The 106511-nt window shown below is 49.1% G+C and overlaps 7 protein-coding genes and 1 long non-coding RNA gene across 24 annotated transcripts; 6 read left to right on the top strand and 2 right to left on the bottom strand.

Moving 5' to 3' along the window:
- Positions 1-5183: 5183 nt before the first annotated feature.
- GTF2E2 (general transcription factor IIE subunit 2) lies at positions 5184-25776 on the bottom strand. Of its 2 annotated transcripts, none has more exons than XM_041459376.1 (8): positions 25726-25776; positions 25009-25175; positions 15190-15281; positions 14680-14787; positions 13961-14143; positions 13431-13524; positions 6680-6795; positions 5184-6044 (listed from the first exon to the last, which is right to left on the bottom strand). In XM_041459376.1, the coding sequence occupies exons 2-8, from the start codon at positions 25169-25171 to the stop codon at positions 5925-5927; spliced, it is 876 nt and encodes a 291-aa protein (XP_041315310.1). In that variant the 5' UTR covers positions 25172-25175; positions 25726-25776; the 3' UTR covers positions 5184-5924. The 2 variants fall into 2 exon arrangements, with proteins under 2 accessions (XP_041315310.1, XP_041315311.1); XM_041459377.1 differs by lacking the exon at positions 25726-25776 and adding an exon at positions 25526-25665.
- SMIM18 (small integral membrane protein 18) lies at positions 16863-20763 on the top strand. Its single transcript, XM_041459378.1, has 2 exons — positions 16863-16994; positions 20422-20763. The coding sequence occupies exon 2, from the start codon at positions 20467-20469 to the stop codon at positions 20761-20763; it is 297 nt and encodes a 98-aa protein (XP_041315312.1). The 5' UTR covers positions 16863-16994; positions 20422-20466.
- A 105-nt stretch (positions 25777-25881) lies between the features above and the next one.
- Positions 25882-52861, bottom strand: WRN (WRN RecQ like helicase). Of its 8 annotated transcripts, none has more exons than XM_041459337.1 (36): positions 52722-52861; positions 52454-52556; positions 52033-52148; positions 51286-51431; positions 48471-48619; positions 46551-46700; positions 45305-45377; positions 44265-44373; positions 43609-44008; positions 43321-43401; positions 42841-42985; positions 42047-42122; positions 41552-41619; positions 41278-41386; positions 39727-39795; positions 39137-39219; positions 38539-38645; positions 37652-37839; positions 37369-37546; positions 36551-36732; positions 36161-36262; positions 35706-35798; positions 34263-34404; positions 33420-33593; positions 33245-33339; positions 32896-32971; positions 32670-32743; positions 31666-31744; positions 31279-31391; positions 30990-31104; positions 30293-30418; positions 29292-29454; positions 28634-28848; positions 27406-27477; positions 26824-26964; positions 25882-26185 (listed from the first exon to the last, which is right to left on the bottom strand). In XM_041459337.1, exons 2-36 carry the CDS (start codon positions 52541-52543, stop codon positions 26063-26065), a joined length of 4422 nt encoding a protein of 1473 aa, XP_041315271.1. In that variant the 5' UTR covers positions 52544-52556; positions 52722-52861; the 3' UTR covers positions 25882-26062. The 8 variants fall into 8 exon arrangements, with proteins under 8 accessions (XP_041315271.1, XP_041315276.1, XP_041315273.1 ...); XM_041459342.1 differs by having other exon boundaries at positions 32896-32968; XM_041459339.1 differs by having other exon boundaries at positions 37369-37543.
- A 649-nt stretch (positions 52862-53510) lies between these two features.
- PURG (purine rich element binding protein G) lies at positions 53511-77590 on the top strand. 3 transcript variants are annotated; one of them, XR_005954466.1, is made up of 3 exons: positions 53516-54583; positions 75586-75727; positions 76361-77590. XR_005954466.1 is itself a non-coding variant. In XM_041459309.1 (2 exons), exons 1-2 carry the CDS (start codon positions 53763-53765, stop codon positions 75226-75228), a joined length of 1068 nt encoding a protein of 355 aa, XP_041315243.1. In that variant the 5' UTR covers positions 53511-53762; the 3' UTR covers positions 75229-75577. The 3 variants fall into 3 exon arrangements, 2 of the variants coding, with proteins under 2 accessions (XP_041315243.1, XP_041315244.1); XM_041459309.1 differs by lacking the exons at positions 75586-75727; positions 76361-77590 and adding an exon at positions 74982-75577 and having other exon boundaries at positions 53511-54583; XM_041459310.1 differs by lacking the exons at positions 75586-75727; positions 76361-77590 and having other exon boundaries at positions 53519-74676.
- Positions 77591-77724: 134 nt separating this feature from the next.
- Positions 77725-85912, top strand: PPP2CB (protein phosphatase 2 catalytic subunit beta). Its single transcript, XM_041459311.1, has 7 exons — positions 77725-77970; positions 82093-82302; positions 82504-82677; positions 82891-82980; positions 83613-83774; positions 84567-84685; positions 85155-85912. Exons 1-7 carry the CDS (start codon positions 77869-77871, stop codon positions 85225-85227), a joined length of 930 nt encoding a protein of 309 aa, XP_041315245.1. The 5' UTR covers positions 77725-77868; the 3' UTR covers positions 85228-85912.
- Positions 85913-85974: 62 nt separating this feature from the next.
- Positions 85975-90437, top strand: GSR (glutathione-disulfide reductase). Of its 6 annotated transcripts, none has more exons than XM_041459308.1 (13): positions 85975-86120; positions 86876-86902; positions 87128-87216; positions 87659-87728; positions 87887-88034; positions 88151-88205; positions 88284-88383; positions 88817-88903; positions 89100-89261; positions 89418-89529; positions 89603-89734; positions 89888-90021; positions 90157-90437. In XM_041459308.1, the coding sequence occupies exons 1-13, from the start codon at positions 85992-85994 to the stop codon at positions 90304-90306; spliced, it is 1395 nt and encodes a 464-aa protein (XP_041315242.1). In that variant the 5' UTR covers positions 85975-85991; the 3' UTR covers positions 90307-90437. The 6 variants fall into 6 exon arrangements, with proteins under 6 accessions (XP_041315242.1, XP_041315240.1, XP_041315237.1 ...); XM_041459306.1 differs by having other exon boundaries at positions 89100-89318; XM_041459303.1 differs by having other exon boundaries at positions 89100-89529.
- Positions 90438-90571: 134 nt separating this feature from the next.
- LOC121349149 (neuropeptide FF receptor 2-like) lies at positions 90572-98903 on the top strand. The gene is given in 6 exon segments (XM_041459302.1): positions 90572-94906; positions 95711-96032; positions 97620-97893; positions 97896-97955; positions 98166-98227; positions 98364-98903. Coding segments are annotated over 5 exon segments (981 nt in total). The 5' UTR covers positions 90572-94906; positions 95711-95987.
- A 1046-nt stretch (positions 98904-99949) lies between these two features.
- Positions 99950-106387, top strand: LOC121349181. 2 transcript variants are annotated; one of them, XR_005954470.1, is made up of 4 exons: positions 99950-100005; positions 102148-102318; positions 102971-103092; positions 103524-106387. It is a non-coding gene; the product is annotated as an uncharacterized LOC121349181 (long non-coding RNA). The 2 variants fall into 2 exon arrangements; XR_005954469.1 differs by lacking the exon at positions 99950-100005 and having other exon boundaries at positions 101771-102318.
- The last annotated feature ends 124 nt before the right edge of the window (positions 106388-106511 follow it).

Here is a 106511-nt window from a genome sequence, read left to right as displayed (position 1 = left end):
ATTTGGGGTGGATGGTCAGGCAGAAGGGACAGGGGTCCTGCCACAGGAATGGAGATGCACCAGCCAAGGCCAGGGAGAGCAAAGGGCAGACAGAGCCGGCGCCGAGGCCGGCAGCACCCGCAGCCCGGATGGGGCAGGGAGGAGCAAGCCCAGAGCTGCTCCTGGGAGAGGAGGAGAAGGAATAACAAGGCTGGGAGAGGAGAGATGTGAGAGCACCAGCGTTTGGCCAGGCAGCTTTAAAGGCTGAGACACAGGCTGTGAGGGAAGCTAAGAGCAAAGAGATGGTTGGCTTTGTGAGGATAGTTGGGGCGTGGAACAGCACTCAGCATGGATTTGTTCCCTGATTCCTAAAGGGGAAATTGAGAGGTGTCACCCCACAAGGGTCACTGCACTGCCTGAGAGCTGCCAGGCAAGGCTCTCTTCTCCCTGCCAGCACAAAAAGGAGGACATTCCAACCCAGGGGCGTGAGCTGGGTGCTGCAGATGTGACCTGCCCTGAGAGCCAGGCTCCAGCCAACACCTGAGCACCGCTACCCACCTCACTCAGGGTACAAACCGAGATGACAGCGGGGCTTAAAAAGCAAAGCTGAGAAACACCATTAGCAGGTCCCTGAAATGCTGTCTCTAAAACACGGGGAAGTCAACCATTAGCAGAGTCTGGACTTCATCTCTGCAGTCTCCATAATTAATAACCAGCTCAGGAGGGAATAGAGAACACAACCAAACTGATGGAGGCAGGAAGGAATCGCACAAGTACTTCAGGCCTTGGATGCGAGCCCAGAAGTGCAGGTATATAGTCAAAAAATTAACTTAATGGCAGGACAACCTCCTGCCTTAACCATCCTTTTCCCCTGCTGTGCTTGTACTCTGCACAATGTCCAACCCACGAGGCCAGAGCTGTTTGACACGTGAATCCCAGCCACAGAAGCACTGATGGGTTTTCAGAGTCATGGCTGTTTTTCCTGGGCTGTTGAGTAACACAGAGGCCACTGCAAGCCAAAGCAGCAGAAAGCAAGCTGGGTGAAACAAAAACTGCTCTTACAGCACGCCAGGAGGCACCAAAGGAACCAGGGCTCAGACCCACAGGTGGCTAGAAGGGGCTGCAGGAGGTCTCTGATCCAACACAACAGGACTGTTGCCACCAAGAGACTTGGGCAGCCTGGTCTTGTCTGGGCAATGCGTGAGCCCTCCATGGATGGAGACATCTCCCCAGCAGCTGTTTCCCTCCTAATATCCAGGCCAAACTTCCCACATTCCCCTATTATGTCATCTGCCATAGCTGCCAAAAGCATTTGACCACATCATTCTCCTTACTGCCCTTCCCATTGCTGTACCTTGTGATCAGACACACCCTCAGCCACCTGCCCAACACACTCAGCAGTCCCAGCTCCCCACGACTCCTCCCAGGCTCTCTGCTCCCAGCCCCGACCAGCCTGGGAGCTCCAACCAGCATCCCTGGGGATGGAGGGGTGACTGAATAGAGGAGGAGGGCTAAGCTGCACACCATGCCCAGGTGGGAGCTCCCTGGTGCTGAGCAGAGAGCCAACTGCTTCCCTTGCTCTGCTGGCCCTCGCTGGAGCGGCGAAGGCTGCGGTCACCTCGTTTGGGAAGGGAACAGCTACAGCTATGCAATGCCAGGGAGCCCTGCTGTGTCCAGGCAAGCCCTCTCTTCTGGGGACATGCCAATCCTCCAGATCTGCACGGCAGGGATGTGTCCAGAGAGCCTGAGCAGGGCTGACAACACCGACACGGTCAGAATGCACCCACAGAGCCAAAGGACAGGCCTGAGGAACGGTGCCAGAGCAGATCCTTGCTCCCCAGGAGGAGATCAAATCCCAGAGCACCTCTTTGCCATATCCCTGACTTTGCCAGCAGAAGGAAGCCAGCACCATCAGGCTGAGATCCAAACTCTCCTCTCCCTAATGGCTGCCAGTGGTTAGCCTGGCCATTTTAAACCAGCCAACACTGAGCACTGGCTTTCCTGGACATCCTTCCCCCAGAAGCAGGAGCTGCCAGAGGCCCCCGAGGCAGCAACACACAAAGGAATTTGGGCTCGGTACATTAGCAACGACCCGAAAGTGAGCAACAAAGCTGGAAATAATGAGATGTCAGCACCACGGTTGCTTCTAGTCATGTGCAAAGGCAGCCCCTCCCCATCAGCAGGTAGCGGGAGCGCGGCTCTCCCTGGTGGCCCGGCACCGCCCGCCCGTGCTCATCGGAAGTGACAGCCCTCGCTGGCTGCAGCCACGTGCAGGGCCTCCCTACCTTTCCCAGGGCTCCCTGGCCTCGCTCTCCTCCGCTTCCTAAAAGCCTGGAATGATCACGATGAATTATAGATGAGCTCTCGTACACATCGCCTCATGTCAGTTTTCTCATTCAACCATACGCCACCCCGCTGTTTTCCATCCCCTTCCAGAATGATCATCGTAATGGAGGAGGAGGTGGAATAACTCTGCACTCAGAGCAACTTTTAGGAGAGAAGTTACTCAGTGGAGATCCATGTTTAAACGTGTGACACACCGGAGCTACTCAACTTGTCCCTCAAAAAAGGAAAACCTTGTTAGGATCGACTCACCAAATCCTGGAGCTGAGGGAACAATGTCCCTGCTGGACAGGAGCCTCAGGGGAGTGGAAGAGGCAGGGACAGGTAAAGACAGCACTGAGATGGGTTTGCCAAAGAACCTTCCTGGAATGAAGAAGACCAAGGTGCCTGCCACACACCACTTCCATCTGAAACACTCTGTTCTGTGGTCTCAGCCCAAGTGCCCTCTTCTTCCTGGGTTGCAGCAGATGCTTCCAGGGAAGGAGGAGAAAAGTGGGATAATAGCCCAGGGCTGCCAGGACAGGACAGAACAGATGCCTGTCAGCAGCCCTCTGCAGTGCCAGTCTGAGGGAAGAAGGGTTTTGTCAAAGCAAGCAAACTGAGGGCATGGTGGTTTTGGCCACAGTCATTCTGCCACACACAGAACACAAGAGAACATCCTGGAAGAGTATGAAGGAGGTTTAAGTTTTTAACAGCTCCACTTCAGCAAAAAGCCTGATCAGGATATAGTGCTGTGAAGAGACTGAAGTGGACTGGAATGGTACTAAAATGGTTCCAGCAAACAGACTCATGCTCATATAGTCTGAGATGTTTTCTAGTTCCACCATTTGATTTTTAAGAGGTCTGGGGGGGAAAAAAAACGAGCACTGGGAGCATCTTTGGGAAACAAAATCCAACTCCTGAAGTCTACACAAAAAAGAGGAGCTCATGCTTCTCTTCTTTTTGACAGGCTTAGAAAATTGGGTCTGGTCACCCTGGAGGAGTTTGTATGGAGACTTCACAGCCCCTTCCAGGACCTGGAGGGCCAGAGAGGGAAGGAAGCCAGAGAGGGACCCTTCATCAGAGACTGTAGTGACAGGAAAGGGAGAATGGATGCAAACTTAAAGAGGGGAAATTTAGCTTAGATATGTGAAAGAAAGACTTCCCTGTGAGGTCCTGACACAGATTACCCAGAGCTGTGGTTGCCCCACCCCTGGAAGTGTCCAAGGCTGGGTTGGAGTGGGTTTGGAGCAAACTGGTATAATGAAGGTATCCCTGCACATGGCAGGGAGTTGGAATGAGATGAATGGGATGCCCTTTAAGGGCCCTTCCAACCCAAACCAGTTTGGGACTCTACAATTCTGTGCTTACTGTCTGAACTTGTTTTTTCCACCATTGCTTGTCTATAGTCTATGACACCACTAACAGAGCAACGTGAGCTCCCCTTCAGCTGTTTTTCAGATTTTACCCCAACAAGCTGCAAAACTTATTTATGCCCTTTCTGCTTCTATTGCAGAGGAGAAAGCATCCACCAGTGAGGCAAAGCATCTAATTCAGTCTTTCCAACTGGACACCACCTGGACTCTTTTGTTCCTTTGAACACTGGAGCCTGACACGGCAGTGCAGCACACAGAGCTCACAGTCACCTTCCCTTTCCTCTCTCCTGTTTTTTGATCTCGCATATTTTTAATCTTTCAAAGTAGCTGGAGGCGTTTTCTTCAGCCTCAGACTCTTATTATCCTAATCACTTGAGCAGAGAAACAAAGCAGGTAGCCTACCTTACAGCCAGCTTTGGTTCACAGGGAAAGGGCAGTGTTATGTAAGATAACTGGGAAGTTACTCCATGAGACTCTCCAAAGGCAGGAAAGGCAACTCAGAGCTCTGCTGTTATCCAAGCACCACCACCAAAAAGATCACTGCTCAAAAATGCAGCAGATGGAAGGGAACCTTTTTTACCTTCAGTGAAGATGTCAGAAGAGAGGTGAACAGTTTTGCAGGTAAAGACAGCAAAACTGTTCACACAGTTTTGCAAGTGTGCTGCAGGTACTTAAAGCAGAGCTGTAATGCAAACCTAAAAAGTGCCAAGAGGAATTGTTTGTGCTGACCTGCAAGATACAGGAAAGAAAAAGAGTTTCAAAACCATCTGGAGCAGCACACTTTTTTTTTTATATATATATATATTTAAAAAGCATGAAATATATATATATATGTGTTAAAAAATAATAGAAGAAACCTCCTAAGAGCATTTGGCAGCTCCTCAAACAGGGCTGACAAGTGCAAGGCTGGAAGCACTGCCTGTTTCTCAGAAGAGCAGCCTTTCAAACCAGGAGGATAAACGCTGCACTTACAGAAGCATATTTCCCCAAGCTGACAGAAAACTCGTTCAGTGCCACAGCAACAAAGCCTCATTCTTCATCTGCTCACGTGTCCGCATCCGACGGCCTCTGCTCCGACCCCGGCTGCATCAAGCAAGACAGCAGCCCGAGCTGATGTGCCCTCGGTGGGGAGCTGCAGGCACCTCTTTTATCTCTGATCCTAACCCTGGAAGAACACAGAAACGGCTCCTCTCCTGCAGCGCCCTGAAAACAGGATCAGCATTGACCGGCTCTGGTTCGGAACATAAAAATAAGTTGTGGAGAGGACGCGATTTGGCCACGTTCCACGTAAGGCTGTGCTGCACAGAACACCAGGGAGCTTGCATTTAAGGTGGTTCCTCCCCTCTCCCCAGGCATCATTAAAAAGATGACAGCGTTAGCCTAGAACAGCAAGTCAATGAGAGGATAAAAATATAGCAAAGATTGCTTTACCTCCATGAAAAGGAAAACGCAACAAGCACAAAAGTTGCCGATTCTCTCGTTCTTTAAGGAAGCAACACTGGAAACCTGCGTTGTAAATTTATTACTTAAAAGAAAAAAATAACAACTTCAGTATTACACCGTCGTTTTATTTCCCTCCTGTGCACAGAGCAGAAGGTGCAACACACTTGTATCCACAACAGTGAGGAGACATCGCCGAGAGCAATTCCTAATTAACAATAGGAAGCTCTGGCTGCACCCCATCCCACAGCCTGCTGGGATTTCGGGAGCAGGGGGTTTTCTGAGTTTGAGTCTCAGATATCACCGCTTTTCAGTAAAGCTCAGTCCCATGGCAAGGAAGAAGCATACAAACCGTGGGTGTATTTGACTGTGAAAGAAACTTCGCCTGCAGTGATTTTAGGAAAATGTTTTCCTGAAACAGGTAAAACAAATGCTGTCTTCAATCCCTCTAGAAAGCCCCTTGTAAGTAATTCCAGGTAAATACCCATTAAGCAATGTAAAAGCAGAGTTAAGCACTGAGCAGGAATTCCTGCATTACATGCTGAGCACCATTTATCACCCTATGCCAACAGGCAACTAGTGAGAACCTCTTACTCAAAGACACGTTTCCCATTAGCTAATTAAATTAACCTCTAAATTTAGTAGCTCATACTTGCTCTTAAACTGACCTGTTTCACCTCGGCACTTGCTGGGGTGGGGGAAACACATCACATTATTATATACAGTCAGTCCTTGTGTGAGCAGACACCGAGCCCCAGCAGCAGAAAGCCCGTCTAGAAACGCGCGTTTGCTCCAGAATTCAACCGCTCACTGCTTGCCAGGAACCACATCAGAGTAATCTTTTAATACTCCAACCAAGTGGTCATTGTGAGTCTTAAACCGGCGTTTCTTCTGAGAAGCAGGTTTCTTCCTCCTCTGAATGGGAGCCTGCAAGAAGAAACAAACAGGACTCAGAAGATGTGTGACATCTGACCTGACGTGCGACACCGCTGCTGAGAAGGATGAGCTCTGCCAGAACCAGGGGTGGGCAGGGAAGGGAAGTGCTGGCTCCTGGAGAAGCAACAGCATCCAATTCCAATGCAGGCAGGAGGATGACCCTGGGGACAGAGCAGAGCCACGATATCCCAGGCACAGTAGTAAAGCTGGCATTCTTAAGTGTGGCTACAGAAGCAGGTACATGTCCCACAGTTCTGTCTGCAATCCCATCAGGACTTCAAAGCTGTTCAGCAGAAAAGTTAAACCCTCCCCACCTTCCTCCCAAAATACTACTCCTCTAGATGCATTGTACAGCTTCAAGCAGAATCTTCCACTGTGGAGCTCACGGGGATTCCTGGAGTTTGCCCTCCCTTTGATGCTGCTCGGATTAATTACACCGGCTCTAACGAGTCAAAAAAAAACACTGACTGCTGGCTGCAGCACTTGGTTTTTTCAGTTTTTAACACTGGTCACAGTCCCCCAAGCTCCACAAAGCTGTGCATAGGCTCACCAACACGTTTTGGAATTAACTGAGGGATCAGGAAGGGGGGGATTTCCTAGGATGATCTATAGTTTCTATCTCTTACTATTTTCTTTGGTCCGGTTTCTTGCATGGAAGAAATACCCTGTCGTTTCAGATACTCTTCTATCTTCTCCTCATCCATAGAATCCACAGGAATGCTCCTCCACAGCTTCTGGAATTCTGAAACGACAAACCCGGTTTTATATCGCAGCGAGCAAACCCTGGGCAAAGACCCCCCCCCAAGGAAGGGAAGGAGAGAGACTTGATTTCCAACACTCAAACATTCTGGCACGTCAGTCTGTCACTGCCAGCAGGCACTCACTCAGCACAGCCTTCACCGCTCCAAACGCTGATGCACTGCCAAAAACACCCCAAACCCGAAAAGATGAAACTCCAACCAACAAAACAACAACAAAACACCCTCAAGCTAAACTGCACTCGAGCATCAGGAGCACCCGGAGGCAGCCTATGCTTTTCGTGTTTGTTTGCGGAGTCTCTTTTTGCCTGAGATCTCCAGAGCTGTGTAGGCTGTGAATGAGTTTCACAGATCCTGATGAAGGGCAATCACTAACCATAACTGGCAAGTTCATTTACACATCTTCAGCTGCCACCGACTTGGGAGACTCGTCATCCCATCGTCTAATTTACTGAAGGTTCAAGACATTTGCTTCAGCGGCTCTGAGCTCGTTTATCACCGCAATACGATCCACACCGTGCTCTACAGATAACAAAGTACTAAAATTCCTCCGGCGTTAAAAAGAAGAGAGACACCTTAAAAACCACAGCAGCAGGAAAACAGACAGAGACAGTAAGTCTTAATTAGAGCAGCTGCCATCTGCCTGCACACTTTCTGCCTCACGTAAAGTTTCAGAGAGCCTCTGGAATGCCTTCTCCAGGCAGCGGCTGGTACGATCCTACCTCCCTTCATTCCCCAGGCAGGGAGTTAAGATACATCCTGTCAGCAGGTCTGGCTAACAAACTATAAATAAAACACGAGGCACACATAGCAAGGCAAGAGTAAATTTTTCCTTTTATTTCCAGATATATTTAGTATACAGTTGTCAAAACAACCACAACCTCTGAATGCTTAAGGATCTGTCCTGTGCAGCAGGGGATGAGATGCTCCAGTGCCCGCTTGGCACCGGTATCCTGGCTCTGGGCACGCTGCAACCAAATGGGAGTGTACAAAACCAACCCACCCGGTTCCTGCCCTTGGAACGATTCCCTACCTAAAGCACCTTGTTTTTCTATGCAAATACGTGCTTCGAGTCTCAGGCGTTCCTCTTCTTCCTGTTGCCAACAGTAAGAGGCTGCCCCAGCTTTCCAGGAAACAAAGGAAAGGAATTTCACCAGTGAGGAATGACAGTGTTTGTTTTTGGTAATGCAGTGGTATTGAAGAGAACCAAAACCTGTCAAAACACCACGTTTGGTTACAGGGAGATAGCTCACAGCCTGCTTCTCACAGAGGCTATCCAGCACCCTGGGATCAGCGTGCACATCCCTTAATGCAAGGACTGACACTGCAGTCAAGACATTCTCCATCTGCTCATCCATTTTGAGGGGGTTTCCAGGCTTTCAGCGTAGCTGGCGGTGCCTGCTATCACAGCTCATCCCTCACCTCATCCCGCTGCAGCAGGTGGAGAGGGTTTGTCCTCTTATTTATAATATCCTGCTGCATACAAATGTGTCTCCTCATTAGAGTTCAGGATGTATGGATAAATACACCCTGGTGCAAAAAAAAAGGAAGCTGAGGGTAGGTGCTTAAGGTTAAACCGGTCTACATTCTTCTGGGGAACAGAAGTGAAAAATTAAACACTAGAAAATAAATGGTCAGCTCTTCAGGGATCAGCATGCACAGAAGTGCAGATCACAGTTAATATCTAACTACAGTGGTCTGCATTTCTTGTAGTGCCATGGTTATAACACCACTCCAGCTTCACGTCCACCTTTTAAACTCGGCCAAGAAATACAAATGGAACAGGCACCAAGATCCAAAACTGCAGAGCTAGAATGGACTTTACATACAGACAATTTAATCCACTAATTGGCCCCACCAGAGTCACCATATCATATTCTGCAACTCCATTTAAAAACTCCTCCGTAAATCAGGCTGCTTTCAGCACTACTGCTTTCATTGCTGTAATTGCAAAAGAAACTTCTCCTTATGCTGGGGCTCCATGTAGGGCTTTAAAATACTTCACTGCTCAGGAAAGAGGGAGTCACAACAACATGGAAAAACTCCCTATTGGAACTAAAAGTACAGGATAAAGGTGGAGAAGCAAAGGGAGCTGCCACCCTTCAGTGCATATGAGCTGTCTGCACTTGGTGTGTCATCTAGAAGGAAAGGGAGATCCATCCATCACCTCATCACAAAACTGACTCGGTGTAACACCAGACACCGGGCTAAGTGCAAGGTCTGAAGAAAGAGAGCAGCTGGATGGCTGGCATTGAACCATTTACACATTACCTGTCAGGTTTTCGAGTCTCCAAGGACTATGCCCCTATCAGCCAGGGAAAGTTTAGACCTTGGGAATACACTCTCTGAATTATTGTGACATCCTCTCTGAAATATGAGAACCTGTGGGAAAAGCTGCCAATAACTACAGCTCTGCAGAAACAACCATCTGCATTTGTAGCTGTGGCACTTCTGCACCTCAGGAAATACACCCTTGACCTGACACAGGGAAAGATTTTTCCTGGTTTCCTTGAGAAGAATCACAAGTGCTGGCCTTTGCTGTGTGTCTGAAGAGCAGACAACAGTGGCAGAAGGCAGCCCCTAGGGCAGGATTCAATACACCATTTTTCACCAGGTCTTTCTTTTCTCTGTGCACAGGGCACAAGGAGCTCAGTGCCGCTGTGAGGAGTGCCAGGGGATGGTTGGAGCAGGAGGCAGCCCCCATGCTGGCCTGCTCCAGCCAGCCATGGAGAACAGGCTGGGATGTACGCATTCCTGCGGTGCCTGCAGCCATTATGATGACAGAGCACATTCGATTTCCCTGTTCCGTGCTCTGTTCGCTGCTGGGTGATCTTGACACCGCCACAGCAGAGAAAAGGTGAGACTTGGCTCTCAGAGTCACTAAATTATTTTATCCATCAGCCAGAATGGAAGTGAAATGGCTGCAGGAGGATGAAAAGACAGCAAGGCTTCACCTGACCGCAGCAGGCCGTGCTCAGGCAAGCTGACAATCTCTACACGGCTTAGGCTGCTCTGACAAGACAGAGCCCAGAAAAAATCCCCAGGGGACAAATCTCCAGGAGTTTCTGGTCAAAGCCACAGAGGTGCTTTGAACCCTCATGGAGATTTGCATTTTTCACAGAGCTTTCAAGTCCTGATTCCAGTGCAGACCTTCCTGAGAAGAGGCAGAGAGCTGTGATCCCAGTACTGAGGCAAGTGTCATGAACAAATCCTATACACAATATCTTGAAGTCTGATCACTAAAACATGTTAACTCAGAAACTGGACAGAATCAACACTACTCACAGGCTGCTTTCTTGCTCCTCCAGAGAGCTAAATTCTGGTCTGTTGAGTACTGAGAGGAGGAAATGAGAGCAGGAGCTGGTGAAAAGCCAGTTTAATGTTTGCTGACATCTCCAGCAACATGCAGTCAAAACTCAGAACAATGAGCTCTGACCAGCAGGAACCAACCCAGAGCTAAGCAGAGGGCAGCATAACAAAGATTTTGCAGACACCTTCTCTCTCTGAAACACCCAAGGGGTAAGGGATGCACAGTTACCTTGATTTCACAGCATCACGAGGTGCCTCATAGATGAAAACAATTTGCACTGACATTCCCTGAGTGATTATACTCTAACACACTTCCTTTCTGTAAATGCTTACATTTGGGGAATGAAGTCATGGGTAAATGACTGCCTGGTGACTTTGGAGAGGCTTATCCAGCACTTCTGACTGCCTCACCTGCTCTTGCAGAAAGGTTGAGATGGTTGTGGAGATAAACTGATACATCACACAGGTAATAAAATCTGCCAGAGATTAAAAACAGCTTAAAAATCCTCAGTGAGCCAAGCCAAAAGCTGAGCAAAGGACAAAACCAGACAATAATAGTGCAGAAGGGAAGAAACAACAGTCCTAACAGTCCCAGGGAAAGCAGCACTGGATTTATACCAGAAGGAAAAGGTGCTTGATGCTAAATCTGTGCTGTCCCTGGAGCACCACAGGTGTAAGTCAGCACTGATCCCAAGCAGTTCTTACAGTGTTTAATTTAAGAAGCTTTGGCCATTCTCTAAAGCCCTTCAAAGGCTTGGGAAGAATTTAAAAATAATTAAATAGCCGAATTTTTCAGCAAAAGAATCCTTCCTATAGTGCATTCAGCTGGGGAAGATACCATCTCCAGCAGTTAGGCAATCCAACTGGCCTTTCAGCATTCAGCACAGGGGTGAAAGCCTTGTTCACATGCAAAGTGCTTCCCCCCCAGCACAAAAAAGCAGCGCTTGGCTGAAGCACCTGAAATCTGGCCCTGCTTTTATAAACGCTTTCAGCTCCACACCACTGACAGTAGATTAATTAGGCAGGAAGTCCAGAAGGAACACATGCAATCTGAACCTTCCTCGGCTAATCACATAAAAGGAAGAACAAAAGCCGTTCCTTACTGCTAAAACCCTCTCCAGTACCCTTGAGATCACGATATATAGGCAGCGCTCCGTTGCTGCGATACATTGGGATTTATTTTCACAGGGGGAGAAAGAAAAGCTTGTTCAGCCCTCAAGGGCAGAGGCAGGCACTGCCAGAAAGGAGGTCCTCCAGGCAGAGAGCTCCAAATTGCCCTGGCTCAGGCAGCAGTGGGAGAGGACACCCGACTCTTCAAGGCTATCACCCTCAGCCAACACATGTTCTGAGCTGGGATGTCATCCGGCACCGAGGAGCACAGAGCCCTTATTTCTGAGGATAAACACGAAACTAGAAACATATTTTGAACTGTCATCGGCTGCTAGATCAAAGAGCCTGCCAACACTTCAAGGCTTATTTTGCAGCCTTTTTTAAAAAAAAAACTTCATTTTAACGTTGCCAGAGATAATGAGCTGCGGTAGCATTGCTAAGGCAGAGACGTGTCACAGCTCGTCCTGTGCACAGACATTGTGCCAGTGACTCCCTAAGAGACACCCTTCTGCTGCTCTGGAAAGAATCCTACAGCAAAGCTGCTCGGGAAGGATGGGTTTCCTTCGTCACAGGATAACAGGCTTGGAAAAAGGACCTGCTCCAGCTGCAGGGAGTGAGTGAATCTACTCAGGGATGTTTCCAGCACTGTGGCATACGCAGGTGGATCATAATATTGACAAAAGAGAAAATATTCTTGCCCCCTCTCAGAACAAAGCATCAAAAGGAAAACCAAAACCAGCGGGAACTGAGCAACAACAAAACATCACTTCTGGCTCGGATGGGAAGCTGCTGCCACCTGCGGATAAAAGGAAGCAGAGCCACCTTGAACTACAAACGCTGGATCCCTTCAGGACACACACTGCAGGCTGAAATGCCTTCCTTCAGCAGGAGACCAGGCGTTTTAAAGGGGCTTTTTAACCTCGTCCTGCCTCTGGCAGCAACAGCTCGCATTGCTTGCTCATCACGGGTGTGCTACAACACATCTTGTGTAAGAGGAGCCCGGGATTCATCCTGGCTGCCTGATGCCTCTGTCTACATCTTAACAAAATGGGCTCTGTTATGAAATTTCACAGCTAATCCTGGAGTTATTACAAGCTAATAGCAACGGGGTAGAGACCTCCCTCTGATAACTCTTTTAGTATGGTGGGGTTCCTGTTATCTGGAAAGAATTGCACAAGAAAAAACATTCATTTAGCAACACGACTATGATATAACCAGTGGCTAAAACTTAAAAGCTCTGTCTCAAAAGTTACAGCAAGAGCACTGATTTCTAAATGTTTTGGCCATGTTCAGGCCCCCAAAAACTGTGGGCTGATGGACTGAAGAGCCACTACCTCAACAGAAGGACAGGGTTCATGGTAAACTCCTAACCATTTGGAAATCAGAAATTCCCCAGTGAATCCATTCTGCATTTTGCATATAGTTTCACTGCCCCTACCAAGAAATGACAGAAGGCATAGTTTAAAAAGAAATTCACTTCAATCTTTTGGGATATTTTCATATTTTTAAATGCTGTAGATGTCACCTCTACTTAATCACTTTTGTGAAACAAAGTTATTATTACTGAGATTACAAGTGTGTACTCTCAGTACATAACCAATAGCTAATGATACACATCTTCAGTTGCTAAATTGTTTTGGAAATTAAGATTCCCTTGGAGGCAGGCAAGGAAGAAAGACCTTTATGCATCCTCCTGTGGTCCTTTAAGTAGAGCAGTTCAAATTTGTATCACAACTCTTTTTTTTTACCATACATAATGTGATGCTGTGTGATGCAATGGCTTTATGTGTCATGTTACAAGAACAATACATTAAAAAAAGAAAGTGTTCAGTGTCACTGAGTCATTCAAAATAAGATCTTCTGACACAGACTGCCTTCCCCTTTCTGCATTTACAGACACCTGAAGTTGGCATTTATGTCCTTACTGGAACACACCCTGATTTCTGTAATTGATTTCTGTGCATAAAATGGCACCAGAGGATTTTACCACTATTTGTGGCACAGCAAACACGCTGAATTTGTGAAGCCCCAAATCCACTCCAGCCCTGGGCAGCAGCACTGCCCCAGGTCTGTGCTCTCCTCCTAGTTGTTTTCATTACATCCCAAAAAAACTGCTCTACCTGAAGGCTGCTTATACACAGAGGTGCTTAAGGTGAATTCAGATCAACTGTCATGGAGACCCACGTGAAACAACACCTACCTTCGTCCACAGCAAAGTGACAGCTCTTGTCGTTGTAGAAAAGAATTTTCTTCTTATCAGGGCGATTAACGAAGATGATCTGGTCCCCTAAAGCCTCAAAAACAAATGCAAAACAACAGCTCAAAATCACTTCGTTTCCAAGGTGAAGGTCTCCAACTCCAACAGAGCCAGACCTTGTGCTAACAAAAGCAACAACAAACCGGAGAAGCTGCAAAGTAACTGGCCATGAAACACATGGCTACACTAATAAATCAAAAATGAGATTCAGAGGACTGAGGTCAAGGTGTGAAAGCAGAACTAAATGCCTCAGTTGGAATGTGGGAGATCAGGAGTCTTTTGTCTGAGAGCTGTGCTGAGACACCAGGGCAAATCTGAACATCAGGATGAAATACAGAGAAGGCCACAACATCAGATCTGCTGAAATGGCTTCTGAGTTATCAGAAGAACAGAAACGGCTCATGAGAAAACTCTTAGTGCCTCTCTCTTCTCTCTGAGAAGTGAAAGCTGAACTGCAGCCAGGTGTTCCTCACCTTTATGGCTTTCTGTGCATTGGGCAGCCCTTCCTCGATGTCTTCCAGAAGGATTCCTCCCAGCCCTCGCTGGTCGTGCTTGTCCAGGAGCCTGAGCAGAGCCTTTTTGTCTTTCAAGTTGTACTTGGGTTTGAAGGCATACTTCCCATCCACAACTTCTATTTTCGGGTTGTTGACTAGAGCCTGTAACAGGGACAGAAATCTCAAGCCCTGAAACAGTGCAGACACTTACTACTCTCTTCCTGCTGTGCTTTTGAGCACATGAACCACACGTTACAGCTGCCAGGATGGAGCTTTGAGTTTAAACAGATTCTAAATCCTTGGATCCTAGACCCACCAGCCTAGGCATAACTCACCACAACACAGAGCACCTCTAAGAGAGAAGGGACTCAACTTTGGTGCTGCAGGGTATTTGTTTACCTTTTCTCATCTAGCAAAAGCTCAGTGATTATTTTATATACGCTTCTTGGGAGGAGCTCTTCCATTCCATTCTGATATTCTGGTTCATTGTGGAAGATGCCTGGAGCTACCTTTTGAAAGACTTCAGTAAAGTCAAGTTTTCCCCACAACCAACACTGTAGTGCTGCCATCAAGGAATGTTACAGTCTGACTGAGTAGTTTCTTGAAGGAGGGATTACATACTGAATAATTTAACAAATGTGTGTAATCCAGGTTTCTCAGAATTCCTTAATGGAAATCTGAACATGTGTTTTCTTTACCTCGCTCATTAACCATTGTTTCTGCTTGAGTCCAATATCTAAATGCTGTGTTTCATCCAGTATCTCCTCCAGGGTTAATGGATGTGTATCACCACGCTGGTGCCGGGTCTGAAAAAGCAAACAGGATCTCTTACAGTTCTGTACTCACTTTATTCAGCAACTCAGGCACCAAAAAGTAACTGAGATTGGCGCCAAATTACACTTTATATTGATCACTAGCCCATGAATCCCAAAACCTGACAGCATCTTGAAATTCCTGCAAATAAACCCCATTATCTTGGTGGTAAAGTGACCTGGGATAATCAGGAACAACTGTTATTGTTATGGAACAATATGCTGACAATTTCATTTACTGAAGCACTTAGAATTTAACAAGCAGTTTCTTGAAATTCTCAGTCTTGCAGTAAAAGAATTTCAGAGGTTGAAACATTCAGCATTTTCCAGCTACTACAAGACAAGAAATAATTTAAGTATTTAAAACCAGTGTTATTTTACACCAAAACACCATACCTTCATATAATTCACTATTTTAGCAAGGACTCCAAACTTGTAGCCAGAGCCCCCTGAAAGGGCTTTCAAGTTAAATGATCCATTGCTGTGATCTACAAAGAAAGAAAACGAACAATTAGAGGGTGCTTTGATAGCTTCCTGTTGGCTCTGAGCTCCATCACGTTCTCCCTCTGCTTCCAGCAGCTTTTGAATCGACAGCTGTGGACAGAAACAGGAGTGGCAGAAGCAGCCACCCTCAGGTGAGCCCTTGCACACATCTTGATCCATACCCAGGGACTCAGAGGACACAGCTCTGGAACATTTCTGAGCAGAACTCCACAAATAAAAAGTTAAGAAAGCAGCAAGTGGCTGCAGAGTTCCTGCCGCAAGAGAACACGTTTAATTTGGTGGCTTAACATCCCATAATCATTTACACTACTTGAATCCACGCTGAAATAATGCACTGCACTTGCTCCACCAATCTCTTCCTGCTGCTGAGACGGGGGCACAAAGCTTCCCTTCTTCCCCAAAGGCACTCAGTGGTTACACAGCAGGTAAAGGAAGGCTGTGATTTTTTTTTAAAAATTATTGTTTCAAGTAGCTCCAGTGGAGAATTTATTAAACAGAGCCATACAAATGCAAACCAATTCAACCTGGTGTGTTGCACCACTGGAACAATAACTCAGAACCCTCTCTGTTGTCAACTCTGGCTGGCTTTATCATGAGGTTTGCTATCATTTTGTTTCAAAAGTTCTTGCAGGGTTGTTAATGACCACTTCTCTTAGCACAGCACATTGAACACAAATATCCACAAACCACTATCACAAGCCACAGGCTCATTACCAGCACAACATTGCTCAAAACCTAATGGCAACAGTTTTCTGGAATTTTAGCTACTCCAGAAAAAGAGCACCATCTCTTTGTCACCATGGGGATTGTTTAATCCTCTGGTGATTTCTAAGCACTTCTGACAGGACAACAGTTATCTCAGAGATACGGAGCTCCTATTGTTTCTGTGGAAAAATCAGTGAAGCAAGAGAAAAGAAGAGAATTGTGAAGCTGTTACATTACATCATTTTAAAGGCTTTTACACAGCACAACGATTCTAAAATTAACACATAAATATCAGTGTAACTCCAGCTACAGAAGAATATTTTATTCTGGTTACTAAGTTAAAAGCAGGAAAATCAAAAGCCAGCTCCCCCTGAAGATGTGGCCCGTAGGGATTTACCCCTACAGGATTCCCTTTTAAGATTAAAAATTAATGTCCATGTAGGACATTTTATAAATAAATAGAAAAATCATAGATGTAATGAGAGGTCTGAAGTGACCAAAATAAATTCAGAGGTACAACAAACAGCTAAGACAACTTATCACGTTTTTGTTCTCTCAGATTTGAACTGAATCAGGAAGATTATCTGGTTTAATCTGCCTGCTTGCTGCAGCCCATGACAAGAGAATCTAACCACACGGTGAGGCTGGAAATCTGCAGATCCTAACACTTCAAACGTCACGGTTTGACGGCTGATCCCAGCACAAAGCAGAGCGGGGTCGCGGCCAACGAGCACGCTCCTCTGCTAACCAGCTCATCCCACCCCAAAAAACAACAACAGCGAGGCGTTCGCTTCTCATTCCAGACAGTCAGAGTCACACTTATGAATGATTTACTCCTGGGGTTGAGGGCTCGATGCAAATGAGCACAAAGGAAGTTGTCAGCAGCATCGTGCTCTGGCCAATGGAAGGAAAGCTCCATCTTAGCTGTGCCATAGGCTGCACTAAAAAAAGGGACCAGAACGGCGCTCTCTCAGCATCCTTTCACACAAGAGGTAGGTGTGTATCATTTTATAACATTCTCTGAGGTTTATCTTGATTACTGAAAGAAAATATGCCTGTAAGCTGAGAACCTGTAAAAGCTTCTTGGAATCAGAATGATTTTTCTCTGGGCTGAGCAGGGTTTATCCCGCTGAAGGCGGAGGAGCTTGTCTTGCACGATCAGACGAGCACTTTCACCATCTGTGCACTAATGGAAAATTGATGACCACTCCATCTTACAGCAGAGCTAACACAACAAGCCAAGATTCAGTAAACAAAATGGATTTCGTCCTTACAGGGGAGGTGGCTGGTTTCCTGCAGCCTCACGCTCCTGGTGATTGATTCTATGTGTTTTCACAGAAATGACAGCGAAAGGGTTTTCCTTAAAACAAAGACAGCTCCAGCTGAAATGTGAGCAGCGTTACCTCCCAGGGGGTATTCCGTAAATTAGGCTGCCTAAAAGAGATCTGTGTGTGTGTGGGGGGGGGAGAAACCTGTTCTAGAAACATGGTATACACTGGGCAGGGAGAAAATCCCTCTGCCTAGCTGTTCCCTTTGGAAACACTGGAGCAGCCATGGATACAAGGCAAACAGCCGGGTTAGAAGGCACCTGAGATTTGTAAATGCTTTTACCCCGAGATGCCTGCTCAGTGCTTTCTTAACCAGGGCTTCCTCAGGGCTGCATTAAAAGGATTTTCTGCCAGTCATTTCCCTCTGCTCCATGAATACGATTTCAAATAAAGCTGCTCCTCTGCAGTGCCCAAAGATGCTAATGCTTTTAAATTAAAACCTAGTACATTAAATATTTAACTCATTGCATTTTGGATACGTACAACTGCTGACTTGATTGCAAATCAGATTGGCTGATGATACGAATCTGACCTGTGCCGTTACAAAACAAGTAAAACTGCAGGAAACCAGCCCATTTTTGACAGCTTTCAAGGACACTAACCTCATTAGTGCTGTTTTAATTCTGAACAGTCAGCAACAGCTACCTCAGCCTCGTATTTCAATAATTACAAAGAGCAGCTGATCTTTATCTGCCTCTCCCTGTTCAAATCTAAGGAGATCATCATCCTCCTCTTCAAGGGGCATTAAATTCCACCTCCTGGCAAAAAGACAAACATCTCTCCACTGTGCAAACCGCTGCCCTATTGCTGGCTGTGGAGTGGGAAGGGAATGGCTGCCCTGATGGAGCTTTTGGAGTGGGGAGGGAATGGCTGTGGAGTGGGAAGGGAATGGCTGGGCAGTGGGGAGGGAATGGCTGTGGAGTGGGAAGGGAATGGCTGCCCTGATGGAACCTGTGGAGTCTGTGCAGTGGGAATGGGCTGGTTGTAGAGTGGGAAGGGAATGGCTGCCCTGATGGAGCCTGTGCAGTGGGGAGGGAATGGCTGCCCTGATGGAGCCTGTGCAGTGGGAAGGGAATGGCTGTGGGGTGGGAAGGGAATGGCTGCCCTGATGGAGCTTTTGGAGCAGGAAGGGAATGGCTGCTGCACCCTGCCGTGCTGCCAGCACAGCTCCTGCCTGGCCATTCCGTGCCCAAGTTGCTCCTCTCCTCTTGGGAGCAGAGCTACTGCCTTGGCAGAGAGCTGTGCTGGCAAAGGGTCCTGGCTACACGGAGCAGATCTGACCAATCCCTCCAGTGGCCACAGATCTCCATCACTTTGAGCAGTATAAATGAGAGAAACCCACCAAAAATTACTAAATTTTGCATCACAGAAACAGTCTGGTTTTGTGCCTGGTGTTTACAGAGCGAGCAAACTTACGTGTAACAGATTCCAACAAAACTCTCAGTCCTAGAAATCTGTTTACAAAGTTCAAAACAAAACTCCTTTCTTTCCCAAAGGTATCCTCTTGCCATTAAAACACACAATTAAATCCTGCTTATTTTAATTACTTCTCAAAGGGGACTCCAAATCCTTTTATTCAGCTCCCCCCTCTCCCTTTCTCTCATGGATTATTTTGAAATAAGTCTTCAAGTCACCCCTTCAAAAACCCTCATGACTTTTAGCCCCATAACAGGTTGGCTGAGTTTCCTTCCCACACCGTGACCAAATCCAACCACTCTCTTGAAGCCAGGACCTGACTCAAGCCAGGAGTATTTTTAGCTTGGATTTGCTCTGTAAACTTTTGTTTAAGGAAAAAAAAAAACCAAAACACCAACAATTTAATTAATCCGCTCCACCTCAGCCATACACTGTATATTCAATTTGTGTACTGAGCTACAGATTTAACAGAGGAAACAGTAAGTTACTGCAACTGCTCCAGTAAATGTCCGTGTGGAACGCTAATGCCAGGGACCTTCCCAACAACAAAGCTCTTTTTTTTCAATTTAAATCCATTGAAGATAAAAGGGTAAAGAACAAAATGTATAATATAATATTAGAACAATAAAAATCAGACATAGATCACAAGCTGGTTTGGCAGCACGATCCTGGTTTTCACCATATCCTTTTCTTTAGTAACTTCACAGAAATAAGGACAGGTGCTCAGACTGCTTTAGTAGACACCATCACCACCATGTTCCACCTAAAAACTCCCTATTTCCTCAAGGAAAGATGGAGACCTGCCTTGATCTCCTCCTCCCACACCCAGTTTTAAATTGCCTGAGGGATTCAAAGGTTATTACCACATCCTACAGCCACAGCAGATAACCAGAAGTTACGGCAGCTCCTTGGACAATTTTTATTGCATTAGACTATTGAGCAAAGGCAAGGTTTTCTGGAGTCAGCTTCTTCCTTCATCTCCCCCCACACCACAGAGCAGCCTCTTCCTCTGCTGGGTGCCAAGCCAGGCTCAGGCAGAGTTGAAAATAAGAAGTAAGAACTCCTCAGAAAGGGTTGGGTTTTCCTGGTTATCCACCTCAATGACTTACGGCACCACAAAGATTTCCAAACGCTCCCAGTGCCATCTGGGCAGCCAAATTTCTCCAGCACAAGCTATTCAGCAGTGGAAGAGCAGGGAATGAACAATCTGCCCTGCTGAAGTCCAGAGAGTTTTGCAGATGAACAAGTCTGTGCTGACAGGGAATTCCAAAATAACAAGGCATTTCACACCACACAAGTGGCAGCCCCAAGGCTGACGATGCACAGGTGGTGGAAACCAGGGCACACCTTGAAAATCTAGTTTGTAAGCTTTCTGTCTGTGCATATAATTGAAATAAAGAAGCAAAGCTCTCTCATTCCTGAATCACATACACCACATGATGCCTGCATGAACCAGACACTGCCAAAATAAATGTTCCAGGTCTGTCACAGACTTATACATCTGGAGTATAAGTCTGTGGATGATATTTTGGTGAGCAAATATGAGTATGCAACAATCCATGTTAGCAGAAACTTTGAGCATTTAGTCTGAATTTAAGTAGCTCCAATTTGTGATAAATACCACAGCGTGTCCTTGACTGACAGAGTCCTCAACAGCTTTGTTTTTGTGTTTCAGCTCCCAAATCTGTGCCAGTGAGCACACTCAGACAGCTCTTCAAGCATGGCAACCCTCAACAGCACCCACTGGAATGAGACTACTACATCCATTTCCCAGTATCTGGGCTTCCAAGTGCAAAAAATTTATCCTTTCCATGACAACTGGAACACTGCCTGCTTTGTCATCCTGATCATATTCATCTTCACTGTAGTTTCCCTGGTGGTGTTGGCTTTCCTGTATGAACTGCTGGACTGCTGCTGCTGCGTGAAAAACAAAACTGTGAAAGACTTGGAGAACGAGCCCAATCCCGTCAGAGCAATGCTGAACAGCTTCAGGAAGCGTGACACAGAGGTGGTGTAGGAAGCACGGAGCACCTGCACTTGGAGAACTTGGTCTGGCACTAGGAATGAAGCCTCCTGTACCTTACAAACGAGCAAGTCATGTGCTTTTTTCTTTTGGACTTAAATATCCACGGCGGCAATTTTATCTCTGGATGCGAGCTGGAATAATTGGCAAAGGCTTTCCAAGTGCTTAGCAGAAAGAAGTGTTATGGGAGGGAAGACAATTGTTGTTTTTAGATGAACTTTTGCTGTTTATATTGAGTGACTAGCATAGGATTTTGTCTACCTGACCCAACAAATGCTGCCTAACATGCATAAAACTGTGTTGCTTAACTGAAGAAAACATTTATAAAATGTCCAACAGTCTGATCATATTCAGCAGTGCTGTCCCACCGAGTCAATCACACAGGGACAGGACAGACAGACAAGGGGTAAGAAAAAAGTTGGGGCAGGAGGGTTGAATGGCAAGAGACCCTTCAGGCAGGAGAGGATTGGGGGCGTTCTAGCCTTTGGCAGCACTTTTTATTAGGGGTTTCTTGCTTTTAGAAGAGAGGGTGGTGGGAGGAAGACTAAGCCAACAAGGAATGTATTCCTAAAATGGTCTTTCCTAGCCCTCCTAAAAGGCTAGTTTGACCCTTTCTTCCCCTACTTTTCCAGTTCCAGGGAACTCTTCTCCCCTTAATTCATATGCAGTCTGGCCAACAGTTTCTGTGTGTTGACACCTGCATAACCCCCTACCTTCAGAATATGTGACCCTTCCCAAAAATCCTGCTGGGAATGATCAGGGACAATTCTCTGCCCCAAGGCCGCTGCTTCTGCGGCAACCACCACACTACATCTACCATCCCTACCCCAGACTTTCAAAGGCAAACTGGAACTGGTGGAGTTCTTGCCAAGAACGCAGGGAGATGGGCCACAGACCTCCCACACTGAAGAAGGGGATGGCACCCAGCCCAGGTGCAGCTTTCAGCACTTTGCACAAGAGAATCTCACTTGACTTATCTCACTTGACTTCACCTGCCTGCTGACACATCGCAGAGTTCACACCAGAGTTCACACTCACCCCTTGCCACAGAACTCTCACACCCCTGGCTCACCAGCCCTCTGTAGCTGGGCTGTGCCCTCGATTTTTAAAACCATTCAAGTTTTGCAGTTACAAACTAACAGTTGTCCAACAGTGTAGCCATCAGTAACTCCTGGCAAGTCCTTCACCCTCCTGAGCCCCCACAGAAATGTCCCAGAGCAAAGCTACATGTGGGACAAGTTATTTAACTGTATTAACCCCAGAAAACATTCCTGTCATGAAGGAAACGAAACACACCTCACAGTCCCTCCATGTCCAAAAACCCTTGGTGCTATGAATAGTACCTATAATGATCCCTTTTCTCACATATATCAAATCCCCATCTCAGGCTGAGCATGACTAAGCTCCAGAAGATCTGGACACAGTGGAAGACTTGCTAACTGACACGTGCTGCTCCTGGTTGAGGTGGAGTCACAAGGAGGAGACACCCAGGGCAGGATGAACTAGCAGAGCTAGTCCAGAGATTCACCTGGAAAAGCAAACTCCCCTCCTGCAGTCACAAATCCCCACAGACACACTTTTTACAGTGAAGTTTCCCGAGCAGAGAATGCTTCAAGCTCAAAATCAAAAGCACAAGTGATGGAAGCCAATGCCCTGAGTACGAGATCATTCAGGACCCACACTGAGATGTATGATGAAGACAATGCCAGTGGTGATAAGGATGGCACGTCACCTTCTGCTGTGTGACAGCATCAGACAGGATGCATGGAATTAAATCCTGTCTCTCTCCTAAAAGGAAATGCTCTGGACACTTGCAGCATTGCCACAAAATGCCCATCATGGCTGCACACAAGAGGGCAGTGCGTGCAGCATGCCATCCTCTGCTGCTCTGGCAACGCCTTCCTGAGAAGCACATGGAATGACATATGTTGGGACTCATCCCAGCTTTTTATTTCACAGGTCTACAAAGGGGAAGGGGTGTGGGCACAAGGAACAGAAGGAACAGAAGGAAAAGGTGTCCCCCTGCACAGTACCAGGGAAGACTCAGGATGATTCTTTCCCCTGAAAGAGCCCCTGAAGATTCTGGCTCTTGACAACTTTTGGCAGAGACCACTGAGACAAAGGTCTTAAGACCACAGCCACAATTTACTACTGATTAATAAAATGAAACAAACATATTTGATCCATTTCATTTATTTTCCAGTTCCCATTCTGAACCGAGTAAACCAGCTTTGAATTTTTTCAAATAACTTGTCGCAGCAACGACAGCAATGTCTGTGTAATAACCACTGTAGGAGCAGTGGGAAGCTCACAGCCAGACTCCACAGACAGGCCAGATTTAGCTGTGCAGTCTCACGAAGATCAGCACGGTCTCCATACCTCTCCTCCCCCAAAAAGTGCCAAGGGCAGGCTCTCTGAGCACAGAACCACGGAGTGAGGGAGGCACCACACACCCAGAGTTTACCAGTGCCAGCACACAAACACTGTGACTCCCTTTATCACCTCTGTGACCACTGCACGGTTTTTGCTTCTTTGGGGCGGTGGGACAGGGATTTCCCAACATCAGGCTTTCACTCCACCTCCTGTCTCTGACACCCACATATCCCCACAGGCATCTGCCAGTCTGGCAAGTGAAATAAAAAGCGGGTTTTGAGGCAGTAGATTTTGACTCTGCAGCATAAAAGTGCTGCAGAAAGCCTGGAACCTCTCTGGCACTGCCTGGAACGCAGCCAGCGGCATAAAAGATCAAGTTTATCTCCTCGGAGCCACACCGGGTCCCTGTTTGTAGAAGTGAATTGTCTGACAGCCACAAAAGCACTTAAAGAAACCCTCAGGCCACAGAAACAAACAAAACCTTCTTTATCTGCTCAAATCCTCCAGATCAGGCTCACGTTTGTACCCTCTGCCCTCCTCCTGACTCCCCATCCCTCCTTCCCAGCAAACCCCACTCGCCCCAGTGACGCAGCTTAGGATATTCCACGCAGAATTTTGTTTGATTTGGAGAGTGTCAAAAAGGGATGGATGGAAACCTGGCCTCCCTTGATTTATTTTAGAATGTCTAGCTGATACTTCATTTGGTGCCTGAGAAGCTGCAGACACATACCCAAACTCCCAACTCTTCCCCTGGGACAGAAGATGCTTCCCTCCTCCCAAGCTCCCTGATGTTTTTCTCTGTTGTTTCTCCTGGAGTTTAGGAGAGAGCCACGTGTGGTATTATTAAAAATATGAGCGTGGACTGAGTTTGCACAACAGGGTATTTTGTGGTTTAGTAACTCCTGGCATTTGATCTGACCTTTAAAGAGCACTTGAGAACTGCCACTGCTTTTGGAGCAAATCCTCTCCCCGGTGCTGCGCTTTCCACACACTCCCACTATTTTTGGTGCTGCTTTATTAACTTTTTATTTGATACTGAGAGACTCATTATCAGCGCCAGGGAAATGCCACAGCTCCTCAGTAAATCGGGCAGAAACCCCTGGAATGCCTGGTGCTCAGCAGCAAAGCTTAGCTCCCAGGTGAAACAAGGACAACTGCTAATTACAACAAACCAAACAAGATGCACCTGGCAAAATCCCTCTCAGGTATGAACACCCTCCAACTCACAGTCACCTAAATGTTTTAGGTGCTCTCTTGCCAGAAATAATCACTGAACAGGTTGGGAAGGAAGGGAGCCTAAAAATCATCCAGTTTCAACCCCCTGCCAGAGGGACATTGGGAAGGAAGGGAGCCTAAAAAACACCCAGTTCCAACCCCCTGCCCGAGGGACACCTTCCAAGCCCTATCCAACATGGCAAACACAGACAAAATGAATGGCACTGCCTGCCCACCAGAGGGACACCTTCCACATGACCAAGTTGCTCCAAGCCCTATCCAACATGGCAAACACAGACAAAATGAATGGCACTGCCTGCCCAGCAAGCACCGAAACTCAGAGTTCCCAAAAGCACACCCAGAGCACAGTTTCACATCAATAATTTTGGCAGCAGAGATTCCTCCAACAGAGCAACAGCAAAGGAGCCACGGGATGAGGCTTAACACACGTGCACAGCAGGGAATGGGTTTTTCACACTGCGCAAGTGACTTTCTTAACAAACATGGTAACTGAAGAGAATTAATGACAACAGCCACCAGCAAAACTCACAGATACAGCGTTATTCACATTAATAAACCACGGTTTAAGGGCAAACAGCGGCAAAGCAAAAAACAAACCAAGCAGCTGCTGGACAGGAGACTTCCACCCACCTGTGCTTTGTTTTGAGCTGGACGAGCCCCCTTGTTCTACCTTGGCCTTCTTCTTCTTGGAAGCAGAGGAGTCGGAGGAGAGCGCTGGGCGCTTCTCTACGGCCGGCGTGGAGAGGGCTCTCTTCTTGAACAGCTCCCGCTCCCTCAGCAAGCTAGGGTCCATGATTCTGCAGCGGGGGAGAAGGCGAGAAAAAGGCGTCACCGAGGGGTTCGGGAGGAGAAACAACTGCTTATCACGGAACAGGCCGAGCTCGTTGGGGTCCCACCAGCGAGTCCAGCTCGCATCCCCACACGGGACACGCCAAGGGCCCCAGTGCCAAGGGCCTGGCAGCGATGTCCAGACCGAGCTGTGGCAGGATTCTGCCGCCACCACATCCCTGGGGAGCAACGGGTTTCTTCTTCGCTCCTCCTTTTTTCCCCAGTACGGACTTCCAACAACACAGCCAAGGTGCCAGCGCGCTAGCGGAAGGAGTGTGAACGGGAATGCCGAACAGGGATAGGAGAGCCCCCGCTCCACCTCAACGAGGCACCTCACGGCCACCAGCAGCACGGAACAAAGTGGCAGCGCGGCCGGAAACCACCGGCCGGGGGCTGCCGGCGCCTCGCCGCCCTTAGACCCGCGGGCAGAGCGGGGTGGCCGCCCGCAGGTGCCCGTCTCCGCTCCCGTCCCCTCAGCGCTGCCCCCCGTCCCCTCAGGGCGGCCCCCGCCCGGCTCACCCGCGCGCCGCCGCCGCCTAGCGCGCCATGCCGCTCCCGGCAGCCCCCGCGCGCCACGCCCCGCCCCGGAAGCGGGCCGCCCGTCGCCATGGCAACGCGGCCCGGCCTGCCCGCCCTCAGCCCCCGCCACACACAAACACAAAAAAAACCCCCCGGTTATTTATATAAATCTTTATTAACATCGCGTTTCACACAGTGAAAAAAGTCCTATAAGTGCTGCTTGAGGAGGAGAGGAGGCAGCAGCTGGAAGGATGCAGAGCAGGGCAATTACAGCCTCTGTGATAATGCTGGGGGTGGTGGGAAAGTGTTAAAAAACAACGCATCTTGATTTCCACATTCAACTGAAAATCCCTTTTCTGGTTTCTGTTTTGCATTTCTTGGTCTGGGCTACAGCTCCAGCTGTTGCTGTTGAGGTTCCAAACCATTCTGGCACCCTCCTCTTAGCGGGGGGATAGGATTTCTGGAAGGAAACAAACGCACAAACATGGAAGGACTCACACAACCACAGCCTGCCTCACCGGCACAGCTCTGCTGCTCAAGTTCATGCCCAGCTGGAGCCACAAACTGACCAAATTGTGCAAGGAAGGCTTATGCCCCACTTCAATCCAACACCTTATTCAAGTACCTCAAGGAATTTGAGAATCAAGGCTGACAAAGATTTGCACTCACAGCAATATCCAGCTCCAAACTGAAGCGAGGGGTTCAACAACTGGCGCTGGGCAGAGACACGAGCTCCCTTTAAAATAAGAGCTCAATGTCTGCTCATACAGCTTGTGTTCCTACAGACACCAGCGCCAAAACCCTTCACGTGATCAGCACAGCCTCACAGAACCCTGCACTTAAAAGGGAATAAAAATGGAACTAAACGTCCTCTTAAAACACTGGTAGCACCTGCCACAAGAGAGCTGACAAAACGTACTGGGGGAAAAGTTTCCTAAAAATCTATTGCTGTCCAAGGGGGATATTTGGACACAGCAAGGACAAAAAAAAAAAAGCAACATGGCACCGCAGTCTGGGGGCCAGACAGCAGCTGAGAAATGGGTTGTTGAAGATCCCCACCCCAATCAGCAGGTCTGGGCTGTGCTCCTGCCTTCTCACCTTGGGCTGGGAGTCTGCAGGGAGCTGCTCCTCCTCTTCCTCAGGATGCAGGGCAGGCTGGTGGGAGGCCGGGGCGGTGGGCTTCGAGGGGCCTGCTGCCCCCCTGCTCCTTGCCTGGCTGGCATCCACGCTCCCTGCAGCCTTCCAGGGGACAGAAAGGAAGCATGAGGTTACCTGGGGCACAGCTCCTCATCAACAGAGAGCCAACACCTCTCCTTAGTGAGGACACTGCTTATTTCTATTAATTTCCTTACAATAAAATCTGAGCAAATGAAGGTGGTGCACTTCAAACACACAGCAACTGGAAATTGTACCTGGCCCTTTTTTTAAGTGGAGAAAAACATTTCCTCCATCCTTATGGCTCTGAAAATTTGAAATATTTACTTGTGCCTCCCAAGTATTGCATTTTCAAATGTGTTTTCACAGCTAAAACAGCACAGTGGGCACAGAGATATGAACTCCTCTTTTTTACACCATACTGCTGACTGACACTTTGGCATCAGCTGCACATCCCTGTGTTCCCAAAATCCTCACTAATGGCAGGTTAACACATGCTTTATTAGAGTGAGAACATCTGTTTACCCAAGCTGAAGGCATCACATGCTGATGGGTTTTCTCTGCTCCTTCCCTGGCTGCTGGATTGATCCCACCACCCTGTAAAAGCAGCAGCAGTGTCAGGCCATTCAAACCCAAGAACACCCATTAAGAGATTTAGAATTGCTTGCTACAGAGAATTATTAGAACTGAGATATCTTCTGAAAGAGAAATGAAGACAGGATTAGCTTTTGCATTTGCAGTCTGTTCCTTCAGATTATATTAATTTGATTACTAATAGCATGTTATTCCCACTATTAGCTCCAGGAGAAGGGAAAAGTGTGATCAGAGCTCAGGCAATTGCACTGTCAGGAGGTCAACTGCAGGAAAAAGGCTCTGAAACAGATATTGTACAGAATATCTGAAACAGATAGAACAAAGCAGCACTCAGGGAAGCCAGAAAAATCAATGTGGCAAAATGGCAGTGCTTGAAAAATTGTTTGAGCCAGCGTTTAAGAAACCAGCCCCAAGCCCTGTAAGGAAATCCCAGCACAGGTAGCAGGATTTGGAATATGCTATTTCTTTTGACCATTGCCACCAGGTGCCACTCAGTGGAGGGTGTCCTTTGTACCAGGTGCTCAACTGGGACTATCCTGGATTTTCTCAAACAGCAACACAGAGCTCCTTACTTCCCAAGATTTGTCCTCCAGGAGACACTTGTTTTCAGGCTGTGCCCAGCAGTTTCAAGCAATGTAAGAACCCAAAGACTGAGATACTCCTGGCTGGAATTAGCTCTGGCTTTTCCATCCTGTCTAGTAGAAGAATCCCTTTGCCCACATGCCAGTGCACAGAAAGCAAGGGCACAACCTGGATTTGGTTGCTATGAAGGAACAAGCACATCCCAGTTTTCACACAGGGAAGAACCTGTTGTGTGTGGAACAAAACACAGCTAAGCTGCACAGCTCTGACCTCTTCCTGGAGCAATGCTTATCCCAAAAGAATCCTCAGTTTCTGCTCTGAGCAGTCCTCTGAGGAGGAGGAGGAGGCAGTGCTACTCAAAACCAAGGGAGAGGAGGATTGGAATCCTCAGTTTCTGCTCTGAGCATTCCTCTGAGGAGGAGGAGGAGGAGGCAGTGCTACTCAAAACCAAGGGAGAGGAGGATTGGGAAGATGAGACACTAAGCACTGCTGGAAACACCAGGAACCTTCTGTTAGTCTGTTCCTACAAAGGAAGGATGATTTTACAGAACAACAGTTTTACAACCTTTTTACTAACCTGGTTTTTATTCCACAGGGCACCTTCCCTTCTTGCTTGATCTGTTCCTGTTTTTCCCTGCTGCCCTTCAGGCCACACCAGCCTTCTTTTGAAACCCAAGCCATCCTGAGATTTATTTCTATCCTCTTTCTCCAATAGTACAATCATCATCTTGATCAGATACAGCTCAATATTGGCAGGAGTAAGTTTTCTGATTTCTTGAATTTTGGTAGTGTCTTGGAAAAAAACAGAAATATAATGTTAATTGTTTAAGCTTCTTGCCCTTGATTCAGTTTTCTTATATTGCACAACAGATTTGTTGCACCTCATTAAAGCACAGGATGGATTAAGGCAAAGAAAAGGTAACAAGATGAAAAGTTATGGGTTTGACTCGTGAGATGATGTGATAAATTCCCAGTGTGTTTCCCGAGGATGCCAGTACTTACAGGAATACTTTGTCAGGCTTTTTTCCCCCCAAAAAAGATCGCAATAAACACAGATTTAAGAGAGACGTCTCAATAACTCCCACACAACGGAGTCAAACAGCTCGCAAAGCTCTGCCCCGTTATTACGGGGTTATTCCACAACTGCACCCTGCCGGGACAGCAGTGCCAGCCTTGCAGGAGCGCTGGGGGTGCAGCTGGCAGCAGCAGCTGCGGGCAGGGCGGGTGCTGCTCACCGGAGAGAACGGGAGGGCTGCGGATCACGTCGCGGAGCAGGCGCTGCACGGCGGGCGTCAGACCCGCCCGCTCCAGGCTCACGGCGCGGCCCGCCGCCAGGGCCTGGCACAGGTGGCTGCCAACCACGGCAAGAGGCAGGGATCTGCTCTCACTGATGGCCCTCTGCGGGAACAAAGGCATTCACAGGGCACGAGGGTCATTCCCAGAAAACGACACAGAGTCACCGGCAGTGCAACAGAGCTCCCCAAAACACTGCTTTGTTACTAATACCTAACTTATTTCTCATCCGGCTTCTCAGATGTGTTTCTCTCTCTCAGAGCTTCACAGCTTGAGTGCAACACCTCACCTTGAACTTCCTTGAGATGAAGGAGCACCTGACCTCTCAGGAGCCCACAAATACGGATAACGGCACCAAAACAAATTCCCCCTCATTTTCACATGTTGGATGAATTCTCCTCCTAAAATGTTTGCCTTGAAGAAAAGCATCTCAAACTTTATTGACCCAAACTTGTTTTTCTCAAGGACAGGTCTCCAGCTGGAATGTGGTATTCTTCAAAAAAGCACGTTTCGAATTTCTACTCATTTCTCCACAAGGAATACAGACACTGTGCATTCCATCAGGATTAGAGGATACAGAGCATCAAGCTGCCCATTAATAATTGTACAACAATTTCTTGTTAATTCACCTTTAGGCACACTTTTAACTTGGGGACCACCTGCCCCATACTCTTGAGACGGGCAAAGCAAAAGCTAAAGCAACTTGAGCTGCATACTATGGAGTTAAAAACTCACTGTATCCCACCTCAGTTTTCCATACCACTTCAGAGGTAAGTAAGAGGATCTGCCATTTCCCAGGAAAAGTACTGCCTCAGAGGTTTAAAGCAACCTATCCAGCCCTGTGCAGAGGATTTAAGAGACATTTCATATTCCCCTCCTCTAGACAAAGCCTCCCTGCTGTCAGTTTTCAGCAGAGCAAAAGCCTCCACAGCCCAGAGCTTACCAGGGAGTAATTTTTCTCTTGGAACAGGATATATGTGACCTCCTCCGAGGGAGAAAGGGCTCTAGCACGCTTCCAGGGAGATGCTTCTTTCTGAACTTTGGATTCCGAGGTGGGGAATGTGTCAGTCTGAGTGAGATAAAGCAGAATTAAATGAATTGTATCCCAGTGACAACCAATGGATCACCCTCCCATTATCTGAAGTTATCTGACAAAGTAACACCAACAGAATCATTCATCTCTCTGCAAGGTGGGCTTTGATCCCAACTCTGTGTTCTTAAAAAAAATAAAGGGAGAGAAAACTAAAGCAAGGAGGGAATCCACACATGGACACCCACATGTTCCCATCTTAGTAAAACCAGCATGGCATCATCCAAGGAACTTGGAAAAGTAAACCAACCAGAACAGAGCGCCCAGGCCAAGACATCGTCTTAGGTATTCCTCATTCCATGTGAAACTATTCCACCAGAACAAACTGTGGCATTCAGTCTGCATGGGAAACTTCTCAATTTCAGCTACACTTTCTCAACACAGACCCCCTGAAAACAACTAAAAAACTAGACATACTTTTAGTTCCCATTGCTAGATCAAAGAATTTTTCTTTTGTGAAACAAAGACAACTCCATGGAGTCCAATAGCTGCAGAACCAACCCCATCCTTAAGGCTCCTGCCAAGGAGAAGACACTTGAGTTCATCATACCTGCAAACCATTTGCTTGGCAGAAGTCCTTAATTTCAGCCAGGAGAGGCATCAACATGGTGGACTTGGCTTCAGACACACCATCGATTTTCTTCAGGTTCTCGATTCTCGTAGGCCTGGTTTAGGATGAAGAATGCAACAACATCAGACCATCCCAAAATATTGCTGCCTTTTATAGCTGGAGGAGGCACTTCAGATGCCTCCACTCCCCCAAGAGAAGCGGGAAAGGGATTTGTGGCTTGGCTTGCACGCTCCCCACTTTGTACAACACGTCTGCGTGCTGGCTTTACCTTATCCGGGCCATCTCCACCAGGACCTTATTGGTTGCCAAGACAGCTGGAGGAATTTCCTTCTCATTAGCTACCTTCTGTCTAGCAGTCAGCAGCTTGCCATACAGAGCAGTCTGGGAAGGAAGGAGCCAAATTCTCAGGAAGCAGCTCTACATCACTCACAGGTATAGTTGTTACAAAAGCAGAAGTTATCACCTCCCTGATCTTCCCAAAAAAATACACAAAAACCCTGCCATCCATTAACCCCTCCTCGTGTATTTCAGTCCTCTTCTGGGACCTCTGCTCAAAACAACTCAGTAATTTTAAGAGCTGCCCAAAGACAGAACAACTGTGGTTTGCAGGCTGACTGCAATTCACAGATATCCTCCCAGTGCCAGCAAAGCTTACCTCAAGTTCTTTTTCTCGGGATGAAGCACCTGGTTCTTGGGGCTTCAAAGGAGGTTTCAGTGGTAAGCGCCCTGAAACACTAACAAAAAAATCAAATGTGCAGCAAGCCTTGCTTTAGATCAGTTTATTCAAGGCCCAAGTTATTCTGCCAGCTCTGCACCCAGAGCTGGTTGGGGTACAACCAGCAGTATCCACATTCCCACTGAGTCCACGAGCTCAGGGACTGCCAGGATTACACTGCAACATCTGTCAGCACACAAGCTGGAATAAGAGACTCCTCTCCTAAGCACAGTGCAAAATAACTTGCTTTGGATTTTAACTCTCCCTAAAATAATCTGTCTTCATGTGGCAACTATTCACCTAAGTGATACAGACTCTTTCTGCCTTCTGCCAGCACCAGAATGGTGACCTGAAGGAGGAATCCACTCAGAAACACGAGGTGCATTTAATCTGGAGCAGCACATGAGCCAGGAAAACAAATTACTTGGTCTGCTTTTTGCAAGAGGTTATTTGGTTTCTTTTGACCTGAGGGAGCCCTGACTTGGTCTCAGTCTTATCCAGACCAGTGTGGAAAGGCAGAGCACTCCATGCTCCCTGATGTTAACTGTGAAATCTTGTAAAAACAAAGTATTTTGAGATGTAACGCAGTGTAAGCAAGTTTTAGGCACCTGTCTTTTTTTAATGCATTAAACGTTTCCACACCCATTGCACAGGAAAACGCTCATTTTATCAATCCCCTGAAAAGCAGTATTCCTCATGAACACAGTCCAAATTAGCTAACCCCATTTTATCCTGATGTTAACTGTGAAATCTTTTTGTAAAAACAAAGTATTTTGAGATGTAACGCAGTGTAAGCAAGTTTTAGGCACCTGTCTTTTTTTAATGCATTAAACGTTTCCACACCCATTGCACAGGAAAACGCTCATTTTATCAATCCCCTGAAAAGCAGTATTCCTCATGAACACAGTTCAAATTAGCTAACCCCATTTTAATTTCAAATATACCTGTTAACCATGGTATTGTTTCTTGGAGGAGTTTGACCTTTCCTGTAAGAGGAGAACATCTCATACAGAGATACCTATAAAAAAGCAGAACAAGACAAATGCTGATTTACCATCTTTTCAATGAGTTTACTGTTAATAGAACATTAACTTGTGCTAAGCTGGGTAGTTTTTTTTTTGACATGAGCAAGGATGGCTCACACAGCAGGAGGGTTGTAGTGGTACAGACCTGCTTGCCTGGTGACTGTGCTGTTCCTTTCGTGCCTGGGGAGCGCTGCTTGGAGAGCAGAGGAGAACGCCTGCTGCTGTAATGCAATTAATTGTATCTTAATTCCATTGCACAGTGAACAAAAATAACATTGTGCTAAATAAACTGATTTCAAGTCGGTACAAGGATGTATTTGGCAAATTGAGTTATTGATTAATTATTAGAACTGTCACTCTTAGTGAGAAAAAACAGAACACTGAGGATCTCAAAGCCTCCTCCTGCTCAACCCTGCTTTCTCCAAAAGCAGGGTTCAGAGGCAGATCTGATGTTAGCAAAGAAGCATTCAAGGGAGCACACGTGCTACAATTACCTGGCAGAAGGCCTCTGCAGATTAAGGTCTTCACTGGACTGCAGCAGAAGACTTGGATTTGAGGAAGATCCATCTTTGGAGAGCCAGTTCCTACCCTGTAAGAAGTAAAGCACATGCCTTAGCCGTGGGTTACTCAGGAGGAGCTCTCAGTGGGTCCTTGCACTGCCAAAAGTACCTTCTGGGTGAGCCCACAAATGGTTGCAAACTTGTTGTTTTGGGCTGAGGCCTCTCTGAGGAACCCTTCCATGATCAGCTGCTGGCAGAGCTGTTTCCACCAGTTCTCTGGCCACTCTTTCCCACAGCCAAAGAGAGGGTGCCTGCGGTACCGGTCCGGCAAGCGCTGGGAGCACTGCAAGTTTGGAAAGATCCTGTCAGATTTGTGCACTCCTTGCACAGGGAACCTTCAGGCACAACAGTAAACCCAAAGCCTCCTGTGATCTATTCCACTCCAAGGCAATAGCAAGTTCATTTTATCCTAGATGCACTTGTGTGACAATCAGCAGCTTCACTGCATCAAAAGGTTAAACAAGGAACATAACTCCCCCTAACCTTGTCTCCTCAGTTTGTAAGCATAAAAAATATTTTTTTCTTATTCTAATTTATTTCTAGTGACTTTCTTGCTTATTATTTCAAAACAATTAATATTAAAGGTGTATGGAAATTAATTTGTATTTATTCTGGTACCCTACTTCAGTATTCCAAGTCAGACAACAACACAAAGCCATCCTTTGCTTTATTCAAACATAAACCAGCTAACTGAGCCAAGATTTTTATCCTCAATCCTGAAAAGGCTGCTCCTTTCAAGATAATCAAAATGATGCATTTTCACAAAAAACTAGAGGATAATCACCTTACTTATTGCACGGGGAGTGGAGCTGAGCAGCTTCCCAAAGTCAAGACTACCTCAGTACACAAACATCCACCTCTCCAAGAAAAACAGCACACACACAGGGACATGCACAGACCAATTAAGAGGGATCCTGTCAGAACACACACAAGGAGCTGCCCCATCACTCACAGAGCCTCGAAGAAGCAGAATTGGCATTCTGGTCCCAAACTTCTCATCCAGGGCACTCACTGCAGACAGCAGCTGCTGTGCTTGCTTCCCAAAGTCCTGCAATCCACCCTCAAACTCACTGGGGACTGCAAGGCAGGAGCCCCTGGAAGGGACAAAAGAAGCCAAGCTCAACACAAACAAACCAAGCCCGTTCTCCAAATATTGTCAAGCCAGTGATTAATGAAATAATTAAATGAAATAACCACAAGTTGAACTTAGTCTCTAATGTCACTCCTAGTTCTACACATCTGAACACCTTTAATTATTTGTATAAATGCAACTTCAAGACACATTTATATTTCTATCCATGCAACTTCTCAGATAACTGCCCAAGCCAACAGTAAGTTCTCCACCACACCTGCTGTTAAGAACATGGTCTCAGCAATTTCTGGAATTCAGGATTTAAATATCTGCATCAGTTTGGGCATGCACAACATTTCTTTAACTGCACTTGGAAGCTTTTTCCTGTTTCTTTAAGAACATAAAGAAAAAAACAAAAAACAGGAGTAACTTTAAAGGCTATGTAAGGTTTGTTAATGTTCTTCTTACTGACTGAAAGAACCCACTGAAAAATTACTGGCACAAACCACTCCTAAGGAAAAAAAAATGAAAATTATCTATTTCAAGTGATTTCAGTTCTGCAACACAAATTCACTACCTGGCTCTTTATTAGCACTGCAAGGTGACTGCAAAGAGGGCAATTATCATCTTTGAAACTCTTTTTTAACTCAGCTGTAGTAAGAGGCCAGGCAAAGCTGAACTAATCCTGGACATAGAGAAATTCAACAGCTAAATTGGTAACAGTTCTCCACAAAGCACTTTGCCTGGGATCAGAAAGCATCAGGTTAACAGCCAGAGCAAGGAATGCTTCACTGTAACTTCAGGGAGAGCTTTATTCTAACTCCAGAAGGAGGTGACAAAGGTGTTTCTGCTCATGCCTCCCTGACTATCAGCCTCCTGAGCCCCCTCAGCACATCCATGAGATTATCAGCAAGGTTCAAAGAGCACATGTCAGCACAGGAGAACAGCTCCCTGGACACTGGGGCAATTTAGCCTTAGACACCTGGTACCACACACCATTAGCAAGTGCTGTCTTCTGGGATTAATTACCTAACAGGCCTTAAGCTGATGAATAGAAGTGTTTTTCACTGAGTGTTGCTCTAATCCCCCTTTTAGGAACTGTGATCCTGCTCTGCTTCCAGGCTTTCCCACAGCCTCACTCGGAGCTTATCACAGTTTGCTTGACTCAATGGAAAAAGGTTAGGGAGATGTTCAAAAATAAACCTCAGGCTGAACAGCTGCCAGATCAGATGCATGAAAGTCAGTTCTTTTGGATAATTTGTCTTCTAAGTCAGGCTGAGAGAACATAACCTCTAGGATCAGCCTGCAGGGAAGAAAGCTTACCTGGACCTGCAATTATCACAGCATTCTTCTGTGCCCATGATGCCAGAGGAAACCTTTCGGAGTTGTCTGTCTTCAAAATGAGACAGGATGATTCTACCCAAGGGAACAAAAAGAATTCAACAGAAGACCAAGAATTTACACATGAAATCTATTGCAGAAAATGGAGTCGAAATCAGCATCATTAATTAATTCACTGGGGAACCAATTATTTAGCCTTGATTCCTCTAAAGAAAAAGTCTTTTTTTTAAAAAAAAGCAAACAAGGAAAGCTATAAATGTGCTGAAGGTTGTACTTTTGATAGTGCTTATTAATACAGAATAGAATGTTCTGTGCTTGTAGAACACACTGCGAGTCTGAGCCGCCCTCTGCTTACAGCCCCCAGCTGTGCCCGAGTCCCAGCAGCTCTTACCAAAGCTGCCTGCAGTGACAGAGCACTAAATAGCTGCCACACTCACTTCCTCCTGCAGCCATTGGACACCAGGTACTTCTCCATCTTGGCCAGCATCTTCAGCTTGTACAGCCGGAACGCCTCGTTGCGGATCTCGCTCAGGAGGCGCCTGAGACAGAAGGAAGAAACGCACAGAATTAAAGGCCGACCACTGCCAGCACATCAAAAATGAAACATGCCAGACAACACCCTCCAATTCACCAGCAAGAGCTAGAAAAAATACCCTGCTAAAACCAGACCCAAGCTGCCTGCTTCTCCACCACAGGGAATACTCAGGAGAGAACTTCACTCACATCCTTCCCAAAGAGGACAGAACAGCAGAGAGACACAGCGGTTCCTCCAAGCCCAGGGGCTACTCACCTGCCACGGCCCTGAGGGAGGGAAGGGAGGGCTGTACCTGTTGGAGGCCAGGTCTGTGGCAGCCCAGAGCACGTGGCAGGCAGCAGGAAGGCCGTCACGCCCGGCTCTGCCCATCTCCTGGTAGTAGGACTCCATCTCCTTGGGGGCGCCGTAGTGGATCACCAGCCGGATGTCGGCCTTGTTGATGCCCATCCCGAAGGCCACCGTGGCCACCACGCACTGCAAAACAGCAGCCACGTGCCAAGGAACAGGCCTGGGCTGGCTCACACACACTCAGTGGGAATCTTCATCCTCAAAATCCAGCCTGAACTACAGCAGCTTCAGAGCCACGGTGCTGGGTTTGGCCAGGGCACGGCCATGGGATCGTAACCATGGGAGGGATCACGTGCTGTGGCAAATGTAGGAAGGCTTTCAAGTAGCTGCTCTCAACAGGCACAAAACAGGTGGTGAAAAGCAACACAAGGAGTCCCAGGGTATCTCTGCTGCCCAGGAAAGAAGCAGCTCACAGAATCACAGAATAATGAGGTTGGGAGAGACCTCTAAGATCATCAAGTCCAACCTAAGCCCTAACACCTCAACTAGACTACAGCCCCAAGTGCCACGTCCAGTCTTCTTTAAAGAAGTTGTCCTCTTGTTCCAGCTACCACCATTTTCCCTGGATACCACGCATTTTTGAGGGAATTACTACAGAAATTCACAAGACAAACCAGGAATCTTATTCCTGTCAGCACAGACCAGCAATTTCTTCACCCAGAACTGCAGGAAGAAGACATGGCTAACACAGGTTGATATTCCAAAATTGATATTCCACCAAAAACTCTACAATTGTAAACAGTTCTTTTGCGTCCTCCGTACCTGAATTTCATCCCTCATGAACTGGTGGTGAGTGTCCCTCCTCTGCTTGTTCCCCATCCCAGCATGGTAGGTACCACAGGTCACGTTGAGTTTATTCAGTGCACACACCACCTGCTCAGTGGCCTTTCTTGTAGGGCAGTAGATGATTGTGGGGCCTTCAAACTCATACACAGCACTGCTGGAAGTAACAACAACAACATCATGTAAAGATACAGGACCAAAAAAGCCACCTGCCTGTAAAAAAAACACACCTGAGGGATCAAAACCAGGCTTAAATCCTTACCTTCCTCTCCTAGTTAGGAACTGCTTCAAATCCCTACAGATGTCTCCGCTTTGCTGTCCAACTTCCAGGTACAGGTTAGGTCTGTCAAAACTGGTGCAGGTGACCTGGGGATTCCACAGGTCCAGGCATTTCACTATGTCCTCTCTGATCGAGGGACTCGCAGTTGCAGTCAAAGCAATAATGGGGACCTGCAAAGAGACGCAGAAAAACATTCATGACCTCTCAATGATCATTTTCTACAACAAAATCCTCAAGAGTCTACAGATGCAGACTCTAAACAGGCACTTTAATGTGTTTATCACTGGCTAAGTTCAGTAATTTGAAGAAAACATAGTTAATATTGAGCTTCTTGAACATTTTAGACCAAAGCTTGTGAGAGCAGACAGGAATACAAGACTAGAAATACAAAGTTTTATTCTGAATGTATCTTCCACGAGACCACAGTAATTCACTGATGTGATTAGCTAAATTTAGGAAATATAGGATGGCACTGACAATAAAAGCATGTTAAGTTCAAGTCTAAATTTCTGATCTTATGCAATAAGTGTTTGAGGAGTTTCTAGAAATCTGTGGCATGCTCCTACCAGCCACTCAGTCAGGTAAGACAAAATCCTCCAATATTACACCAGAAGCTTAGGGACACCATCTTCCCCAGCATAAGGATCCAAAGAAATTTAAATTTCCTAAGTTTCTGGTAGTCCAAGCTCAGAACATCCTGGGTTTAAACACTGGGAAAACCCTACAAAGCCCAATCACTGACAGGGATGCTCCAACTCCCAACCAGCATGGTCAGTACACCCAGAGCACAACGTGAAAAGGCTGATACTTGAAAAGCACCACACAAAACCCTCTTCTTGTCTCAGAAACCCAATACAGCCAAACCTCACCAAGGGCAGAGTCTTCTTTAACAAGCCCAAACTTCTGAAGGAGCTCCTGAAGTCGTGGCCCCACTCGGAGATGCAGTGAGCTTCATCCACAGCTATGAGGGTGATACCTGGGGGACACAAAACCACAGCACAGCAAGCTCAGCTTTCCTGACAAACCACCAGCAGTGCTTTGGGTTTTGCTCCTGGAATGCTTTCTGCTGCACCACCTTTAAGGCCTCTCTCATAAAAAAGGCCCAGGAGCTTTTACAGTCTCCCCCCAACCACAATCCAAGCTCCGGACATCCAACATCCCTCATGTGGCTCAAAATCTCAAGCTAGCTCCAACAGGACTTTCTCCCACTCACTGCTTCTGGATCACAGCCACCATAAGAATTCCAGATGTCATTTGTTGTGTTTTCTGGATTGTAACACAAAGCCTGATGGTCCCAGACCAACACTCACATGTCATTTTTTTCATCTTGCGTGATGAATGGGAATAAATGGTGTCACCACTCTCACCAAGAAATGGGTGAAAAGTCTCCAATTACCAAAAAGGCTTAAACATAATGATCAGTTTAAGCTGCCTGGCACCTCACCCACAGTCTTACCTCCAACTTACCAACAGTTTGGTCAAGGTCCCGAAGTAGGTTTAAGTTCCCTGAACAAAACTCTGGAGTCATGTATATGACTCTGTACTGACCCCTGAAATATCAGAAAAAAAACCACACTGACACAGAAGAGAGGACCCCAGACAATTCAATTCAATTCAATAAAATCATGACTGCATTGCAAAACAACATGAGAACAACAGATTTCTGATGGCAAACAAGAGGAATTAAAATAAGACCATAGAAAACATTCCAGAAGCACAGGAAAGCAAGGCATAGCAGGAAAAGGCAAACCAGGTTTGCCAGCCTTTAGAATAAGAAGGGACTGTTGTGTTGATGACAGATAGAGGTCTAAAACCTGACTAAAATCAGAACACAGCTGAGTCACTAAGCTCCATTCCCCCAGCCAAAAGGCACAGGAGGGTGGCTGCAGCCTCCCACACACTCAGCCTGGGTGAATGCAAGCATTATCCTGAGTGCCAGGTCCCAGGGCTGGGCCAGAACCAGGAGTTTCAGTGGTGATGGAGCAGGGAGACACCCTACCCCCCTCAGCAGCCCTTTGTCACAGCCCTGAGCACCAGACAGCTTGGCTCAAACTCACCCTCTGACGGAATCCTTGACCTGTTTTGACTGAGCTGAACCAAGGAAGCAAGCTGGAATGCCTGTCATTCTGCAGAAATAAAAAAAAAGCACAGTCATGAACAAGCTTTAGCTTCCAGCCTGTGCCAGCATTTCTAAAGGAAGTTCAAGCTGTGAGGTCAGAGACTACTTGCTTCAAGGATCTTTGTGTGAAACACCTCTTGAAAAAGCAGGAGTGGTGCATGGCTCTTCCTGCCACCCAAATGCTCTTGCACTTCCCCTCCAGCACTCTCCACAAGACACACACTGGATTAATAGGAATCAGAGCAAGGAAGACCATTTTCCTTGCAGAAGCTCACAAGAAAAACATCCAAAAGAATATGCTAAACATAATTTCTTGAACTCTTCACTGCAGCAGTTCCTCACATTTGGATGCAAGCCTTGCTAGCCCACAATTTTTTACCTTGTTCACTCTTTTGTGACTTACTGATGCTGCATCTGCTAATTTTAAAATCAGGTGGCTGTTTTTTAATGAAATAATAATTACCAGCCCAACTGATTGATATTGTAACTCTTAGCTGGGTGATTTGCTGCATTGTCTCAGAGCCCTTGGTTTCCACAGCTGCTCAGTCCAAACTGCAGACAGACAAACTGCAGTTTGGACTGAAATTCAGTCTCCTCAGCCTTCAAAATGAATGACCCACTGGGAAGGCAGTGAATAAACCCCTTCCACTGAGGAAAACAGTGGAAAAGTCACACAGACACCCTGCTGAGCAATAGTCAAGGAGCTTAGGCTGTCCAGCCATTCATCTGCACACAGCCACGATGCACAGCAGAAAACACCACACACAATTCGTGTTCTTCACTTCAAAACATCTTCATATCCCCTCTTCCACAAAAAAAACTCCTTCTTCCCAAGGTGGACAAAGCAGGAATTAACCAGACAACTCAGCATGAGCCCCACAGCTTCAGTGCAAAAGTGTCAGAAATTAATAGCTCTTACAATAGGAAGTGAACACATGTGGAGAAAGCATTATCAGGTACTAAAAAATCAAAGAGATTTATCTTGACAACACCTAAAACCACTCATGTCAGAGTGATTTGGTGTCACCCACAAGTTCCCCCCTCAGATCTCTGAAGAAGTGAAGAGGCCAGGTGTTGGGAGACCTACTGCACTGTCCCTCTTGAAAGGCTGTGCTGCAGCTCTGATCTGCAGTGCCTGCAGCTTCCAGCTATACCGGGTGCAGATGTCACTCCTCAGAGCCAAAGCAAGCCCTACCAAACCTTGACACGAGTCTCACAGCCTCAAACAGCTCCCCCACCACTTGGGTCTGGACACAAAAGGCCTGTGAAGCCAGAATTAAGTGCCTTCAGCAACCTCCCACCACCCATCCATCCTTTGCAACCTCCGCCTCTGGTTCACCCACGTGGCAAATCCAGGGATGTGAGACTGCTGACACGGGCTGTGTGTGTGTGCTCCTTGAGGAACACACACCCTGCCAGGCCACAGGCAGAGCCAGGGGTGCCCAGGGGGGATCCAGCAGCAGCCTGGCACTGCCAGCACGTCACTTACGTCAGCTGCAGCACCTGGTCCTCCATCAGGGAGATCAGAGGGCAGATGACAACTGCTGTGTGTCCAGTGTAAACAGGAGGAAACTGGTAGCACAAGCTTTTTCCATAGCCTGAGAGGGGGAAAAAAAAACCCAAAAAGCACAAGTGAGACACCATGCTTTCTATGCAGCTACAGCAGACAATTTTAACACCCAACCAAGGCATGTTTGTTGTACTGCTGTCCCTCAAAAAGGGAATGACTTTCTATTGTTTCTTAGGATGCAGTGGTAACTCACCAGTCGCCATGACAACAAGATTATCTCTCCTGTCCTCCAAAAGAGAATTGATCACTTTCCACTGGACCCTTTAAATTAAACAAAGGGGAATATTTGATTTTGGCCACCACAGATAACAAGTACATTGTATGAACCTGCATATGCAGTTGGACTGTGGGTTAAAGGGACCCTTGGGGCTGCCTCAGAGCGCTGTCCTTGCACGCTGCAGCCACTCAGACACTCCAAGAACTGCAGGCAGGGCCACGAGTGCCAGAGTGGGGATCTCTAACAGGACTCAGCACTTGAAGCAGACACTCAGAGGAGAGCACAAAGAACACCTGCAGTTTTCACAGCACTTGTGGGTCACTTATCTCCAACACAAGAGAGCGTGAACAAGACTTGGATTTGTTTGTTGCCATTTTTTTCAAGTGAGCAGTAAGAAAAACATCATCCAGGTTGAAGGAAGGGCAGGAACACCTACCCCAGAGTGTCTATTTGAACAGAAAACAGACTCACGGTTTAAATGAAGAATGCCCAAAATAGGTCTTCAGACACGTGATGTGGCTTTCTCCAGGCTCTGGCAGCAGTGGATCTTTGGTGGGAGAGAGGAGAAAACACTCATTTGGGATGAAATTTTAGAAAGAGAAAACACTCTCTCCACAAACAACAGTCTGCTCATGGTTCACGATGCCCAGGGGTTAGAATTTGGGCAATTCCAGTGAAAAAGAGAGACCTCAAACTCCAGATACTTTCAGGCTGGAATGAAGGATTAAAAAAGCAAAGAGCTCCTCAGAGACCCTGCATGAGGAGGAGAACATATGGCTTGATTAATGAGATAAAGCAGCAAGACTGCAATGCATAACTGCATCATCTGGAACAGGATCATCCAAAAAAGTCAAGGTGTGCTCCCCCTCACACGTCAGCTGCTTTTCCCCATTTGATTTCTCTCCACAGGGACAACCCCAAAGCAAGTCAAAATCACCCCCCAGGCAGAATTCCTTCAGAATTCTGCCACTCAGCAGCAACAGGAGCAGCAACTCCCCTGGGCTGTGCTCTGAGCAGGTCCCCCACACCCCCATGTCAGTTTTACTCCCACGAAGCAGACATCAGCTGTCCACGGCAGAACTTCACTCTCTCCTGCCAAGCACACCTTGGTATTTTCATCCTGACACAGTCCAAGCTCCCCTTAGAAATCCAGGTGAGCTTGACCTTCCCTTTTTGAAAAACCCACCCCTGAAAGTCACTGTGCTTCTACACAGTGATTTTTAAAAATTTATTTCATCGTACATTAAGACTTTTAAGACACATACCTAAATATTCCTCCTCCTCTTCCTCAACGCCTTCATCTTCATCACCATCTGGTGCTACATCCACTTCTGTGTCAGGAGTTTTCCTGGCTTTACTGGACTCTCCTTCAGGTAAAACTCCTTCACAATCATCTACATCTTCTAGAGACTGAACAATTAAGAAGAAAAAAGTTACTTTGGAGCACGGGAAGGTAGATAAAATTCCTCTCTCAGGTAATATGATATGGGAACCAATTTTTAACCCAGTTATAACAATTTTAATCTAGCAGGTGGATCAAGTCTAAGCTGGTGTAGTGGAGATGACACAGGAGGCCAATGATACTCCAGTCTAACCCCAGCAAATGCAATTCTTTAGGTATCCATGTGTTTATTCTGTCCCTCTTCTGTAAGCAGCACCTTTTTGCTTCATGTTCCCTCCACTGTGATCCCAGAGCAGCACCATTAGAAAAAACAAAATGGAAAAATGAACCCTGAGGCACTCACTTTGAGCATCTCCATTTCCAGCTCTTCATCACTCTCAATGACACAGGACACATTTTGTTCATTGTCTGTGGAACACGCCTCCTACAAAACCAACACAATTCTCTTAGGAGCAAACCAGTTTCTATTTCACCCCACTACCTTCCAACCTTTTGTGCCTCCTACAAGCCACTTCTCTGCATGCTTTAACTTCCCACCAAAGGTCACCAAGCTCAACATTCTGCTCTGAGGCCAGTCCATTAAAAACAAAACACCTGAACGAAATATTAGAAGTTAACAAGTGCTCATTACCTCGGGTGCAGCTTCACTTTCCTTCACAGCCTGACGTTCCAGGACCTGAAGCTCTTGCTCAGTGATGTCCAGGGACATGAAGTCATCCCTGTCCTCTCTGTCTGTGAGCCTGGCTGCTGGAGCCCCTTTTTCCAGAGCGGTGTTTCCTCTCTGTGCCTCCTCTCCACTCATTTCCTCCTCCCAGAGGACAGCCAGCGTAGCATCAGAGCAGATGTTGAGGTCACCTTCAGGTTGCTCAGCACATTCTGCTTTTTGTGCTTTGACACTTGCTGACTTGGCTTCAGAATGTGTTCTGTTTGCACCGCAGCTCCTCTCCAGCCCAGAAGGGGAACCTGAGCCCAGCAGGGTGGTTTTCAAGGCACTGATGTTCTCTGATAGCTCTGCTAGTATTTCTGCAGCCCTGGGAGGTAAAAATCAAGGAAGGCAAAGCAAAATTAGAGGCTGTTACTAAGATTCAGAACAAAATTCAGCCAACTTCAGGGTCAAATCCCTTGCAGTCAGACCAGTGGAAACACATTCCTATATACATTTTCTTGGAAAACAACAAACAGGTAACAGATGCCTGTTCAAACACATGTATTCTGTTGTGTGGGGCCTGGGAGACCAAAAACAAAACGCTGATTGTGAAGGTAGAGGGAAGTCAGCACAAAACTGACCTCTGGAAGTTCTCCAGGTGTCCAGAAGAGTCAGGGATGTGAGAAGCCAGGGCTGATATCTCTCCAGCTAGAGAAGCCAAGCGCTCCTTCACACCCTCAGATGTGGCATCTGTGACAAGTGCAACAACTGGTTAATTTAAAATAATTGGGGTCTAACACCTCCACCTAAAGAACTCGCATTCCTGTGACTGCATTCCTACCTACAGCTGGTAAAACAGCATTTCCCAGGGTTTAAAAATCAAGCCCAGGGAATCATGCCAAGCTTCTAAGTATTCCAGCATTGCATCTCTTCCATCACACAAGCTCAGGGAAAACAGGCACACAATGGGAACAGAGCATTCCCCCCAGCTGCCAGAAAAGAGCTGCTAACACAGACATGCTGACTCAACCAAGGCCAAATCCTGCACCTGGGATCCAGGGGACAGCACTGCCACTTCTGCTTTGGACAGGAAAGGGAAATTCAGCCAAAACAAAAAAGGAAAAAAAAAAACCTCTCACCACCTATTTTTCAGCCTTAAGCTACCTGCAATATCTTCTTTATGAAAAACAGAACTGAACAAAAAACTAAGATTTTAAAATCTCCTTGACCAAGTAAATAACGTTAAGCTGCTCTAAAACATTTGGGTCCTACTGATATGCCTCAATAAAAACATCACTTCCTAACATGCTTTGTTTTGTGTCCCCATTTCATCTTGAATTAGCTATTTGTCCCTGCATCAGCAGCACTGAAATTAACTCACTAAAATGTTTCCATAAACAAACTGGAATGACAGAAGGAACTCTTCCCATCCCTGTGCACAGCAGAGAAAACACAAACACCCTAAGAGTACCTTCCTACATCCTATGGAAAACAGCCACAGAGTATGGTTACCCTGGGCATCCAAAGCCTCTTCCTATCTGCTCCCTCTGCAAGTCACCACTAATCACTGAGAAGCCAAACAAACCTGGCATTATTTTAATATATATATATAAATATTTATTTCCCTGCTGGGAAATGGAATATGCAATTGTACATGGATATTCCTGGATGGACAGCTTACCTTTGCTCGGGCTAAATAATTTCGGGTCAGTCTTATTCATGTTTTTCAGTTTTTCATAAACAATGTAGCCAGCCTAGGAGGGAAAAGAAATAATTAGTACTCCGTACTCCTCAGAGAAAAAATAATTTAAAAAATTCATCAGGAGTTAATCAGGCAAATCATGGCAGCAATGCAGTGTGACCAGCAGAATTCCAAACTGGAATATCTCTAATTATATACCCTGACTCCACTGTCCATCAGAACCAGGTCACATGTTTCAGAATGCTGCACTAAGGGCCAAATGCTGCCTTGGGAATCCCTCTGGAATGGATCCTCTTGCACAGACCCCAGAGTGGGTCACCTCAGCGAGCTGGCTGCACACAGAAAGCTCCCAGTGCTCAGCTCCTGCTGCCACCATCTGCTCACCTCATTCAGATTTCATGCCCTGCTCCAGGAGAGGAGCTACAAACACACCGAGATGGATTCGGTGTGTTCAGTATTTCCCTAGGCATGAATAATGAGTTCTATCAGAAAAACACAGCCTAAAGCCAGCCATGTGCTAATTAGGCTACACGTGTTGAAAAAGAAACAAGTTACTCCCTTGTGTTCTTTCCTGGGAGGCTCCAAAAGGCAGGCCAGGAGAGCAGAGCAAAGTGGGAAAGATGCAGTGCCTGGAAAAAAATGGCTATAAAAGCTGAACCAGGCACAAAAAAAAAAATTTAAGTGTTCTCTGTACTGTTTTGGGTCTTCACAGGTGCTAAACCCTCCATGGCTGAACTTTTAACTAAACCAGAAGTGAGAAAATAAACCACTGTCCCACTTCCCTTCCTCCAAGCCTAGAAATAAGAGACTGAAGGAATGATTTTTCTCCCAGAAAACAGGTGGCACCTGGTAGAATATTGGCAAAATCCTTCACAGAACTGCAGATAAACCAAAATTCATCCAAAACACTGAAAAAACAGGGACTTCTGGAGAAGCATAAAACTCACATGCAACTGAACTCCCCCTGAAAATCCATATTGTGGTTCTCCTGTATCAGCCACCAGTAAAGGCTGTGTTTCTTCCAAGTTATGAATTTCACCTCCCATAATGTACTGAACAATATTTGGGTTAATTAGCAGCTAAGAAAGACGGCAAAACCAGAAGGAAACACACCCAAAAGTGGTAACAAGCACTGCAGACAAGGGACTAAAGAAGCAGCCAGGAGCACACAGGAGAAGGGATAGAGTCCCAGAGGGATGCTGGAATGCTGGAATATGTTACATACATAGGCATCTGTGGCTGCATAGAGCTTCTGCTCCTCGTTGAGAGGGAACTCCTCCCAGTTGCTGCAGCGCACGGACTGATCCTTCAGCAGCTGCCTGCCAAAAAGGTGCTTCACCAGGCCATTCAGGCTCCACGTCTCCTTGCACTTCAGCTGGGGAAAAAAAAAGAAAAACCCAAACTGAACACCAAAAGCAGAGGATTTGTTTAAAAAGGAAAGCATCTGCACCTCCCCAGAAAGAGCAAAGCGTACTCAATCCCTTGTCAGCAGCAAAGAGCTCTGGGTTAGTCAAAGCATACTTAGTTTTTCAAAGCAGTGACTCTTCTCAGTGCTGCCACAGTATCAAAAATGTGAATCATCTGTACAAAACAACCTCTGGCTTGATAAAATAAAGAGCCCTGGACTTAAACAGCACCCCCTCTCTCCGCCAGGATTTTCCCGTTATTTGCCTTTCTAATTAGAAAAACTCAGTTCCCAGCACCAGGGATTTACCTCATAAAAACCACAGGAATATTAAAGCCTGCCTGTGTGTGTTGGACATCTTTTGTCAGGCTGAAGCCAAGCACAAAGCAGAAGAGTCCAGGGCTCCCAAGCCTCCCAAAGCCACCCCAGCATGCTGCTGCCACAAATTGCCTTTCCAGTCCCTTGTCACCTACAGTGGCTGCACTCTGCTGTCTCCAGAGCCACTCTGGGAAGCTTTCCTACAAATTCCAAGGATCCAGGCCTCATGGGCACAGCCTGCTGCTATTCCAGCCTGGAAAACGTGCCCAACTGTGGAGCTGAACAGCAGCATTAGCAGCTCATTGCCTTGAGTCTGGTATTAAAAAAACCCTCCCAACTGTTCTTCTCAGGCTCCCCCAGCCCTTCCCCTCCCATTGTGCCATTATATATAACCCTGTTCTTTTGCTCTCTTTCAAGTTTATTTTTGGTTTGTTTTCTCTTCAGCAGAAGACTTTTAAGCTGCTATCAGAGATCACATTGCTCATTCTTCCTAACAAATTATCCCGAGTCAAATGATGGGATTAAAAAATAAAGGGGTGACTGAGGAAACTCCAGGTTGGAGAAGTAACATCTCTTGTTGCTTGAGCAAAACAGTGAATTTGTATAATTTCCAATAAAAACTCCACAGTGGCTTCTATGGAAAGCACTGTGCTGCATCACAGAAGGATTGATAAATGCATGGAGGGACCAAGCACAGGTAAGGTGCACACAGAAAGAAAAGCCTTAAGGGATGTGCTAGCAATCAGAATCATTTGGAAAGCAATGAACCTTTGGCTCCCTTCCCTAAGAAGACAGCACAGGTGGCCCTGCATCAAACCATCTCTGACACAGAACTGCAATTCAGGCTGTGCCAAAGGCAGCACAACCTGTAAACAGCAGGTGCTGGAAACAGCACCCACACCAGAGCTGAGGTGACACCAGCCTGAGAAGCACAGGAATCCAGATATTCCTACAGAAAACCTACTTCTTACTTCTGTGTGGCAGAAACACCTCTGAAGGGAGGGCTTCAAGGAAGACCCTGAAGCCATGGCAGCTTGTAGCCTGCTGATGAGGCTCAGGCATTGCTGGGACAATGGCACCACTGCCAGCAGAGCAATCTGGCCATCTCCATCAGCAGGAATTAAAGGAAAAGCACCTGCAGCTGCACTCAAAAGGGACATCTTGTAAATACTTGAAGTGAACAGACCTGAGAGGGGACAGATGCTGATAAAAAACTGGCTCACTGAAAGACAGCACTGAGTTCTGCAGGCTTTGAGAGGTGTTTTAAACAGTTCCCAAATGAATTACAATAGATCCCTGCTTTATTCCACAGAACACGTTTGCTATTGGAATGGAACTCCAACCAAGACAAGGAAGCCTCCTTTTGCACAGCAGCACCATAAGAAGATTCCCTCCCACAACAAAAAGGTTTTAGAGTTTTACTTTCTCATTAGCAACGTCAGCCAGCTCCACAAAGCTCTTCAGCTTGATTTCAAAGTCACTCATCAGCTTCCATTGATCTCCCTCAATTCCTACGCCAACCTTTTTAATTGTTTCATCTTCGAGCAGCCTTTTGAGTCCCTTGGGAAAACCTAAAATAGATTAAGCCCAAACATGAGAAACTAAATACTGGAAGATGCCAGAAAGTCTAATGGAAATGACAAAATCCAAGCACAAAGGCCATCTGCAAAACCCTGTGCTTTTAAAGGAAAAGCCACCAAAGTTCCTCTGTTTGTTTGATTTCTCTCTGGAAGGACTGAAAACTTCAACTGGCTGTGGTGGGTCATCTGCAGACAAGCAAGAAGGAAATACCTGAAATACATAAATCATCCTGCACCCACCTGGAAACAAACAAGTTAAAAAAAAACAAACCCAAAACCACAACCCAAAACCTCATTTGTCTTTCAGATGGTTAAATCACACACCAAAAAAGCAACCCCTCACTGGAAAAGACACTTTAATTCTCAAAATTCAGTGTTCACTACATGAAATCAAATATTGTTTTACTATTTCCCCCATAATTTCCTCACGGTTTTTGCTATTTCACATTTCTGGGCAACAGCTGAAACCACAAGCATGGGAAACCACCAGCAGCACAGATTCTCTGGAGACAAACTCAGAGCTGAGGCTGGGCTGCTCCAACAACAGCATTTGGAAAACAGAACCCACCAACCAGATGCTGTGCCAAGCCCAAACGTGCCAGTCTTGTCAGCAAGCAAAAACCCACAGTGCTCAAAGAGGCACACAGACACTCAGCACCATATTTTGATTTCTCCCAAACTGAAGGCACAGCAAACCTGGATCAAAGGGTATTTTCAAGCTTACAGGGCTGAATTAAAGCAGGCAGCTTTCTCATCTCATTTTCTGCAGGAAGAACGGGCCCAGACACTTCATCCTTGAACAATAACAGCCTTCCCCTCCCCTGAGTGTTTGCTCCCATTTAAAATTCAGAGCATCTCATTTAAATCCATACCTTCAGGACCCCACAGCTGGATACCCTGATTTAGTCTCAAGTGCAAATCTAGTACCTGCAAACACACGGAGCTCATCTGCCCTGGCTCCCATTTCCTCAGCCCTGCAATTTGCATTTATGTACTTCAACAAACACTTGGCAGCACTGATTTTATTTCTGCATTTTATTTGTACATTTGCAGCCACAGCCAGCTCTGCTGTGGACTGGGAAATTGCAGATCCAGCCCAAAGCTTTAAAAAAATATAACTGGTGAAAACCTCCCCGAACAGCAGCAGCCTGGTGCTGTGAGAGGCAGACAAAGCACAGCATTCCCAAAGCCATGGGAAAAGACGGAAAATCCTCCACATACAGAGAGGATTTAACCCAATAAAATCCTGCAACATACACAGCTGGCTTGCTGTGCCAGGGGTTTTCACCTAAGGGAAACATCATTACAACTTTCCAGGATGGGCACTTCCCAGTGTCCCATTTCCACCACCTCATTCCTAGAAAAGTGACTAACAAAAAAGAAAAAAGCTTAAATTGAAGACTGTGCAAAAGCCACAATCTGAGAAACAGGTCACATTTTGAAAAATCTGTAAGGAAATTAAAAAAAAAAAAAAAACAACTAAAAAATGGAGAACTAGGAACAATCTTCCCAATAAATAAATAAATGTGGTTTTGCCATTTATACACAGTCCAAGAAGGCTCAACTCCTCCTGCAGGAAAAAAACCTTTTTTTGCTAGGACTTGCTGCTTTTTACTGTGGTTTGGGCAGCATTTCAGCAGGTCATTTACACTGCCACAACAAGCAGAAACTGGCTCTGCTCCCTGCATGAGTCCCTCAGTTCAAAGAGCATCCTCCACTGGCAGGAACAGGCACCTTGGAAAGCCATCCAGAGGGAAACTTCCCCTTGTGCTGACACACAAACCACCCCCCTGCCAGAAGCAGGAGCATTCCAGCTCTTTATGGCCCTTTTCCCCTCAGCTTCCTCTCCTCACATCATTTTCCTTTGTGCTCTCCAGCCTCCCTGATGGAATAGCCTCCAGCAATTAAATTTTCCACCCCATTTGCTCTAAATGACAAAGGATTGAACACCAACATTAAAATTATCGCTATTATACCTCAGCATGAGGCCCCCAGGGAAATCAGAAACCTCTCTCAGGCACAGTTTTAATCTAACATTTTCAACCAAAGGTTATAAAATTGCCATCTCCTTCCCTCATCCCTATTTTCCCTATTTGGAAGCTTTTGTTCACATCCATAATGAATCCAGACAAGAGCCATCATTTTTGAGGCTTCTTGTTGAAGCCAAATTTAAAAAAAAAAAAACTAAAAACAACAAGAAAACCAAAACACAAAAACCCCACAGCCTGCCCTATTTAGGTTCACTGCCATTTTTGAGGCTTCTAGTTGAAGCCAAATTTAAAAAAAAAACCTAAAAACAACAAGAAAACCAAAACACAAAAACCCCACAGCCTGCCCTATTTAGGTTCACTGTTTATTTTGTTATTAAACTGAAAATTCGTTATAGGAGGAGGGAATTACATTTTTAAAACTGGAATAAAATATTCACACAGAAAAATAAACCCTGTTTCCAAGCACACCTAAGACTGCCTTAATAGAGAGGCATCACTCAAAGAACAAATCCCTTTATTCTGGGTGGAAAAGGGGAGGAAAAGGATGGGATTTCACTCTCCCACGTGGCAGGACGTATCAGCCACTGCCCGAGGCTTCAGTGCAAAGACAACAGAGAGCAGCAGAGAGCAGCTCATGCCCCGAGTAAGGGAGAGGAAGCACGGTACCTGCCATGGAGGAGACGTGGAACAGGTAGCACTTGTCCTCAGCCACGCACATCTGGATCACAGCTGTTCTGGCCATCCTGCCTTTGGTGTAGGACGGGGGCCACTCGATGTCAAAGCCCACAGCAGCCCCCTGGGGCAGACTCTGCCTGCAAAAGGAGCAGGCAGCCCACACAGAGCGGGAGTGAAACAATCCCAAAGCGCCTTTCCCACACCGCTCCCTCCCTCCCTGGGATCCCAGATTTCCTGCCTCTTGCTCCTCAGCACCACAACAGGGATAGAGCCTGTAAGCCCCATGACTAAACCTGGCCTCAAGGACAGCCAGAGGGGAAAAAGGAATAGTTTTTATTCCTTGATTCACCCCAGGAGCCCTTGAAAGACAGTGCTTTATTGATCCCACAGCACTGCAAGTCTTGTACACAACTTTTTTTCCCCAGCACCACGAGCTGTGCTAAAAAAGGGAAAAATAACCACATATTTGCACCACAAATTTACTGCATTTTCTTTAAACATACAGCCCCAGTTAAGGGATTAATTAGGAACTAAGGCTTCTCCGTGAAGTCAGCGCAGCTCATGGCATTATCCATCCTGTGAAAGGCACTCAGCCTGCACTGGAGCCCTCACAGGGACTGAGGGGCTCAGCACTGGCATCTCCCACCAGCAAGGAAACCGTTCCCAAGAGCTGAGCTCCTTCCAAAAAGGCAGGAGCACTCAAGGGGAAGAAGGAAAAAAGCGAGTGGGAGCTGTTACCTGATATCTTCTGAGAGAAGAGAACAGTCACTAGCTTCGTGGCTGTAAACAACAGAGCCAGAGAACTGCAGGAAAGGCAGCCCATCCTCCAGGACACTCCTCTGGGCACCAGGCTTCTGGCAAGCAAAATTTGGGAGAGACTGGTTACCTGCCACACATCCAGCCCAGCCAGGCTCACCTGATCACTTCCAAAATCCAACCTACTAACCACTTACTGATCATTTACTCCCACTCGGTGGAATGAAGCCTGCTGGACTGCACCCTCTGCTTCCCTCCTCCATTAATTAATTAATTAATTACCTAACTGTACAAGCTGTTACAGGGATGGTCCCTCCTCCTGGCTGTTTTTTTTTTTTTACTGCACATTGACACGTTCCCCAGAGCTGGGCTGTTGTGCAGCCTGCAAAGAGGCAGGACCCACCTTTTTGTGTCCCAGGGAAGATTCCTCCTGGCTCTCTGTCAGCATCCACGGGGGATACTTGCCCCGCAGCCCAGCAGCTACTTCGTCCATTTCTGGCACATTTCTGTCACCAATAAAGAGAGGAACAAGAAATCAGAACGCCCAGCAGCTCATGCGGGGGTCAGCTGCCACTATCATCAGGCCTAACACAGCAAAGAGCCCCCTCAGCGCCGGCCAGGCTGCCGGGCCCTTTGGGAGCGGCTGCTCTGCTGTCCCCCAGTGCTCTCACCGCTTCACCCGTTGTCCCCCAGCACAGCAACCCGCGGCAGAACCGGTGGCAACCCCGAGCGGGCCCAGCCCCGGGCGATCCCGTCCCGCCGCCGCCTCCCGGTACCTGGGAGCGGCCGGCCGCCCTCACGGAGCCCGCGCCGCGCGCACATTGCGCGTCACGCCGCGTCGCGCCCTAAATGCGCCACAGGGCGGAGCCCCCGCCTTCGCTCGGGTTACCCGAGGTGACGCGCACGCGCGCTGCCGCGGCGGCCGCGGGGCACTGTGGGCGTTGTAGTCCCGCCGTCGTGAGGGCCGCGCACCCCCCGGCGCCCCCCGCGCTGCCGCCGTGAAGTTGTGGCAGCGCTGGGGCAGGAGGTGTAGTGGTGGGGAGCACTGTGGGGGGTGATGCTGGGGGCTAGGGAGGCAATATTGGGGCAGTGAGGAGGGCAGGAGGGCACTGCCGGGGGCACGGCAGGGCACTGAGGGCACCAGGGGCGCTGAGGGAGGCTGTGGGGCAGTACTGGCGGGGAAGGAACTGAAGCCTGGGGGGCACCGGGGCCGGCGGGGCTCCGTGGGTAGCGGGGGGCAGGAGGAGGGCAGTGCTGGGGGGAAGCCCAGTACCCCCCCGTGCCCTGGGAGGAAGAGCGGAGGGGGTGATGGAGGGGGAAGGCAGCGGCTCGGGGACAGACCCTGCAGAGGGGAGCCGCAGCCCTGGGAGAGGGGTGAGTGCCCCCCGAAACAGGGCTCCATAGCCCAGCCCCGTGGGGCAGCTGGAGGGTCTGTAGCGCCACAGGGGCAGGACAGGGGGTGCTGCACTTCTGCCGGGGAGCGCCGCTGGAATCGGGGCTCCCTTGTCCGGGAGCCGGAGCACGGGAGGGCAGGAGCGCCCGGGATCCTCGGGCTGCGATGCTGCGTGCCAGAGGCAGCGGAGAGGGATGCAGGAGCCTTTGTAGGGAGAGCGGCGCCGAGCGGAGCCGCTGCCGAGGAGCTGAGCAGGCCCCTGGTGCTGATGTTGTCATCTGTGTCTCTGTTGTGTATTATTTCCAGCTGATTGGTAAAGATGGAAAGAGGGAGAGGAGGAGGAGGAGGAGGAGGAGGAAGGAACCTGGGAGGCTCTGGCTTGCACAGGAACATTTATTCCCAGTCCCAGCAGCAGTACCACTACCCAGCCTCCTCCCAGGGGAGCTGCATGGAGATCCAGGAGCTGGCCTCCAAGAGGGTGGACATCCAGAAGAAGCGCTTTTATCTGGATGTGAAACAGAGCTCCCGCGGCCGCTTCCTGAAGATCGCCGAGGTCTGGATAGGAAGGGGCAGGCAGGACAACATCAGGAAGAGCAAGCTGACCCTCTCCTTGTCCGTGGCCGCCGAGCTGAAGGACTGCCTGGGGGACTTCATCGAGCACTACGCCCACCTGGGCCTGAAGGGCGGCCATGGGCACCGGCACGAGCACAGCAACGACAAGGAGCAGCATCCCCGGAGGCGGCCGCAGCACCCGCCGCCCTCGCCCCCGGCGTCCGTGGGCTCCGAAGAGCCCCCTCACAGCGTCCTCAAGACGGAGTACATCGAGAGGGACAACAGGAAGTACTACCTGGACCTGAAGGAGAACCAGCGCGGGCGCTTCCTGCGGATTCGGCAGACCATGAGCAGGGGACCTGGCATGATGGGCTACTTCGGCCACAGCTTGGGACAGGAGCAGACGATCGTCCTGCCGGCGCAAGGGATGATCGAGTTCAGGGATGCTTTGGTGCAGCTGATCGAAGAGTACGGCGAGGGGGACATAGAGGATCGCCGGGCGGGAGGTGAGGAGCCCCCGGAGCTCCCCGAGGGCACCTCCTTCCGAGTGGACAACAAGCGCTTCTACTTCGACGTGGGATCCAACAGGTACGGCATCTTCCTGAAGGTAAGTGAGGTGAGGCCGCCCTACCGTAACACCATCACAGTTCCCTACAAAGCGTGGACACGGTTCGGGGAAAATTTTATCAAGTACGAAGAAGAGATGAGGAGAATTTACAACAGCCATAAAGAGAAAAGAATGGATGCCAGAGGGGACAGTGGTGAAGAGCAAGAGGGTCTGGAATAGAGTGCATTGGACGATTAACCAAACAAAGCAAGCAGAAATTGGTGAGAGGGACTGACCTATAGTAATTCCAAGTTGCCCCAGTTTTTTGTAAAGTCCTTTTCTGGTAGTTCTTGCTAACTCCAGTACATAATGTTATAGGAGTCTGGTTGTCACGTTAAACTATGCCCAAAACATCTCCGTGTGTCTTAGGAAAGGACCAACCTCCCGAGTCCGTATGAGTCAGCTGCTTCGAGTGTTGGAGACTGTGGAAGTACGAGTATCAGCACAAACAAAATCCGGCACCCTGACCTTTAAATAGTCTAGAAAAGGCTTGTGTTGCACTTAAGCAGGATACAAAAGTACCCCCGCCCTGAACCTTACCACGAAATGTATCAGTTTCTGCTTATCCCGAGCTTTTCAGGACTGGCTTCTGCCCGTGCCCGGCCCAAAGGCCGAGCAGCATTGCCCTAGAGCATTTATGGCAAAAATCAGCTCCACGTGAATCTCTGGTCTGTGTGTGAGGAGCGAGAGAGGTTTAAAAGTTGGCATCTCCTGGTTATTGAGTGGGAAACGATAGTCTGTTTATGGGTAAAGTCTCGATAACCCGTCAGACCTCAGTCACGTGCCGGTGAAGGGCGGAAGATCCCTCCTTCATTCCCTAGTTTTGTGCTGACCAGATCACCTGAGTATCCCAGGACAGCGGGGTGCTCAGCCTTCTGAATTAATGGCAGTGAATAATAACCCATTCCTCATCTCCGTGTTCTGCCCATTAGAGGCTGGTGATCTTTTTTTTTTTTGGATTTTTAATGCATTTTGTCCAAAATTTCAGAAGGTATTTTTGTATTAGGCGTTCCAGCAGGCGGCTGTGGAGCGGGTGTTGGGAGGTGGAAGGAATGCCGCGACCGAGGCTCCCGGCTCCTCTCCCAGATTAACGCGGTTCGGGATGTTACCTGTGCGAGGAAAGCGTTGGGGTGTATTCTTCCTCCTGCCCAAAGGGGAGGACCTTTGGGGTGTTGGGTGCGCCACTGGATTCGTGTAGAAAGGCGTCTCTGTCACGCTCGCCCGCGGCGCGTTTCGGAAGCTGTGGTGGACGCCCCGTTGGGTTTTCTGTTGTGCTGATTGTGGGTGGCGTTGGGGAGACAACATCCGTGCCCTGCCATCGCCTCCTTCCCCCCCAGCTCGGAGCTGGAGCTGCCCTGGAGCGGCTCCAGTCCCGATCTTGCCTGCCTGCCCCAAGGTTTCGGTGTCCTCCTGGAGTCTTTGTGATGTAAATTTTAAATCTCCGTGATATGAACTCTCTGCCTGGAGGGAGAATGTGTGCAATTACCTGGTTGGGAGGTTGGTGAAAGATTCTGTGTTTCTTAAAACGTGAATATTTACAGCATAAGGGGCTTGTCCAGCCTTTGGGCGACCAGCTCCTTCCCCCTGAACCAGCGGGAGTTTGATTGAGCTCCAGGTACTTCTGGTAGCACGTTGCTCACCTTTAAGATTGTTTTAAGCAGGCATTACCATGTCTGATCAGATATTTGTAATCACTCAAATTGTTTCATTACAGAGTGGCCTAGTGTGCATGTGGACCAGCTATTTTTCCATGCAACCATGACCTGTTTTATTTTTTAGCCTTTTGAGAAACATCTTTATCTCCAAGCAGACTGTTCACCACTCTGAGTCTGGAGCCACCTGCACACTGCATGGCCACGCTTAATCCGAATGCTGTTGCCTGTTAATGTCATAATGAGAAAGGTTGGGGAGACAGGGTTGGGAACCAAGAGGATAATCTGGATTTTAGTTTGGGTACTAAAACTAGTCAATCTGTTTTAACTTTAAAAAAAAGAAAAAAAAAAAAAAAGAAAAAAAAATAACAGCTTGCACCAAAGTCACCAAAGAACCTTTAGGAAAATGTTACAGTTGTGACAAGAAGTAAGAAAGTTAATTTCACTGTTTTAGGTGATTCCCCCTTTAAAACCACATATAGCAGTTATAGCAACCAAGCCTTTGGCTTAGTGTCAAAAACTCCCATCCCTTTCTCCATAGGCTGCTCTTTCAGGTCCCTTTTCAAACCTGGAAGAGATGTTCTCGCTCCATCACTCGAACAGCCAGTGGACCGTGATGAACCAGCGGGCGTTGGGCGGGGTCCTGGTTCATCTTCGCTCTCACTGCTTTCGTCCCAATGGTTTTAACAGGTCAATTAAAAAAAGAAAAAACACCACAAAACCCCACGTTAAAAGAACTCTACATCCTGTTACGGTGTGAAACCAGAATTTAGTGAATGAGTCGTTGTTGCGTACGTTAGCGTATCGCTGACTGCTGCTGCCCGTCACAGTGCCTGAGGTAAAAAATTCACTTCTAGTCCAACAAACCGGAGCTATGAATGTACGAACTTTTTACGCTCTCCTTCCCGTTTCTGTGTGTGCTCGGCATCTCCCATCCCTGCCCGCCTTTGCCTCAAGGGATCGTAAAAGCTCCTCAGAGTTGGAATTAGCCTGAGCGGCCGCGTGTGTTGTAAGTGCTCATGCCTTCCCTGTGTTCCTGTAGTCTTGGTGAGGAAATTACTCGTGATTGGAAAGGGATGTTTTCTTCACCGTTTATAAAAGATGCAAAAAAGGATGCAAAATTGCTTTCCTTATTACTGCCCATTTTTTAAAAAAACCCTTTATCTTTTGTTAATGAATTGGCCTTCCAATGCCGTTCGTTTGTTGTAAATGTCACCCAGGAATCCAGCGACGGCTGGCTACCGGGCCGGCCTGGGTTCTGGCACGCAGGTATCCCATAGGATCTGCTAACGCATTTACTCCCCTGGCACGGGATGCACCTTAGTATCCAAACCTGGATCGGGATCTTCACGTTCATTGCCGATCACTCGTGGCTAGACCAGCGGCTATGGGTTTCCATCACGACGGAAAGCACCGGTGCTGGGTTGGAGGAGGACGGCTTTCCACGCGATGGGAAGCGGATGTTGGGCTGGAGGGTAGTAGGGATGCACTCGGAGTGTAGCAATGCAAGACTTGAACGGTGAGATTCGGAAACGGGTTCCTTTGTATTTTTGGCAGCGCGTCTTCAGCTTCCCAGAGCAGCGACCACATGGGCTGCCCAGGAGGGCCCAGCGAGATGCTCGGGAACGCTGAATCCCTGATGTGTTTTAAATGTTCGTTCCTGACGCCCTGAAACTGCCATGTCCCTTAAACTTGAGAAAACACAAGCTTATTTGCACTAGAAAGAACGGCCAAAAACAATCCTTAGGAGGACAGGGTGAAGAGCACCGGTCTGAACCTCTTTTTCTCATGAGAGAATGTCCTATTCAAGCCCTCACCTCTGTTTCGAAATTGTATGGTCCCGGCAGAAAGTCTGTCAGTTGAATTATTAAATCCTAATGCACTTTATATTGTGTAAATAATGCTAGGAGCACATTTCTGCTCCCGCTCCGGTAAGGGGATGCTTTGGTAACGTAGTCTAATGCCGAGAGAAGCCGTCTCCTGCATGCACGTGTCTGTTAGAGACCTGTTGATCCTGCTTGGCCCAGCTCCGCTCGTGCGTTAGAGGAGGACGGGCGCTGTATTGAGGATCCTCTCAAACCACCAAGAGTGGGATGATGATTTGGTTTTTTTACATTGCAATGCGCAGAGCTGCTGAGCGTCCTCAGCTCCGCCGTCGCAGCGGCTCCTCGCCCCTTCTGCAAACCGGGCCCCCCGTGTTGCTGCCGAGGCTTAAAGCCGAGCTTTGCGCTGGTAGTCTTGACAAAGCCAGGCTCAGCAGCTGCCTCGTACCCGGCTTTCCCCGCTGCTGGCGCAAGAGGCGGGGTGGTGCCTGAAAAACTTATCCCACATGGAAGAGGCTGGGGGGCTTCCCCTGCCTTGCAGCTGGGGGGACGTTTTGTTGGGTCCAGCCCACGGAGCCGGGTTTCCTGGTAAAGTACAGAGCTATGGAAGGGTTGGGAAGCGTTTTGCACTGGTGTGGAGAGGGCCTCCCTGGTGGGCTCCCTGCGTGCAGCCTGGGGGGACGGTGACTTTACCCAGCGAGAAGCTGCAGCGGTTATTGGTATCTACTCGTCGTCGTAAGTGTTTCTTATCTGTATCCGATATATACCGATTCATATCCACGTATAGGCATTACTATATTTATGTGAGTATATTGTAGCCTGTAGTAGCTCGTAGCGAAATAACCTTATTTATCTGAAGTGCAGTCTGAGGAGGGGACGTCTGCTCCCGCCACCGGTCTGGATAAACGCGTTGTTCCACCCAGGGCTGGGTGCGAGCTCCTGGCCGCAGCCCTCGTAGGAATCCCACAGGTTTTCAGCAAGGCTGCGAGGGAAAGCGTAGCTGAAAGAAGGCAAAGCTCTTCCTTGGAGGCGTCGTTGAGGCGAGGTGAGGGCTGTAAAGAGGCAGCTGCCGGCCACGTCATGTCTCCGTGCCATTTTACAACCCCCTGGCTCTGCAAATCTGTACTGCCATGTTCATAAAATCCCAAGCAGAAGTATTATAATCACGTCCTTTATACAAAAAAGAAGCCCCGAGCAATTACCAAAATCAATGTCAGCACTTTTTTTTTCAGCTACAGATGTCCTAGTCTGATAATTGCATCATTTTTTTCCCCTATGGCCTATTGAAGTGACCTAAACTCCCAGGGAAGGAAGCTGCTGGTGGTTAGGAAGCCTTCTGCTTGCGTGACTTGCAGTCCTGTTTTCCAATTCTAGTAATTTTTATAGTAGAAAGGAGTTTATTATTGTGTATTTTTACTGGGCAGATTTTGCACCGGGTCAAAAATTATATAATAAGCCTTTTCAGTTTCATGGCATTCCCACTTTTGCTGTACATACACACTAGATATATGTGATTTATGAAAGAATTCCTGAAGAAAATTAGACCTTCTGTTTAATTTTCTATGCTGCTTACTCCAAAATTAAGTTGCCCTTTATTTTTAATGACTTAACATGTTGTGATGTCTAAAATTCACCTTTCCCCTCCCGCCCCTCCATTCCTTTCAAGTAAAGGTTGTGTTTGAAATTAAAAGTTTATTCAAGAAGGAGTGAAAATTAAAGGCTACACCGTAAGCTACACCCCAGCGAGGCTGTCACCTCACGGCCTTTGCCAAAATGTATTGTTTTGGGGTGATCTGGTCTTGCCTGAAAATGGCCAAATGCTGTCATGGCCACAGGAAAAGAGCCCCAGCTAGGTGACAAGGTGCTTCTGGATTTGGGGGATTTGGAAAAAGCCAAAACCAGGTCTTTTGCTGTTCTGTTCCTCCAAAACCTGCGGAAGCCTTCATGGGCTGACATGAATTTTTCTTCCTAATATTTTGTCAGCCTGTGTTCAGTTCCCCACCTGCACCTCAATAAAGGCAACAGTATATATAAAGCATCGAGGTGAGGTAAAATATCAAGAACTCCTGATAGATGACATGGATTAAAAATTGGTTTTCCAGAAATGTCAGAGCGTAAATTGAGGTTTTATAAGCCGGATGTCGTTTTGGCATTTCTGTGATGGATGTAATTAGATCGCTCCTTCCCCGTGAGGAGGGAGGGGTCACATGGAGCCCAAACCCGCAGCCTCGGGGCTCTCTGCTGTGCACCAACTTCTGGAAAGGTGCACAGAAGCCTGCTGGCTTCTCAGTGTGGTGGATGTGGTTGTGTTCCTACCGGCCTAGCCTCCAGGGGCCTGGCTGCCCCCCCCAGTAAAACCGTCATTAACGACTTGCTAATTCATCTTCTTAATTGCTAGGCTGCACAGAAACGCTTGGAGTGGCACATGGAAATTGCTAGCTCTGCACAGAGCCGAAACTTAAAAAGGCACGTTCCATCTTTTTGGGGTTTTAGACCCATCCAGCACACCAGAACTGGGAGGGGTAACAGCTCCTGCCCCGGAGGTGTTGGTTGGACACGCAGACAATCGGATGGATTTCTTGACCGCGGTGGGGGAAATCCATCCGGCAGGCAGGAATTTGCATCTGCTCTTGGTCCTGATCATTTGCCACGCAGAGATTAATTGGAGGCAAAGATGGCCCTCGGTGGCGGCTGCTGGCAGCCGGAGAAAGCCGAGGCTTCGTGCCCAGCCCCACTGGCACATCTGTGGATTCATGTGTGGGCACAAATGAAGGCAGAGGCGAGGGAGAGAGGAATATTAGAGATAGATATGCACGGGCATATTACAAACACTCATTTCCCCCCTGTTTCCAATAGGTCCTTCCCTTGGAGACATTAGCACGCTGTCTGTCTGTTCTGTTTCCCGTATTAGAGATGATCAGTGTGCAGTAGGAGCGAGATGGGTTTCACAAGCAATATCAACATACTCTACTACTAACCTTAAATCTTTACACTGCAAAGCGCCTGCAATAGAATCTGCATTTCAAAACAGCAGAGAGTATGTGGGATAAAAGACACGGGTTAACCCCAGGCTCTTACAAGTATTCCCATCTGGTCCTTGTTGGGAGCACATGTTGTTGGCACAATGCACAGGGAGAGGGGGAGTAAGAGCAGAGATACGCGCTTCCCACCGAGGCAGAGGAACGAAAAGGCAGGAGGGGGCGGAGGGAAGCGAGGACAAGATGCGTGCTCCAGGGAATCATAGAGCATGGTGGTGGTTGTATCCGTAGTAGGAGGAATAGGTGGGACCTTCAGCACTGGAGTCCCGCAGAGCTGGGGAAGGATACACAGAGCCTGGATCCTAACGCTCTACTCGGGGACCAGGGTGGTTCTCTTGGGCTGGTTCTCCTTCCTCTTTGGGATCAGTAACACGCTCTGCAAGTGTCTAACCTTGCCAACAAACCCACCGGGGCCAAGCGTGTCCGATGGGTGGAGTTACTGCCCGGAGGCTCACGTGGCTGGGCTCTTGCTGAGCTGGGAGGCTTGCCCAGGAATACAGGCAGAAGTTCAGAGGAGCACTCAGTTGTTGGTGGCCAGTAAGTTTTGCTGGTGCCATCCCAACTTATCCCAATGGATGCTTGCGTGTGCTTTTCACCGGAGCCTTGCTCCACACGCTACATCAGCTGCCTTCCGCTCCAGGAACGAGTGATGGAGCGTTGTGTGCATTGATGGGGCAGCTGCTCTTTTCCTTTGCAAAGGAAAGGGGTTGCTGAAGGTTGGAGGGGATCAGAGGGGAAAGAAAGTGGCTTTCAAGGAGCCATCTCATGCCTGCCTTTGCAAAGGGGTTTGTGTGGTTTCTAACAAGACTGCAGATGATCACCACTTGTACCGCCTTTGCTTTCCTGGGCCTGCCACTCTGAGGTCTGAGGTGCAGCAGGGGTCGGTGTCAACAGCTGTTGAAAGCTGTGCTTTGAAGCAGTGAAGTGCTGGAGTAATTGCCTGGACTCTGGGAAAGCTGTCAGTGTGTGGAGCTGGGCCCCTGGATAATGGAGATGGGATTGCTTTGGCTTTATTCCTGCCTGTGCCTGTGTTCTCCACCACTAAAAGGGGTGGATGACACCTCCCTACCTCAAAGGAGTGCGAGAGTTCTCGTGATGATCTGATGCTGATCGATTCTGGTGGTGTCCAAAAGTGAGACAGGGAGAAATTTGGGGTGAAATGTAGTGTTTGGAAGGTTTGGAACCTACCTGACTCTAAACTTGAATTTGCGAGTGCAAGGGTGCCTCTAATGGTGTGTTTCAGGGCTGGGTACAGAGCAAAATGCATCCATATTTTTCCCAAGTTGAACAACCTGGAAAAAAATCTGTTCTTTCAAATCTCCCATGCTGGATATTCCCAGCTTCCCTCCCTAAGCTATTTCACCCTACTTCCTCTCAGATACTTTTCCTGCTGTCCAGTCCTTGTGTCCCTTGCTTCCATCTAATTCTATTGCTTTTTGCCCTACAGGCCATGCTCTCCAGAGGAGTTAAAAAAACAGTTTGGTTTCTTCCCTGCTGCAGCTCTTGCACGTAATTAAAGGCTGTTGTCAGGTCTCTTCTGCATCCTTTCCAAAGGAAATACAGAACCTTCCACCAAGGGTAATTTTTAGCCCTGGTCATGTTCTTGTTGCTTTCTGATGAGTCTGTTCAAACACAAATGTAGGGAAAGCACAATAAGTGACAATATGAGCTCCCTATGCCAGCATGTTTGGAAATACAGGTTTTCCCTTATGTTCCTAAATCTCCCAGGATTGTGTGTGAAGAGTCACAGAAATACTGGCATGAACTTTCCCACAGTAACATTTTTAGTGCGAGGAGATCTGAGAGTTCTGTGTAGGTCCAAGGAGAGAGAAGCTCCTGCTGTCCCACTGCACATGAATATATGATGTATATTCATCCCAGCAGCTTCCAGAGTGGCACATGTGTCGGGGAGCTATTTCCTCCCTCCTCTTCCTAGGGAGAAGGCTGGGTGTGCCAATGCAGGCCTGGTATTTCGAACATGAACCAATTATCCCTGCTGTTCCATGTCCAAGGGGGATCTGGAGCACGGCGTGTGCTGGCAGCAGCGGCCCCGCCGGCTTTGCAGCACGAGAGCAAACCTCAGGGCTCACAGGGAGCCGAGCCCGCCGTTGGCATCGCTCCCGACGCTTCCCTTGGCAACTGGTGCTGAGCAGGAGCTGCTTTGTCTCTGGAAGTTCCCCCTGGACCTGCGGACGTTTTGCAGATTGTCATTTTTGCTTTGGGCACGGAGGAGGTTGCTGTGCTGCTGCTGGTTGGGAAGTACCTGATGGAAAAAGGGAGTCTCTCTCTCCCAGGAAGCTGGCAGGGGAATCTAAGGCTGGAGACCTTAGGCTCAGGGAGAGAGGTGACGGAGCAGTGCTCTGGAGTAAATGCAGCTCAGTGTGCAGTCAACAGGTAGATGTGTTTTCTCTTTGGGTTGTCTTCACCACAGCTGCTTGTTCTTTCCTCCTAGGTGTTGGAACACTCCTGAGATCTCTATAGGGCTGCCTAGAACAGGAATCTGTCAGGGAACTGAGCTGCCTCCAAGGACAGTTTCTCTCCTGAGACTCCAATAAACACGGCAAAGTGTTTGAGAAGTGGAGCATTGTGCTGGTGGCACTTTGAAAAGAGTTTTTCCCAGGTAGATGTCACAGCAGGAGTGAGCAGAGGCTACTGACAGCCAAGAACAGAGGGCAAGGGTTTGATCTAGTTCTTGGCTGTAGCATTTATCCTAGATTCAACAACTCAGTTTATGTGCACATCCCTGTACAGTAAGTCATGAAGTTCTTTAATTTAAGCATTTTTAATAATCTTCCCCCATCCTGGTAAAATTAGGGAAAGAGTTTTTTGGCTGAAATGTTTACCTGTAAGCTGAGAATAGGCACCGTGTTTCACAAGGTGAACCAAACTTCCATGCCTCTTACCTCAGAGCATATCCTTTAAGCTGACATTATATTTCTTGCTCCATCTGGCTGCAAAACATCAAGGTCACCAAAGCAGCACAGGCAGAAACCCCTGTAGGTGTTTATATGGCTGAGTGCATAGGGACATTCTCCTCTCACTTTGCTGGCAGGGCCTGATCCTGCTTGTGTTGTTCCTTTTCCCCACTGGATCACCAAGTTCGTGTCTTGTGCATGGCCTGGCTTGAGGGCCCTAAGCCTCTTTTATTTTCTTACAAGTTCAGCATCTTTTTCTTAAGCTTTCCTTGTGAATCCCTCTGGAAACGTTGTGCAAAGCCCGAATGTGCCTTGGTTCCCTCCCTCACCGTGCATTTGCTAACTGCTGCAGCCAATGTAGGACAAAAAGGTGTGGAGCTGGTTACATTTTTCCCAGACAGTCATTTTGCTCCCTGTCTGTTTTGGTGTGTTTTGGCCTCAGCCATTCCGGGGATCCTGCCCGCAGCTCTCACGTGCTTCTGCAGCTGTTGCGTGCGTGGTGGGGCTCTGGCAGATGTTACCTCTAGGCTAGGGCAGATTCTTGGGGTGCAGCTGCAGCAAAGCAGGAGTTACTTAACCCTGCAGTCAGCCATTCCCTCAGGGATGGCTGCCACGTGGAGTGGGGCTGCATGAAGCAGTTACCTGGGGCAGATCTGGTCCTGTGCTGGTGGCAGACTCGCTGCTTCCTCCGAGCAGCCGGCGCGCTCCATCTCGCTTGTAGGCACTGTCTGACAGCTTCCCCAGGGATGAGCTTTGCTGCATCTGCTGCAAGTGCTGCTCTGAGCTCAGGCTCTTCCTTCCCACCAGAGCTCAGTGGCATGCCTGGTTCCTTTGTTATGTGTAACCTCAATTTGGTTTCTTTGAGCAGTGCCAGGATTTCATTCTCCCCGGGACATTTAAATGGGGTGCAGAGTAATTAGAGTCGCTTTTCTCTGCATGTGTAATAGCAAATGCTTCCAAATCAGTTTGGGAATCGACCCAGGGGTTTGATGTGGGTTTGTAAATTCAGGCACGTGGGAGGAGCGTGCCCACAGCGAAGCATGAAGGTGTGGAGATAGGAGCTGTGCCTCTGCCAAGCTCCTGTCTACTCTCTTACAGTCCTGACTCCGGTTGCTGCAGTGGGAGCCACCAGGACCAGGGACCACCAGAGCCTGCCCATGGGAGCTGGGTCAAAGTGGCAGCAGACACCTGAGCTAGGCAAGGCACTGCCACCCACAGGTATTGTGTATCCCATCACAGCTCAGAGGGAAGGTGTCAACAGCTTTATCCTGGATACCACAGGAGCCCAAGTCTTTCTTCCTTCCTTTTCTGCCTCTGGTACTTTTACCTCTTGCCTGGCACATCCGCTCTGGAGAGCCTGGAGGCATGTCTGTCCTGGGATCAGCGTGTGCCAGCATGCAGTGTGCACGTAATCCTGCTGCATCCCGGCCCTCTCTCCATAGCAGCATTTACTGCTGATGTCAGCACAGTCATCCCTCAGCGCTGCCAGGGGTAGCCCTTTGAGCTAACCACTGATAAGTTCCTTCTAGCTGTCTTATTTAAAAAAAAAAAGAAATCAAAAAAGAGGGAGGTGCTGTAGTTGCCTGATGAACATTTTCGTGGATGCTGCCAGCTTTTTACTGTGGGTTACCTTGGTGAAGGCATATTACAGAGACTATTCTTTTAAAGAGAGCTTAAAACTGTCTGCTTGGCAGTGTGTGTTTTGTGCTGGTATGTGTGAAACCCCAAGAAAACCCCCAATCCAGAGCAGGAGGCAGAGGTGGTGCCCACTTAACTCCTGCCTGCAGCATCAAGCTGCAGTTTAACCTGTTGCTTTTCACGCCTCTTTCCCGCTCTTAGGAGACACCTTCTAAAGCTGGGATAACCTCCCTAGACCTCTTTCCTCAGGCTCTTCACAGAGGGAAGTTCACCCTCCTCCTCCTCCTCTTCCTCCCCTCTGCAGCCCTCGAGCTGTTGCAATAGCCCTTGAGGTGCTCTCTCTCTCTCTCCTTGTTCAAAACCCGGCCTCTTCCTCCCAGCGAGACTGAAGATGCTGTGCAAAACAAGCAAGAGGGCACAATATGGGGATTTTTCACTTGCCTCAGCCTAAAAACCAGCCTCCTCCAGGCTCTCAGTCTTCCAAGAGCTTCCCACCTTTCTAGCCAAGCGTTTTGTTTGCTAGAAGAAAAATTGGTAGCTTTGTGCTAGCAATAACCGGAGTCCTCTGTCACTAGAGCAGGCATTTTCTCCTTTGAATTCTGTCTGAATGCAGAAACTATTGTGAAATGAGAGCGGTAATATCGGGAAAGGGGAAAGCAGAGTGCTCCTCTGGATAGGGTTTTGATACAATTTGAAGCTGCTTGTGGAAGATTGGCTGGAAGGTAAACTGATTTGGGCTTAAAAAAGATGGTGCTGGTAAAGTGTGTTAGTGACTCTTCAGCAGATTGTCCAAAATAGCTTTTTTATGGTCTCTGACCTCTAGGAAAGATAACTGGATTTTTGATCTTAGATTGAAGGGGCAATTTCTGCTGGAAGAAACTTGTGTTCTTTAGAAACCATCCCAGGCTGGCATTTACTGTCAAAAACATTTCAAGGGAGCGGACAGAAAACAAGCGAGAAATCACACGTCCGAGGCAACCCCTTGCAGGGCGCTGTGGCTGAGCTAGCCAACCATCCAGAATTCAGGATAGATCCCCGTTGTCATCCATCCTCCTGGTGGTCCATGGCCACCAGAACTTCCCACGGACACCTGCAGGGGTGTGATTAGTCAGGAGCTCCTGGTTTTGCAGCATGCTGGGCTGTAGAGTTGCCGTGGCCCCAAGGAGAAGCGTTCCACTCCGACATTCCCGCGCTGCGTGGGAGCTGCGGCGCCCGTACCAGGCCGTGGTTGCTGAGGTGGGTATTGACTTAAAGGGAGGCCTTTCCAGAGCAGTGCTTGGTCACCAGCTGTTGTCCAGGACGCCGTGCCTTTTGGTACAGCAGTAAAAAAATAAACATTTCTCTTTGAATTTCAAGTCAGGGGCCTGTTTTCTGCCAAGCTACCCCCCACCGTTTCAAATGTATTTTATTCTCCTCTTCTTTGCACTGGTCCCGTTCCGCTCCGCTCAGCAGCTGCTGCATTTAATCCCAGAAGCTGCAGTTGGTAGGGAGCAAAGTGATCTCCCTATAACCTCTCTCTTACTCATAAGCGTGCATTATGAAGCTTAACCGATGGTAATAAAATGTTTTGCTTTCACCATGCCGTCCCTGCGGTCCAATGTTCCCGTCTTCAGGCTCCATCATTGCGGCGGGGCGACGTATCGGAGCTGTTCTGCTGCTCCCCGGGAACGTGCCTGGGAATACTGGCTGTAGGCCTCGTGGATACCCAGCGAGGAGACACGGAGAAGGTGGAGCAGAGCCCTTTCCATGGGTGGTGGCACGCCCGGGTGCAAGCAGCTCTTGGAGGAGGATTGTGTCTTGGCTCTCAAGGCAAGAGGCGCTGGGGGTCTTGCTTGGCTGAGACCCAAGAGCAGGTTCCCGTCTCCGTGAGATTGTCTGGCACTGCAATCTGGTGCGAGAGCCTCTTCGGGGACCGCGGCGCCACGTGGGGGGAGCGGGAACAGATTGCAGTCCTGCTGCTTGGATGGGTTTTCTTCATCCCTTTCACAACCACTCTGCAGGTTCATGGCTTTATTTGGCTTCTTGTGTTTCCTGCATACTAAAAAAGGCCATTTTCATGCCATCCTGCACGATGGATGATTTTTGTGCAGGGGGAAAGAGGATGTTTCTCATCCACACTTAAGTAACCGTACAAAATGTGGAAAGTCTGCTTTAGGAATTTCGGTTCTGTTTACACACCATTGATGCTTTTATTAAAAGCATCTTTTCACATATAAATAATTTAGAGGTCATATGATTTTCCTGCTCTAAACCAAAAGCAGGGATTTCAAAGCAGGGAACTCCAAGCATCATTTCTGTGTCACGGTGGGTTGCATTAGCCCTACAGCTGCCTTTTGTTGAACAGGATGGGGTTTTTCCATATTTGAGGTTTGTAGCCTTGTGTTTCAAAGAGGAATTTCCCAGACAGAGCCCCCCAGAAGGTATCAGAATATATGGCTTTGTCAGGCAACGATAACAGCTTTTTTCCTGGAGATTGCCATTTTGTAAATAAGCTTCTTCTGCAGCAGCACGGCTACAGCTACGAAAGATGGATGATTATTTCTTCCCAGAATGGGTCTTCCGCTGCAGGATCTGGTTTTTATTGCGATAATTAGCATAGAATTAAAAATGGCCCCGCATCTTCAGTTTGCACTGTAGTGTCTCTGGTACCCAGCAGCCTGGGGCTGGCGTTTTCCTTGGAAATAGGCTGTGTCTGGGAATCGCTCGATTCACCACTGAAAACCAGTGCACGGATATCTGCAGGCCTCAATGCAGCAAAAGCCTCCGCCTCCAAAAATAAATTATTGCTCCTAATAAACTTTCAAATCGGTTGTTTTTTGGAGACTGGGAAAGTTGCTGAGGATGTTTAGGTGAAAATCTAGCGCAGCGGCCGGAGCAGGATTTTATAAATGCCTTTAAATTCCGGAGTTCGGTTTAAAGGTGAGGTCACGGGCAAGCAGACAGCTTTTTCTCCTAAAAAACCTGTAATAGCTTTTCTTTTTAAAAATTTAACAGGGTTGCCACTCCAGGTGGAGGCAGAATTATAAGGAGTGTCACACACAATGACAATGTATCCGCAGGAGAAACTAAAGCGGCAGAAATGCAGCACCACGCGTAAACTTCCTGGTGAGAGCCGTGCAGGAAATTACTGAGCAATTGGACGCGGTGTCCTAGCATTAGATTTATTATCCACTTCCAAATCATCTGCCAAAAAATCCTTTCCATCGGAAGACAGGAAAGAACATGTTATAAAAAGACCTGGAAAAGGAGTCCTTTTGGCACGGGAGTTTTCAGGCTGGTAATTGTCCATGCCTCCAGTGTTTGGGTTTGGGCTCAACATTGAGGTCAAATGTGATCCCAGTGCCTACACATGGCACATGGTGAGATGTGCCAGCCTTGCAGAATCAGTCCTGGAATACCGTCCTGGAAGATGCTTCTTTGCCCAGTCTATTGCTCAACGATTGCTTTTAATCCCACAAGGCTGCAGCATCACTGAGGGAAGGCCACGGTGTGCAGGCTGGCATGCTTTTCCCCCACGATGGGCTTGTTCCTTGCTGGGTGGCAGGGCTGTGGCCACATCCACGTGCTTGTGTACATTCCCCTGGGTATATCATTCCAGAAGTTTCTTGTCTGGATGGTGGACTGAGATGGTGGTGTTTCCCCACCTTGCACCTTGTTGCCCTCCTCACTGCAGGACACTGCCCACATCACACTGCACTTCTCCAGCTCCCACATCTTTTCCTTTCTTTCCAGTTGTGTGCCTACATCCATATCCCCTGTATGCATGACCTTGTTCTTTGTATGTTAAATCCAGCTCTTTCTGGCAGTAATGGAAGTAAGTGACGTGAGTTTGTAGCTCTGTTTTTACTCCTGGGACTTTAGTGTTCCCTGCTGCTGGAAAACCATCTCCCTAGTGCTTGATCTCTGATGAGAAGCATGTCTGCAGCTGTACCTGCAGCATCCCCAACATATCCTGCCAGCTCCAGCAGCTCAGTTCTTTTGACTTAAAAAGAGCTTTCTCCACAGAAAAGATCCACACCCACCTTGGACACACCAGATGTTGCACAGCCAGATGTTGCCTTGTACAACACTTGGGAGAGTTGGTGGCAATGCATGCAGGGCCCGGGGAGCCACTTTGCTGTCCCGTGACCATTTTTTTGGGGTGCTTGCTGAAACACAGTGAGAACTGAAGGTTCTGCTTTGTGTAAAGATCAGGCTGGGTGATGGGGCAGTTGCTGGGAAGTGTGTGTTTACCGAGAGAAAAGGGTATGCCTGTCATCTCTTGGGATGAATCCTCCTTTCCCAGCCCCTTCCCAGGAGCGTGCTGATCCAAAGTCCTTCTCTGGAGCGTTGTCCTTCGTGAAAATGAAGCCGGGCCGTGAGTCACATCAGTGTTTACCAGACCGCCTTCGTCGTCTCGTCCTTGCGTTCGTTGTCCTTTGGCAGGTAGGGTGGTTAAGAGAAACAAGCCAGCTTAATTGCATGGGTCAGAAAGCTGCAATTAACGAAGCAGACCACAAGTAAATAGGTAAATAGGCTAAGCTGTAAGATAGCGTGTAAGAGGAGGCAGTCTGCCTCTGCAAAGTGCATGATAAGCATCGGCCAAGCTTGTTGCAGACACTGGGCAAGGCTGCTTTCGCTAGACTTTGAGTATCCTAGTTGCAAAGGCTCGTCAGTGTTCCTAAAGGCTCTTGGTTTTGGAGTGGGGTCGTCCTTTGTTTTCTGTGCGCCGTGACCACTTGCTTCCCGAGCGGGTTCGTAGTGATGGAGTTAATGGAGCTGTTCTTTATAGTAGCCTAAAAGGTGTCAGTCGTTTGCTCGTGTGTGTTCACAAGCTGAGCCGTGGCGTGATTTGAAGCACTTTTGGTGTGGCATGTGCAGTTGCAGTGCTGTCTGTTTTTAATTTCCCCCCCGGGGCAGCCTCCCCGCGTTCCCCCGTGTTTCGGACACTGAACCAAACCGACGTTGGGACTAGCACTTTAAGTACTAGTAGTCACTTTGCTTCGGACTAAACTGAGCACTGCACTTTTGTACGTACTGTTAGCACTGAGTTTTGAACTCTCTTCTTTTCCCCAGCTATTTCCCCTCCTAGGCGCGGTGTTAATTACGTAGGGGCCATCAGAAGAAAATGTTGAGGTGTGTTGGAGCACTGTCCAGTGCCTGATTTCCATTACATATCCATTAGCCACCTGAGAGTAGGGAATTTACCCATCCAAGCTCGTTTTACACGACAGAACCAACACCTGCATCACTGACGTCCAGGCAGACGTGGTGGTTGTTGTAAACTTCGAGGTCCCTCGGAGACCCGAGGGCATGGCTTTTGAAAACACCAAAGACGCAGGAGAAGTCTCAAAAGGGATTGGGATGGTGCAAGATCATCTCCTTGACACCTGGAAGTGAGCGGAGCAGGAGTTGCAGGGCAGGAGCTCTTGTGGCTGGTGTGAGACCCCGGTGAGTCCACGGGCCAGCCCGGCTCAAACCAGTCTGAGAGCCTGGTGCCAAGAAAGGCCGCACTCAAGCCATCGCAATAAAAGCCATCGTTGTGCCTGCACTGGAAGTGCTGTTGGGATTGGTCATGGGCTTCAACTGCAAAAGGCATTTTGAAGTAAAAAAGATTTACAGACCATTTAGATGATGGAGCACGATAACCCTGGGGTTTGCTGTTGAATTTGGAAAGCGTTGTTAGGAGCTGATCAGCTCTCGTGTTCGGAGGCAGTTGAGATGTGCTATTCCTGTTAAATTCCTGTGGTATTTCTGTATGGAAGGCCAGGGATCAGAGCTCCCTTGCCAGCAAGAAAGCAGCAGGGAAGAGTGAGTAGGAAACATAGTCAGAAATCTCTAGGATTCAGAATGGTGATCCCTGGGATGCTGAATAATCTGGGTTTTGAGGCCCCAAACCACCCACTCCCTGCTGGAGTTTTGCTCCTTTAAAAGCCCCTGTGGGTTTTCCATGGCAGCAAATAAATCGTGGTGGGTGTGAGAGCCCAGAGTTCCCTTCATGCCAGGGTATCCACACTCAGGACTGCTGCTGATCATCCTTGATGAGCCCACAGTCAATCCAGATCCTTCTCTGGCAATCCTCCGTGATGGGAGTTTCTCCCCGGTGACACTTGATGGATAAACCCTGCCAGTACAGCATGATCAGTGGGAATGCAGAGAAGGGAATTAGGGCTTCTCCTTCACTGCTGCTAGCAAGGGGCCAGCATGGAAATAACCTTCAGCAACAAAAAGAAATGGGTGTGTTGGGTTTCCCTGTTGCAGCAGATGGAGGAATTTTCCTAAACAGCTCCAGTTTTAGTGGCTGGTTTTCTTGGCTTCCTTCTTCAGGGGCTTGGATATTCAGTGGGAACCCCAGGTGGTTAAAAACCCCAAATCTTGAGCAGCCCCAGGTATTATGCTCTTACATCCCCTACCAGTGGATGTAAGAACAGAAATAGAATCCACATTTTGGGTTGGGTTGGCTTTTCTTCTTCCTCCCCCCGCCCCCGTCCCCTGCAAATTCAGCTTTAAAGAAATAGCACCAGGCGATGCTGCTGCTCTGTCTGAGCCCCCAAAATTATAGTGGCTGAGGGAACAGTACCTCAGTGACTCAGAGCCCACATCCTGCTCACTGTCACCAGGATAAAGGCAAACCATTTGGAAAATTCCTCGCCCCAGCAAGCCCACCGGTCTCACTGAGCCCTTGGAAATGAGCTTGGGACAAAGGGGGATGTGGAACAGGTATTTTTGTCTTATTTTCCCCCTCAGGTGTAGTTTTTTGTCCCTTGGAGATGGCATCTCATCCTTTGGGAAGGTAGAATTAAGTGTTTTCTCCTGCCCGTCACACTTGAGGCCTGAATGCAAATCCTAGCACAGAACCCTTTGCTCTGGAAGGGCCTTTTAGGTGGAAAAAAAAGGATTTTTAGTTGTTTGGGTTTTCAGATAGCTCGTGGGAAGCGCATTGTAACAGCACACAGGCGATGCTTTACCAACCTTTTCTGTTCCTCCAAGAGAGACTTTTTAATTTGCTTCAGTAGGTTAGAGTTTGTTTCCTTGAAAGTCTTTTTGGACCCATGAAAATGCCCTTGAAATGAGTCAAGTTTATCAGAACAAAATTGTGCACACACCCATGCACCGGCCCGCGTGTTCGTGCTTGTCTCCCTGGGTGTGTATACACATAGAGAAATAGATTATTTCCCAAAACATTCCTTTTTTTAATCTTTTTTTTGTTTTGTTTTGTTTTCGGGTTGGTTTGGTTTTTTTGGGTTTGTTTTCCCCCACCCCCAGGATATTAACCAAAAGGTGTTTTAAAGTCATGGCATGAAAACTCCTAAATGTAAATCTGAGTACCTTGTGATGCTAATTAACAGGTTTTTTCCTGAAACTTTATGTGATGCTTAATATTTTCCTTAGGAAGTTTTGTTTAATGTTAGATCATTGTTCTGGAGGATGTTGGTCCTACTGGCATTAAACTAATGGAAATAAAATGCATGTGTTACAAGTGTAGAAACGGTGAAGAATTAAGTGTGAACTTACTGTACGATACTGATTCTGTTTTCAAACAATCTGTTTTGCTGTTCAATAGTTGACATATGGAAATGCCAATGTACTGTAATTTAGCACTTTTCCAATGGACCCTGTTCTCACTACGCCTGAGGGAAGAAGCAGGTTTGGCTCGAGGCCGACTGAACGCAGCCCTGGACCCTTTTCTGCGTGTTTTGGCACCAGAACTGGCCAGGTGGAGCAGGAGTTGGAGGTTTTCTCGTGGCTTCGGTGGCTGGCTCTTCCATCCCCGTGGCCAAACCAGGACCGTTTTAGTCTGGTGAAAGGGAGGGTGGAGTTAGATGATCTCTGAGGTCCCCTCCGTTGTGGGATTGTAGGATTGCCTGATTTGGGCACAGCCGTGGGAGGATGGGCTGGTGGCATTGCGCTCCACCAGCGCATCCCCCCGGAGCCAGGCTGGGGTCGGGCTGTCCGAGCCGGGGTGGGAAAGCCCCGAAGCAATCCAAGGGCAGAAGGGGACAGCTCAGCAGGCACCGCCCTGCAGCCCAAACCCTCCTTTCCTAGTGCTAACAGGGTGCAAAGTGTTACTTGTCATGTACTGTACTGAAAGGGTTAATTGATCAGTGACTGTATTGTACTGTATGAAAACTCATGAACTGCCTTGTATTGTTTCTAATGGACTGTTCCATGTGTCCCCACTGCCCATTCCCCAAGGAGGCATGTGCTCAGTTGGCTCCTCCAAACTCTCTGGTGCTAACTCCTCCGTGTCCGATGGTGCTCCCGCGGGCGCTAACTGACCACATGCCCGTCCCCAGCTTGAAGTCCACCACGTCCTTCTTGTCTGTTTGTATCCACTCTCACACACACGTACACACACACGAGAAAAATTAAGGATAAACTTGAATTTGTTTCAAAGCCTCATTGACAATCTGATGTTTTCTATGTCTGCTTTTATTTCGGGATGGTTTTTCTAGAAAGCAGCCCGCCAGCACCTTCGCCCTGGGGAGGGGATTTCGTCCTGTTCACTCCTCTGGCATCCGAGGTGAGCTGCTCCCTCGCTGGCTTTTCAGGCTCAGCCGCTGGAGGTTGATCCATCAGGAGCCAGTGAGGAAGAGGAGGTGTGTAGGTGCCTTCAAAGATGCCCGACCCTGAAAAGCAGCTGGGATCCTCATGACCGCCAAACACAGATGGGCGGGCACTGAGGGTCTCGCAGGGGGTGAACCCGCCCCTTGCTTTGTGGCAAAAATTGGCTTTTAAGGAGAATGGAGGTGGAAATTCAGAGTCCCAAAGGCGCCTCCATCTCCTCCCAGTGCCACATCCCGAGCCTGGGGTTTTCCAGGGGACACACACCTCGGATGGCGTGAACAGGACCATCCTCTCCAACCCCCCACCCCGACGCGAGCTGCTTTTTGGACAAAATGAAATCTGACTATATTTTATATCGTTTTGAAAACAAAGTCTGATATTTACCCCTGTTCTCAACTGAATTTGCATATTGTTGTTTGCCACGATATTTGTTCTGTCTTCAAATAAATTTGCTTACTTGTGTAGTCTTAACTGTCTGCTCGGATCCTTACCATCAGATTTACCCCTGCTCCAAGGTGCCTGCACCACAGCTCTCCTTTGAGCTCATCCCAGGGAGAGGAGAAGGAAATTCTTCCAGGAGGGGGAATCATTTCAGGCTGTAAATGTTTTTTCTCTCCGTTATCTCCCATTCATCTCCCCGGGGCTTTTCAATTTGATGCCCTTTTCCCCCCCAGCCTCCCATCACCGGCTCTTCTATCCGGGTAAGCGCATGCCAGAGGAGCGGCTGTGCCTCAGCCATTAAATTGTCCCTAACACATTTTTTCAGGATGAGGCATTTCCGACGGCGGTGCTTTTGCATTTGGGAACGGAGGGATTTACGGCCGCCAGCTCTGGGCATCGGCGTCGGCATCCACGGCCGGCTCTTCCTGCACATCGCATTAGCGAGCCGCTGGCATCGCTCAGCGGAGACGTCGCGGCGGAAGGCAGTGCCCTCCCAAGGCTGCAAAACCCATTTGCACATGCGTTTCCAGGGAAGTAATCGAATCAGCCGGCAGGTTCAATGCAAGGAATAGGCAAATGTTCCAGATTGCAAATGTTCCGCGGTTGCAAACAAAACCTGTTGCAAGGCTCGCGGGTTTTGAGGTTCATCCCCCTCCCCGCAACAGCTTTTTGGGGATTAAAATTGTTCCAGGCTGCTGCAGGAGGAGATTTTTTTGTTCCCTAAAAGATGCAGCTGTGTCTGAGAGGAACATTTCGGGAGGATCCTTGCGAGGGTTTGATCACTCTCCTTTCTTTCAGCATCCATCACTGTGCATATGTTATGGAAAGAGAGTCCATTTTCAGAGATTCATCTCCCTTCTCCTGGCAGCATCCCCCCTCTCTTTGCCTCTTTCCTCCCCTCTGATTTCCCCCTGGCTTTTTTTCCCCAGTTTATCAAGGTGTTGTCATGTTTCCTGCTGCTCCTCACAGCGCTGCCCATGGCAATAGATGCCACCACGGGAAGGAGGGAGAAGAATCCTGTGGGGAAACACTGGGAGAAAGAATCCAGGCTTCCCCAGAGGCTGCTGCCAGGTACGTCTGCCTCCCATCCCCTGCACAAATGCTGTGTCTGCACCCCAAAAATGTGTTCCAGGGATCTGTATCCTCGTGCCCCTGGGCGGTCAGGTGCCCTTGGAGCAGCTCCCACTGGGTTTGTGCACGCTCAGCTGCTGGCAGAAGGAAGAACTGTACTGATTTATTTTATGTATTCACTGTGGGGGTGGGTTTTTCCCCTCTCTAAAACACAGCACCCTTTGGGAAGCAGTGGATAAGCCCAGGCAATGCCTTCCCATAGGCAGTGGTGGCCGTGAGTAATTTTTTCTGCTTCTGTTGCTCCTGTGTTTTGTATCACGCCCTAAAAAGCCGAGTTTCAGTGGAAAAATCACAGGAATAAGAAAGCAAGGTACCCCGTGGGGGGTTTAATGTGACACAGCCAACAGTAATGTGTTTTTTAATAAAGTGGTCTTTTATGCCACTTTACCAGCATTGCCTTTTCAGAAGGTTCTAGCAGAGAAATGATGAGATTTTTTAGAGGTGGTGGTGGAAAATCCTGCCTTCATTAATTCCCTCTGGGTGAGGCTTGTCAGTTTTCCCTGCCAGGGAGCCTGATGAATGTCCCCCACTGCTGCTGGCTCCACAGGCTCCATCCCTGCCCCTCCCTTGCAGGAAAATCCCCAGCTCATCCCAAGAGCTCCCTCTTTCCAGCAAACCACGTCCTGTTGCTCTGGGGATGGTCCTGGCTCAGGCTGCGTGGCTTTGCTGAGCACCTGCCATCGGATCAATACCTCAGAAACCTCTTTATTCCTGACGGGGAGCCAAGAGAAATATCTCAGCCGCATCTCTCCGTTGAAGCTTCGCCTATTAAACATTTTAATGGTGGCAAGGAATCAGTAAATAGAAACTCAGCACCGAAGCGTGCGCGGCCGTGCTTTGTTTCCTCGAGTGAAATCACAGGGAAACCCCCAGAAACGGAAAGGTGGAATAAAAGCTGCTCTGCATTTGTTTGAAGGCTGACCTCCTGAGGGTCAGGATGCCCTTTTTTGGGGCATTTTGGACAAGCCAGGGGGGATTTTTTTTGGGGGTGCTGCTCTCCCGTATGCTCCGGGCTGGCAAGATTTATTGTCCACTGCCACGAGGCAGGACTTGCCCTATCCCATGGCTGTTCCCAGCTTCACAAACACGGGCCATGTGGTTAGAAATGATCTTCTGGAAAGCAGATCAGCAAATCAAACATCCAGAGGAGTGTGAGCAGTTCCTGGCAGCTATCTCCGCTGGGAACCGGACCGGCGAGCAATCGTCACCCGGAACAGCAGCTGCAAAGTTTGTGTTTGATGTAAACTGCTCTCTTTTACCTTGCTAGCTGTGTTTTTAGTTAGAAAATTCACTTCAGGGATGTGATGTTGTGAATCTTTGCAGGGTGAATTCCTCAAATCTGTCTGTTTTACCCAGCGGAGATTAAGGGAACCGTGACCGACACGAGCAGCTCCTCAGCAAACCTCAGCCTTCCCATCTGACATGAAAAAAAAACCACACCACATGGACTTGACCTATCTTATCCTGCTAAAAATCCCAGGGAAGTTTCCCCTCAGGGGTCTCCCGAAATCCCAGTCCTTGCTGCCTGGGCAGTGCAGCTTGTGGCAGTGTCACAGCCCGAGTTATTCCATCCCTGCCATGACATCACTGCTCCATTTGGGTACAGGGGAGGCGGCAGAACGAGCCCAAATAATACAAATAAACAGCGCCGGCCAGGAATTTGTGCAGCTCTGTCACAGTTTAAAGCTGAGGGCAGGGTGAAGGCCAGGTTGGAAGCAAATGTTACTAATTTTTACTGCTTATATTCACTATATTTACTGCTTATATTTATTCCTTATTTTCCTCGCCCGGGCGGACGCCAACGAGCGGAGCCGCCATTGCCTCACGCAGCCCTGAGGGGGCGGCGGGGGCGGGGCCTAACGGGAGGGGCGTGGCTCTGAGGCCGACTCGGCGCGCCGGAAGCGTCGGCGCGCGCCGCGCGCGGCGGTGGGCGTGGCCGGAAGTGCGCAGCAGCCGCGGCAGGCGGGGGGCGCCGCCATTACGCGGAGCGGAGCAGACCCGAGCGGGCCGCGCGTCCCCGGCCGCCGCCGGCACCCACAGGCGGGCCCGGGCCTCGGGGGGCCCGCCCGGCCCCCCTCGCCATGGAGGAGAAGGGCTTCGCCAAGGAGCTGGACCAGTGGATCGAGCAGCTGAACGAGTGCCGGCAGCTGAGCGAGAGCCAGGTCCGCAGCCTGTGCGAGAAGGTGAGTGCGGGGCCCGGACGTTGGCGGGGCGGACGCGGCCCGCGGTGTGTCCGGCGTTGGGAGGCGGGCCTGCGGCCGGGCCCATGTCGGGCTCTGCGAGGCGGGGTGCTGCCTGTGGGGAGAGCGGCGTGGTGCCTGCGGGATATATCGGGTTTCGGGAGGCAGGGATGCGGCCGGAGGAGCGGGGAGGGCGGGTGGTGCTGCCCGGGGTTAGGCGCTGGGAGAGCGGCTGGTGCCGGTGGGTTCGGGCAGAGCGGGACGGTGCCCGTGGGATATCCGGTATTGGATGCTTGGGCGCTGAAAAATCAGCCCTGGGTCAGTGAGGAAGCCCGCTGGCTTCCGAGGTGGGAGCTCGGGAAGCAGAGGTGAGACCCAGGGAGGCTCGCAGCCCGCCGAGGGGAGCAAAGCAGAAAGAGGAATGGTCGGATAAAGGGCACTGCTCTTCTGGACAGGACTTGGCAAACGTGTGCTCGGGTTTGTGTGGTGGGGACTGGGAAAAGCCTTTTTTCCCATCAGGAGAAAGGTCCTCAGAGCCGTGCTGGGTGTTGTCTGAGCAGTCCTTTGTGAGCACTCCCTCAACTCTGCAGTCTGTGACCAAGGGAAGATTTTCCTTGGATCCTAACCCTCCCCACAGCTTCTGTTTTTTTCCCCTCCTTTTCATTTTTTTCAGTCTCATACTGGGGCTATCCATTTGTTTTGTGTCTCTTTCTCCAGAGCTCCCTCAGTTGTGAGGGAGCTGTGGCTCTTTGGGAAGCTGGAATTGTGGCTGCTGTGTTTTGGGAAGCAGATTGTGGCTGGACACACGGGAAATAGGGAGAAGCTGGATGGGAGAGCTCAGCTGGAGGTGGAGAGGGTGTTTGTCCTTCAGGAAGCAGGTGACAGGGAGGTGTGTCATCTGTCACAGCACCTCGTTCTTCCAGGCTGCTGGAAACTGATGGGAACGACTGGGGCATGAAGGAAACGCTGTGCCCGGCACTGACTTGGCTTGTTTAAGTTTTGGGGAGTGGTTGTGTCACCCAGGAGAGGAGCTCGCAAAAACCTCTGGGTGTGCAGCCCTGCCACAAAGCTGGTTTAGTCGCTTTCCTCAAAATTATATTTGGATAAATGCTCTTCTCCAGAACACTTCTTGTGTTCGGGGCTGATTTCAGAGAGGCCCAGCCCAGTGGTACCTTTTGCCTCAGGTTTTAATTTGTGGGAGAACTCAGTACAAAAACAAAAAATGAAGTGGGGAAAAAAAAAAAAAATCCGGCAGAATCCCAGAGTTATTTGTGTGGGTCAGCCTTGGGTTTAAGTACTGGCACAGTGGGCAGTGATGAGGGAAGGATTGGGCACGCTGGGGGTGTGCCTAGTGACTGTGCACTCTTAAAAGTTGTTGCAGTTTGCAGCTGTGGAAGGACCTTCTGTCCCCACCTGCCCCGTGGAACCTCCCTGGGCAGCTGAGGGAGGTGCTGATCCTCAGCGTGATGAAGTTGTTCCCATTCTGTTGGTGTTTAAAAGGAAAATTAGCTCAAATCCTGCAGAAGTTCAAGGGCTGATGGAAGGATTAATCACTGCTGGAGCATGCAGGTGAGGGAGTTGAGAGCCAAGTCCCTGCTTAATCCAGGCAAGAGGGTTTTTCACCAAGATGATCAAATGGGCTGTGGAAGAAGGCAGGGAAAAGGCTGAGTTAAACAAGCAGCCATCCATGACCATCCCTCTCCTTGCAGCTTCTCTTGGCTCTCCTGGTTCTTTGGAGGTGTAAGAGGGGACACAGTTCCATTGCAGGAAATTCCCAGTGTTGGGTCATGGCTGGCAATGTTTTGTCTCTCTGCTGGTGGTGCTCATCCTGGGGGTGCTGCTTCAGGAGCCTCTGGGAGCACCTGGGCACCTTGGCAGAGGCTCTGGGTGTCCCTGCTGCCTCATTCCTGAAGGATGAGACAGCTCCATGCCTGCCATCCCTCTGGCTTCCATCCCACGTGGCTGGTTCTCCTTCCAGCCAAGCTCCCCGAGGTTCAGTATCCTCAGCCCACTTGGTGCTGCAGTGGTTTGGTCTGTGGCCATTGGTGGCACGGAGGTTCGGGTGGATTTTGAACCCAAACTCCATGCCTGGCTTCATATTCCCAGAGAACGAGCCTCTGTGGGTCAGACTGAGCTGAGGGAATGAATCTTCCAGAAGGAATGGCGTTTTTCCTCTCCCCAAGGCTCTTCAGAAGCACCCATGGAGCTGAGGTGATGGGCAAGCTCACAGCCAGCAAATGGGCTGCTCTTTAGAGACTCTTAGAACACAGACAGGCAACCATTGGTTTGGTTTATTTAATACAGGGGAGGTTTATTTAATAAAAACACCTAAAAGCTGCTGCTTTTCATCCTGACCTGGATATGGTTTTCATCCAGCGCAAGTGGGACAGATGCACAGGAAGCTGATACCATTAGTCACTGTTTTCTGCAACAAAGGTAGCTAAATTTTGACTTCTCAGTCATAGCTATTTATTAGCCTCCTGTATTAAGTAAGTGCTGATGATGCCAGGCAGCCTGCTTGCATCAGAGGTTTTTATTTTTGCTTTGTAATAGTGCTTTTTATTTTAAGTCATTTGATTTCAGTGTTCACACTGCAGGCAGATGCTCTGGTTAGTCACTGCTTTTCTGGGGTGTTTTTATTGATGCTGAGCATTTTGAGAGTCTTGCTCTGCATTAGGAAATGATCACGTGAGGGCACACTGGGGCTCCCGAGCCTGATGTAAACCAGCTCTGCGGAGTTCAAGTGACAGCCTGGATGTGTCCACGTGCACCCATGAGCGTCCACAGGCTGAGCTAAAACGGGCTGCAGGGCAGCAGCTGCTTGGCAGCAAGGAGCCCCTCCTGTCACCTGCCAGCTCCTCCTTCCTCGTCAGGGGAAACTTCTGGATTCTCCTGGCACCGACGTTTCAGTTCCTGGGGTAGGTTTAAAGCGAGCCTGTTTGCCCTGTTCCTGTGGAGAAGGAGCCCTGCTGAGCTCCAGCTTGGAACAAACCCCTGCCTGTTGCTTTGTGCAGCAGCCAGCGCACAGGGAGCAGCTGTTTTGTGGGTTTATATTTGTCTCTCCCAGAGGGTGGGAGCTCTCCGAAGGCGCTGTGAATGCTTTTAAAGACGTGCGGGCAGAATTTGAGTGCTACTACTGCGCTCACACAGAACGGGTTCCCCAGTTCCCAGGCATGCCACAAGTGCAAGGCAGAGCCCATCTCGTCAAGTCCAGGGGCAGGATGTGGCTTTAGGGATCCCTCAGGTGAGGCTCTGTGCAGAGAGCATCCTGGATGCTGTCCAAACTGTCCTAACTGCTTGGGGTGTAGTTATTCCTTCCAAATAGATGTTTTTCCTAAAAGAGGCAAGGCAGCAAACATTGGAATGAGAACGCAGGCATCCTCAGAGGGTATCCTTGGGAAGCATCTCCCTTCTGGCAGCACAGGGTGAGCCTTAGCTCATCCTGAGCTAAGGGATATGGCAGGGAATACCCAGATCATCACCTGCTGGTGGCTGCTCCGTGTTGGTGATCTTCCAGCCCTTTTATTTGGATCAGATGGAGCCATCCCGTGGGTGTTCCCTGTGCCTCAGATGTGCCAGGAGCGCTGATCAGCATCAGTCAGTGAGCTGCAGGCAGCACAACAAACCTGGTATTTGATAAGGATAATAAGGTGCTGCAGATAGGCTACATTGCATGTTGTAATTAGCAGAGGAGCTGCTGGGTGTGGAAGAAGAGATGACTAAATCCAGGGATGCCATCCCTCCATCTGTGGTGGTTTTGTTGCCAGCTGGGTGCAGCCAGGGAAGCCGGTTATGGCTCCATATGTTCCAATTGCCTCTGTCTTTGCTTTCCAGTTGTATGTGACTTGCTCGTAGAAGTTGTGCTTGCAAGAGGATTGAAATTCTGGGGGGCAAAATGTGCCCTGGGCAAGGGCATCTGGCCTCGCTGTAGTAAACCTGCTCATCCCCAGGCACTGGGATTTGGGAAACACCCCTTGTCCGTGCTCACCCACCAAACTGTTTTTCCAGTGGTCGGCTTGGGCAGTGGGGGTGAAACCAGTTTCCAGTGGGAATGCAGCCGAATAACATCACCTGCCTCTGGAGGAGCTTCTTGTCTTTGTGTCCTAAACGTGCTTTCCTTGCCAGGCTAAAGAGATCCTCACCAAGGAATCCAATGTGCAAGAGGTACGCTGCCCCGTCACCGTCTGCGGGGATGTCCACGGGCAGTTCCACGACCTTATGGAGCTCTTCAGGATCGGTGGGAAGTCTCCAGACACAAACTACCTGTTCATGGGAGACTACGTGGACAGAGGCTATTACTCTGTGGAGACAGTGACTCTGCTGGTGGCGTTGAAGGTACGGCTTGGGAGACTGGGGATAAAACCTGGGAGCTGGGAGCCATTTTCTCCTCCTGGCGACGCTGCTGTTGGCTCGGGCATAACGGGTGTAAACGGATCCGTGTCAGCAGCCACGTGCTGGGAGCAGAGCGCTTGGCAGTGCTGGTGATATTCCATCACTCCTTGTTTCCGTGCTGAGGAGGCGTTGTGTGCCCCCCAGGTGCGGTACCCGGAGCGCATCACGATACTGAGGGGCAACCACGAGAGCCGGCAAATCACGCAGGTCTACGGCTTCTACGACGAGTGCCTGCGCAAGTACGGCAACGCCAACGTCTGGAAGTACTTCACAGACCTGTTTGATTACCTTCCTCTCACAGCTCTAGTAGACGGCCAGGTGAGTCTGGGATGAGGAAAGCCCTCCCTTCCGTAGATTTCTGCAGGCTGTGTTGTCTGACATCCACAGGAACGGTCCCAGACAAGCTCCTGTGACTTGTGATCCCGGGTGAGATGGCTGGGGTGGTGTGTATGAGTGTTGACAGGGTTAGGCCCAGCTGGTTTGGAGATCATTCCTGCTGCTAAATGGATTGCTCTTTTCTTCCTGGAACAGATATTCTGCCTCCACGGTGGCCTCTCTCCATCCATAGATACACTGGATCATATCAGGGCTCTGGACCGCCTGCAGGAAGTTCCACACGAGGTAGGAAAAGAAATGCATCGGAAACTTAACATTTGCATTTTCCACCAGCAGATATTTTTCTCACATTGCAGACCATTTAAACATGTGGTTACACATGGATTATGGCCTTTCCAGGAGCTAGAGCAGATGAACATTTGGACAAAGCACACATAAGTCAGTGTGCTTTGATTACAGCAGCCTACATGAGGAGAGCTGTGGGGGTTTCACAGCTGTTTTCCCCAGAATCGTGGGAGTTTTGGGCTTTCAGTCTGACTCAAAGAGCAGGATTTGGCAGGGGAGGGTGTTTACTATCTTCAGCCTCCTCACTGATGTGGTTGTGAACTTACAACCCCCATGTGTAGCCACACTGTATCACCATCCTTCCTCCCCAGCCAGCCCAGCCTCCCTCCTACGATGTTGCACCTTGTTGCAACTTCCTGGGGCCTGAAATCTGGGCTGAAATCCGCACTTGGAGCTCCCCGGGGCAGCTGGAAGTGGTATTGGGAGTGGCTGGGGCTCGCAGATGTGTGCTCAAGTAAAAACTCCTCACGTGCCTTGCACCGGGCAGGACGTGCTGGCAGTCTTGCTGCTGTAAATAAAACATGTTTAAGCACCTTGCCAGTGATGTAACAGAGCTCCTAATCTTTGCCAAGGGTCCGATGTGTGATCTGTTGTGGTCGGATCCGGATGACCGCGGCGGCTGGGGCATTTCTCCACGTGGTGCTGGCTACACCTTCGGGCAGGACATTTCGGAAACCTTTAACCACGCCAATGGGCTCACACTGGTCTCCCGCGCTCACCAGCTGGTCATGGAGGTAGGGCAAGCACCCTGCCAGCCAGGGCTGGCAAAACAGGGGGTCTCCTCTGGGACACCTGCCACTCACAGGTTTGTTGGCACCTAAATCTCACACAGTACCAAAGAGAGGCTTTAGCCATGCGAAAACAGCAGCATCAAGTGACGTGCTTTGACCTGCAGCCTAAATTAAGGGGATGTGTTCTGGCCTTTCCAAGCAAATTTCCCCCTCCGAGTAAATTGCCAAAGGGGCCGTGTCACGCCCCGTTTGTAATCTTCTTACATGCTGGCTTGTTCTTGCTCTGGCTGCTGCTGCCTGTGCCACGGTGCTCAGCAGTCAGATGTGACGGGGATTATGCCATTTTTGGCTGTCGACAGGCTATTCTTGGATGTCTTGCTGGAAAAATGCCAGGTGGGTCAATGGAGCAGATGCCTTGTTAAAATCTAGTGCAGGTAGCTCCCTTAAGCAGAACCGTGTGTCAGAAGTCACTGGCATTCAGCAGGCAAATTGTCACTTGTGGTGGAGGAAAGCTGAAGGCATCCCTAAAAATCCCAAGGCTTTTTAGTGGTGCAGTCCATAATTTACAAGTGAGGAGTGCATGATCTCCTGTAGGCTGCTCAAAGCTGGTTTGGCCAGGTACCTGCTGCTGCTTCTTGTGGCAAAGCACGTATTTTGAAACAAAACTAAGTTGGAAATACTTCAGGAAATCTGCAGTTTCACAAGTGCCTCAGAGAGTTTCAGGCCTGAAGAGGAACTTTGGAGGGGCTGAGGTTTAACAGAGACCTTTTGTTTTTCTCTCTCTGTCCCTGGCAGGGTTATAACTGGTGCCACGACCGGAATGTGGTTACCATCTTCAGTGCCCCCAATTACTGCTACCGCTGTGGGAACCAGGCTGCTATCATGGAACTAGATGACACTTTAAAATATTCCTTGTGAGTATGCTGCCATGGGCTGGGCTCTCTTTCTAGACACTCTGTGAGGGTTCTTCCATGAAAAGCCAGCTCAGACCACTCTGGAGTTAATGTGTGCTCTGCATTAGAATAAGCAGTGAAGTTAAGCTCCTAAAAGCTTCTCTTCCTGGCTGTCTGGAGAGTTGGAGCTGTTGCATTTCCATCTCTTTATTGCCTCAGCTTGATGGAGGGAGTAAAAACACATGGATTTGTCTGTTTTCACCTTTGGTAGCACTGAGCTGTGTAAGATGGGGGAGAGGATCTGAATTGTGCTTTCAGCTGCTGCCGTGGGAAAGCAGTGACGGGCTGCTGGGTCACTCTGAGTTTTAACTCCCGTGAGTTCTTCTTTTGGGGCTTGGAATGCTTGGTGAAGCAGCCTGGTGTTTTATCGTGGCAGTGGAAAATGACTTGTGGAGGAGGAGGGTAAGTGATCCCTTTTTCTTTCCTGCAGCCTCCAGTTTGACCCAGCACCTCGTCGTGGAGAGCCTCATGTTACCCGTCGTACCCCAGACTACTTCCTATAAACCTCTCCCAGCCTTTGTAGAAGGAAGTACACCTGGCATTTTAAAAGAGCAACAATATTTACACGTTTCTGTAAGAAATCAGGGTTGGTCTCAACTCAAATCCCCATCATGGACCAAAATGTGCCATACAGAGGACGAAGAGCATTTAGCACAACTTGAGACTGAATTCCTTACGACACTCTCTCTGTCCCATGCCCATCAGCCCGAAAGTCAGTTTGCCTGCTGTATTTGTAGTCATTGTTTTCCTTCTGGACTGTTCAGAGAGGAAAAGGTAACACTTTAACAACACTCATCTCCTCTGACGCTTCTTTGTACATTTTTAGTTCTAGTGTTTAACTGGCATGAATTAGAGTTTGTTTTCCAGGGAAGTGCACACTAACTTCATCCCCCACCACTCTTTATTTTATTGGAAAGACCGCTCAACTTAACTGGAGAAAGGAAGTGATTCCTGCTTGGGAGTACGTTGTCATAACCCAGATAGAAGCGTTCCCTTTTTAGCTCTATTCCCGTTCCGTGCTGATCCTGCCCCCTTTTTTTTTTTTTTTTTTTATTGTTTTGGGGTATTTTGTTCATTTTGTTTTCTCTTTTGTTATTCCCCCCTTTCCCCTCTGTATATTTGTCCTGGAAGTGCTTGCAATCCTCCTCGCTGTACCTGAACCAATAAACTCGCCGTTGTCAGCCCCAACACGTGGTGTCGTGCGGGACCGGGGCGGGCCGGGGGCGGTCCCGGGGCGGGCCGGCGGGGCCAGACCGAGCCTGGAGCGATGGCGGCGGCCGCCTACGAGCTGCTGGTGCTGGGCGGCGGCTCCGGGGGGCTGGCGGGGGCCCGCCGGGCGGCCGAGCTCGGCGCCCGGGTGGCGCTGGTGGAGCCGCAGCGCCTCGGCGGCACCTGCGTGAGTCTCTTGCGGGTGGATCCCCCACCCCGGGCGGGGAGGGACGCGGGGCCGGTGCCCCCTCGCTGGCCCCGGTGACTCGGGGATGGTGGCGGGGCGACCGGGGAGGGTCGCGGTGCGGGAGGCGGGAGAGGAGGAATCGCGCTGCCGGTGTCCGAGCGTTGTGCAAGGATCTGCCTTGTCAGGCTGGAGCAGGACGGATCCCAGTCCCCCGTCTCCACTGGTTTCTTCCTGGCTGTTTCCAAGCCGTTTTCAGGCGGGTGCCAGGGTGCCGATGGATCCTGGATCTGTGTAGCACAGCTGCAAGGCAGTAAAGCAGAACTCAAGAGCGTGGTGAGCTGGTAATGAGCCAAAAAACAAATTGGTTCCTCAGACAAGCCAGGGCCAGGCTCTAATTTTATGCCCTAAATGCATTCTACTGGGAAAATTACCATATTCCCAGAAGTGCAGGCAAGGGATGGCAAACACCTTTCTGCTACTAAGTAATTTTTAGAGTATCAGTGGAAAAAACCCCTGGGTTTGAAGGCTCCACCTTCCATATTCTCTTTCAAGGAAGTGAAGGAAAACGGGCAAACCGCAAGACCTTGAGCCTCCCAGGGCGGTTACACCCCTCTTTTTCCAGGAACCCCTAATCCTGCCTTTGTTTTCCTGAGCCACTGCTGGGATGCAATGCCAGCCCGATGAGGGATGCTCTCTGGAGCACTGCCTTGAGAAAACTGGGCCTTGACACTGAGACTTGCTCTTATTCCCTCCAGGTCAATGTTGGATGTGTGCCAAAGAAGGTGAGGCTGTTCTGCCGCCGGCTCCGGTGGTGTGGGCTGGGTCTGGTGTGGCTGCCTGCCAAATTTTAGCGAGGTGCTGGCACAGGGTGTGGGGAGGAAGCAGGGCCTCGGAGGGGATTGATGCCGTGGGCCCTCCGGGCAAAGGTGAGGAGCCAGGAAGGCTGGCAGGGGTTTTCCCAGAATGACAGCAGTGTTCCTGAGCCAACCTGGAGTTTGCCTGGGCAGGTGATGTGGAACACGGCGGTCCACGCGGAGTTTGTCCACGATCACGCTGACTATGGCTTTGAGACTGCGGGGGTCAAGTTCAACTGGAGGTAAGAACGGGAACCAGTTGGGAACCAGCATTTTCCAGTGAGTGTCCCACAGGGAACAGCCCTCTGTCCACTTCCAAGGGGTCCCTGCCCGCTTCCAGGCTCCCGTGGGCTGTGCAGAGCTGCTTACAGGACCAGCTGTGTTTTGGAGAACAGGGAGCCAACCTGGCTGTGGGAAGAGACTCTGGGAAACAGAAACACAGGGAAGGCAGGCACAGAAATCTTGCTTTGGTGGGGAAAGGGTCACAAGGAGCTGTTTTATCTCGTGGCACGCCTGCCACGTGCCAGAGGGGTTGAGTTCACGGAATCATTAAGGTTGGAAAAGACCTGTGAGATCACTGAGTCCAACCTCTGACCGAACTGGACCATGGCACAGAGTGCAAGGTTTTTTCTGGGCTCTGAGGTTCATCTGCTGGCAGTGATGGCATTCCCTGCTCTGTTCCAGGACCATCAAGGAGAAGCGTGACGCGTACGTGCGGCGCCTCAATGACATCTACGAGAACAATGTGAAGAAGGTGAGCGTGGGATGTCTTTATCCTGCAATCCCAGTGGCAGAAGTGATGGATTTTTGGGCACTTTTCCAGCCCTAATGGGTGTTCTCCGACCGTGGAAGCCCTGGCTCCATTAGCTGTCTCCTGATCCCGCTGTTAACCCTGTAACTGTTATCCCTCAGGCTCACATTGACATCATCCGGGGCTATGGCAAGTTCACCTCTGATCCCGAGCCAACCATCGAAGTGAATGGGAAAAAGTACACGGCTCCTCACATCCTCATAGCCACGGGAGGGCGCCCGGCCGTCCCTACTGACAGCGAAATTCCCGGTGAGCCTGACGAAATCCCCCGGGCTCCCAGGCTGGGAGAGGTCTGCCCAAGAAAAGCAGGCTTGGGGAGGGGAAGGGGGACAGCTGAAGGCTGCGAAAGCATCTCTGCTTTGCAGGTGCCAGTCTGGGGATGACCAGTGACGGCTTCTTTGACCTGGAGGAGCTGCCCAGGTAAAGTGGGATCCATCCCCCCGCAGCCACCGGCGCCATCTCCAGGTGGCTGCACACGGCGTTGTCACTTTGTCACAGGCGCAGCGTCGTTGTCGGGGCCGGCTACATCGCGGTGGAGATGGTGGGGATCCTCTCCACACTGGGCTCCAAGTCCTCCCTGCTCATCCGCCACGACAAGGTAGTGCCAGCCCCTGTCCCCAGCTGCGCCTCCCGCCCCGCTGCCACAACCCTTTTCTGGTGGTCAGAGTGATCTCTGGCTGTCAGTTCCCAGTAACTCAGGGTCTGAGTTGGCACGGGAATAGTGATGCAGGGGATGGTGGCATGGCAGCCATGGAGAGGGAGGGGGGACATGTTTTAGCAGCACCCACCCACGTTCCCAGCGTTTCTGCGTGTCATCGCATCCATCCCCTCGAGCTTTATTTCAAGCCACGACTTGAAAACGGGAAGAAAGGAAAAGCAAATAACAGAGAAACAAACAGAGAAGTTTGTTAACCAGGAGCACCCCAAACCTCTCGGGTTCCAGGAGCAGGGAGATGCCGTTGGAGGGGCTGCCAGGTGGTGCCTTTGCCTGCAGACCCTCCTCTGACAGGGCTGGGGGGATCCTTGCTCAGGTGCTGCGAACCTTTGACTCCCTGATCAGCTCCAACTGCACCCAGGAGCTGGAGAACATCGGGGTGGATGTCTGGAAGCACACACAGGTGGGAAAGCACAGAGCAGCCCTGTGGCTCATCCTGTCCCTCCTGCAGAGGCAGGGCTGGGGGAAGGCTGCTGTTTTGGGTGCTGCTTGCTGAGCCGTTGTTTTGGCAACACCCCTGCTTCTGCAACATGGCTGCCGTCGCTTGCTGCAAGGCAAAAGCCATCTGCACCTTCTCCCGCTGCTCCTGTTCCCCTTAGGTCAAGAAGGTCACCAAGTCTCCACGTGGGCTGCTGGATGTGACGGTGGCCTCGGTGGCACCCGGCCACAAGCCGAGGGAGGAGGTGATCCGGGACGTGGACTGCCTGCTGTGGGCCGTGGGGCGGGAGCCCAGCTCCGACGGGCTGGGCCTGGACCGAGTGGTGAGATTGCAGCGCGTCCCCTCCGTCTCCTGCTCCGCGTCTCTGGGTGTCCCACGGGTATTTGGAATTCCCCTGGGTCTCCAGAGCCTGTCACAGGTGCCCCATGAGCCCTCCCATCCCTGTTGGAGCATATGTGGCTGCTGTTTCCCCCGGCAGGGCGTGCGGGTGGACCCCAAGGGCCACGTGCTTGTGGATGAGTACCAGAACACCACCAGGAAAGGGATCTATGCCGTGGGGGATGTCTGTGGGAGAGCCCTCCTCACGCCAGGTACTGCAGTGTGCCCCCTCCCCTGCTGCGCCCCGCGGTGCCACAAGGCTCAGGCGGCCTGTCCCTCCCGCAGTGGCCATCGCGGCTGGCAGGAAGCTGGCCCACAGGCTCTTCGAGGGCAAGCAGGACTCCCGGCTGGACTACGAGAACATCCCCACGGTCGTCTTCAGCCACCCGCCCATCGGCACCGTGGGGCTCACTGAAGGTGGGGACAGAGGGGGCGAAGGGGCTGGGGACGCTGGCTCAGAGCTGCTGCTTGGATCTCCAGCAAGCGAGCCTTGACAAAAGGGCTTCGACTCCTCTTTTGGAACGCCCCGTGTGCATCCCTCTGAGCCCTGTTCCGTGGCTTCTGCTGCAGAGGAGGCCGTGGCCACGCATGGGAAGGACAACGTGAAGATCTACAACACATCCTTCACCCCCTTGTACCACGCTGTCACACAGAGGAAGGTGAAGTGTGTCATGAAGCTGGTGTGCGCTGGCAAGGAGGAGAAGGTGAGTGGGGGGCACGGCTGGGGGGTGGTGGGGACCACGGCTGGCTGTCCTCGTGTCCCCATGTGCTCAGCTCTTGGGCTGGGATCCAGACCCTGGATTCTGGGTCCCACCTGGCCTCTCGCTTCTTCTCCAAAGGTGGTGGGGTTGCACATGCAAGGACTGGGCTGCGACGAAATGCTGCAGGGCTTTGCCGTGGCCATCAAGATGGGCGCCACCAAGGCCGACCTGGACAACACCGTTGCCATTCACCCCACTTCTGCCGAGGAGCTGGTGACACTGCGCTGAGCCTGCGGGCGCCGGCGCCCCGGGAATGGCAAAACTGTCTGCCGTGTTTTCCAAAGTGCCTTTGCCTGCAGGGTGTGGCTGTAAGGTGGCTGTGGCTTGCTGTGGAATGAGAAGTAAACGCCTTGATGCTGGCCAGTCTCTGCCTTTTGCTCTTGGTGCCCGTCTGCCAGCCGTGCAGGGTGCTGGCACGGTCCTTGGATGTGGTTTGGGAGAAGGCTGGCAGCGGCCAGGCTCCTCCTCTGCAGTCCCTGGCACTGGGGCTGGGCAGGGAGCAGCGGAGAGGGGCAGGACAGGGAGTCCTTGGGGTGTTCTGGGGTATCCTGGATGGGATCCATCCTCCTCTTTATCTCATGTCCCAGCACCACTGGCTCTCCAGCTTGTCCTGACATCACAGGGGGAGCCCAGGCTGTGGGTTCAGGGACCAAATTCCCTGTTTCCAGCCCCATTTCCAGCAGCTGGAAGCTCAGACTCAGCTGGGAAAGGAAGAGGCCTGAGTTGTGTGGGGTTTTGGGGATCAGATCGGGGCATCCCACAGTGAGCCTGGGCCAGGCACCTTCATGTCCTGGAAACAGGGACCGAGGCCTGTGTTTGGAGGGCACCAGGCTCATTTGGCTAGTTTTAGGATCCTGTAATAAATAAATAAATCAGGCTTTTTTTTTGGCTCAGAAATGAGGCAAGTCCACGTTGTTGGCACTTGGAGTAGGCACCGGGCAGCCTCAGGGCTGTGAAACAGACTCCAGCCCTGTCTGGGGAGTGCGAATGGAAGCTCATCCAGGCACTTGAGGGCTTTGGTCAGAGAGCCCAAATCCTGAGTTTTGGGGGTCGGGGCGGACCCCAGGCTGTGAGACACGGTGGGACCTGGGCATGGAGTGAGGCAGTCCCAGGTCCGGAGCGGAACCGGGAACATTTGTGCCTCTGGAGTCGCTCCCCTCCTTTCCCCTCCATGCCCCTCTATCACCCAGATGCTCTTTGCAAGGGAAAAATAGAAATTATGCCACGGACAAAAGCATTGACAGCAGAACTGGACAGAGCTGGGCAGTGTGAGCAGCCCGTGGAAGTCAAACCGGTGACCATCCAGGGGGATTTTAAATCGGATACTGCAGGTTTCATCTCGCAGGAACTCCAGTTTTTTTGGCACCTCTTGCTTATATGCTTCCCTGTTGGAAGAGGTCAATTAGTCTTTTTAATGACCAGATTAGCCAGCACAGGGTAAAACAGCCAGCATTTCCTGAACACCTCCATCACTTCCACATCCATCTGCACCCAGGGGCCGATGGAGAGCAGCTCATCCTGAACAGGCTCCGAGGTGGGACTGGATGACCCTTGAGGTCCAAACCAAACCGTTCTGGGGTTCCATGGACGCTTCCATGAGCTCTCCCGGCCTTTATTTCGCATCGTGTCCTTCCTTCTGCTCCCAGCAGATGGTGCCGCCGGCCTTTAGAAGGGATGGAAGTGTCCTGGGACAGGGAGCCGCTTTTAAAACGAAAAGGAAAATATTCTGCAGGAAATCCGTGATGAAGATTCCATGCTGACGTTCCACGGGGGAAGCAGAAAGCGATTCCCTGCAAAATTCCCTGCGTTGTGGTTACGTTGTTGCTTCCACGAGTAACACCTCTCCATCTGAAGCTCTTTGGATTCCCAAGTGAACTCGCCACCTTTTGGGCTTCCAGGCAGAGGGAATGTGAACGTGGGGAAGTGATGGGGAGCAGGGAACTGCAGCAGGGTGTGTGTGTGTGTGCAGGGAGAGCTGGGGTAGGAATTCCAGACAAAATCCTCTTAGCTGGATGCAGGGCCTTCAGGATGCTCTCTTGGTCAGAAGTTTCTCTATCTGTGGCTTTTTTCTGCATCCAGCTCCGGGCCCCCAGTCCTGGATTCTGGAATTCCATTCTGCTGCGTCACACAGGGCAAAATTGCCCTCGCTGCAATGTCTGTGTGTGGCTGGAGCTTCTCAGCCTCCACTTACAGCACGTGATGATTCCATATGGTTCCACGCTGAGTTATGCTGGAAAAGAATTTTATGGTTTAGATTCATATTGGGATAATTGTTTGTTCTCTGGAATTTACATGATTTGTTAAAGGATTGATTTTTAAAACTATGCCAGGAATTAAAAGGGGAGTGTAAAAAATAGAGAATTTATTCTTATTGAAGAATGGTTTCCTACATCCATGAAATCATTAATTGGAAGCCTGTTCTCCCAGAAGCTCTCCTTGGGATGCTGTTTTTCTTTCCAGGACCTCCTTGTGCTGCCCGGGGTGGGCACGGAGCAGTTTGGGGACACTGGGGGTGGCAGCAGGTGCTCCTGAGCCTCTGCCTTTGGGATTCCTGCCCCCGTGTTGCAGGAGAGCCAATCCACCTGGGCTGGCAGCTGGAGCACTCTGCAGAGCTCCAGGATTGGGAAAAGAAGATCCAGGGGCTGTTTGTTTGTTTTTATCTCAGTGACCAAGACGAGTTCACATCATTTTAATTTGCTCTTTTATCAGTAGCAGATAACTCCAGTAGGAGGGAAGTGTCTGGAGCTTGAAGTAGCCTTTAAATCCAAGCCACACTGCTAAGTCTAAAATGCAGTGAGATCGGTTTGGGGTGTTCTGTTGGGAAAAGGGATGTAAAAAAGTGTAACTCTGAGCATTTCCTGAGGCTGGCAGGTAAGATGGCACCTTATCCCAAAAGAATGGACCTGTGCTGCTGGGTTTTTTTTTTCCCAAAAGAAAATCCTAGCAAGGAAAACTTACTTGCAGTCCTTGCTGTGTGTTGCAGCTGTCATTTACTGAGCAGAATTGGCTTCAGCTGGAGTCAAACCAGGAGGTTTCCGAGGTAACCTCCCAGCATGTCAAATTCCTGACATCAATCAGAGGTGCCTATCCAGGTAAGGCTTAGGATTTGGTGTTAATTCAAATCGAGTCACCGAGGCAGCAGCAAATGGAAATTCAAGAGCACCAAAAGGATTCAAATCCTCAGAGCAGGTCACAGGGGAAAAAAAACCAAATTAATTAATGAGTACCTAAAGTCCCTGTGTGGACGTGGATGGTGATGTAAAAGGGAAGAGTCAGAAGGTACAGGGAGAGTTCAGCCCTTCCACAGCCATCATCCTTCTGGAGAGGTGACACTGGTGTCACCTTCACAGCCAGTTCTTCTCCTCTGCAGTTATTTAAGACTCGAGGTGTTTCCTCTGGGCAAATCCAGCATGGGGCTGTGCTGGAGTGCTCAGGATCCAATCCTACAGGAGCTCAGCTCTTCTGCCCTTGGGCCAGGCAGGCTGCTCTGCCCAATTTCCAGCGAGGCACAATCCAATATTCTGCATCCCAGGAGCTTGGGTGGGGGGTTAAAATGCTGTTTATTGTGACAGGCTCATGATGTGCCCAGGCTGTGGGCTGTCTGTGTCTCACAGAGGGCACTGGCACTTCCTGTGCTAAAAGAGATGGAAATCAAACAATTATGTGGCTCTTGCTGGTGCAAAGAACCCTTGTGATGTGCTCTGCGCGCTGGGATTGGTTTGGTTTTTCCTGGCTTTCACCTGGCAGTGATGACAGGATCCTCTGTGCCCCCCATTTTTTGGGGTGGAACATAAACTGGAAAAAAGCTGTGGCCAGTCCAGATATTTCCTGGGGTCCCTGCCCAGTTTCCAGTGATGGAACTGCTACTTGGAAACTGGATCCTGGGAGGACTTGAGTAATTTCCTACTGGAAGCTTTTAAAACAGGGACTTGCTTCCAAGGTAAGGCAGCTGAAATCTTATTGCTTGCCAGGCTTCTCAATAAAGTGGTGGCATAAATGTGCCTGGGTGTGGAAATCTTACTTTAACCTGATCTCAGGGAGCAGTTGGCTGAGGTTTTAGTTAAGATTTAAAACAGCCTCTGACACATCAAATAAAAAAAATGTACATTTAGAAGCTTAAAGGTTGACTGAGCACAAAGTAAAAAAAAAAATGTAATGACAAGGAATAGGTAACAGCCTTGGCTCTCATGAAGTAGGGTGGAAATTATATATAAATATTCCTATATATATATAAATACAGAGCCATAACCAACTTGCTGTGAATGCCTCACCTTCCATTTGCATCTCCTGATTTACATTTACAATTTGGCTTTGGGGTGAAATGTTTTTTATTCCCAGCTCCAGTGGATGAGTAATCTGCAGCTGAGTCTGGTGTTTATTACATCCATCCCGCTGATAGCCTTGCTCTCCACCATTTGAAGTTTGAGATCTTTTTAAAAGAAATAGCCACAAACTATTTTCTTTGGCCCCAGCTCAGGCTATGCAGATGAATGGCTCTGAGGGGAGGATAAGCAGTTTAGGCTCATGGAGAGGAGATGGGTGTGCAGCTCTGAGATTGGCACAACTCCCTGGGATTGCCCATTTCAAAATGAGAAATTTGCTTCTCAAGGCGCACTTGTTTTTCCTTATGAAAGTAAATGTCAGTAAGAAAAAAAAATTATTGGAGTGCAACTGGCTGTTTTTGGGGTGTGTTTTCTTCCACAGCTCCTTTCTCCCAGCTGAAAACCTGCTGGGATATTTTGGCTTGTTTGGAGATGAACCACTCTGAGGTATGCCATATAAAACATCATGGAAATATTGATGGATGAAGAAGTTAAACACTTGAAGAGTAATTTCTATTACCTTAATTCACAAATATCCCCAGAGTCCCCAGCTCATGACCCACACAAACACCTCCTGCACCATTCCCTGTGGAACTGGGAATGGGGGGTTTGGGGTGGCTGCAGCTCCCCCTTGCTCTGAAGGAGAAGCCAAGATGAGCCCAGATTGCCAGGGGCTGTGCATGGGATCCCTGTGGAACAGCATTTCAGGTTTCCAGTCAGTGGTTCCCTTCCTGGTGCCCCGAGGCAGAGGAAGATCCATGAATTTCTCTCTCCTTTATTTCTCAGACACTCACAGACCAATGTCCTGTTCTTTTTGCCTTCCTTCAGGGGCTGTGGTTTGCCCCTGGGACTTTCTCACCTTTCAGCAGAGCAGGATAATTTTCCAAGGTCCCTGGGAAACCTCTGTTGTTGTGCCATTGCTGAGCTCAGGACAAGGGAAGAACAAATTTTTTAGCACTTAACCACGTAGAATGTTCTTCATGTACAGCTACATGCCCTGCTGTTCCTTCCACCTCTGAAGTTTCCATATTTTTGTTTCAGCCTCAGAGGATTCTCTGAGGGTATTTCACACATAAGAGCCTCCTGTTTTTGGGAACCCAGTGTGGGTTGGGGCATTTTTCACTCAGGGAGCCTCCCAATTTATTCCTTTGCACATTTTCTCTGGTGTGTGAAATGAAGGAGGGAGGCCTTGCTCTTATCAAGTTACCACGTGGAAGCAAGTTACTGTTATTTATCATCTTATAACAATTATGAATTGCATATTCTTTTTTTTTTTCCTTTTCTTAGATGATTTATGTTTCTGTCCTCAGGCTCCTGTGAAAACACCAGGCACTGGCTTAATTTCTCCTTCCAGCCAATCCTCCTCCCCCTCAGCTTCAGGATAATAGAAATCCGTGGAGCTTTTCCATTTCCTGTCATCTGCAGCGTTGGTGCAGCCACTTCCCTACGCCTGCCACAGCCACAATTTCATTAGTGCAACTGGGATGAGACTCAGCTTCAGTTTTGCCTCAAGGCTGTTTACAACTTCTTGTTCACCAAGCTACGGACAAAAACTATTCCAGGGATCATTACTGAGGAGATTAGCAGATGCTGCCTCGCAACACAGTGTCAGAAGCAGAGAGAAAACACAAAGTATGTATCCAAAATAACCATTATTCCTCCTGCTTTCAGCGTGATAAGGGACAGCCCTGTCATGGCATGAGCAGGAACTTCTGCCTCAGGTCATCAGAGACTCCTGAAAAGCCAAACTCCAGCAGATAAGGAAGGAAAGGCTCCTCTGGGGACAGCACAGGGACAGCTGGGCATGGGGACTGGGAATGTGGTGGGAGGCAAAAGCCACCTTCTCCTGGCCACAGTGTCTCCCTAAAGCAACTCCTCTGGGAAGCAAAAGATTATGGAAGAAAATTAGTGGGTAATAATGATAACAAGAGTAATAGTAACGTGGGGAAGAGCAGCAGGAATGCTGGTTTTTAATGGGGTGAGACAGCATCTCCTGGGATTTATAAAGCCCAGCTCCAGGTCTGGGACTAAAGGAGCAGTGTGAACTCGTGTTGTCAAATATCTGTGCTTGCATTCTGCCAGAGTTCCCCATCTCGAGGCCAGGCTGGGGTGCAAGTGCTCCAGCGCTGCTTCCTTGAGGGATCAGGAAAATGGGCATTAAAGCACTTCTCACAAGGCTGACTCTGAGCTCCGGCTGGGGAAAGCCTTTGGAACACCAGCCATCCCAATAAGATCACTTCCAATGATTTTGAAAGCGTGTTGAGTAAAAACTGATCCAGATAAATAAGCCTTTCTCTGTAAGGGCAGCCCCACAGAATGCACAGCTCTTCCTACACTTGTTCAAACCTACAAGCAGCCGGTTTTTGGTGAGGGATTCCAGATTTTTGTCTCCCTGCCTGGCTGTGCAGGCATTTAATAAGAATGTAAAATACAGACCCATTAAAACACTGCACTGCTGCTGGTTTCTGAACAGGCACAAGAGACCAGAACGTGATGGGTTTTCACTGCTCTGCTTGTTCCAAACCTGAGGCACAGCAGAATAAATACTTTATTTTTTACTGCACTTGCTTCCTGAAAATAAAGCACTTGCAGAGGCTTTGCTGAGCTTTCATACAAGCTCATCAGGACTCAGATAACTTGTGCCTAAATCTAAATTCCATTTCTATTAAGCAATTTGAAGCATCCTAAAAGCACCTGCGCTCATACTTTAATTTCATGCCTGCTGCCACCAATTAATTTTGCCCCCTGCTTCTTTAGGCATCCTCGTCTGGGAGACAAAATGTATGTGGAAAAAGGTTTGGAATGCTGCCTCCAAGTCAAGTTAGCTGCCTGGAAGTGAACCCAGCTCTCTTGTAGCTCAGCATGTTTCAGACACAGTGTGGTCCTTCTTGATTGCAGGCTTGCTTGCGAGCAGAGAATGAAACCATCCAACTGCACAGAAAACCATCTCGTGTTCATGAAATGGGGCTGGATTTGGATACGTGCAGGCATAAAGCCTGTGCCAGTTGGGAATGCTTTAATCCCTGTTTTCCAGAGCTGGAGTCAGTGACTTTTCAGTGATTGCTGCTGCCAGGGTGCACGTGAGCTTTATGCTTATTTCAGCACACAGTGCACCCAAAGCAGATAACAATGCTAACATAATAATAATAATAATAATATCATATTCCTTCAGCTCAATTGCAGGCAGATTAAAATGACCTCTCTACAAATATCTCTCAGGGCACAAGGAGGAGGAGGAGGATGGACTCAAACTCTTGGTGGGCTTGGCCTCACTTGGATTTGCTGAGCCACAACGGGACGTACACGTACCTGTACTTGGAAGGAAACGTCTCCTACGTGGGCTTCTACCTCCACCAGCCTTGGGTGGCTGCTGTCTTCATCACCTCCTTCCTCCTCATCTTCCTCCTCTGCACGGTGGGCAACGGGGGCGTTTGTTTCATCGTCCTGTGGAGCAAGCACGTGCGCAGGGTCACCAACCTGTTCATCCTCAACCTGGTGACTTGCTGGTGGGGCTCTTCTGCGTGCCCACCACCCTCCTGGACAACATCATTGCAGGTGGGCTGGGGAGAGCCAGGGCCACGTGTCCAGGGGGTTCTGTGGGCCTTCTGGGTCAGTGGAAGGTGTCCCTGGCCACGGCTGGAACCCCATGACCTCCCCTTCCATCCACATCGCCCCGTGAGTCTATAATTCTACTCAGGAAATGGGGGATGAGAGCGAATTTTTTTAAGCAGAGTCCTGCGATTCCAACCTCCTGTTTCCTTCCAGGGTGGCCCTTTGGGAGCCTGGTGTGCAAGATGAGCGGGATGGTGCAAGGCATCTGTGTTTCTGCAATTCCTGGCCTGCCTGGAATTGCAGGTTGGTTCCTCAGCCACGAAGCTGGATAGCAGAGGAGTTAGGCAGCAACTCATAGGGAGGATGAAGAACAGGAAATTTAAAATGTGTGTTCATCCCGGCCTGGGTAAGGAAGCCTTCCTTACACGGCTTCTCCGCTGCCCGTGCCGCAGGTTCCGGTGCATCGTGCATCCCTTCAAGCACAATGGCTTCTTCCACCTGGCTTCCATCCTTCCCATCTGGCTGCTGGCCGTGGCCACCACGCGTCCCTCGGCCGTGCTGCTGCGGGTGCGGGAGGAGAAGCGTTTCTTCTGGTGCCGGGAGGAGCGGCCGGAGCCGGCCATGAGGAGGATCTACACCACGGTTCTCTTTGCCAACATCTACCTGGCTCCGCTGTCGCTCATCGTGCTCGCGTACGCCGGGATCGGCCTGTCCCTCTCCCTATCCTCCATCTATCCCTTGGCTCACCGGCTGGCCTTCTTCAACAGCAGCGCCAACGCCCTCATCTACGGCTTCTGCAAGGAGAAATTCCGCCGCGGCTTCCGGGCCGTGCTCGGGCTCCGGCTCTGCTCCATGCCGGCCTGCTCCCAGCCATTCCCAGGCAATGCCGTCCTGCCCGCTGCGCCAGGATCCCGCTCCCCAGGAGGCAGAGAGAGGGAACTGGGTGAATAACCAGCAGGATTCGCTCGTGGAGGAGGTCAGAGGCAGGGGGATGGAGTGAAAGGCGCTGTGAGTCCGCGGAGCTCTCAGAGCAGCTGGAAAAGGGTTGCTGGATTCCTATTTACGGTGGCATTTCATTCCTGTGAGGAATCCCTTATCCTGTAACTCTCATGGACTGAAACGCTGCAGACACGGGATGCAACCCATCCCTGGAAGAAAATCCCTGGTGCTTCTTACCACCAGGTCCTGCTCAAATGACAAAATCAAACCTTTTCCGTCGCATTCCATTTATTCCCCTTTGTTGCTGCTGTTTCTGCCACATCCATTATTATTGCAGCTAGAGAGACAAATGGAAATCTGAGAAATAAAGGATTAAAAAAATGGGTTTGGCGGTGTGTTTTTTTGGGGATGATCTGATGCTGCAGGGGGTAGGAGTCACCCAACAAGACTGAAATTTCACTGTGGGCGGGAGAGGGGACACTTGGATGGGACAAACCTCAGCAGGGATAAGAGTGACACTGGAGGAATGGGATTTGTGCAAGGAGCAGCACAGGATCACAGAGCACTAAGGCTTATTCTGTAAGGCCTTACCAAAGCCATTCCCCAGGGCAGTGCTCCCTCAGGTAAATGGGATTGACTTCCACATCACGACATTCCCTGCTGTTCACTGTCTCAAAGTTATCACTCTCTTCCCTACACATTACCTAAATTTTATCCTCAAAGCTTTCTTGTTAGCTTTCTCCTCACAATGTCCATTTGCCCTAGGGTACAACTCAGACTTTAGGCCCAGGAGGAACATTTCTCCCACACGCCAACACCTTCACTCACTCCACCTCCGATTCAGGAAACCGAATCAGTGCTTGGTTCTGCCATAAAAGAGAGGAAAAGGGGATTTTGCTGGGATTTGGGACACGGTGTCTGCCCTCCCCTCACACGACCCCCGTGCTCGGCCGCGGGAGGCGGGAGCGAGGCTCGCCTCCCGCTGACCAATCAGCGCTGCGATCGCCTCACGGCGCCAGCCAATCCCGAGCCGGCCCAAGTTATATAAGAGCCGGTGCCTGAGGCGGCGTTTTGAATTTTCCGGTTTGGCGCTGCCCTTTCCTGCTTCGGTGAGGTAAAAATGCACTTTAATGTATCTATTTGTGATGTGTGGAAGTGGGAGTGATGTTTCAGTGTGGGATGTGCTGCGGGGCAGGTACTCGGTGACTCCAAGTAAAGCCATAGCAAGGAGAATCTCTTGATCTCTCTGAGTGTGCCTTGGCATCCCAGAGCCTCTCCCTGCAAATTATGAGGGGAATGTTTTCTAAATCGGTTGTTTACTGAGCTTTTTCGTGTTGAATTAATGAATTTTGCTCATTTCATGTCGCTTAAGCTTTGGGTGGCATTTCCCGCGGGGGTGGTGGAGTGCTGAGGGCTGCTGTCGATGCTGGGAGAGGCAATTGCCCTGAAAAGCTTTTCTATAAAACATAAGTATACGAAATAGTGGAGTTTCTGTGATAAGAACAGGACTTAGGCTCTCAGTAGAGAACTGGGGTGTGATGGGCAGGGACTGGGAAGCACGCAGGTTTTTTCTGCGTTAATTTCTCCAGCCATTGATTTCTGTCTGTTCGCAGCAGTAACTTCATCACTTGGAGCTGCATCATGGATGATATCCAAGCTTTTCTTTAGGCCTGACAGCACAACAGGGAGCAGAACCCAGCTTCAAGTGCGCTGAAACAATGCCAGGAAAACATAACTCCCTCAGAAAATAGCATAAAATAACGCATTATAAATGTCTTTATTTCAGCCTGCCACTACAGTTTGTGAATATGCAGCTGTGCTTACTGAGATAAGACACAGGTGATGTGCTGGCACTCCTGGATTAATGTGAATTGTTGCCAGGTGTTTTCCATCAGGCTCAGTTGCAGTGGAAAAGCTGGAGCCCTGAATCCTGGTGTCTAGTGAGTGTCCTGGTGGCCCTGAGCTGGTGCTGTGCTGCCACCAAGTCAGCCCATTCTCCTTAAAACTCTCTTGAAAAGTGCTGGAAGTGCTCGTGGAGTGTAAAACACGCGTGGGAAAGCTTTAGGGGCGTGCAGCTTCTGAACTACGCTGACATTTCGGGTTCCCACAGCCCCTCCTGCCGTGTCTTTTCCTCTCTGGCAGGAGGAAAACCCGCTTGGCTTTGCCATGCAGGGCTGCCCGAGGCTGTGAACTGCAATCCCCAGAGATCCTGAGGCTCCTGGATGAGTGGCAGCCTCAGGAAAGCCCTGCCTTAGCCTCAGATTTTTGTCAGCACTTAAAATTTAAGAAATCACTCCGGCCCACAAGTTCTAAGGATGGCAGAACAGCTCTGTTCACAAAATGAATTATTTATTAAGCAGACAGGAGACAACAGACGAATTAAAATTGGTCAAACAAGCCATTTTATTGTGTTGTAGATCGGGATGTTCCCCACTCTTTGAGTCTCAAAGTCATAGGAAAGATGAGATGAAAATCAGGATCAAAGGGAAGTTCTCAGAGTTAATTTTCCAGCTTCAGTTATTTTGAGGAGTTCAACAGATGGGCCAGGGGCTCCCTTCTCTTCCATTCAGGCTTCTTAGTCCAGGGTTCTCCTCCAGTGAATTTCAGTGTTGCACATTTCCTGGCTCAACCTACCAAGCATTAGGCAATCCTACAATCCTATACCTTAACCCTGAGGAGGGAGGAAGAGGGAGGAAGCACAAAACTGCTTCCATGACCTTGGGAAAACCCAGGTTTTGCTCAGGTTTTGCTGCCCATGGAGACAAGCAGGGTGTGCAGAGCCGAGCGCCGTGGGGAATGTGAAATACAGAGCTGTGTTTCGTGTCAGGTACATGGAGGCAACGTATCTGTGATCGTGATGTGTGTGGAAACCATTCTCATTTATAACAGCAGCAGGCTCGGGAATTCCCTTTTAGAAAGCACACAAACAGCGAGCACAGCTCGGCCCGCCCCTGAGCTGTGCTCGCCGCCACACGGGGGCACGGGAGGAGCGGTTTGGGAAAGCTGGGCTCGTTTCAGGGTCCCAAAACCAATCTTGGCCAACCGGAGCGGTTTTGGTGCTTCTGGCGTGCCAGGCCTGCGTGGTTTTGTTCCCCTCTCGCCGTGTGGGAATGCCGTGCCGGTGTCAATGCTGGTTTAGCTCCCCTGGTGCCGCGCTGGGTGTGGGTTTGGGCCGTGCCTGGCCGCAGGGAAAGTCGGCAGGTTTGGCTGCTGTGGCGTCCCAGCCCTGTTGTTTTTTGTCACTTTGTTTCTGCAGAGAGGAAAAGCATCCCAGCTTGGCTGGCAGCAGAGCCCAGGCCTGAGGCTGCTCAGCGTTGGTGTGACCCACTGGTGGTGTCACCTGCCCTGGGCACAGCCACCACAGCTGCCCAGAGCCAGGAGCATCTAGTGAGAGATCCAGGAGGATGCAGCTCTTGTTTCCAAGGAGGTAAGAGTGCAGGATGTGGAAGGGGTGTTTTCCAGGCAGGGAAAGAGGGTTGTCAGGGAGAATTTCAGCTGGCAGCAGCTGTGTCCGTGCTGGATGGGCTGCCAGGACATGGCTTGGTTCAGTGCTTCTCACAGCCTGTACAGGAGCTGGAATTCCAGTGGCACCTCACAGATGGCTCGTGGTGTTCCCCATGTGTGCCAGTGCTGTCCCATGTGAGGAGCAAAGGGATTGCAGCACCAGTCTGGAATGATGTTCCTATGGCACAGGCATTTCTTCCCAGCAGGTTGTGGGATGTGAGGCACTGCTGACAGCAGCAAAGCACTGACAGGGTCCCCGCTGTGCAGGGAGCAAAACGCTGACCTGGAAATCCAGCCTGGGCACGCTGAGGCTGCAGAAGGAGCTCTGTGGCCATTTCCATGCCCTGAGCTGACATGGCACCACAAGGCCCGGGACTCAGGTGGATCCACAGCTGGCTCTGAGCTGGTACAACGGGCACTGGACACAGGAAGCTGGATGGGAAGATTTGGGTCAGTCTGGAAACTTCCCTGAGCCCCAAGGATTGTGGCAAGTGTAGCACTGACAGCTCCAAATTAGGAAAAATCAAAAGATGAACTGGTTCTCCACAAACTCAACTGTCAAAATTATTTTTCAGGATAATATAAGACTGAAAGGAGCTTGGCAGGAAAGCCCCTGTGAAACAAAGCACAATGGGAATACCTGTGAGCAGGGACTCTAAGGAATTCCTGCTGCTCCTGCTGTCCTGGTCTTTTCCAGGTAGGTTTTGTACGGAATTGAAAGGCAGTTTTCTTGCCTCTGGTGAGCTGCAGCCACATCCCCCTTGAAGAAGAAAATGTGGAGGGAGTGGCAAGCAGGAAGGTGGCTTTTAGAGCACCACACCAATTGCTGCAAAAGGAAAAGGAAGCCAGCAGCCTGGAATTGGATGTCCCTGGCCCCTGCCAAGCACAGGGGCTGCTGCTTGGTGTTTTTTCTCCAAGTGTTTGTCCTGTACTGTCCGTTCAGGGCTCATTCCCCACTGTTCCATCCAATAAAAATCATGTAGAAGGGCACTTATATATTTAATATGGCTGCCACCTCTCATTTTTTAAATGAAAAGCCCTATAATGAGCAATAAGAACAAATATGTGAAAGCCAGGAGCTTTTGACTCGCACAGCGGACTTAATTTTCCTTTTCTTCTCTCTTTCAGGACAGGAAAAATCATTTAAGTGGACCCAGCTCTGCCAGAACCTTTGGTTTTGGGTGGGATTGAGCAGCCAAAGCCCAGAGCCTGCAGCCCTGATGGCCTGGGGTAAGTCAGAAGGACACACTTCCCTTTTCCTGGCTGTTGGGATTAGCTCACTGGGAAATGTCAGCACAGCTCTGCTCTTTACTGGGCTCTGGGTAAAGCTCCATTTTCCCTTGTGGTCAGGGATGTGCTGTCCAAGGGCTTGGGGATTCCAAGGAGGTCAGAAAAGGAGGGTGTGAGGTGCCAGAGCTGTGTCCCATCAGGCTGTGTTTGTCTCTGAGAAACCCATGCCAGCAATTTTTACAGAGGAAAAAATATTAGCAATTACTTTTGATCCCTTGGGGAAGTTTCTTTGGAATTAGCAACTGCAGAGTGTATCAGTGGAGAGCATTTCCTTTGGCTCTTTTCCTGGTTTGTCATTTCCTTTCTGGTTTAAATTAATTTTTTTGTGCTCCTGTTAGGGAAACAACATGTTTTTACCTTCAAATATGGGGTGGTTTTATTTGTTTAGGTTATTTGCTTATGGGTCAGAGAAGGAAGTGAAATTACATTTTAGTATATTTTCCCAAACATAAAGTGGGATGTTGTCCTGCCACTCCCCAAACCACTCCAGGCACCTGGGAGCAGCTCAGAGCTGGCAGAGTTGCAATGGAATTTAAGATAAACTGAGGGAGTCAGTAGGGAACAGACAGGGAAAATTTTGGGGGGTAAGACTTGGAATAACCTTTAGGGCAGAGAATTAACATTTTTGAGGTAAAAATGAAGTAATCAGTAGTGGACAGATAGGGAAAATATTGTGAGTGAAGCTTTAGTTAATCTGTAAGGGGAAGAATGAGCATTTTGAGGTCAAGTGGGGTAATACATAGTGAAGTATTTTCCATAAGTAGGGAAAATTTTCAGAGCAAACTTGGGGCAGTCCACTGGGCAGAGAAGGGATGATTGGAAGTAAACTGAGGCAATCAGGAGTGCACAGGTAGGAAGATTTTGTCAGTAAAATCTGGGATAACATCTAGGGCAGAGCATGAATATTTTGAGGTCAGCTCAGGTAATCAGCAGTGTCCAGCTAGGGGGGTTTTTGGGATTGCTCCCGAGTAAGGTACAATGAAAACTTTGGAGGTGAAACCCTTGGTAAAATCTCTGTTCATTTCACCTGCCTGAATTCCTTGTAGCTCCCAGCTGGGAAAACCTGGCATAACTTAGAGGGGACAGAGGTGACACTTTTGGCAGAAAACTTGTGGAATTTAGAGGGGACCCAACATGTGTTTGTGTAGGAAAATGTGAGGGGATGTGGAGGGAACCAAGGTGGCATTTTTCAGGGAATAGCTATGGGGAGAGAATGCACATTTTGGGGTCAAAATGAGGGAATCAATAGTGTGCAGAAAAGAAAATTTGGGAGGTAAAACATGGGATAATCTTGATGGTAGAAAACATTCAATTTATTGTAAAAAATGGAGTAAGGAGTAACAAAAGGAAATTTATGGGGGAAAAGCTTGAGGTACTTTTTGGGAGAGAGAATGAATATTTTGAGGGGAAAATGAGCTCATCAGAAGTGGACAAAGAGGGAGTATTTTGGGGGAAAAACCTGGAGTAATCTTTTGGGGAAAAAAATGAACATCTTGAGGTAAACTGAGGTAACAAGTAGTGCAAAGGTAGCGATATATTGGGGGTTAAACTTGAGGTAATCTCCAGTGTAGAAAATAAATATTTTGAGGTAAAACTGAGGTAAATCAGTAGTGGCCAGGTAGGGAAAATCTTGGTGAAATTGGTGATAACCTCTAGCAGAGCCAGTGAAAATTTTGAGTTAGGTAATCAGTAGCAAACATGAGGGGAATATTTGTGGCTGAAAACTGAGATAACCTCCAGGGTAAGGAATGAACATTTTGAGGTAAACAGGTGGAATCAGCAGGGCAGAGACACGGGAAATTTTAGGGGTGAAATTGAGGTGATCTGTAGAGGAGAGAAAACAGCATTTTGAGGTTAAAAGTAATGGACAGGTAGGGAACATTTCAGGGGAAAATCCTGAGGTAATCTGCAGTGGATAGAATGAATAATTGGGATAGGATAGTGGGGGGTTTTGGTGGGAAAATAGAAGTAATCTATAGAGATAAAATGAATGTCTGGGAGTTCAAATGTGAGTTAACCTGTAAAGGAAGGGCTGAAAATCCTGAGGTAAAAATGAAGGTGGTCATTAGCAGAGAGGCATGGAAAAATTTGGGATTAAAACTTGAGGTGGTGTAGGGGAGAGAATGAGCACTGTGAGGTAAGATGAGGTAATTAAATGTAACAGGTAGGAAAAACCTTGGGAAAAACTCAAACCTGAGTCTGTAAAGAAATAAAATTTTGAGGTGAAATCAGCAGTATACTGCTAAAGTGAAGTTTTGGCTTTAAAATTTGAGATAATCCATAGGGAACAGAGAACATTTGGGTGGATAACCTGAAGTAATCTGTAACACAGAGACAGAATGAATATTTTAGGGATTAGATAGAGATAAATAGTGGAGGGTTTTGGTGGTAAAATCCAAGTCATCCATAGGGGTCAAGATTAACAATTTGAGGGTAAAATGGAGGTATTTTGTAATGGACTGAATGAACATTTTGAGGTAAAAAGGAGGATGTCGCTGGTGAATGTGTCAGGATAATTTTGGAGTAAAACTTGAGCTGCTCTGTGAAGTACAGTTAATATTTTGGGGGGAAAATGTCAGGCCGCCTGTCCTGGCATTGATGAGGTTCCTGGGAATCCATTACATTGTTCTCATAGAAATTTGCACAGGTTTTGGAGCTTATGCATTTCTTCCTTTGGATTGTTCCCTCTGCAGGATTTGGGGTTTATTGGGGTTTTAACTCCCTCGTGGTGGCCCTGGCACTGCTCAGGAGCTGGTAGGAAAAGCTGGAACTGGGGTGGGAGGACCAGGGAGACAGAGTGGGATAAGGGGGAGAGAGAGAGGGGAA

This window comes from Pyrgilauda ruficollis, unplaced genomic scaffold (assembly GCF_017590135.1).
Source record: "Pyrgilauda ruficollis isolate IOZ18807 unplaced genomic scaffold, ASM1759013v1 scaffold134, whole genome shotgun sequence".
Lineage (NCBI taxonomy): Eukaryota > Metazoa > Chordata > Aves > Passeriformes > Passeridae > Pyrgilauda > Pyrgilauda ruficollis.
This window is presented reverse-complemented; position numbering and strand designations above follow the sequence as displayed.

Bases quoted from the DNA above. Each gene is read 5' to 3' on its own strand.
- SMIM18 (XM_041459378.1), top strand. From the start codon at position 20,467: ATGGCAACCCTCAACAGCACCCACTGGAATGAGACTACTACATCCATT.
- PPP2CB (XM_041459311.1), top strand. From the start codon at position 77,869: ATGGAGGAGAAGGGCTTCGCCAAGGAGCTGGACCAGTGGATCGAGCAG. The intron at 82,981-83,612 runs GTAGGAAAAGAA...ATCTTTGCCAAG, and splicing joins TGCAGGAAGTTCCACACGAG to GGTCCGATGTGTGATCTGTT. The intron at 84,686-85,154 runs GTGAGTATGCTG...TCTTTCCTGCAG, and splicing joins GACACTTTAAAATATTCCTT to CCTCCAGTTTGACCCAGCAC.
- PURG (XM_041459309.1), top strand. From the start codon at position 53,763: ATGGAAAGAGGGAGAGGAGGAGGAGGAGGAGGAGGAGGAAGGAACCTG. The intron at 54,584-74,981 runs GTACGGCATCTT...ACATTTTTTCAG, and splicing joins TTCGACGTGGGATCCAACAG to GATGAGGCATTTCCGACGGC.
- WRN (XM_041459337.1), bottom strand. From the start codon at position 52,543: ATGGACGAAGTAGCTGCTGGGCTGCGGGGCAAGTATCCCCCGTGGATG. The intron at 39,796-41,277 runs GTAAGTGACGTG...TTATTTCTGCAG, and splicing joins GACCAGGTGCTGCAGCTGAC to AATGACAGGCATTCCAGCTT. The intron at 36,263-36,550 runs GTACAGCCCTCC...CTTCTGTCTCAG, and splicing joins ACAGACCTGGCCTCCAACAG to GCGCCTCCTGAGCGAGATCC.
- GTF2E2 (XM_041459376.1), bottom strand. From the start codon at position 25,171: ATGGACCCTAGCTTGCTGAGGGAGCGGGAGCTGTTCAAGAAGAGAGCC. The intron at 14,788-15,189 runs GTATGGTGTTTT...TTGCTTTTTCAG, and splicing joins AAATAGTGAATTATATGAAG to ACCCGGCACCAGCGTGGTGA. The intron at 13,525-13,960 runs GTGAGGAACACC...TTTGTTTTTGAG, and splicing joins ATGCACAGAAAGCCATAAAG to GCTTTAGGGGACCAGATCAT.
- GSR (XM_041459303.1), top strand. From the start codon at position 85,992: ATGGCGGCGGCCGCCTACGAGCTGCTGGTGCTGGGCGGCGGCTCCGGG. The intron at 88,206-88,283 runs GTAAAGTGGGAT...ACTTTGTCACAG, and splicing joins GACCTGGAGGAGCTGCCCAG to GCGCAGCGTCGTTGTCGGGG. The intron at 88,904-89,099 runs GTGGGAAAGCAC...TGTTCCCCTTAG, and splicing joins ATGTCTGGAAGCACACACAG to GTCAAGAAGGTCACCAAGTC.